Below are 144,179 nucleotides of genomic sequence, written 5' to 3'. Positions count from 1 at the left end.
AGGTGTCACGTTTAACTGATAGTGCTTGTTGCTGACCCTGTGGGTGGCAGGAAGGAAGAGGAGTGACTGTGGCATTCGGCAGAGGATGAGCTTTGTCCTATCACTGGCACAGAAGTTGAATTCTTAGATGGCTCGACCACGGGGTTGTGTGGTGAAAAGGGGGATTTCCACTTTCAAAAATAGTATGACTTCAGTTAGGCTTGAGATTGCCTTTTTGGGAAGTTTATTATATTTAGAAACCCCCATTGCCCCCACCCCCCAATGGCTTTTAAAGTCCATCTGCAGCATGGCACAAGTCTTCAAAAGTTTATTGACTTAATTTACCCTGGGGTTTGGAATCAAGATGTTTTCTTAAAACGTCTGAAACAACCATTGCATTGACAAAAATACATTTTAATTAAAATGCTGAAAGTAGTAAAATGGCAAGGGACCTTTTTTCCTCTTCGGGTTTCTCTCTACTTTTCAAATTGCCTATTTTGTGGTTTTCACTAAGGGTATTGATATCCCAGCTCTGGGCAGTGTGCTCTGCTCGCTAGCTTCTGAGAGCCACTGCCTGGAGCCAGGCAGCCACAGGAATCTCCATGTCACCTAGGATATCAATTACACAAACTGCAAAAATAGAATCAACTAAAAAAATTCAATAATGAACATTTTTGTTTAAAAAGTAAAAATCAACGTAATGCATTTAGAAGAAAAAAAATCCTTTTAAAATGTAGTAGTCCCATAAGGAAAGATGAGTTTTCAAAGATGAGCTTTTCACGGAGGCTAAGATGACAACCCACTTCCAGTTCAGCAGGAACCCTTTGGTATGTCTGGCCACCCAGCACAGTGCAATGTGAGAGGGCAGGCAGATTATGTATCGTGGATTTAATTTCGGATTTAGGGAGGCACATGGCCTGCCCAATTCAGTTTCCGTTTTTTTGTATCCTCCCTGAAAACAACTTTCTGTGCAACTTCAATGTGCTGTTCCTCTCAGTAACTCCAGCCTGTGGCTAATTTGGACCAGGACAAGGAGAAAAGCTCTTTCTTGCTATGAATTGCTAAAGGATTCATAGAAGCTAATTCTTCGCCTCCATTTGAAAAGTGGAAGGAAGGTAAAGAATTCCTACTGATCTCCTGTTTCCTCCCTTGGAGCAGTGATGTCAAACTCTGTAATCAGTCGTAGTAGCTTTGCATCACAGATTTCAAAATATCTCCTTTACCTGATCAACATTAACTTGAAATCACGGATTTTTTGGGTGCAATCTCTGCCCCAAGTTTCTGCAGAATGTTTTATAACAAATCTTTTGGGTTTTTTTCTTCCCAACTTATTAATCATTTGCCAGAATAAGCAGTAACATGACTAGCAGACAGCCTTTTTTGGTAAACCTCTGACTACCTTTCTCTGCTGGTGGAATTTAGGAACCTTGTGTAGCAATGCAACAACTGAGGCTGCCAATCTCTAATGAGAGCTTGGGCCATTTCAGGCTACTCTTTGGCCTTAAATTCCTCTCCTCTCATGGAAACTTTCCTTTCATCTATCCTATCCTTTTCCAAGGCACATTCCAAGATGTTGACCAACTGATCTATTAATGAGCTTCTGGGCATAAGTGAAAGGGAATTTAGGTGCTTATAAATGAAGTCTTATAAGCCCAACCCCTTTTTTGACTCAGAGGGCTGTAACTACAGCTGGCACAGGGGAGGGTAACTGGTCCTGGCAGGTCAGGATAAAGAGGTGTTTTGAATATTACCCCTTCCCCTAAGAGGTGGGCTTGGTTTAATGATGGTGATCGGCACCCAAAACTGTACTTGGAAGCCAACCAGCAGTCTAAAGTTTGGAGGTAATTTTCTCTCCGAAGCTGGGCCCCATCCCCTCTTCCCCTCCAGCTTTACCACTTTATTCTGAGCCAGGTCCAGTTTTGTTTATGTTTTTCAGAGGGCCACCTACAAATATCAGCAAAACCCCTAGCACAAAAGAAGACAGCAATGCCTGTGTCTGGGGGATAGGAGGAAGTGGGCTTGGAGGGGAGGAAATTGGAGCAGTTTTGGGAACAAAGCACACAGCTGGGGGCCTGAGAGGAAAACATCTGGTGCACAGGCAGCTCCTACGTTTGGAGAGGAGCTGGAGTCTGGTGGAAAGGGAGGGGAAAGGCAGAGTGGCAGAGCAGGTGATCCTGCCGTGTCACCAACAGGGAAGGCTGGCAAATTATATCACCCTTCCAGGACTCCGTTTCTTATTTGGCAAATTGAGGGAATTAATTGCTTTGGATCAATGCTTTCTCTCTGAGTTTCCTTCATCTAGCTTTGCATTTCAGCAAGATGAATTTCAGTGGAGCTTCTAATCCAACAGAAAGCTCTTAAACAGAAACGTCGAGAGGTCCTAGAAAGTGAATACTGATGGGATTCGTGAATGGCGAGAAGAAAGAAAAGACTGAGGACTAAAACTGTGAGGAGCAATACAGAGGGGTGGGTGAGGGTGGCTCTGCTGTGCACTAGCTGTGGCACCTATGGCTGTGATAGCATCGCTCTGAAGCTTTCTCAGCTATAAAACATAAAACCCGGATAATACCAGGACCTGTTGAATTGGTACCTGTGCAAATTGTGAGGTTACCTGCCGATGAATGTGAAGATCTTAGCTCAGAGCCTGGCACGTGGGTGAGAAATGTTGGTTGCTGCTGCTACACACATGAGGATGAAGTCACAGGTAAAGGAAGGAGAAGAGCACATTGAAGGCTTTTGAGGGGGCTGTGGCTTAGGGAAACTCCCACTGGAGGTACGTGATCCACAGAGACAATGAAGCAGTCTGGGCAAATCAGAAAAGACCCTGACGAAGGAAACCTATCAGAAATAGATACCCCAGGCCAGCGCTATGCCAGGTTACATTGCAGCCTGGAGCAAAAAGAAAACTCAATAATATTGACCTCAGGTTTATTTAAAATTATCATATTTTGCTCATCATGGATTTTTTTTGCATTAGTGTCTATTTTTAAAAGACACATTAAAATACTAGTTATCTTGGTTACTGAGTTTTTGGCCATATCCTTAAATATTGTGCTCAAGGCAAGTGCTTCACTAACCTCATCCTAGTCCCGGCCTTGTCTAAAACCAGGCTGAAGACTTGATCAGTCATCAAAGTCGATTCTATAACAAAGCTATAGTAATTTGGTATAGACGACCCAGAGCCATCTAAATGATTACAACAGCAAGGACAGAAGGAAATACGTCTTTTTTTCTACAGAAAATGGAAGTGAAGTCTGAAAATACGAAATACCCCATCCCAGCACCCACTGCCATAAAAAAAGAATCTGGGCCTCTTAGACCCAGATTCTAGGAAAATTACTAGAGCATCATTAACATAGTTTGCTCCAGAATGCCAGGCATGAGAAAACTCTAAGGAAGTTTTCTAATTTAGGGAAGGAACATGAAATGCTTTACAGGATTTGAGTAAGAAGGGGTAGGTCAAAGTTCAGCTAGCTCCAAAGCTAGGTGGTCCAGGAAGTTTCTCTGAAGAAGGAAGAGCTGTTCTTACACGGTAGCAGCTATTGGGCAATTTGGATTTTATCATGATGAATGAAGAGAAACAGAGGCTACGGTCTTGCGCAAAAGGAGGTGTGGAGAAATAGTTGCAAAGGATAGGACAGGCAAAAGCCACTGTGGATGATGCACAACCCTTCAGGGCCCCTCTCAGATCTGTCCTGGGCATTCATGGGCGGGAGTGTTTTAGCAGATGTCCAGCAGGAAAATCAACATTTTCAAGGAACCTCTGATTATTACCTTACAGCTGGTGGAGGGAAAGGATAGATGACGGTATCTTGGAAAGTTCTTGTTTCCCTTAGGCTCTTATCTGATTTCAAGAGAGACAAAAGCACCATTCACAGCTAAAATGATAGGCAACATCAGCTGCAAACCCACGCAACAATGCTCACTTCCAGGCTCTATGCTAGACCTGGGGCTGCTCACAAGGGCCCTGCCCAAATAGCTGACGCAGCAAACTCCAGGACACCTAAGTGACCAGAACACAATGGGAACAGTGCTTTGCTATCTATATCACTTCACAGAGCATGGAAAGGGTTTTATTGTGAAGAGATTTTACATGTATTACCTAGTTTTGATTTGCACTATGGCACCGTGATTAGAGCGACAACTTTTAGCCATTGAGTGGTTAAGTGGCTTGCCCAGTGTCACTCACCTGGTTAAGAAGAAGGCTGAGGACTGAGTTTTTAATTCCCATACTCCAGTTATTTCTAGGAGGCCAAATAGTGGAAAAATTTGCAGCTAATGTACCCCTCTGACCCTGTAAGACCTCTCCTTCTTTCCAAAGTCATCATGGTGCTTTTTGTTCCCTGACCTCCCCGAAGCAGGCTGGGAAAAGGGCAATAACCTGAGCCCATCAGCCAGTCTTCATGGGCCAGAGTCCACCAAGCTGCCTTTCACCCCTTCCTTCTTACCTTCATCCCAGGGAAATATCAGCATCTAAGTGACCCCACCACCAGCCACCAAGTAAATTTCTGACGGGGCTCTGTGGTCTAATCCTGGTTCTTTCTCTACTGGAAGGGAAATACAGCAGAGGAAAATCCCCAGTGTGTCCCAGACAGTATTCAAATGTATTCATTAAGTGATAAAATATTGGTTCAAAGCCAGGGACATCATCATCATTATCATTGTCGTTATCAATAAGTGCTGGAATTAGAAGGAAAATAGAAGACTCTCTGTCTTCAGGGAATTTCTTGTAAACAGGGGCATCATAGGGAGATTTTTAAACAGACAATCTCTACACTCTGTGATTGCTGAGGGGCAAAACTGAGTCAAGGTGCAATGGGAACAGAGAGGAAAAGGGGCCACAATCTCCCTGGGGGTCTAATGAATAAATCCCCTGGATGCAGACCCCTTGCGAGGTTGAGGCCATGTGTATGTACACGTGTGGAACATTCTGAAGGAGGTTCATTATATAGAAATGAATCTTACTTAATCTTTTAGAATTTTGCTTGGGGCTACAGGGTCACCCACATTTCTATGGCCAGGATTGACCAAAGAATTAAGTAGTTGAATAAGACATTCAGTGACAATTTTGACTTCATCGTGTCCCTGGGGCATGGTGCTCTGATCTGCTTTATAATCAGAGTAAAATGCAAACACAATTTGTTGAATGCCTACGCTATCTCAGCTAGTCTGGGCACTCTGGTAATTTCTGCGAACAAAACAGAAAAACGAGGCTTATATTCTAGTGGTGTAAGTTGGAGATCATCTCAAATGACATATGTTTCCCTTGAGCAGTGGTTCCCAAGCTGCCCATCAGAATCACCGGGGGACCTTTCAAAAAATTCCCAAACCTGGCCAACCCAGGCCAAATTCAGAATCTCATGGGTGGCTTATAATTTTTTTAAGTTCCCCAGGTGATTCTCACGTGCAAGGTGGGTTGAAAACCACTGCCCTCGAAATTCTGGTGGACTTCCCTAAGGAGGCATGTCTTCCCCGTCCCACTTCCCACCACCCTTTGAGAGTCATTTATATAATTCACAGATGAGGAAACCCAGACCTAAAGGCTCAGAGTGACACGTCCAAAAAAAGGGGGCACATCGAGAGGGTCACCAGGCCAGAACTTGAAACTAGGTCTTCTGATTTTAAGGCTAGTGTGTTTTTCATCACGTTGAAAGAGTTAAGAAAACTGAATATTGTTATTGCCTATAGCAAAAATCTGAGGGGTTCCCCAGGGAAGAGAGGAGATTGTCTGCAAGCCTCCTGGTCACTTCCTGTCATTCATTAAAAACCTTAGCACCTGGACCAGTCTTCATTTTTCTTAGAAATGTGAATATTCAGGGGCACATTCAACATAGAGCCCACTGAATGAGCTCTTTCCTGGGACCCCCTCATTGCCAGTACATGTTTTCTGCACTCCACCTCAGCCATCCACTCCAGCGGCCACCCGCTGGACATCACTGCTACTGCTGCTTCAAATAAGAACTTCTCCAATGAGAAAGTGCACAGGCTTGAGGTCCCTCGCTGAAACTGTTCTCCAATCTCAGCAGCCTTGGTCAGACCACCAATGTACTCACTCGCTTTTTTTCTTTTTCAGCACCTCCCTCTTTCATTTCCTTTCATGCCTGGTTTGCATCCCTTGGGCCATCATTTTCATCATTATGGGGCAAGTACCATATTCGTAACTCCCATACCCACTTCTCTAAACACTCTTTCCCTCGAACACCAGCTCACACACCTGCTGTTATTAACGTCTGAAGCCCTCTTCCCATACCATTTTGTCTAATTCCTAATCATCCTTTAAGTTTCAGTTTAATTACTTCGACAGGTCCTCCCTGACCCTTCGGTCTGAAGGAGGGACCCCCGTGTTACACCATTCCTTCTCAGTTATTATCATAAGTTGTATTTCTACATGTATGTTGGTGTTTGGTTTAACATCTCTTTCCCTACCAGGCATGGGCTTGGGATTCTCTGTTTTGATTACTGCTATATCCCCAGTGATTGACACTCTTCTGGCACATAACAGCTACTTTGTAAGTACATAAATGAATGAATGAATGAATTTATTCACTCAAAGTCACTCAGGGTTATTGAGTGGCAGAACCATAACTTACCCATTTGACTACAGTTTGACCTTTGAGATGATTTTTACAATTAAATTTTGCAGTTGAGCCCCCTCAGATGCTCACTTGCATAGGCCCTGTTGACTGGACTCTGCCAGAGGTAGAGTTTGCCCAGTAATGAATCCTAGAACCCCATGTGTTCTACATGATAGCATCAAGAAATTGTCCATGGGGATGAGTTATGAATCCAAGAGGCCAGAATGCATTGCAGCAGGGCTGAGAGTTACACGTTTTAAGAAGCTATGCCTCTGGCTCTGCTGTCAGCCCTAGATAGCACCTTTAATTCTTTCCTAGTCTAGGCCAAAGATGCCTTGCTTAATATGTCATTTCTCTAATTCAGTAGTAAGTGGGTCCTCTACAATGCAATTTTAAACCTTTCTTCACATAAAATGTTTGTTTACATAGAAGGACCTTTTAATTCCTGAATGTCCTCACCTGCTCTTGAAAAGGTCACTTTCAGACTGGGCCCTCCAGCTTTTATATGAGTCATTATGAAAACTTTTTTCCCTATAGGTTATTTGAGATCCCTCAGAAATCTCAAACATGTGTTACTTCTTTGAATATTTATTTAGGTTCTGAAGCAGAAGGCTGAGCTAGGGACCTGGAGAGTGAAATAAGGTATTAGTATCTACTGCCTTAATTGGTTAATTGATTAAACACAAACGGGAGGCTGACCGTGCTCAGAGTTTTATAGAGAGTAACAAGATGAATAAGTTGGAAAGTTTGGGACAATTGACCATCCAAAGAGAACTAGAGAAGAAAGGTCCCGTTTGTTGTCTGCGTGGTGTCCCACCAAGGACAGCACATGACATGCACTTCTGTCACTCACAGGTGTCCAAATAGGACACACGGTTGGGTGGCCTTCTTTAACTACTGCTTTCAAGTAGCCTGTGTAACTTTGGCTTCCAACCTCACACTGATTTTTATGCTTGAGCCCCTATCCCTAGAGATCTGATGAAGAGGAACTGGAGAAGTTGAATGTCTGTAGCATCAAAAAGCTCCCAGGTGAATCTGATGCTCTGCCAGCATTGGGCATTTGCCACCTTCATAGACATCTCTGAGCAGGAGGCCTTTGGTGATTTAGGTTACTGATGGTATGTATTTTTTTAGTGTCAGAGTCATCTAGGCCCTGCACTTTAGAGAGTCCAGTGTTTCACAAACACACAAAAAAATAGGAATCTATTGACGAACACACGGTTGCCTTTGTTGCTTGGAATTTGCTGCCCAGTGCAGGCCTAGTATATAACCCATAAACCTAGACATCCACTCAACAAGCAACGCTCTTCAAGCCCCAGGGAAGCTCTGCAGTGTTAGGGGTGGGCCTGCACGACAGCACAGAAATCCAGGTCTTTTCTGAGGATAAGTCCCACTAGGCCCCACATCACACATGTTCCTTTTTACCCTTAGCCTATCCTTTTTTCTGCCTCCCAAACCAGCTAGACTATCTTTTAGCTCTGCTAAGATGTTTTGGTAAAAAATGGAATGATTCACTGGAAGTTCATTCTCAGAAGGTCTGTTTTCTTTTGATAAAGAACCCAGGGAGAAACGAACTGGTCAAAGCTGTAGCCTTGTTGGGGCTGTTAGTCTTTATTGAACCATGAATTCCCCTGGACAGAGGCCTAAGCAGAAATCTCTCATTCTTTACATAAATAAACAAATAAATAAAATATTTTGGCTGGTACCTAACAAAAAACACACACAGGCAAATCAAGTTTAGCACATATATCCTGGAAACTCCCAGCTTTCAAACTTCAATAAGATAGTCACTCATAGGGTATCCAGCCCAATTAAGGCATATACACAAAATCCCCTTTTCGCTTAAAAAATAACAAATAACAGGGTCTTTTTCTTTATTCTAGACCCTTTGATTGTGGTTTAGTGGCTAAGACTGAGATTAGTGAAGAAAAATATTACCAATCTGAAAACTTTTTTCTTGGGAGGAAAATGCCATGAAGTATCAAAATGTCCTAAGCAATTATTCAAACAACACAACACAAAACAACCAGGCTAAAAATGATCTTCCAGCAAAGGGATTTGCCATGCTTGGCTCCTGTGCTTATTTCGAAAGGAATGAGGGAAAATAGATGGGCATTATACCCCCACTCTGGCCATATGGTTTTAGTTTTATTTGGATCAGTTTGAACAGCAACTTTGAAAAGTAGAGACAGGCAGACAGACAGAAAGAAAGAAAGAGAAAAAGAAAAAGGAAGAAAGAAAGAAAATAAAACAAAGAAAAGGAATGAAAAGCAGCGATTGATCAGATTTCTGGCTTTCAAATAATGCCAAACCAGGATATATACCCAGCATATTTTGGTCTCAAGGCCCAAGGCCAAAATCACATAATGAAGAATCCCAGCAGACATAACTTATTTCTAGTGGCATACATTTCCCATTTTGAGTTTAGAAACTCTGGTCTAATGTGACAGAGGTACAGATTTTAAGATCTTTCGGGCCCTTTTGCTTTTCTTCAAAAGCACATAATGCGGTGATTCTCATGGTGGGGGTGGTTTTGCTCCTCCTAGGTGCATTTGACAATGTCTGGAGACATTTTTGGTTGTCACAGAATGGAGATGGGAGTGGGTGGGGATAGGGAGTGAGCATTTTCTAGTCTGGAGAAATCAGACATACTGCTAAACATCCTACAATGCTCAGGACAACTCCCCCAACCAAAAAATATCTGGCCCAAAATGTCAATAATGCCAAGAATGAGAAACCCTGACATAATGGGCCCCCTTAGCTGACTACGGAAGTTACTACTGCTATATTATTATTATTAACTAAAGTCCGTAGTTTACATGAGAGTTCACTGTTTGTGTTGTAAATTCTATGGGTTGTGACAAATTTATAATGTCATGTCTCCACCATTATAGTATCATAAAAAGTAGTTTCTTGTCCCTAAAATCCTTTGAGCTTCTCATATTCTTCCCTCCCTTCCTCCCCCCAAATCCTTGGCAACTACTAATCTTTTTACTGTCTCCATAGTTTTGCCTTTTCCAGAATGTCATTTAGTTGGAATCATATAGCATGTAGTCTTTTCAAATTGGCTTCTTTCACTTAGCAGTATGCACTTGAGCTTCTTCCAAGTCTTTGTGACTTGGTAGTTCATTTAATCTTAGCATTAAATAATATTTCATTATATGGATATACCACATTTTGTTTATCCACTCACAATTTTTTTTTAAATATAGTTTTAGGTTTACAGCAAAGTTGAACAGCAAGTACAGAGAGTTAGCATATACCCTCTACCCCAGCACATACACAGTCTCCCCCAATATCAATATCCCACACCAGAGTGGTAAGTTTGTTACAATCAGTGAACCTACACAGACACATCATTGCCACCAAAAGTCCATAGATTACATTAGAGTTGATTCTTCATGTTGTACATTCTATGGATTTTGATAAATGTATAATGACATGCATCCTTCATTATAATATCATACAGAATACTTTCACTTCCTTAAAAATCTCCTGTGCTCTGCCAGTTGCTTTCTCCCTCCCCCCAACTCCTAACAACGATTGACCTTTTTATGTCCTTATAGTTGTGAATTTTCCAGAGTATCGGGTTGGAATCATACAGTATGTAGCCTTTTCAGATTGTCTTCTTTCTCTTTTAATATGCATTTAAGGTCTTCTGTTTTTTCATGGCTTGGTGGTTCATTTCTTCTTAGTACTGAATAATATTCCATTGTCTGGATGTACCACAGTTTATTTATTTGGAATTGATTTTTTTATTATTAATTTTTTTTTTGCACACAAAACAATAAACATTTTCTAAAAGTACATACAAACAAAAAGATGCATATCAAACATATTAGGAAGGTTGCACATGGGAAGATGGGGAATAGAAATGAGGGGTGGGAATTAAAGAAAATAAATGAGAGAGGGACTTTGTATGGATCAATGATAATAACTCAATCCTCTATTTGACAAAGAAGAAGAAGGAAGAGGAAGAAAAAGAAAGTGGGATAAAGGATCAGAAAGGGAGGAAAATAGAAAAAATTAGAGTATGACTCCAGGGTAGACCTGTTTTGTTGTCGCTTGGTTGGTTGGTTGGTTTGTCTGTTGTATTTTTCATATGTTTCGCCATGTTGGCCAGGCTGGTCTCGAACTCCTAGCCTCAAGTGATCAACCCGCCTCGGCCTCCCAGAGTACTGGGACTACAGGCGTGAGCCACCACGTCCAGCCCCCACATTGCTTCTGGCCTCTGTGGTAGACCTCCCAGACGGGGCGGCCGGGCAGAGGCGCTCCCCACATCCCAGACGGGGCGGCCAGGCAAAGGTGCTCCTTACTTCCCAGACGGGGCAGCTGGGCAGAGACGCTCCTCACTTCCTAGACGGGGTGGTGGCCGGGCAGAGGCGCTCCTCACATCCCAGACAATGGGTGGCCGGGCAGAGGCGCTCCTCACTTCCCAGACGGGGCGGCCGGGCAGAGGTGCTCTTCACTTCCCAGACGGGGTGGCGGCCGGGCAGAGTCGCTCCTCACATCCCAGACGATGGGCGGCCAGGCAGAGATGTTCCTCACTTCCTAGACGGGGTGGCGGCTGGGCAGAGGCACTCCTCACCTCCCAGACTGGGCGGCCGGGCAGAGGAGCTCCTCACAACCCAGACGATGGGCGGCCAGGCAGAGACGCTCGCCACCTCCCAGACGGGGCGGCGGCCGGGCAGAGGCTGCAATCCCAGCACCCTGGGAGGCCAAGGCAGGCGGCTGGGAGGCGGAGGCTGCAGCGAGCCAAGACCACGCCACCGCACTCCAGCCCGGGCAACACCGAGCACCGAGTGAGCGAGACTCTGTCCGCAGTCCCAGCACCTTGGGAGGCCGAGGCGGGCAGACCACTCAAGGTCAAGAGCTGGAGACCAGCCTGGCCGACATGGCGAAACCGCGCCTCCAGCCAAAGGAGAAAAACCAGGGAGGGGTGTTGGCGCGCGCCGGTAATCCCAGGGAGCCCGCAGGCCAGGGCAGGAGAATAACGGGAGGCGGAGGCAGGGAGTCTGCAGCGAGCCGAGTGTACGCCAGCGTGGGCCACAGAGGGAAGAAAAGAAGGAAGGAAGGAAGGAAGGAAGGAAGGAAGGAAGGAAGGAAGGAAGGAAGAATCCATTCACTATTGAAGGACATCTTGGTTGCCTCAAAATTTTGGCAATTATGATGAATACAACTTCTATAAACATTTGTGTGCAGGGCTTGTGTGGAAATAAAATTTCAGCTTATTTGGGTAAATATCAAGAAGCGCAATTGCTAGATTGTATGGTAAGAGTAGTTTAGTTTTCTAAGAAACTGAACACTCTCTTCCAAAGGAGCCTTGCCATTTTGCATTCTCATCAGCAATGAATGAGGGTTCTGTTGCTCCACATCATTGCTAGTATTTGGTATTGTCAGTGTTCTGGATTTTGGCCGTGCTAACAGGTGTGTAGTGGTATCTCAGTGTGGTTTTAATTTGCAATTCCTTGATGACATAAGATACTGAGCATCTTTTTATATGTTTCTTTGTCATCCGTATATCTTCTTTGGTGAGGTGTCCAGACATTTTGCCTATTAAAAAATTTATATTGTTTATTTTCTTAGTGTAGTTTTAAGAATTCTTTGTATATTTTGGACACCAGTCCTTTATCAGATAGGTGTTTTGCAAAGATTTTCTCTCAATCTGTGGATTTTCTTTTCCTGTTCTTAATAGTATCTTTCACAGAGCAGGAGTTTTTAATTTTTATAACATTTAACTTATCAATGTTTTCTTTTAAAGGTCATGCTATTGGTGTTGTGTCTAAAAAGTAATTGTCAATTTGAAGGTCTGTTAGATTTTCTCTTATGTTTTCTTCTAGGAGTTTTATAGTTTTGTGTTTTGCATTTAGGTCGATGATCCATTTTGAGTTAATTTTTGTGAAAAGTCTAAGATCTGTGTCTACACTGATTTCTTGAATGTTCCTTGTGTACCAGAACATTTTATGTATATATATATATATTTTTGAGACAGAGTCTCGCTCTGTTGCCAAGACTGGAATGCAGCGGTGTGATCTTGGCTCACTGCAACCTTCACCTCCTGGGTTCAAAGGATTCTCCTGCCTCAGCCTCCTAAGTAGCTGGGATTACAGGTGTATGCCACCATTCCTGGCTAATTTTTGTTTTTTTTTTAGTAGAGACAGGGTTTCGCTATGTTGGCCAGCCTGGGCTTGAACTCCTGACCTCAAGTCACTTTGGCCTCCCAAAGTGCTGGGATTACAGGCGTGAACCATTGTGCCCAGCTGATGTACATTATTTTTAATCCTCATACTTGTTTTCAAGATTGGTACTTGCATCATTTTAAACTTGAGGAAGTAGAGGCTTAGAGGATTAAATATCCTACCTAATTTAATTATGTACTAAGTGACAGAGGTGAGATTGAAGTTAGGTGTGTCTTGAGTCTGACTCCCAAAACCATAATCTTTCTACAACACTATGCACTCTTTCAAGTTAAAACAAAGATGCTTTTTGGAATGGATTTGTAAAGTCTAATCTTTCACTCTAAAAATCCATGTCCATTTCTGGGCAAAATTTATTTTGAAATTAAATAGCTATTTTAAGGGATACTAGAATATTGAGACCCACACTGTATAACAGAAATACAGGGCTTGATTTATCCAATAAGCTACAATGTATGCAATTAAGTAATTCAAGAAGAGACCACAAACACTAGTGCAGACCCTCAAAATGTTGTGAATGAGATGCTGTTTCAATAACAAAGATGCATTCAAGTATGTTACCTAACAAGTACCTGGAGGTAGGGAATCCAGTCCAGCAACATCATCAGAGATACTTGCTCTCTCTCACGTTGAGTTCTATAATTCTTAGTGGGCTACCCTTCTGTCCTCATGCTTGTTGGTTCATGCTGGAAAAGATGGTTGGTCCATTCATCACAGCTATACTCTACACAGAAAGAAGGGGAAGAGAGTGGCATATGCCACCTTCTATTTATTTTATCTGGAAAGAGACAGAGACCCTCTGACACGGTTGGCTGTGTCTCCACCCAAATCTCATCTTGAATTGTAGTTCCCATAATCCCCACACGTCGTGGGAAGAACCCAGTGGGAGGTGATTGAATCATGGGGCAATTACCCTCATGCTGTTCTTGTGATAGTGAGTGAATTCTCTCAAGATTTGATGATTTTATAAGGGATTTTTCCCCCTTTTACTCAGCACTCCTCCTTTCTGCCACCATGTGAAGAAGGACATGTTTGCCTCCCCTTCCACCGTGATTATAAGTTTCCTGAGGCCCCTCCAGCCACGCTGAACTGTGTCAATTAAACCTCTTTCCTTTATAAATTACCCAGTCTCAGGTATGACTTTGTTAGCAGTGTGAAAATGGACTAATACACCCTCTCACAAACTTTCCTTTACATCTCATCGTGTTACATGGCTGCTTTCTGGTGTTCTAGACTCTATAATAGAGGCTGGGAAGAAACTAGGGGGCTGAAAAAAGGTGTTGAATGTATCCACTTAAAAATATCTGGGACTGGGCGTGATGGCTCATGCCTGTAATCCAATCACGTTGGGAGGCCGAGGGGTGTGGATCACTTGAGGCCAGGAGTTCGAGACCAGCCTGGCCAACGTGGTGAAACCCTGCGTCTACTAAAAAACACGAAAATTGGCCGGACATGATGGCACATGCCTGCAATCCCAGCTACACAGGAGGCTGAGGCATGAGAATCCCTTGAACCTTGGAGGTGGAGGTTGTAGTGAGCTGACATCATGCCACTGCACTCCAGCCTGTGTGACAGTGAGACTCTGTCTCAAAACAAAAAAAAAAAAATTGCCTTGGGAACCTCTTATCATAAAAGAGTCCTTCTCTTTCATCCTATCTCTTGCCCAGCCTGTTACTGTGTATAAAGGGACCCCCAGCACAATGACTGCTTAAACTTCCCCTCCAATTCTGGCTTCTCTAATCATTAAGTACAGTTTTCTCAGACTACATATATTTACTTAGAGAACCACTGGAACTGCCCACAGAACCTCAGTAAAGAAGCTAGATTGGTGAAATGGGAACTGCTACTTTAGAGAAAAAGGCCCTCTATTGGCTGTCTCAAATCCTGGCATTGTCACTTAGAAGTCACTCAGTTCAATGAATTCATAAGCACCACATTAGTGCCAGGGAACACATCAAAAACAAAGAAGAGAAATATATACTAAGGGAAAAAGGATCCAATTGTTACATTAAATCTCAAAAAAGCTTTCCTTTTCTCTGTGGTCATCTTCAATACCCAGTAGAGTACACATTCAGATGAATTTCGGAAGTCCTACCCAGAGTAATCAGAGAAGAGAAAGAAAAGAAAAGACATCCAGATAAAAAAAGAGGAAGTTAAATTATCTCTCTTCACTGACAATATGATTCAATACCTTGAAAACCCTAAAGATTCTGCCAAAGGACTTTTAGACATGATAAATGACTTCAGCAAAGTCTCAGGATACAAAATCAACATACAAAAATCAGTAGCATTTCTATATGCCAATAATGTTCAAACTGAGAATCAAATCAAGAATGCAGTCCCATTTACAATACACACACACACACGCACACACACACACACACAAACACACAGCTAAGAATACATCTAACCAAGGAGATGAAACATCTCTATGAGGAGAACTGCTGAAAGATTCCATCACTGCTGAAAGAAATCATAGATGACACAAACAAATAAAAAAGCATTCCATGTTGGTGTACTGCACCCATTAACTCATCATTTAGCATTAGGTATATCTCCTAATGCTATCCCTCCCCCCTCCCCCCACCCCACAACAGTCCCTACACATGTATACATATGTAACAAACCTGTACATTGTGTACATGTACCCTAAAACTTAAAGTATAATAATAATAAAAAAGCATTCCATGCTCATGGTTTGTAAGATTCAACATTGTTAAGATAAAGTAATCTACATATTCAATGTTATTTCCATCGAATTACCAACATCATTTTTCACAGAATCAGAAAAACCTATTCCTAAATTCATATGTAACCAAAAAAGAGCCTGAATAGCCAGGGTAATCCTAAGCAAAAAGAACAAAGCTGGAGGCATCACATTACCCAACTTTAAACTACACTACAAGGCCACAGTAACCGAAACAGCATGGTACTGGTACAAAAATAGACCTATAGACCAATGGAATAGAACAGAGACTCTTGAAATAAAGCTGCACAGCTAAAGAATACCCTATCCAATAAATGGTGCTTGGACAATTGGCTAGCCATATGCAGAAGAATGAAAATGGACCCCAACCTCACACTATATACAAAAATTAACTCAAGATGGATTAAAGACTTAAATGTAAGACCTCACACTATAAAAATCCTAGAAGAAAACTTAGGTAATACTCTTCCAGACATTGGCCTAGGCAAAGGATTTATGATGAAGATCCCAGTACAACACAATAAAAAAATAGACAAATGGGACTTAATTAAACTAAAAAATTTCTGCACAGCAAAAGAAACTATGAACAGAGTAAACAGACAATCTACAGAATGAGATAAAATATTTGCACACTATGTATCCAATAAAGAGCTAATATCCAGAATCTAAGGAACACAAATAAATCAACAAAAAAAGCCCAAATAACCCCATTAAAAAGTGGGCAAAGGACATGAACAGACACTTCTCAGATGAAGAAATACAAGTGACCAAGAAACACGAAGAAAAGCTCAACATCACTTATAATCAGAAAGATGCAAATCAACATCACATGAGATGCCATCTCATACCAGTCAGAACGGCTACTATTAAGAAGTCAAAATATAACAGATGTTGATGAGGTTGCAGAGATAAAGGAATGCTTATACAATGTTGTTTGGAAGGCAAATTAGTTCAGCCCTCATGGAAGGCAGTTTGGAGATTTCTCAAAGAACCAAAAATAGAATTACCATTTGACCCAACAATCCCATTACTGGCTATACACCCAAAGGAAAATCAATTGTTCTACCAAAGAAACAACTGCACTTGTATGTTTATCACAGCACTATTCACAACATCAAAGACATGGAATTAATGCATGTGCTTATCAAAAGTGGATTGGATGAAGAAAATGTGGTACATATACATCATGGAATACTACATAGCCACAAAAAAAGAATGAAATCATGTCCTTTGCAGCAACATGGATGCAGCTAGAGGCCATTATCCTAGGCGAATTAATGCAGAAACAGAAAATCAAATACCACATGTTCTCACTTATAAGTAAGAGTTAAACATTGGGTACACATGGGCACAAAGATGGGAACAACAGACACTGGGGACTCCAAAAGCAGGGAGATTGGAAGGTGGCAAGGGTTTAAAAATTACCCATTGCATACTGTTTTGGCTACTTGGGTGACAGGATCATTAAAAGCCCAAATCTCAGCATCACACAATACATCCATATAACAAACCTGCACATGTACCAGCTTAATCTAAAATTTAAAAACAAAAAACTAATGTATTTCATCATCTGACCTGATGTATACACATATCTTTTTATGTTCTCACAGGCAGTTAGTACTTACAGCATGTGGACCATTATATGAGTTCAGCACTAAGACTACAAGTGACCTTATACTGAACCAAGAATGTCTTTCTAGGTCAAGACTGGTCTATGCCAGAGGCATTTAAAATCCAGTGCTAGACCACTGCTTGGATATATCAATGTAAGTGTGAGCACGTTAGTGGGGGCACAATATTGTGAAGCAGAATGATTTTTTATAAGTACAGAACACAATACATTCCTTTTCTCAGGAAGCCTACCTTTTAACTGGGGAGATCACTCACTCACACTGACAAGTTGAAGGGGGGCATTGGGAATATAAATGCTAAAGAGATGCACCGAGGGGTGATCATAAACTTGAATGGGATTAATCAAGTCTTTTAGCAAGAGGTAAAATTTTCAATTATACTGATAAATGCAAGACTGCTTTTGGATGTAGTTCAATTTGATTTCAAAGAGCTTAATTAAGAGAGTTAAACATGATGGAGGATATAGTAGACAGACAAAAAAGGAAGCAATCGTGCCTGTTGGATAAATTCATCAGTACACCCTCAGGGCCTGCCCAGGAAGAATCCCTAAACAGGAAATGAATTAAAATGAAAAGCATGGCCACCAGAGAAGAAGAGCTCAAGGGGCAGGATGGAGACAATTTGGCCCCAGGATTCTGTTGTTTCCCTAACACATTCTCTGACTGTCCTTCTGCCAATGGACCTGCTTTGTAGCATGAAGGTGTTTCCCCAGCACGAACGAATGGTGAAGATGCCAAAAAGGAACGAAGCTTTAGCCATCAGTCTTCACTTTCATTCATTTCCTAAATCTGCTTGTTTTTCTGCTTGGCTTGAAGGGAGAAGGGTTTTTTTCTGAAGAACAGCCTGGTGAGAGACTGTGGCTGTCTGAAGTGTAGTGGGGGGACTCGCACTGCAGATAGCACCTGGTCTGAGTGTTTCAGCTGCAGCCAGCTGAAAGTCATATGGCCAGACGGGGCATTTCACATCCTTTAACTTCATTTCGGTTCAATCAGCATTGTCCAGTGCCTACACAGAGATTGCCCTCTAATGTGGAGGCTGTGCTGGGCATTGAGGATTAAGAGGTGAATGCAGCATGCTTGCACTGTGGGGTTCACGGTGGAGTCTCTAACAGAAGTGTCTGAACAATGGAGGTAGGAAATCAGGGGAACACAGTTAGGGGCTCACAGCCCCCCATGAGGGTCATGGGAGACTTGTGAGTGGGCAATAAGCATTGAGTGCCGGTAAAGAGCACTTTTTAAGAATGAAAACAACTAAGCCTTTGTTTACTTATAGGAAAATAAAATGGGAATAGAAAATATCCTATTGCTAAAAGGACAATTGGCTGGGTGTGGTAGTTCACATTTGCAATCCTAGCATTTTCGGAGGCTGAGATGGGAGGATTGCTTAAGGCCAGCAGTTCAAGACCAGCCTGGGCAACATAGTGAGGTCCTGTCTACAAAATACATAAGTAAAAATTAGCTGGGGGTGGTGACGCATGCCTGTAGTCCCAGCTACTCAAGTGTGAGACAAGAGGATCTCCTGAGCCCAGAAGTTTGAGGCTGCAGTGAGCGATGATAGCTCTACTGTAGTCCAGCCTGGGTGATAGAGCAAGACTTTGTCTCCAACAAAACAAAAGAATAAGATGATTGGGTTGGGGGGAGACTTTGAAAAAGTTATAGTATTTGTAGCTACATAGTTCAACTGGTGAAAACAATGAATAATCCCCAAATGATTCATTTATAGGTGCCGCAACAACAGCTATGGCTACATTATACTTGAAACTAGAAGTTTTAAAGTGGTAGATGCTAAGGCAGAGACAAGGAACCTAGAACCCTATAAGCTAAGTAATACCTCTGGAAAAACATGGTATAGTATTGTAAGAAAAAATAATATAAATATGTATGGATGTGTTGGCCTTATTTTAGAAGGTAGAAATTCCCTGCATTTGTGTTTCTATAAATGGATTATACTTTGGAAATTGTGCTTGAAGTCCTAAAGGGAAGAGGAGCACAGAAGAGCACAGAACGGGACCTCAGCCAAAACTGGGACGAGGGTTTGCAAGTCACTGTGGTTTGGCTTCCCCCAAGCCATCCTCAGTCCCTTCCTCCTTCCCCTCCTCCCAGGAGGCAAGCAGAACAGTCACGCAGTCTCTTTCCCACCCTCCCCTGGAGCTGAGGATGGCCATTTCACCCATTTCTGCTGAATGAGGCATTAAGTAGATTTGCAGGAGGACATTTGGGAAAGTTATTTTGCTTTCTGATTAAAAGGATAGAACCTTTCCCTTGCCCTTGATTCCAGCTTGAGATACTGAATTGAGGACAAAATCTTACAACCATGAAGCAAAATCACAAGGACAAAAAGCAACACTTAGAGGTTATGCAATCCTCTAAAGGACCCTGGAAGGGACTACCTCCAGACTTCTTGTGAACATTACCACTGAAAACATGAATTTTTCTGTATATGCCAATAAAAACATTCTTAATTCATATAGAAGGATTAAGAAAAATGCCAACTGGTAGAAGCAGGATTTTCTGATCTCAACCCCGCCCCTAATAGCTTTTATTGAAGAAGAAAAGAATTGAGGAAGGAACTGAATTGTAGATAAATAGATCACTGGGGAGAGTTATAGCATGTCTGCCTATGATGTCTTCAGTAGTTGCCGTCTTGTTGAGAGTTGGGATTGAATTACCCGATCCTCGAGATCAACTTGCACTGTCAGAGCAGGAGCATCTGAGCAAATGGGAAGGCTGTATTCTTGATTTCCTACATTTTGCTTAATTTTTCTGTAGGAAGTGAGCCCCGGATATTGGTGTTCCGTGTGCCTCTTCTTCCTCTTCGGTCTGCCTTCCTCTGCTTTGACCTCTTTCTATCCCATCAATTTCCCACTCAACAAGTGCCTAACTGGCATCCCTACCTGCCCCTCACAGGGCTCCTCTCTGCCATGGCACTGCTCACCTCCTCGTGTGCCTGCCTGTTCCCTCGCCTGGCTTCTCTCGCACTTTCTCTCCTTTCCCTCCTTTTTGTCCTTTTCATTTTCTTGTGTTGTCCCTCCCTCTCCTCTCCCCCTCTACTCCGTCCCTCCTTTCTTTAAAGGAAAAGGACAGGTAGTAAACCATGAATTTATACCTTTTATTGAAAATACTCATGATTTGTTAAGCAGATTACTGAGTAGAATTGGAGATACCAAAGATGGTGATGAAATGATGAAATTCTCACATCCTCTACTTTTCATAAACTGACACGATTTAACCTTCTTCTACTTTAAAACCACAAAAGGAGAGAGACTTTCACTCCTGCTTCATGGGTCTCCTCTCTTGCACTCAGTTCCTGTCTTTATCCAGCCTCGTTTTTCTTTGGAGAGGTCATTTTGATCATCTAGAGTGGCAGACCGTGGAATCCACATTAAGACACCCATCCACGATCAGAGGTGATGTCTTAGGCAAATTAAATCTGAATCTCAGGGACAAGGCTCAGACATGGATATTTTTTTTTTAATTCCCTAAGTGAATAAATTTGTAGCCAGAGGTGAGAACCAATATTCTACAACATGCATTCTCAGTGTAATGCTGCCCATTAAAATTGTGTAAGTTAAAGTTGGGCCAAAGATATAAGGAAACCCCACGTTGATTTGAGAATGAAGCAGAAAAAAAACCTCCTCATGAGGGTATCAGGACTTCCCAAAAGGGTAAGAGGGGGCTGAGATGACAATGCGTAGGCGCTGCCCACGTTCAGGGGTATGCCCGAAGCTAAAATTATTTCCAAAAACCCCTACGTGACCACGGACAGCTCTGAGCCTGTCATGCTTATATTTAGAAACAAAGCAATACATACATGAAGGAATTCTATCAGACATAGTAAAATTAAAAGAAATAGCTTATCTCTACCCTATAAAGAAACGAAAATAAAGCATTATACACCAGTCATCTTGTTGAGAAGTACCTAGAAAATAAATAAACTTAAAAAAAAAAAAAAAAACTCAGTAGGAGCTAGCACTGCAATTTCTAGGGTGGGTAATTTTGCAAAGTTTTCCTAGGTAGTTTTAGTGAAACTTTTAGGAAGTTTTTGGTTCCATTTAATGATTCAAGTTTAGAGTCCTGGGGTTTATGTGTGTGTGTGTGTGTGTGTGTGTGTGTGTGTCTGTGTGTCTGTGTGTGTGATAGAGAGAGAGAGAGAGAGACAGAGAGAAAGAGAGAAAATGATTACAGAATGGATCAGATACACAGTTGGTGGGAGTTTAGATTGGAACAAAATCTCTGGAAGATAATTTGGCAATGCTATTTAAAAAACGTAAAATTTTGCATTCTACTTCCAGAAACTTATTCTGAGGGAATCATCATAGGATGATAGAAAGTCATAACTATTTATAATAGCAAAATATTGAATACAGCACATATGCAATAAAACTAATTAATTATAATACATACAATGAAATATACAATGCATTCATCAAAAATAATGTGGCAGGAGAATTTTCAGTAATGTCAAAGAAATGGTTACATATATCGTTTGTGAAAAATATTAGGTTGCATAACCGCATGTACAATATGACCTGTTCGTGTTAAAAATATGTATTATTTTAAAAAGCCCAAATGAGTAAAATATCAAAACATTTACAGTAGTTATTCACCAGAAAGCAAAATCTTTGAAAATAGGAAATAAGTATGCATTTAGATCACATGGTAAGTAATTTAAAACTATGTTATTGAATTCTAATTAATTGTGTGATGGGATTATGGGCATTTTGATTTTCTTATGTCTATTCTCTAAGTTTTCTGAACAAATAAATATTACTTAAATGAGAAAACAGATCAAAATTTATATATATTGACAGAGAAATGAAATAAATCTATAAAATAAAATTGATTTTTAAGTGGTAAAATAACAGAATAATGAATACTGTTTGGGTCTTTAATGTATCTTTAAACACACACACACACACACACACACACACACACACACACATCTTGACGGTCACCCTTCAGATGAAATAATTGTGTTTATGAAGAACCCAAAAGAATCTATACATATTAAAACACAAATATTTACATAAAAGTCAATTGCATTTTTATGCAACAGCAAACAAGTTAAAAAAGAAACCAGCCTATAATCTCAGCTACTTGGGAGGCTGAGGCAAAAGGATGCCTTGAGGTCAGAGGTTTGACCTGCTCAATGTGGCGAGACTCTATCTCTTTAAAAAAAAAAAAAAAGGAAAGAAAAAGAAATAAAAAAATATTTTTTAAAGGCAGCAGTCACAAAAGCAAACAAGTTAGAAAAAGAAACCAAATTGAAGAAAAAAAAGACAATAGTCACAAAAGCAATTAAAAACATAAGATACATAGAAAAACCTTTTTCAAGAGAGGAGCAAGAGTGTTATGGAGAAGATTGTAATATTTTAATTATAGAGCCCACATGGTCTGGCTTCAGACTGTGGCTCCCCTGAATTCACGGAAAAAATAAAATCAAATTCCTGCCTATTCTTACCATATCCCCAAATCAATTTCAGAGATATTAAACATTTAAATATGTAAACCAAAATAAAACATTTTAGGTGAATAACACCTCTGGAAATAAAAAGATTTCTTAAATAAGGTTTTTACTCATAAAGGAAAAAAAATTAAAATTTGACAATGTTAAACTTAAGACTTTCTCTGAAAAGTCAGCTGAAAATTTGGAGAAGATATTTGCAACATGTATGTCAATAAAAACAGTAATAAAAATATATAAAGGCAGCCTACAAATTAGTAAGAAAATGAGCAGCAAACAGAACAGTAGAAAACCGATGGGAAAAATTTTTTTCAAAATATAAAAAAATAATTGACACGGTTATGTAAGACTGACCTTCACACACCCTTCAATCTGCCAATTTTATTCCTGGATATACACCCAAAAGAAATTTTAGCATGTGTGTACCAGGAGACTTGGATGAGAATATCTATTTGATTTGTAACAGCAAAAACCTGAAGTGACACAGATCCAGGCAAATGGGATAATAGGTAAATAAGTGTGGTATATGCATACAGTTGACTACTGTATAGCAGTGAAGATTAAGAACTATACACTATAGTCATCAACGTAGGTGGTACCAAATGAAAAGAGCAAGTTACAAAAGAGTATATAAAGTTCAAAGCCAAGCAAAATCAAATAGTACAGTATTTAGGGATAAATGCCTATGTGGTAAAACTAAAAAGAAAAATGAAGAAATGATAAACCCAGTTTTTTTCTCAAGAAGCCAACTTTCTAACTGGGCAGGTGGCTCACTCACATGCATTAAATCATGTCTCTGGACTGGGGAAGATGGATAGATTGGGAGAAAGGTACACGAAGCTTCAAAGGTGTTGCTAATGTCTGATTTCTTAAGCTCAGTGGTGGGTATGCAAGTATTCATTTTATAATTATTCTTAGACCTTATACTTAGGTTATAAATATGCTTTTTGTATTATTTATTTACAGTTTTTCATTACAGAACAGAAACATTCAAAATGAGGGAAAACTTTATTAGAACCAGTTTGAGCAGTCTACACATTTCTCTGAGAGACAGCATAGGATGGGTTTTTGAGATAGAGAGTTAGGATTTTTAAACATGACTGTGCACATTTCTGAGACCCAGTTTTCTTGTTTGTCAAATGGGGATAATACTTAACTCATAATGTATTATTAGGATGAAATTTGATCATATATGTTTTTTATAAACCCTAGCTTATGGACTGTCATATATTAAGTATGTAATATATATGGGTCATTGTTATTATTATTAAAATATAATATTACAACAGTGAAGAGTTCTTTAAAAATAAACAGAAATAGAAATTACAGTTGGTCTTTTGAAATGAAATATACTGAGGTTATATTAAATGAATGCTGCATTATTTATAATATTGCTCTCAAATGTGAAGAGTTTGTATGTGAGGAGTATGTTTTATTCGAAGGACTAAAAATAACTGCTGTACATCATCTAAACTTTCTCACATTTTGCATCGGACATTTACACATAATGTGTATTTTGTCCATCACATCAGGCTTGATTACTAAGAATTACTATGGGTCTTCAGAGAACTGACATTGAAGATCGTTCCTATTAATGTTCACCTCCCATCAAAAGAAGATTAAGGAGAAAAGTAAGATAAAGTTCAAAGAGGAGATTTAAGGTGACAGGTCTGAGCAGACATGGCCAAGAAGTGACACTTCAAATTACCCAAGGACCTAGAGACAGGCAGAGACCTTTGAAGGTCAGGGTTTTATACGGGCACACCATCTGGATGACTTCATTTAATGAAATTATATCAAAGCGAGCGGGTGTTACAACCCCAGAGAGGTGGGCTTGGGGTAGCTTCCACTGAAAAGTCAAATTACTTCACAGAAAAACAAAACAAAACCAAAGGTTATGTTGCTAAAACTTTTGAACCAAAAGGAGAAGACAGAATTTCCTCCAATCACAAGGAACCAAGAAAAGTATCACATTTCCTGGCTGCCCACTCAATTTACCACCCCCCGCCCAGTCCCCTTTAGTAACAGAGAAAGAAATCACAGTAGTGAATTAATAAAGCAGTGAGCCAGACTTTCCTTCCTCGTGTGATTCAGCCCCACAGTTGGGGTGGCGGGGGGGCGGGTAGGGAGCGAGTTCTTTAACACTGAGCGCTCTGGACTGGCTTTCAATATTAGACATCCGGAGTTTTTGAAAATTAACACTGGAACAAAAGTGACTATCATACTCCATGTCCCCTTCACCCGCCCTCAGTCAAAACTTTATTTTAAGGTTTCTTTGAGGCTGATTAAAAAAAAAAAACAACCTAATGGGAAACACTATCTAGAAATGGAGAAATCAAACCAATACTAAAGCAGCATGTTGTAGCAATTGCCACCACCTATGATTGATTTTATTGTAGGAAAAATGTGTTTTACCATAAATGACACTCCTTAAACTCGGTAACCAGCCTCCTTCCTCTCTCTTTCCAGCATATCTAGTTAATCATACATGACTGCATCAAGGTGATGCAATAGTTTCAATGTAACTGCCTTCTCTAGGCATGCGATGAGAAGACCTGTGTGATTGAGGAGATGGAGACACTCACAGCGTGGCCCCTTGGGCATAAGAATAGTGGTGAGAGTTTTTCCACTGAGTCTTGCAGGGGTATCTGTGGCACCTGTACCTTCTGGGAGGTGTCCCCAAAACCCGGAGATCAGATAGGACTCCAGGGCACTGTGCTGACTTTCTTGCCCTGTGCTTACATTTCTGAGACAAGGATCTAAGAATAAATTCAATTTCCAGTCCCCTCACTTGCTTTGTGCGTTTTCAAAACCTGAAAAGGCCTACCTAAAACAGCATGCACATCCAGAGGTACTCCTGTTAACCGCTAGTGGCATTGATGACTATGAGATGCCCCATTGACAAGGAGATGCCCCCTCGTTTCTGAGTCCCCCACTGACATTCTCAGGATGATGTCTGTTGGAGACACACTTCTAGTAGGTAAAATTCACACTAACAGGCAGGGTAAACTCTTCCAGACCACCAGAGAAAAAGCAACACTTCATGCTAAAACTTGGACAATACAAGTGTAAAAAGTACTACCTGGGGCCAGGTACAGTGGCTCATGCCAACAATTTGGGAGGCCGAGGTGGGACAATTTCTTGAACTCAGGAGTCCAAGACCAGCCTGGGCTACATGGTGAAAATATCGATTGATCGATAGATAGATAGATAGGTAGATAGATAGATGATAGATAGATAGGTAGATAGATGATAGATAGATATAGATAGATGATAGATAGATAGATGATAGATAGATAGATAGATAGATAGATAGATAGATAGATAGATAGATGATAGATAGATGTTTAAAAATTTTAAAGCCAACTACCGGGGGTGCTTGTCTCTCCCAGCAGAGAATGAAGGAATCCTCCAAGCACAACTCTCTGTGAAATTCACCATTATCATTCTCTAACACATGATAGAGCGTTCTAGAAAGTGCGCCAAAGCTGCTTTCTCACCTAGGAATAAGGAGCCTCAGATGTGAGCTGGGGCTAAAAGGTACCCGGACAGCTACTTTCCTCTGAGAAGGAGAGGTTGGGCCTTGGTGCCCAGAGCAGTGGTGAGTAGTCATCTTATCTCCTTTTACTTCCTCTGTGAAGCCTCTGCCCTGGATTTTGACATCACAGATCAATATGATCCTATCCACTATATGCAATTCACAGAAGCACTGTGTAAAATACTTGAATAGAGATTCTGACTTCTAGTTACAAGTTGTTCTCACTGTTAAAAAAGAAAATTGGCCTCAGTCATTTCTTAAGAGTGCTAACATTTACTTCAAGAAGAAAATCGTGGGCTTTAACTTTTGCCCATTTGATTCTTCCACACGGCCTTCCAAGGAACTAGGGTAAATGGACAAATAGTTCTTATAATTTAATACTGCTTTTTAAAAATAGATACTGTACTGAATTTTTTGCTAATTATATTAATAACTTCAAAGCCTTTTATGGAGGATGTTTGCTGGAAACAGAAGGTATTTTTATTTCACTGAAAAATGTGATGAGATTTGGGTTTAGGATTTTGGAAGGAGGACCTGGAGCGTAGTGTAGTTGTTTAACACATTTGTCAATATGTTCTTTTAGGATATCATATTTGGTCTTGTTTAAGGAATTCTTTTCTATCCTCAAGTCAGAAAACTATTCACCCATATATATTCCTCTCATAAAGTTTTTTTTTGACATATGTATTCCTTACTGTGTCTGTAATTGATTTTTAAGCATACTAGGAGCTAGGAATCCAAATTCAATTTTATCTATATTTATAATCAGTTTTCCAACTGTACTTTTTAAAGATTCCTTCCTTTCTCTACTGCTCAGCTATGTCACCCCCAACATGTGACAAATGTCCATGTATAAGTGTGTCATATGAAGTGATAGTCTCACTGGTGAGCAAGGAAATCCAAGTCAAGACTGTTGAGATGTCATCTACACCCTGTTAACTGGCCTCTCCATTCTATCTCACTGAAAATTTGTCTGTTCTTACGCCAGTACGAAACTATTATTTATGATAAATTGTTCTTGTAGGATGAAGACAGCTAGCTCTTAGTGTACTATCTTTCTAAACACAGTTAGATTTGGTTTTCCAAGAGTTTGTTGCTTTTATGTTGAAAAAAAAAGAAAAACTTGATGGCTGATTTGGGCCTGTATATATACATCGATGGCAGAGTTTGGCTTGTAATTTTCCTTTCTCATTCCATTCTTGTCTAATTTTGTCAGCGAGGTCATATTGAATTCATAGAATGAGCTGTGGAGTATTCCTTCTTTCTCTGTGAATTGTAAAGATACTATAAGAGATAGGTTTTCAGAAAATCTTTTAAAAAACTTTATAAAAGTAATGTAAACTTATTGTCAGGAATTGTAAAAACACCCAATATTACAAAGAACAAAGCAGAAATAATTTATAGGCGTTACCATCCAGAAAGTATTGTTAAATATATTTTGGTATATTTCCTTCTACAACTTTTTATCAGTCTCTGCAAGATATGTCCAATTTCCTCTTTATCTATATCTGTATACAAGTAATATGCACACAAAGAATTCTGACCATAGTAGCATATACTATTTACCAACTCTTTGATTACTTCATTAGAATTTCCCATGCCATTAAATATTCTTTAAAAACAGAAATTTTAGTACCTATTAAGCTGATTATTAAAACAAATGCAAATTAAACTCCTTTGCATCCCAAATAAAAATTTTAATTTTTTGGGTGAATAGTTAATGTTTAAAAACTCAGTGAATAATATATTAATACATATTTTCACTTCCTGTTAAGCTTTGGGCACCGGCCATCTTCATTCTTAGCTCCATCCTGGTCCTGACACAGCTAGCCTGACCTAGCCTTGAAGTACATCAGGTGCTCTAACCCTACTCATAGATACAATCTTGAATTTGTGCTGGATCCAAGGCCATTGTGTCTGGGGTGAGCTTCAATGTCTTTGAACCCCTTGAGCTGTATCCTTTCTCTTCTTCCTGGCCTTCACTGAGCTTGCTCTGTCCATGTCACTGGGCAGCTTGCCCTGGTTAACACTGAAATCCCTATCTGGGCCTGGAGCCAGGTCATGAACTGCACTCAGCTTCTCTGGGGTCTTGACAACATGGTATCTTATTGCCAGATATGTGTCCATTTATTCTGTTTATCAGTAGGTCAAGTCAATAAAAATATATTGATTGCCTACTCCATGCCAAGCTACTATGTGGGGGATATTACTGTCTGGACTTTGATCTGCTGTTGAGATATCAATCCAAACAACTAGATCTCAGTCAACCCTGCCAAATGCCTGATTCCAAAATTCACCATTGGCTGGAGAGTCTGTTTTGCCCCAGATTGGACCTCTTAGATACTGATACCATGTCAAGCTTACTATATCCCTTTTGACACTATAACTTGAAAATCTAGCTATCCACCTCAGGTCCCAGTTCTACAGGTAGGTTAGTCCCCAGTAATTCTGGCTTCTTTTCCTGTCCTCGTGTCTCCCTCGCCAAGATCCTGCAAACTTTCCAGGTAAGCCTTCTTGGGTTCTGACCTTTACAACATTTATGATTTACAAAAATATCTTTATATATATTTTCCCATTCTAGTTTTGAATCTCAAAATACTCTTTGAGATAGGAGGGGAGGCTTGTTAAATTTCTGTTTCACTAAAGAGGAAACTGTCTTTAAGAAGCCTAATGATGTATTTATGTTTAATAAATGGTCTCTTTAGGATGTGAACTCAGACCTTATCTCTTATTTTAGTGTTCTTTACCCTGGGGGGTGGGGTGGCTAACCCTCACTTTGAAGAGACGTTATAATTCATTTCAGGAAGCAGTCAACTCTTTGGCATGAAGGATTATGTGTTAGACCTCCTAGGATGACACTTTAACCCCCAAATAATTACTCAAAACACATAAATATTACATCCTATGTAGTTAGAAGGATAAAAATCAGTAGATGTAGGGCCAAGCATGGTGGCTCATGTCTATAATCCCAGCACTTTGGGAGGCCAAGGCAGACAGATTACTTGAGGTCAGGAGTTTGAGACCACGCTGGCCACATGGTGAAACCCTGTCTGTACCCAAAATCCAAAAAGTTAGCTAGCCATGGTAGCACATGCCTGTAATCCCAGCTACTTGGGAGGCTGAGACAGGAGAATTGCTTGAACCCAGGAGGCAGAGGTTGCAGTGGGCTGAGATCACACCACCACACTCCAGCCTGGGGGGGCAGAGTGGGACTTTGTCTCAAAAAAAAAAAAAAAAAAATCAGTAGATGTAAAGGACCTTTGAGCAATGTGAGAATATGTTTCTTAGCTAGGCATATACCTATCGAAGGGAAAGCTCTGTATAGGATCTCTTTTTTAAAAGAATTTAATTGTTATATTGAAACATAATTGCACATATATATGTGATATGTGTGATATTTTGATACATGTGTACGACGTGTAGTGATCCAGTCAGAATAATTAAGATATCTGTGACCTCATATAGTTATCATTTCTTTGTGCTAGGAACATTTCAAATATCTTCTAGCTATTTTGGAATATGCATCCTATAGCCTTTCTGCAGACTGACAGTTGGCTTGGCTACTTCAGAGTAGAGAAGTCACCCACCCCAATATACATAGTACATGGCAGTGTTAGTTGCCACCACCTTCAAGAGCCCTTCCCAGCTTCCCTTCCTCTGTTAGGGCTGAAAGCCTGGAAACAGCATTGCCTGATCTGTGTTTCTAGCAGAGTTCTTGTTCACAGCTCACCTCCAAGAAAAAATCACCAGAGATTTGGAAAGCAAAGGAGGAGAAACCATTATCTTCTCATGACAGCTGTAGGTAGTGGATGTAGGCAGGAAGAAAATGTCATCAAATGTAATTCCTGAGTTTTCATACTTTCGAAAATCATCAGCAATTTATCCTGAGCTTCTCTTGCCCAGCAAGTTTATCGGTTATCTTAGCATCACATTTCCTATAAAAAATCCTTTCCTGCTTAGAATTTCTAACATGGTATTGTTTTCTCCCAGTCCAGTTTCAACTGATTATCATATTTTCCCCATGATTTTATCTTTTTTACATTTATTTTATTGTTATTATTTTTTTTTTGAGACAGAGTCTGGCTGTGTTGCCCAGGGTGGAGTGCGGTGGCACAATCTCAGTTCACTGCAGACTCTGCCTCTTGGGTTCAAGAGATTCTGGTGCCTCAGCCTCCTGAGTAGCTGGGATTACAGGCCTGCACCACCACAACTGGCTAAGTTTTGTATTTTTAGTAGAGACTGGATTTCACCATGTTGGTCAGGCTGGTCTCGAACTTCTAATTTCACGTGATCCTCCCGCCTCGGCCTCCCAAAGTGCTAATATTACAGGTGTGAACCACTGCGCCCAGCTGCATTTACTTTTGTTTCTCTGAATGGGAGTTCTTCAAGGCATGGATGTGTCCTATTTACTTTTGCATCTCCAATGCTTGCAATATATGAGGCACTCAATAAATGTTGTTAAAAGGGAACACAAAAAATAAATTTGGGTGGGAGGAGGGTGAGATATTTTGGAACAAACGTAGAACTGAATATCCTGAGCAAGGGAAAAAAGGAAATCTTCAAAATATCACTCTTTAATTCTAGAGTTGTTTCGTATGGGTCAACTAGCAATTAGCATTTAAGGCACTACCTTGATGAAGAAATCCTACGCAAAAACCTCCTCTTTATAACAAAGTTGGACTTCTAAAAAAAATCACAAAAATATTTGTACATCATGCAAATTCAGATTGACATGCTTCATTAATGTTTGATTCAATGGTGACATGCCTTCTAATTGAGGTATATTAGTGGTGATCACCACAAGAGAAACTACTCATATTTAAACATTTTTCAGCCCATGGTTGGAGGTACAGAGGGCAGACACTGGGCAAAACACAAATTCTGATCCCTGAAAAAATCTTACATCTCAAACATCATCTCAACATTTACTTTTAGAGAAAATCCATACTGTGTCAGACATAGGGTTAAGCATCTGAGACACAGAAAAATCAAGTTCCTCTACTTTGAGAAATTCACATGTATGATAAGCATTAATCAATAATTATAAAATCGTGACAGAAAGTACACAGGTTTCAAGGAAGTACCTAGGAAAAGCAGCTAAATCATATTGGAGAGTGTGAGACCACGTGCCTCTTGAATTTAAGGACTCTAGAGTTGAGTCATGAAGGATGCATAGGGCTTGGCTAGGGAATAAAGGTGGTGCAAGTGGTGGGAATGGCAGAAGCAGGCTCTGGATTGAAGACTCAGGGCATTCCTGGATTCTCTGTGGGTATGAATGGAGGCAGAGAGACATGGGCCACATATCACCAAAGGGCCTTGTGAGCCACATTAAGGAACTTGGACTTTGGAAATCTACTGTGGGCCATTAAAAAAAGTCCTATGGTCAGTGGAATTCTGCTCAGAGTTTAGAGATCTGGACTTCATTCAAGTCTTTGTCCCTGAAATCCTTCAGATCTAGGGTGTTCCATGGGCCCCAGGAGGAGAACATAATTAGATGGATATTTAGAAAGATCCCACGGCTGCACTTTGGTGGGTGGTTTGGAGGGCTTATGACTGAAAGTAAGAGGACTAGTTACGGAGCTTTTGGGGTGGGCCAGGTGAGGAGTAAACTGGTGCATGGGCAATGGTGTACTAGACAGATTTAAGGGGTTCCAAATGAACACTCTCTACCCTTCTCTTTTTTTGGTTAATTAAAATTTTTTCATAAAAATCTTTTTCTGCACATTTCATTTCATTTTCATTTATATTAAATAATGAATAATCTTCTAACTTTTACTGATGGCTTGGAATATATGCATGCTATGTTATTATAACATTGGTAACAAATTTTCTTCCAATCAGGTATTATCTTTCATTTACTTTTAGATTGGAAGAGACATTCGTGTGTTTTGTTCAGACATGAAATATCAAGCTGTTCTTTTCTTAAAAATACAAAATCCTACATAGATAACAAAAGAAGCATAAAGTTGGTTTAAGCAATATGTTTCTAAACTCAGTGGTTAAATAATTACAGTACATTTTTCACAGACCCACAAACCATTTTGCTGCCTCTGAGGACGTGTGTAGCTTGTGCTGGGCCAATGGGGTCGAGACTCTTGTGGAGCCAGAGGCCTCTGTGTCAACAATTTCCTCTCCACTCTTTGAAACTACTCCTGTTTTTTTGTTTTTGTTTTTTTTTTTTCACTGCTAAAAAAAAAAATAAATAAATATATAAAATGGGCTGGGCACGGTGGCTCACACCTGTAATCCCAGCACTTTGGGAGGCCAAGGTGGGTGGATCACCTGAGGTCGGGAGTTCGAGACCAGCCTGACCAACATGGAGAAACCCTGTCTCTACTAAAAATACAAAAATTAGCCAGGCGTGGTGGCACATGCCTGTAATCCCAGCTACTCAGGAGGCTGAGGCAGGAGAATTGCTTGAACCCAGGAGGCGGAGGTTGCCGTGAGCTGAGATTGTGCTGAGATTGTGCTACTGCATTCCAGCCTGGGTAACAAGAGTGAAATTCCGCCTCAAAATAAATAAATAAATAAATAAATAAATAAATAAAACTGCTCCTTTTTAATACCTGTGATAACTGTTCTTACTTTAAAGTATCTACTTTAAGAGCCACAAACTTGTTGATGTCTTTAAACCCTCAAGAATAGATAAAACTACCACCAGACTTTTCAGTTTTCTAAACTTAAATTTAAGTCATTTAAACATTTATGTTTTCTAAAGATGATCATGAAAAATGTTGAGTACTAGCTACTTCCTATATTCTGACTCATCATTCTACTGGAAAATCTATACAACTGGAATTCACAGAGAAGCATATTCGGTAAACTAGTTCAGTCTTCAACCAATATGTTAATTAATTTCATCTTCATGAAACTGTTGGTGTGAAGGGGCATGGAACAACCAGGACCTGGAGGATTTCACCAGCAAGTCTTTGAATGAAGTCCAGGTCCCTAAAACCAGAGCAGAAGTTCACTGAATCATAGGACTAGGAAGATGATAGAGCACTCATAAGTGCTGTTTTAAAGGCGGGGGTGAGTGGATAGGACAGTGCAAGAGAGATTTATTCTACTTCTTTCCTTAGTCATTTCATATTAGGAATCCAAGCTTTTTTTTTTTGAGACAGGGTCTCGTTCTTGTTGCCCAAGCTGGAGTGCAGGGGAGGGGCGTGATCATGACTCATTGCAACCTCTGCCTCCTGGGTTCAAGCTTTTTGCCTGCCTCAGCCTCCCTAGTAGCTGGGATTACAGGTGCCTGCCACCATGCCCAGCTAATTTTTGTATTTTTAGTAGAGACTGGGTTTCACCATGTTGGCCAGGCTGGTCTCGAACTCCTGACTGCAAATGATCCGCCCGCCTTGGCCTTGGTGCTGGGATTACAGGAATGAGCCACCGCGCCCAGCCATCAAGTTTCTTAATATTAGAAAATTCCTGCTTGTTTGCTGTGCTTCTTCAGGCTGTAAATCATATCTTCTCTTGTTTTGATTCCTGTGTAGTCTGGCAGCAGCTGGATATCCTTCTTACTATAATAAAGTATTCCAATAATAATTGAAACTCTACATGTCAAATCTTACTCCAACAAACTCTAAGGATTTCCCAGATTCCTGACTTTTAACTCAAGGTTTTAGATAGTAACTGGAGGTAATACCTTGGAAATAGATTTTCCTCTGGGAGTTAAGTAATAAACCAGTTCAGATATGTATGAAGTCACCAGAAGAGACAGACTATGGCTTAAAATTGAAAGTGTTGACCAGGATTAGAGGAAAGTAGGCCAATCAGAAGGTGGGGGTGGTGACACAGAGAACAGGCAGGGTTTCAAAGGCAGAGACATTGGTGGGACTCATCAAGCCATGTATGCGGAGACAGTATCCTGAAGGACTGTTGCTGAGTAAGGAGAGACTTAAGGAGAGAAGACTCACTCTATTGGGACATGGAGACGGATATATCCAAATATGCAGAAGGATGCTTCAATCACACAGTCACTAGCTCTCCTCAATCTGACTCCAGGCTTATCAGGCACCCTGATAATAAGCATTGCTATGGAGTGTGCCTCTAAGGAAGGGTGTCACTGACTGGAGAGTACAGTGTTTGTACCTTTTTGGTAATTAGCAGATCTTATGAAAATAATCAATACTGGTAGCAGCATATCTCTGATCAATATCTGATCTGATCTGATATTGTCTCTGGGACACTGAGCTTTTATGGCACTTCTATACTAAAATGGATTCACAATGGTAATAAATACCACCTAGTGCATGTGCACATGACAAGCTGGTCACCTGCAGAAGAAGGTGCCTGCCCTCTTGTAATGCCCCAGGTATACATTGTAATTTTATTCGCTTTCCCTCAATTGCTCTTTGAAAACAGCACTCTTTTGGCTACTAGCAATTCCAAACCCTGGCTGCATATTAGATTCACTGGTACTTAAAAAAATAAAACACCCAAGACAGCCATCACAAGCCAATTAAAGCTGGGAATCTCTGTGCATTGGCATCACTTAAAAGACCTCTGGGTGATTCTACTATGTCCCCAGGGTTGAGAACCTTAGCTGGGTTATCGATAAAAAGAGCATTATCTGATAGGGTGAGGGGGAAAAGTTCCCTGATATATTTTTGAAAGCATTTAATGAGCATTTTACAGAAGAGGAAACTGCGACTCAGAGACATGAGGCAATCAAGGCTGAATAACTCATGGGTAATGGAGCTGGCGTTTGAACCTAAATATTTCTTTTACAAAATGTCATGTTCTTTCCATGATATCTGGGAGAATGCAGGGCAGAAGGCACAAACTCTACCAGGTTCTGATGAAGGGAGAGAAGAGAGGATGGCAAAAAGGGCATAGGGAGTATACAATGGAGTTTTCCGGAGGCTCCATGACATGTCATGACGTCAGCGTTCTGGAAGCTGATGGTGTGTTTGCTTGTGAATTCTGGCTGTGACATTTTTCTCTGTTTTAATTTCTAAGATGGTAAACATAAACAAATGAAAACACATATAAACAGAAGCTCTCTGGGGTCTTGAATAATTTTTAACGCTGTGAAGGAGTCCTAAGACCGGAAAGGTGTCCCATTCTAGAGAGACTAGGAAGCCATAATATGTATATGTATACATGTAGTGACAGAAGGCAAGAATGAATACTCAACTCGGTCTATTCTAAAAAGCATTGCATATCAGGTTGGAAATTGGACTCCAAATCCTTTTTTTGTTTGTTTTTTTTGAGGCAGAGTCTCTGTCACCCAGGCTTGAGTGCAGTGGCGCCATCTTGGCTCACTGCAGCCTCTGCTTCTCAGGTTGAAGTGATTCTCCTGCCTCAGCCTCCTGAGTAGCTGGAATTACAGGTGCCCAGCACCAAACCTGGCTAATTATTGTATTTTTAGTAGAGACAGGGTTTTGTCATGGTGGCCAGGTTGGTTTTTAACTCTTGGCCTTAAGTGATCTGCCCACCTCAGCCTCCCAAAGTGCTGGAATTACAGGCGTGAACCACCACGCCCAGCCCCAAATATCATTTTGATCTCATACCATCTTTAAAAACATTTTTTTGAGCATAAATTTACAAAATATGAGTTATTTTGAATCAACTATAATGCACTATTATTTAAAACATTAAAAATCTGGCTGGGCGCGGTGGCTCACGCTTGTAATCCCAGCACTTTGGGAGGCCGAGGCGGGCAGATCACGAGGTCAGGAGATCGAGACCACGGTGAAACCCCGTCTCTACTAAAAATACAAAAAATTAGCCAGGTGTGGTGGCGGGCGCCTGTAGTCCCAGCTACTCGGAGAGGCTGAGGCAGGAGAATGGCGTGAATCCGGAAGGCGGAGCTTGCAGTGAGCAGAGAGCAGTGATCGCACCACTGCACTCCAGCCTGGGTGACAGAGCGAGACTCCGTCTCAAAAAAAAAAAAACAAAAAAACAAAAAAAACATTAAAAATCACAAAATAGAGGAATTTTAAAACGAGATACAGATGAAGTAGGTAATATTTTTAAAAAATTATTTTTATTAATGGTAAAAGTATATTTTGACCTCAATAAGAAATGGTAAAAAATTAGTTAATATGCTTTATTGAAAAAAAAACATGTCTATCACTTTGTGAGAAAGCCACTCCAAAATGATTCTAAGTTCATTTTATTGTAATCCTTGATGATAACGACTATCAGGGCTGAAAAAGACACCTCAAGAAAATGGAAAAAAAAATAGAAGATATGTAGAAAGAAATCACTGGGTGTGCCTGCTAATTCATAGTGAATCACATTTCATTGTCAGTTATGAAGTATGAAGTTTTTGTTGAAACTCAGCTAGTAAATTCCTATCTTGTTTGATATCAATTATTTGGGAAGTTATAAAGACAAGATGAAATTCTCAACAAATGTGTTCAAAATCTCTTGAAACCCTTCATTTGGGTAATTTTTAAGGTGATTAGAAAATTTGGTTTTCAAGTTTAAGTGTGCAGATAATAGAGTTTGTAGGTGGCACATCTGCATCATTTCTGAATGAATGAATGAATGAGAGAACGTGCCTCTGGGACCCCCCTCTGAGCTAAGTAAAGCATGCAGTGACAGTGACCCATAGACACTGTCAACTCATATATCAAATATTAGCAACATGTGGTTTATATCATAATTTTTAAGATGAAAAAATAAACTCAGAGGTCTTCTATTTTGTTCCTGCATCTCCTGGTGGCATGCACCCTGCTTTGGGCTTTGGGAGCAACACAAAGCCCCCAGGAAGTCTTAATTAGAGGAAAAGCATGTCCAGGCCCATGATTCACAGGCATAGGTCACTAATAAAGATACAGCAAAAAGTGGGCTGGAAAAAGGGATGAAGGAGTTTCCAGCCCAAGCTAGAGCAGCAGAAGGGGAGGGGGAGGGGTGGATTTGAGAGACATTTTGGAGACACACTTAAAAGTTTGGATGTGAGGCCAGGCACAGTGGTTCACGCCTGTAATCCCAGCAATTTGGGAGGCCGAGGAGGGTGGATCACTTGAGGTCCGGAGTTCGAGAGTAGCCTGACCAACATGGTGAAACCATTTCTCTATTAAAAATACAAAATTAGCTGGATGTGGTGGCACATGCCTGTAATCCCAGCTACTTGGGAGGCTGAGGCAGGAGAATCATTTGAACCTGGGAGACAGAGGTTGTAGTCAGCCGAGATGGCGCCATTGCACTCCAGCCTGGGAAAATGATAATGCCCTTTCCTCCCTGAGCATGGGAAGAAGAGGGTGGGGCATGAAATGTAATGAGTTCAGTTTCGGATGATATGAGGTCCCCTTCCCTCCCCCCGTGTGGTACATGGGAGGCTTCCTGCAGCACTGGGAGTGAATATCTGGGCAAGCTGAAGCAAAGCCAGTTCCTTCCAAGCTTTATTTTTCAGCCTTCTAATCCCTAGGCTCTTTGTCTTTTTGGAAAGTTATTTATTTCTTTGAGACTCTGAAGAAAGCCATGGGCTCCAGTTCAGAAGAAAGTGAATATACACACCACAGCATAAATTTGTACTTGTACTTTATAGGACACTCAGCCCCAGAGATCTGTCCATGTCCAGATGGGAGCCCTGCTCTAACTGGCTCTTTCAATGACCTCAAAACCTGCTCTGTTTCACTATGTGCCAATCTTCTGAGTCAGAGATAATTTGCTAATTATAAGTCACCTCCTATTTTAGAAATCCTCATGACTTATGGTCAAATGCTAATGTTCATCATGCTGATTGATGAATTGTAATTTCTAATGCCAGGTGTGAGATGGCAGAGAAAATGGAGACAAGAGGAGGTTCACTCTGAGACTTTGATTCCTCTGGGCCAGCATTCATATGGCTCATCCAGGATGGAATGCAGTAGGAAACACACAGCACCATCTGTGAATGATTCTTGCCTCACTGAACCAGAATCTAGTAAGAAGTACAAAAGAATGAGTTAAATGACACCACAAGAAAGCAACCAGCCAATCCAGAATGTGGGATACTCTATCTAACAGATGACCTCATTGCTCTAACAAATGAATGGCATGAAAAATTAAAAAAGAATATTCCAGAAAAAAAAAGAGCCTTGGCTGGGTGTGTGGCTCATGCCTGTAATCCCAGCACTTTGGGAGGTTGAGGCAGGCAGATTACCTGAGGTCAGAAGTTCGAGACCAGCCTGGCCAACATGGTGAAACCCCATCTCTACTAAAAATACAAAAATTAGCCAGGCGTGCGGGCACGTGCTTGTAGTCCCAGCTACTTGGGAGGTTGAGGCACGAGAATTGCTTGAACCCAGGTGGCGGAGACCTCAGAGAGCCAAGATTATGCTACTGCACTCCAGCCTGGGTGATGGAGCAAGACTCTGTCTTGGTGGCTGGCAAGAAGCCGAATAGGAACATCTCCGGTCTGCAGCTCCCAGCGAGATCAGCACAGAAGGTGGGTGATTTCTGCATTTCCAACTGAGGTAACCAGCTCATCTCACTGGGACTGGTTAGACAGTGGGTGCAGCCCATAGATGGTGGGCCAAAGCAGGGTGGGGCATCACCTCACCCAGGAAGTGCAAGGGGTTGAGGAACTCCTTCCCCTAGCCAAGTGAAGTCGTGAAGGACTGTGCTGTGAGGAAGGGTGCATTCTGGCCCAGATACTACATTTTCCATGGTCTTTGCAACCCACAGACCAGGAGATTCCCTTGAGTGCCTATACCACCAGGGCCCTGGGCACAAAACTGGGCAGCCATTTAGGCAGACACTGAGCTAGCTGCAGGAGTTTTTGTTTGTTTGTTTTTTATACCCCATTGGTGCCTGGAATGCCAGTGAGACAGAACCATTCGCTCCCCTGGAAAGGGGGATGAAGCCAAGGAGCCAAGTCGTCTAGCTCAGCGGATCCCAACACCATGGAGCCCGGTAAGCTAAGATCCACCGGCTTGAAATTCTCACTGCCAGCCCAGCAGTCTGAAGTCAACCTGGGATGCTCGAGCTTGGTGGCGGGGAGGGGTGTCTGCCATTACTGAGGCTTGAGTAGGCAGTTTTCCCCTCACAGTGTAAACAAAGCTGCCAGGAAGTTCAAAGTGGGTGGAACCCACCACAGCTCAGCAAAGCTGCTATAGCCAGACTGCCTCTCCAGATTCCTCCTCTCTGGGCAAGACATCTCTGAAAGAGAGGCAGCAACCCCAGTCAGGGGCTTATAGATAAAACTCCCATTTCCCTGGGACAGAACACCTGGGGGAAAGGGCAGCTACGGGCACAGCTTCAGCATACTTAAACGTTCCTGCCTGCAGGCTCTGAAGAGAGCAGCAGATCTCCCAGCACAGCACTCGAACTCTGCTAAGGGACAGACTGGCTCCTCAAGTGGGTCCCTGATCCCCATGCCTCCTCCTGGGAGACACCTCCCAGCAGGGGTCAACAGACACCCCATACAGGAAAACTCTGGCTGGCATCTGGTGGGTGACCCTCTGGGACGAAGCTTCCAGGGGAAGGAACAGGCAGCAATCTTTGCTGTTCTGCAGCCTTTGCTGGTGATACCCATAAAGCAAACAGGGTTGGGAGTGGACCTCCAGCAAACTCCAGCAGACCTGCAGCAGAGAGGCCTGACTGTTAGAAGGAAAACTAACAAACCGAATGGAATAGCATCAACATCAACAAAAAGGACATCCACACAAAAACCCCATCCAAAGGTCACCAACATCAAAGAGGAAAGGTAGATAAATTCAAGAAGATGAGGAAAAACCAGCACGAAAAGGCTGAAAATTCCAAAAACCAGAACACCTCTTCTCCTCCAAAGGATCACAGCTCCTTGTCAGCAAGAGAGCAAAACTGGATGGAGAATGAGTTTGACGAATTAACATAAGTAGGCTTCAGAAGGTGGGTAATAAACTCCTCCAAGCTAAAGGAGCATGTTCTAACCCAATGCAAGAAAGCTAAGAACCTTGAAACAAGGTTAGAGGAATTGCTAACTAGAATAACCAATTTAGAGAAGAACATAAATGATCTGATGGAGCTGAAGAACACAGCATGAGAACTTTGTGAAGCATACACAAGTATCAATAGCTGAATCGATCAAGCAGAAGAAACGATATCAGAGATTGAAGATTAACTTAATGAAATAAAGCACGAAGACAAGATTAGAGAAAAAAGAATGAAAAGGAATGAACAAAGCCTCCAAGAAATATGGGACTATGTGAATAGACCAAACCAATGTTTGATTGGTGTACCTGAAAGTGACGGGGAGAATGGAACCAAGTTGGAAAACATTCTTCAGGATATTATCCAGGAGAATTTCCCTAACCTAGCAAGACAAGCCAATATTCAAATTTAGGAAATTCAGAGAACACCACAAAGATACTCCTCGAGAAGAGCAACCCCAAGACACATAATCCTCAGATTCACCAAGGTTGAAATGAAGGAAAAAATGTTAAGGGAAGCCAGAGAGAAAGGTCAGGTTGCCCACAAAAGGAAGCCCATCAGACTAACAGTGGATCTCTCTGAAGAAACCCTACAAGCCAGAAGAGAGTAGGGGCCAATATTCCACATTCTTAAAGAAAAAAATTTTCAACCCCGAATTTCATATCCAGCCAAACTAAGCTTCTTAAGCAAAGGAGAAATAAAATCCTTTACAGACAGGCAAATGCTGAGAGATTTTGTCACCACCAAGCCTGCCTTACAAGAGCTCCTGAAGGAAGCACTAAATATGGAAAGGAAAAACCAGGACCAGCCACTGCAAAAACATACCAAATTGTAAAGACCATCGACACTATGAAGAAACTGCATCAACTAACAAGCAAAATAACCAGCTGGCATCATAATGACAGGATCAAATTCACAGATAACAATATTAACCTTAAATGTAAACGGGCTAAATGTTCCAATTAAAGGACACGAACTGGCAAATTGGATAGGGTCAAGACCCATCGGTGTGCTGTATTCAGGAGACCCATCTCATGTGCAAAGGCACACATAGGCTCAAAATAAAGGGATAGAGGAAGATTTACCAAGCAAATGGAAAAAAAAAAAAAAAAGCAAGGGTTGCAATCCTAGTCTCTGATAAAACAGACTTTACACAAACAAAGATCATAAAAGACAAAGAAGGGCATTACATAATAGTAAAGGGATTAATGCAACAAGAGCTTACTACCCTAAATATATATGTACCCAATACAGGAGCACCCGGATTCATAAAGCAAGTTCTTAGAGACCCACAAAGAGACTTAGACTCCTACACAATAATAGTGGGAGACTTTAACACCCCAACTGTCAATATTAGACAGAACAATGAGACAGAAAATTAACAAGTATATTCAAAACTTGAACTCAGCTCTGGAACAAGCAGACCTAACAGACTCTACAGAACTCTCCACCCCAAATCAACAGACTATACATTCTTCTCAGCACCACATCACAGTTATTCTGAAATTGACCACATAATTGGAAGTAAAACACTCCTCAGTAAATGCAAAAGAACAGAAATCATAGCAAACAGTCTCTCAGACAACAGTGCAATCAAATTAGAACTCAGGATTAAGAAACTCACTCAAAACTGCACAACTACATGGAAACAGAACAACCTGCTCCTGAATGACTACTGGGTAAATAACAAAATTAAGGAAGAAATAAATGTTATTTGAAATCAGTGAGAACAAAGACACAATGTAAGAGAATCTCTGGGACACAGCTAAAGCAGCATTTAGAGGGAAATTTATAGGACTAAATGCTCACAGGAGAAAGCAGGAAAGATCTAAAATTGACACCCTAACATCACAATTAAAAGAACTAGAGAAGCAAGAGCAAACAAATTCAAAAGCTAGCAGAAGGCAAGAAATAACTAAGATTAGAGCAGAACTGAAGGAGATAGAGACATGAAAAACCCTTCAAAAAAATCAATAAATCCTGGCACTGATTTTTTAAAAATATTAACAAAATAGATAGACTGCTAGCCAGACTATTAAAGAAAAAAAGATAGAAGAATCAAATAGACACAATAAAACAGGATAAAGGGGATATCACCACTGGTTCCACAGAAATACAAACTACCATCAGAGAATACTATAAACACCTCTATGCAAATAAACTAGGAAATCTAGAAGAAATGGATAAATTCTTGGACACATACACTCACCCAAGACTAAACCAGGAAGACGTGGAATCCCTGAATAGACCAATAATGAGTTCTGAAATTGAGGGAGTAATTAGTAGCCTACCAACCAAAAAAAGCCCAGGACCAGGAGGATTCACAGCCGAATTCTACCAGAGGTACAAAGAGGAGCTGGAACCATTCCTTCTGAAACTATTCCAATCAATAGAAAAAGAGGGACTCCTCCCTAACTTATTTTAAGGCCAGCATCATCCTGATACCAAAAGCTGGCAGAGACATAACCAAAAAAGAAAATTTCAGGCTAATATCCCTGATGAACATCAATGCAAAAACCCTCAATAAAATACTGGCAAACTGAATCCAGCAGCACATCAAAAAGCTTATCCACCACGATCAGGTTGGCTTCATCCCTGGGATGCAAGGCTGCTTCAACATATGCAAATCAATAAATGTAATCCATCACATAAACAGAACCAAAGACAAAAACCACATGATTATCTCCACAGATGCAGAAAAGGCCTTCAATAAAATTCAACACCGCTTTGTGCTAAAAACTCTCAATAAACTAAGTATTGATGGAACATATCTCAAAATAATGAGAGCTATTTATAACAAATCCACAGCTAATATCATACTGAATGGGCAAAAGCTGGAAGCATTTCCTCTGAAAACGAGCACAAGACAAGGATGCCCTCTCTCATCACTCCTATTCACCATAGTGTTGAAAGTTCTGGCCAGGGCAATCAAACAAGAGAAAGAAATAAAGGGTATTCAAATAGGAAGAGAAGAAGTCAAATTGCCTGTTTGCAGATGGCACGATTGTGTATGTAGAATACCCCATCATCTCAGCCCAAAATCTCCTTAAGCTGATAAGCAACTTCAGCAAAGTCTCATGATACAAAATCAATGTGCAAAAATCACAAGCATTCCTAACACCAGTAATAGATAAACAGAGAGCCAAATCATAAGTGAACTCCTATTCACAATTGCTACAAAGAGAATAAAATACCTAGGAATACAACTTACAAGGGATGTGAAGGACCTCTTCAAGGAGAACTACAAACACTGCTCAAGGAAATCAGAGAGGACACAAACAAATGGAAAAACATTTCATGTTCATGGATAGGAAGAATCAATATTGTGAAAATAGCCATACTGCCCAAAGTAATTTATAGATTCAATGCTGTCCCTATTAAGCTACCATTGACTTACTTCACAGAATTAGAAAAATTCTGAGCTTCTGCACAGCAAAAGAAACTATCTTCAGAGTGAACAGGTAACCTACAGACTGGGAGAAAACTTTTTCAACCTACTCATCTGACAATGGGCTAATATCCAGAATCTACAAAGAACTTAAACAAATTTACAAGAAAAAAAAAACCCATCAAAAAGTGGGTGAAGGATATGAACAGACATTTCTCAAAAGAAGACATTTATGCAGGCAACAAACATATGAGAAAAAGTTCATCATCACTGGTCACTAGAGAAATGCAAATCAAAACCACAATGAGATACCAACTCATGCCAGTTACAATGGCGATCATTAAAAAGTCAGGAAATGCCGGGCATGGTAGTTCTACTTTAAATTTCATATGGAACCAAAAAAGAACCTATATAGCCAAGACAACCTAAGCAAAAAGAGCAAAGCTGGAGGCATCATGCTACCTGGCTTCAAACTATACTACAAGGCTACAGTAACCAAAACAGCATGGCACTGTTACCAAAACAGATATATGGACCAATGGAACAGAATAGAGGCCTCAGAAATAACGCCACACATCTACAACCATCTGATCTTTGACAAACCTGACAAAAACAAGCAATGGGGAAACGATTCCCTATTTAATAAATGGTGCTGGGAAAACTGGCTAGCCATATGCAGAAAACTGAAACTGAACCCCTTCCTTACGCCTTATACAAAAATTAACTCAAGATGGATTAAAGACTTAACTGTAAGACCTAAAACCATAAAAACCCTAGAAGAAAACCTAGGCAATACCATTCAGGACATAGGCATGGGCAAAGACTTCATGACTAAAACACCAAAAGCAATGGCAACAAAAGCCAAAATTGACAAACGGAATCTAATTAAACTAAAGAGCTTCTGCACAGCAAAAGAAACTATCATCAGAGTGAACAGGTAACCTACAGAATGGGAGAATATTTTTGCAATCTACTCATCTGACAATGGGCTAATAACCAGAATCTACAAAGAACTTAAACAAATTTACAAGAAAAAAAAACATCAAAAAGTGGGTGAAAGATATGAACAGACATTTCTCAAAAGAAGACATTTATGCGGCCAACAAACATATGAGAAAAAGCTCATCATCACTGGTCACTAGAGAAATGCAAATCAAAACCACAATGAGATACCATCTCATGCCAATTACAATGGCCATCATTAAAAAGTCAGGAAACGCCGGGCATGGTGGTTCATGCCTGTAATCCCAGCACTTTTGGAGGCCTAGGCAGGTGGATCATAAGGTCAGGAGTTCGAGACCAGCCTGGCTAATATGGTGAAACCCCATTTCTACTAAAAATACAAAAATTAGCCAGGCATGGTGGCTGGTGCCTGTAGTGCCAGCTACTCAGGAGGTTGAAGCAGGAGAATCGCTTGGACCCCGGGGGATGGAGGTTTCAATGAGCTGAGATCACACCACTGCACTCCAGCCTGGGTGACAGAGTGAGACTCCGTCTAAAAAAAAGAAAAAAATCCGGAAACAACACAAGCTGGAGAGGATGTGGAGAAATAGGAACGCTTTTACACTGTTGGTGGGAGTGTAAATTAGTTCAGTCATTGTGGAAGACAGTATGGCAATTCCTCAAGGATCTAGAACCAGAAATACGACTTGACCCAGTAATCCCATTACTGGGTATATACTCAAAGGATTATACATCATTCTACTATAAAGACACGGGCACATGTATGATGTATGTTTATTGCAGCACTATTCACAATAGCAAAGGCTTGGAACCAACCTAGATACCCATCAGTGATAGACTGGATAAAGAAAATGTGACACATATACCCATGGAATACTATGTAGCCATAAAAGGATGAGTTCATGTCCTTTGCAAAGACATGGATGAAGCTGGGAACCATCATTCTCAGCAAACTAACACGGGAACAGAAAACCAAGCACTGCATGTTCTCACTTATAAGTGGGAGTTGAACAATGAGAACACATGGACACAGGGAAGGGAACATCACACACTGGGGCCTGTCACGGGGTAGGGGCTAGGAGAGGGATAGCATTAGGAGAAATACCTAATGTAGATGAAGGGTTGATGGGCGCAGCAAACCACTATGGCACGTGTATACCTATGTAACAAACCTGCACATTCTACACATGTATCCCAGAACTTAAAGTATAATAAAAAAAAAAATTTTTAAAAGACTCTGTCTCAAAAATAAATAAATAAATAAACAGAGCCTTATAACTCGCTGCAGCCTTAAGCAGTTCTCCCACCTCAGCCTCCTGAGTAGCTGGAACTACAGGTGCCTGTTCACTCTTATTGCTAGATAATAATCCATTGTATGAATATACCACAATGCATTTCTCTTTTCTCTGGTTAATGAACATTCGGATCATTTGCAGTTTGGAGCTGTTATGAAGACTGCTGAGATGAATATTTTAGTACCATTTTTTGGTGAACATATGCATGCATCTGTTTTATGGGTGTAGAGCTAGGAGTAGAGTGTATACCATTGAATGTATACCTAGGATTGGAATTTTTGGATCATAAGGTAGGTATATGTCCTAATAAATATTGCCAAACATTAAAAAAAAGAAAAGAGCCTTAATAAATGAAAGCAATAAGGCTTTGTCTTGTATGGTGGATAAACAGAAATTAGAATACATACTTGAAATTTGGATATTAAAGAATAAAATAATTTAGCTGGCTCTGATAATGGTGGTTATGTTAAAAGGACATATTCTATTCAATTAGAGATGCACACTGAAATATTTACGGGTATGAAGACACAATATCTGGGATTTGCTTTCAAGTAGTCCAGGAAAAACAAAAAAGAGGATGTGATAGATGAAACAAATTGGGCAGAACGTTGGTAATTATTGAAACTGGAGGATGGCTATAGAGTGGCTCTTTATAGTACTTGTCACTTTTTAATTAAAGTTTTCTACCTTAAAAGTTAGAAAGTTAAAAAAAGATTATAAATATATTTTTTAAAGTGTGATTCTAAAATCTGACTGATCATCCGAATCACCTGAGGAGCTTAAAAAAGTAGATTCTGGGAGCTGCACAGTCCTGCTGAATCATTCGTCTGTGAGTCCATTTGTACTGCATGGGAGGTGGGGATGAAGGCTTGCACACGGAGGGATGTGTTATTTTTTTAATTTCCTAGTTCTGGCAGCCAGCACAGCCACGCTGCCTCCTCTGCTTTGTGTGACCCAGGAGATCTTACATCAGTCTTCCTTCCTTCCTGCCTACTTCTCTCTTTCCTGTCTTTCCCTCCTCCTCTCTCTTGTTTTCTCTTTCTTCACTTTATGAAAGTTTAGGGCAGGAAACTTAAAAGGGCCCCAGGGTCCTAGCATCCCTTTCCTCTTCCCATCAGAGGAAAAGTGTCCTCGTTGTCAAGTGGGGGCTTGTGCTTGAGGACTGGGCCTGGACCTCATACAGGTATTATTTATGAAAAGCTGCCTTGCCACCATGGATGAGAGATGTGTGCATTGCTCAGGTGCACCTCAAAATAAAGCTGTTTACGAAGCATAGTCTTAATATCCGAGCCTTTCTTTTTCTTTCAGCATTCATCAATTGAAAACATCACAATCTGTTCTTAAATAATTTATTTTTTAATGTTGACTCTTGTGAAAAGTTACATTTATTTAGAAAAACTTGAAGAAATCCAACAAAGAATAGGTGGCTTTCTATTAGGGACAATTAAATGTGCAAATTTCAAATACTTTTTATAATAAGTATAAATAATTCCATTTTTTTCACATTAAGAATGGAAATAATTATAAACACAAAATATTAAGATATCAACTTTAAGAGAATTAGATGAAAACACTGAAGTTTATTTGATATCTTTGGAAAGAAATTATAAAGATTTGTCTGGGAAAAACTTAGGGAGCTCTAAGGGGAAAGTGTGCCTAATAATATGAGTAAAGGCTGTGTAGAGTTATGGATCACAAATATTTTCAGGCCATAAGCACAGACCCCCAAAATGGCAGCCTTTATCTCTGGGGAAAATGCATTTCCCCTCCTTTGTTTTTTTTTCTAGAGCAAATATGACAGCAACCACAAAGCACACAGAGAAACTGTAAGCCAGCAACAGAAAAAGATTTCCTCATACTCATGGTTACTGGCTTTTGCTGTCCCAATACCAGGGTACCATGGGATGCAGGGGACTTCCCAGCCCCCCAGGACACAGTGTTAACACAGAAAATAAAACCATCACAGAAGTCCACATCTTTCCCTGTGACCATCCCCCGTCTCATCCCTGCTCCTTCCCTATCTCATCTCCAAGGAGGTAGGACATGCAGAGTCATTAACAGAACACAAAGTATGGTTTTTTATTACATAGTTGGAGTTTCATAAGGAGAAGCATGAAACTTTGATGAATATATATACCTTGGATGCAATTCCTTCTTTCCTGGGGAGGCAAGCAAAGTGTATCAAAGAGGCCAATTTATCCCCTGTGGTCAGGAACTTGCCCACAACCTGACTCAAAGCAAGTATGTTCTCTCAAGAGGACACTGTGGCATTTTCCCCAGAGCTGAAGAAATATCTTTACTTAAATAATCTTGAAGTTTGTAATAAAATAAATAAAGTGAATTACACAAACAGGACTAGAGCGCCCTTTAAAAAGGCAGCTGGTTGAGTTTATGCAAGCAGTATATATACAAGCTCACGCCCCAACAACAACCAGAAAACAGGTTATTATTATTTAGCCTTCCTATTATACTTCTAGGGCAGCATTTCAATATAATTTAAAAAAAATCCCTCATACGTAATGTAAGGGTATATTATATATGTACACACTTCTACTCCTCAGTTCAAGCTAACTTCTTTAGAAGTTAAGAGAGTAATAACCCAAAGAGTTACATGTCTTCCCACTAAAATATTCTAATTTTTTAAAAGGTGCATATTGTAAAGAGCAGCTTGTTTTTCTGTCAACGTGAACATGTTCAGTCTCAGCAGCCTCAGAATCACAGTCCATGGATGGTTCTGCATTTCTGCCGGGTCCTCAGGAAAGGAACCGGGCAGGTAGGGAAAAACCATGAACTACAAACACTCTCTGAATACGTCCATTTTCCCTGAGCTTCCTTGAGCTTCTTGCAGAGGGCCTCGCTGCCATGAGGATCTGGCTTCACATCTCTGAGAGATGCTGGGGGAGGGGAGGTGGAATGGCTCTGGCTTCTCCAACCCGCCCGACTGTGTCTTTTCCCTTCTCAGCCAAGACGATGAAGCAGTCCTGATACGCAGGGTGCAGGGGCCTCGGCCAGTCCCCGCACACCTTCCAAGTCCAAAGAAGTTCCTGGCCTCCTGCTTGGTAGGAGAGGAGGAACCTTGGGCTGAAACCGACATCATCCTTTGCCAGTTACAAGCTTTGCTTTCTAAGGCCACCTGGGAACACTCCCTGGTTACCAAACCTGAGCATCGTGGGCACCACGAAGAGCTTATCTTTCCTCTCCTGCTCAGACACCCTTAAGCCCACTGTTGCAGTGGCAGCTGAGGGTTCAGAGGATAGCACCATGATGACGGACAGCTCGAGGCCCCACTTCTTGCAGGAGGTGACCCGCCTGTTTCGGGTTAGCCATACATCTGCTTGAACTGAAAGCACTCGTTGCAGTAGCCGTTGCACTTGGCATTGCCAAAATGATCACAGGCGGGGGCCCGGCAGCGCTGCTTGGGGGGGTCTTCGGGAGCAGGCTCACCCCGGTGGGCCCCGGGGCCCATCCTCTGGTTGGGATGCTGGCACTCCATGCAGAGCTCTTCGCTGCGGCAGGCCAGGATGTTCTTGCAGGAGGCCCGGGCGCACTTGGGCCTTGAGGTGCTTTGAGTGGTTCGAGGCACATCTCTGCGCTGGCTCGATCTCTGAGTGGAAAGAACAGGCAGATCATTAAAAAGTCAGGAAACTATTGCTGACATTTCTTAGGGAGAGCACAATGAAATCTCACTGGATAGTGTGGAGTCTACAAAGAGCTTTACCTGCCTGAGCAAGGGAACAGGGGAGCACTGCAGTCTATGAGCCAGAGCTCTCGAAGGATGTTTCTTTCCAACCTCAAGGAAAGCTGACTTGGCCCCCAGGGAGGCTGAGGAAAACCGCCAAGCCTAAGTTGGCCTGCAAACTTTCCCTGGCTCTCTTCTGTTGGGACCAAAAACCACCGTTCTTAGATAGCTTCCCTACCATTCTGTGAACAACAGGCGACACACCTATTGGTCAAACAACAGGCGACACACCTATCTGTCAAAGCTGGCTTTTCTGATGTGCGGAGGGAGGCCCCTGGGAAGCTCTGTCTGTTCGCTCCTTACGATAAAGGATTATTTAAGAAGGGCTGCTTTTTAGATGTCTGTGCTTCTCTTACAAATCAAAGAAGCCTCTGATCACCATCTGGCTTTTTGGAGGCTTGAAGAAGTTTTATGCAATGGCTGTGTTTCTTTGTTTTTAAAATAAATTTGAAAGTATACTTGGAGCATGAAAATCGGAGGTAGCATTTCGGACCTGGGGAGCCACAGTGACATGGACATTCCCCTTCAGGTTCTGAAGTAATCCTTTATCATGAGGAGACAGAACCTGGCAGAGAGGAAAGCCTGCTTGTCATTGTCGGAAGAAAATGCTCCAGCAAAAAGCATCGGACACACGGGAGGGAGGGAAAGCTCCTCAAAATGTCTCACCAGTTGCTCTTCTGTCCTTTTGGCCTCGTGAAATCTCTGATTCTGAGCTTCAATGAAACACTTCTGGCAGTATCCTTCAAACATGGTGCTTCCAAGGGTGCCGCATTCCCTCCCCAGGCACGGAATGGTGTTCTGGAACCTGGAGGCTGTGGGACTGACTTTCCCTGAGGCAGCGGCAAAATCTACACGAGAATGGATGCTAGTTAGTACCACATAGGGGTCACCCCACAGATACAGAGATGCTGACATTAGAGAAATAAATGGGTTCCAAATACAGATTAGGCCAGCCTTAAATGTATAGAAATATATATATGTATATATTTAAGTATATAAACTCAGCAAAAGAAATAACATCCCTATTATGGAAACATCTTTGGCTTTACCAATCTCTCATTTTGAACTTGAAGCACTGATTGGTCACAGGAACAGGCAAAGAGCAGGCATTACCTGGTCACCCTTCTCAAAACCACATCTGTTTCCTTACAGTGTCAATAGAGACTTCCGTCTTTTCAGTTACTACTCTTCAGATTTTAAGATTGTTCTATTATATCTAAGTTGCAAAGTAAGTCTAGTTTAAACTTAGACTCTCTTAGATATGCCAGACCTGAATGGTCTAGTAAAAGCAAATCCCATGAGCTCTGTCTACAGGGCACACTGGTTTTTGGAATGTGATATTAAGAGCTGCCGTAATCACGCAGTGCCTTTTGCCTCCATGGGCGGCTGGCAGGGCCGCCGTGACTGTCCCCTGCACAAGCCGGTAGAAAAGCACGGTAGGTCCTGACCATTCTGCCTGACTGCCCACACAGGCTTTTTTTCTTAAAGGTCAGGAACAAAACCCCTTCTGGACAGTAGCTGCTGTGTTAGGAAGTCAACCATTTCACTCACGTTTGTTTTCTCTGTACTCGATGAAACACAGTGTGCAAAAGCCCTTGTTTTCTGGAGTCCCAAAATACACGCAGCCGGCTTTTCTGCACTTGCTGGTCCCCGTCCTGTCCCCCGGAGTCCGTGCAGCTTGAGACAGGCAGCCAGCGGGGGCGTCGTTTCCAGCTCTGTGGCAAGAATGCGGGGAGGGGCTCCGGACGAGCTGCGAGGGATCTGACTTGGAACGCTGGTGACAGGAGGGAGGGAGGCTGGTGCTGAGGCTGGAGGAGGCCTCTGCTGTAGTCCTTTTGAAACAAGTACTGCAGATCCCATTAAATGTCCTGGTGACATCCTGGAGGCAGGCTTGGCACTTCCCGGGATCCAAGTGCCTTGTGTGGTCTGGGGCGTGGCTGGCGTGAAGTTGCCGGGCGTTGTGGCAACGTTCACAAAATCCGTTGTGCTGCACATTCAGTGTGAAGGGGCAGCCAGGGCTCCTGCACTTCATGGCAGTGGTCTCACTGAACAGAAAAGGGCTGGGTGCTGTCGGTGGGGCCGAATGAGGCCCCCCAGCGGGCTCCTCGGGGTTCCATGCTAAGGGCTCATAGGCTTCTCCCCGAGAGGCCCCGAGCGCCATGCCAGGGAGCCCCTCAAGGCCTGGCTTGGAGTTCAGCTTTGGGAGTTTGTTTTGATTCTTTTGCCGCCTCTCTGAGCACTCATGGCATAAAGGCTGGGTGTTCACGGACATGAAGAAGGGGCAGTTGGGCGTTTCACATTTTACATCCATGAGAGAAAGCTGGGGCAGGGAAGGTTCCATGGGATTCTGGGCATGCCCCTCTCTCCTCCCCTGCTCGCTGTTTTCCTGCCATTTCTTGTACTCATGCTGAACAAGTTCAAAGTAATCATCTACCAGATTGATTTCTTTTGGTAAGTTAGCTTCATCCAACCTGAAGACCAAAAGGAAAAAATATGTATGAGGCTACACAAAATCACACACAAGATTTTACATCATTAGCCCATAGAACAAAGTTTTAGAATGTGGATTATAGCAAGAATTGTAGAACCATTTACTGAAATGCAGGCCTGTGATGAAGGGCTCACACTTTTCATGCAACATGATCTGACACATTTCCCAACAGGTTCGAGTCAAGAATGATGTCAGTTAGTTTGCTAAGACTTCCTTATTTTTAAAATCACAGTTTCATTTAATCAATCTTGGTCCAGCCAAAAATTACAGATAGTTCTAAAACAAGGGCTAAAAAAAATCAGTTGACTTTCCAATTTCTCAGAGATCAAATTCTGAGTAAAATATTACTCAGGCTATTCGTTTGGGACTAGTCTACTTTATAGTACAAACTACTTTGGAACCTCAGGTTGGGTATTTTGCTGTTACTAACTTTAAACTTGTGTCTGGTCTCCACCAGCATTAGCAGCCATGAGTAACTAAGACGCAGACACACTCAAAGGCACTTGTCTATTTACTGTTGACTCTGTAATTTGCTAATCTCCACATTGAGAGACAGATTCTCTTATGGCCTCCTTGTCATCTCTTGTGCATTTCAAGTGCTCAGAAACAGGCATCTCTTTAACATAAAGCCAATGTTTAAAGACCGGATACCTGCACAAAGGGTATTCTGGGGCTTTCCTCCCATTTCCGTGTGGCAGAATCATGAGCTGCAACATAAACAATTCTACAGCCTCATCTATGTCTGATGTGCCTGTTCTTACCAAGAAGCCAAGAGAGAAAGGCTTTCGTTTCCAAGTGTTTTTACTAGTCTTTTTAAAATGTACCAGAGTAATTAAAAGACAAAAACAAGAAACAACAACTATCCTTGATGTAAATGCACTTTGAAAACCCATAATTCTGCAATTCTGACTTTTGGGATCCAGATATCCAGGAAAATCATTATGGATAAATGACTTGTTTTGATTTGAAACCCAAGTTAGTACTGCCTTACATAATCCTCTCTAACCATGCACAAGACTCTGAATTTGTTTCCCATTGGCAGAAACTGGCCGCAAATCACTCTACTGTTGAGCTTCAGGGTGGCAGCAACTCAGGTGGCTGAGGTTAAAGACAGTTACAGATGACACAGGAGAGAGCTGAACATAAACTGCTTACTTTGCAGCATTGATGAGATGAGTTGTGCCATGGTCCCAGCCTTGGACGGGGATTTCTATCACCATTAAGTACTCTTTTAAGAGCTTCTCCTTCATCTCATTTTCAGGATCTGTCAAAAAGTGAACTTTTAAGTCTTCAAATCTTCCTCGGTCTCTGTTAACAAGTGGAACAGCTCGGATTTCTGAGGAAAAAAAATAACACATAAGTAAAACAGTATTCTACTAAACAAGTCCATAGGTAAGTAGATCTCATTTTGAAAATGTATAAAAGATATAATTTACAGAATAGGAAAGTATTCTCAGCCACAGTTAAACCCAAATGGGAAAACAAAATGTGCTACAATCTAATGTAAAAATGCACTGTTTCCAGGAAACTCACATAATATTAACCAGCCTGGAGGTGGTGGATCTTATTGGTTAAAGTCCCAGGCTCTAGAATCAGACTGACCTGAGTTTGAATCCTGGCTTTGTCACTATCAAGCTGTGTGGCATTAGGCAGGTTAGTTGACCTTTCTGAGCTTTAACTGTCTAATCTGTAAAATAAGGCTACCAAGGCCTACATCTCACAAGAATGCTAAAAGGATAAAAATGCAATAAAATAATATATCCAAAGCACAGTGCTTATTCCACATGAAGCTATTAAAATAACAGCTAACAGGCCAGGCATGGTGGCTCATGCCTGTAACTCTGAGAGGCCAAAGCAGGAGACTGCTTGAGCCCAGGGGGTTGAGGCTGCAATGAGCCATGATTGTGCCACTGCACTCCAGCCTGGACAACAGGGGGAAACCCTGTCTCAAAAAGAAATAAAAAAGCTAACCTGACAGGTATTTACTTGCTCCATACCAGGCACTGTATTAAGGGCACTGTGCGCCTTAATTTACCATGTATGAAAGTACTTTCCAAGTCATATTCAAAAAGATATGAGGGTATTATGATTACTGCTACTGCATTACTCTTACTAACCAAGCAAGTCACAGAACAATATATTTAAATAAAAATAATATACTTAAATAAGACTGTTTCAAGAAGAAGCAAAAAAGAAAGCCCTGATGTTTCAGTGTCTAGTTATAAATGTGAATTAATACAGTTTTCTCACCAGGCCCACTGTCCTTCAGGGTCACCAAGGGTACAAAATGATGGCTGTCATAGCCGAGAACAATGGGGTATCTGTAGCATTCCTGGGCAGGCCAATGGAGAGGCAAGTAAATTCCACCCACTTTCAAAGGGGCGAAATTGGAACCTGATTCCAAACTTCTTAGCATTTTGTCTGTTCAAAGAAAGAGAAAAATGAGGCCCTTAGGTGACTTTCATCAAATTCCATTGAACTCTGTTACCTGAACTTTGGCAGTGTGGTTTTCTCCAAGAGCCAGGGCATAAGGCTGAAAGAATTTAAGTACAGATCCGTGATCTGCAGGCATCTCACCTGAAATGACAATGATTGGCCTTCTGAGGATGTTGCAAAGGACAAATATGTGTATTTCTTCCAGTGAGTTGTACTGAAGTCCACTTCGGGCCATGGGTGTGTCTGTGGCAGCCATTTTGATAAGGTTGTCCCATTCATCATTCCAGTTCTAAGGGGAGGGGGGTGAAAAAAAAGCTTGAATGTACCCTGTACTCCCTGTACTAAAAAGTCATTCTGACATCACTCTACAAGTATTCATTTATATAACTCAGCTTATTTTTCCCCTTTCATGAAACCATGATTCAAATGATCACCCTTTTTTCCCCATTTCGGTTTTCTTCCTTTACTTTTTTCCACTACAAGGCAAACTCAAAAGTTGGGGAGGACGGGGACAGCACCTGCTTTCAAAAAAAATCCCTGATGAGGTATCATATTGCAGCCCCTTATCCAAATGTTCACAAAAATTCCAAACTTGTGACTGAGGATGGTGAGGCACGTGTCTTAATCTTACTGGCTGGCTCAGCAAAGCTAAGGGCAATCAAACCGAAAAACAACAAAACACAAGTGGAAAAGGCCATGATCAAAAGACTCGCTGCTACACGAACAGATCTACAGCTGGGAATCTGCTAACCAAAAGCAGGGCAAAAGCCTTGGGTGAGTCCCACTGGAGGTTTCTGGTGTTTTCCATTGAGTATGCTTCGCTTAGCCAAATTCATGTGACCTAGTCCATCAGATGCTACCAGAGGGCAGGGACTCGCCCAGGGGTACCCTGTGCCCACCATGGCGCTCTGTTAGTAGATAATCAGGGGGAAAAACATACCCGAGTATCATAGCAAAGCCCCGTTTCAACAAATTCCTGAGATTTGAGAGACTCCAGTTGCCAGCGGAATTTAAAGTTGCGTGTGTCTGTTTCCTTGAGCGTGCTGAACAGCGCCTTCCTCAGTACCAAGTCTGTGTCCTGAACGCCCCACATGTACTGAGAAGTGGCGTGCATGAGGCAATTGCCATCACCTGAGGACAGAAAGGAGGAGAAGAGAAGGAAAGTCAAGTTATCTGCATGTAAGGCCCAGCAAAGGTTTTCAGAATAAACCAGCCCTACCGCTATTCTAGGGGACTGAATGGTTTAATTTGGTTTAATTTCCTAGTCAAGGGCAAACTGATACTTCACAAGATGATGACAGCTTTAAGGAAAAAAAGAGTTCTTTCCATTCTTCTTTTTAATGAATGACACCAACTGCAAAGGAGCCAGGGGACCTTGGTTCTAGCTTAACTCTGCTCCTAACTAGTTTAGGTGACCTGGGGGAAATTCCTTAAGTTCTCCGGGCATTTTTCCTCTTTGTGAAATGAGGGCAGTGAGTGATGGTCTCTGAAGCCCTGTCCCTTCCTACCATCCCTTGATTTGCTGGTGAAGGCACTGGCATTGCTGCTCTCTAGTTCTAAGGAAGAGCATACAGGACAACATGCACAAACCAGGAAGCAGGCATGGCTTGCTAGACAGGGATGGTCTGGCTGTGACTCAATGGCAAATGACTTGACCATTCCACTTTAGCCTTTGGGCTCTGGGAGTTTCCTCTCCTGGTGTGTAAAGTCGTGTTGACAACACTGAATTACCTATGGCCTGCTAGTCCAGCTCTCTAAAATGCCTTATGCAAACCTGCTTGTTAGTAACTGTGAACTACAAAAGTTAAAAAGCACCTGGGTGTCTAAATTTGAAAATAATTCAGTGTTTAGGGCTGACATTTTGAGAAGAAAAAAAAACCAAAAAAACAGGTTTAATTGTATGCCATTAATTTGTGACCTTTCCAGTTTAAAACTCACAATTCAATAGGCTGCATTTTTTTTCAACCCCCAAACAATAAATATTTTGGGGGAATGTTTAAAACAAAAAAAGTTAACTCCTTAATCTCCTTTGGCAAGTGCAAAATAATTTTTATAAAGAAAAGTTAAATTGTTTCTTACATTAGTCTATAAGTAGGGCAATAAAGCTATTTGAAATTTTATCAAATTGTAATTATAGTCAAACTGTAAAGAAACCAAAAACCCTCAAATATATATCCACAGCCAGTATTCCTTCAATTTATACATTTAGAAAAACTAGCTAAGTATTCAAACAAATGAACAAAAAAGATCGCCCAAGCCTTGTGTCTTGGCAGACGTGTAGCAATGATTGCATTCTGTTGAAATTTCCCCTTTGCAAAATCTAGAGCAAAGATAAGGCTTTTTTTCTTCTTGTGCTTACTTTCAGTTCTTTATTGAGATGCACCAGTATAAAATTCCCTAAGTAACATCTGGAATTCCCCAGTGCTAAGTTATTTGACTAGCAATTGAGCAACAGCTATTGTACTTTTTGTTCTGGTGTGTAGACATTTAAACTGTGAAGTGCACCCTGGACTTTCCAAGTGGGTGTGGTCAGGGTGAGCTGGAATAGGGCTACTCATTATACAAGTGAAATCGCTCCAGCCAATAGACGCTGGAATTTTTCACATGAAGTTTCAATTTTATGCCACCTACTCCCTTCCTCATTCACCACAGTCTCATATCCTCAAATGCAAACTTGTGAATCACCCCCTCCCCAAACAGATATTGCCTTTGAAGAACCCTCCTATCAGGGGAAGGATTAATTTTTTTTAAAAGGTGCTAATCAAAATCAAAGAAAAAGTCATTTGTTTTCCTCCCTCCCTAAATATCTTTTCTTCCTTTTTTAGAATCTTAAGGAGTTTTCTTGAAAGTGAAGAAACAAAAGGATTCTGAGTCTAAAAATGATTTCCCAGAAAATGTTACAAAAATGCACCTGCTTTTGTAGTTTTATTTGTAGTGTGGCTCCTTGTTGATTTAAATGACATGTTTGCAAAATAAGTGTTTCCTATTTATATTCCTTTTTTTTCTAGTGGAAATAGAGCATTTCCTTTCTTAAGGAAATAAAGCAAAAAGTCAGTTAATTCTCTTATTAAGGTTTTCCCCTTTCTACCACATTTTTAATTCAGCAGAATCTTTGTTTCCAACTCCCCCAAAGTTGACTCCATCTCTTTTTGGTAACAAATGGGAGAGGATTAAAACCACAAATTGTCAGGCACATAAACCCCGTGATGATGACTTCACATAATTACCTACCTCTATGTATCACTTAATTTAATGCCAAGAACAATGCAGACAGTAGCTGTCCCCAGTTTTCTTTCTATCTATGTTTCTAAGAATCAGTGTTTCATAAATCTAGGCAAGATGTTGGGGTAATGTACAAGAGCCCCCAGAATCAAAATTTAAAAACCCATGTCCACCAATCACTCTAAGTTACCCAAGTCAAAAAAAGCCAAAGTTAATGTGCCAATGAAGTTAATTAAGTTAGTCTTCTTATCGTAATCATCGTCAACAAGGATTTTCTGCCCTTGGACATATTATTTCCATTAGGATGGTTTGGGACTGTCACAGATATAAGGACCTGAGATTCCTGCTCTTATGTAGGCTATGAACATTTAATTGATCTTGTACAGTCTACTTGCTTATTGTCATAATTATGCACATCCATAGAGTAGAATTTTGTGCCTGCATGAAACAGCATGCTTTGACATTCCTGTTGATGCCCAAATTCTTACCCAAGGGAAATGATTAAAACACAAAACAGTAAAGCTTGGAATAGGAAATAGCTACTAGTGGTAAAGGCCATTGGCAGAACAGCACAGACAGGAAGGAATTCAGTGACTAAGAACCCCTAAAAATAATGAAGGTGAAGTCTAAAATTCATGCTAAAAATCTCAGCTATCTGTCTATTTCACTTTGCAGGGCATAGGCAATAGAACCTAGGTCAGAGAGGAGGAGGAGACAAAAGAAGTTCTTCATGTCTTCAACAGCCATTCACTGGTTAACCCATAAAATGCTACCAATTCAAGAAGTGTAAGAACATCACAAGCATTTTCTAATGACGGTGGGAAACAAATGTACTACCAGTTTTCACACCATGCTTTCCTTTTGAACTTAAAGGCTTTTAACATTTCCATTACGGGCCAGAGAAGGGTATTTTACAGATGATTAAACATTTGCAAGAATTAAAAACAAATCACCTAATCGGGGTATGGTGTCTACAAATGCATTCTCCAAGCCTCAGTGTGCTCTGCAATATACACAATCAGAAAATATCCTTAATAAATAGATTCACAAAACAAGTCTGCTATTATCACATGCCCCAAATAGAGATTCTATACTAAGGTCTCAATACTAAATCTCAAGACTGATTTGAGTTTGGGCTTGTGCTATTAAAGCTTCATGAATGGGGACCCGGCAGGCCGGAGCTATCACCCAGGCAAAAGAAACACAACAGAACAAGTCTTACCGTTGGTTTTCAGCGCCACAAGCTTCCTGACTTCTCGACACCAGTTGAGTTTCTTCTGGCTTTCCAGGGTAGCCTGGATGTTTCTGTCGATGAGGGCTTTGTGGATGATCTCCCGAAACTGAGGACAAAACTGGCAAGTTCTGAACATTTCCAGTGTGTATCGGTGCATGGTTTTAAAATGATGAATGATCCCATTAGTAGGTTTAAAAATGTCTTGTGGAGTTCTCTCCCGTATCTTCACAGCTTTCCGCATATTGCTCAAATACAAAGCCTGAGGAAGGACTTGTTCAGCCATTGTGCTCTCCAACACCTGAAAAGGAAAGGAAAAAAAAAGTCATTCCATTAGCCTGACTTTAATACGACTCCTCCATAGCTGCCTGCAGGAAACCCCAGTGTTTGATCTTGTCATTACCCTGATCTGTAGGCAAAAGATCTTAGCACCTCTACTCCCGGGATACTGGCTGGCCCCAGAGATTAACTCACACTGGACTGTTTTAAGTTACATCACTTTAAAAGATTAGCCTAAACAAGAGAAGGAAGGCAGAGAGTGGGTACTGAGGAGGAGGGGAATAACCCGTGTTTTCAGTAATGTTTGTCAGGGAGCCAACCCTGTCTGTCAGCAACAGGTACTGCTCCTCAAAACCATCTTAAGCTCCCGTTTCATTCTGAGGCCACCCTGAACAGCGCTGGATTTGGGGAGTACCGGATGCCAGTTAAGGGCTCAAAGTAGCCCTGACAAGTCTGTAGCTCCTCCCCTCAGACCACCACCAAGCAATCCTGCTCTTGGGCAAACTCTTGAGTTATCACTCCCTCCCTATGCTGGAAGGACAGTAAAATACTTGATGAAAAATCTTGCAATTTTATGCTGTCACTTAGGCTGCTGGTTGGTGTTTCCTCTTTAGCCCCAAAGAGAAGTATTTATAAAGTGTTTATTCATAAAGTTTATTCTGATGTTTATAAAGAGTTAAAACTGAATGTTTTCTAATCAGTAAAAAAGTCCATTTCCAGCAAAATGCTTTGCAATTTTAAGAGCAGTCAGCATTCCTTCAGAATCTCCCCACCGGACTTCATATCAGAATAAGAAACAGACTAACAATAGGCTAGGCATGGTGGCTCATGCCTTTAATCCTGGCACTTTGGGAGGTTGAGGTAGGAGGATCACTTGAGCTCAGGAGTTTGAGACTAGCCTGGGCAACATGGTGAGACCTAGGTCTCTACGAAAACAAAAACTGAAAAACCACAAAATAATAATAGAACAATAAATTCTATACTTCTAAGAACAGATATTGGAGCTCAATCATTTTAACTCAACTGCCAATGAAATTTTATCATCACCCTCCAGGTACCAACACAGAGGCAAGTCTGCCTGGCTTTTCACCCTGAAATCTTTAAGCATAATCAACTAGTAGAAGGAATGAAAGTCTAGAAGCAGACAAGGAAAGAAGTTTCCACCAGGAGGCCACTCTGGCAAATGAAGGAGGAAAGGCGGCAAAGACCAGCATCTACAACCCATGCCAACAGTGCAGGATGATGCAAATTAACATGATGTGGGATCTCTCCAGTGTGGAACACTGTAAAAAGCCAGCTCTGATTCACTAGCCTTTAGTAGGGTGTCTGGCCACACTTCCTAATTTCCAAGAAGATGAAGACGTTTTCAGAGCGCAAAGACATTCCTTAGGAAATTTCACAGTGATTGTTAATTCCATTCCTGCAACATCTTATTTGCCAGGGCAACTCTCGAGTTAATAAAAATGTTAAACCTATGGAAGAGGGAGGAGAAGAAACCTAGATTTTAGGGTAGCTACTTCTGTGTGGGTCTAGACTCTCTTAACACTATTGATAAGGTGGTCTAAATTCTTGTGGCCCACTCAAAGGAGAGGGGTTGGACTAGACGACCCATGGTTTCTCCTGAGGAGTTTTCTGGTGATAGTTTTAGATTGGGATTCTTAATCTGTTTGCTGGGAAAGGCATGGGGGAGGTCATTCTCTGGATCAGATGGTGCTGTCTTTTGATGTCAGACGTCCTCTACAGGTGGAATTGGGCAAAATCATAGCAGGATAAAAATAACACATATACCTTTCCTTTGTGGCACAGCAAAAGTCTCTTTCACAATATCATCTATCCATCCGTCCGTCTGTCCGTCCATCCATCCATCCATCCATCCATCCATCCACCCATCCACCCAACAAGCACTACCTGACCACCTACTGAAGGCCAATCACCATGCTTGATGATAGGACTAAAAGTCAAAGATGACCTTATTCCCTTCCCTGAAATTACACTACCACCTTAGTCTGCAGCTAAGGCAATGGAGTTACAGGTACTGCTCAAATCCCACAGCCATTCAGGGGCAAAGTTTTGCCTAGGAGCCACGTCTTTCAATACCTGCCCCTTGCAATCCCACAACACCAAACCTGTGGCTACAGTGCCTGCCACAATCAGATGGAAAGAGATGGGCAGTAGGAAGATTTTAAACAAACGAGGTGTTATCTCTTTTTGCTTGTCTGACTCTTTTATTTTTCTCTTCTGAATCTACAGATTTTTCACCAAAGATCTAAAATAGTGAGAGCTGTAAACCATAGGCAAGACATGCAAATGTCAATATTGGATACGCCAGTGTGATCTCATTGGTAGGGTTAGCCTTGCACAGCCTGTAAAACTGCCTCCTTAGAAATCAAAACCCACTATCCAAATTTCCAGTTCTTGGACCTCTCTACGCTTAAGATTAAAGAACAAATGTTTCAGATACATTATAAAGTGGCAAACAATGCAATATTACCCTTAACTTTTTTTTTTTTAACATTTGTTACCTCACTGTCTTATTTAAAGGTAATTTCTCAACTTTTGTCACTAGGATTCCACAGAACTTCTCCATTACTCAAACTCTTCTCCCCCTTGTTTTATTTTTCCACTCTGGGCAGACATTTTTGTCTGCACTGTGGAAATTGATGAATTATTTATCAACAAATACCTCATCCAAATTTGCGGATATGTCTCTCCAAAAAATCAAAAATAGTACAAAGAATTGAAAAAAAAAATCAAAGCAGCACCTTAAACAATGAGAATGAGGTATTCATTGGCTGCTCAATAATCTGGTACATTAAGGTTGCGGGTCCAGAATCCCCTTTAATTAACAATGGTTCTGCCAAAATGCTGCCCTGAGACACTTGACCAGACTGGCTTTCCAAGGCAAGAAGATCTGAGGCGAGGAGAACTGAAAACAAAGCGGGCTCAAAAAGAGTTAAGCTCCTTCCTTACTTAATGCCACTGCTTTCCTGAGAGGCCAGGTGGCAGGATGTGGGACGACTCTGGCTGACAAAGACAGTCTAACCGTGGGGTAGGGGCTGGAGCAGGGGCCAGCGACCCACGTCTACATGCATACTTCTCTTACACTGCTGCTACTGGAAAAGCTGGACCCCGCGCCAGGACCCCAGCCCCCTGCAAGGACCCCTGAGCGTCTGGGAGGCTGTCTCTGGGACTGAAGCCCCCCACCTCCGCCGGGCTGGCGGCCACTGCGGTACCCTACGCCCAGTCGGGCTGGTCCTGCACAATTTGGGAAAAAGCCGCAGCGCTTCTGCAAGGTCTACGTGGCCATGAGCATGCAACGCTTGGCTCCAAAAAAGACACGAAAGGAGCAAAGCGCCAACGACCAACCGATCGGAGGGCCCGAGGGGCGCCTCTTCACCAGTCAGCTGCAGCTTAAGTTCCGTGCATTATCTGAAAGGAACAGCTGGCTGGAGGTATCCAGGGCTGTCACTCCAACCTCTGCAGCGGTGACCTCAACTCCCAGCACTTCAAAACCCAGACAGAAACAAACGTCCAACAAACTCCCAGTCCAGGAGCGCTGCAAAACCAACGCCAGGTAGACGGTGCCAGCCCGGGGGTCGCTGCCCAACATGCACCCGCAGCCCTTGGCTGCTGTGAGCCCGAGGCAGACGGCACGGGGAGGCGCGGCAGTTACCTCTCCGGGAGGCGCGGCGGTTACCTCTCCGGGCCCCGCGATCCTTTCGCAAAGTCCCAAGTCCCGGTCAAGGCAGGAGCGTGCCGCAGGCAGGGGTCGGGGCCGGGACCTGGCGGAGGCGACGCTCCATGGACGCCCGGGGTCGGACTCGCTCGCTGGCAGGGTCGGCCGGGGGTGTGATCTCTCTTGGCGGCCGCTCTCACCGCTCCGCCCCCGCGGGCTCCAAGCTCGCTTGGCCCGCCACGAAGACTGCAGACTGCGCAGTCTGCTTTCCCCCGTTTCAGTTGTATGCGGGTTGGAGGCCTGGGGATTTCCACGGGACTTTCCAAAGTCACGTGACTCTCTAGGTCGGGCTGTGAATTGCATCCAGCCGGCCGCCAGAGGGCGCAGGGGGCGAGGGGCGCGCGCGGCCTCCGCCCGACCGGGCCTCCGGGCCCCGCCCCGCTCCCTTTCTCTGCCCCGCCCCGCTGCCCCGCCCCGCCCGGTCCCTGCAGGCGCCCGGAGAAACTCCCTCGCCCCGCCCCGGGGTGTCCCCGCGTGAGTCACCTGGGCATTTCGGAAGCTGGGGTCACGTCACATCCATGTGGAAATCGCGGTGATGGGAACTGGAAATGAAATAGGTTCTTTTTCGCAGTTGTTTTTCTGCAGAAAATCATCAACTGTGCAGAAGAAGAAGGGAAATAAGAAAGAAAGAAAACCCTAAAAAACACCCTGGCGCCCGGGCCCGCAGGCCTCGGGCCGGCTCTGAAAAGTTTGGGCTGTGCACGTGATGAGCGCGTAGGCGGGAGCCCCAGACAGGACCCGGGCGGGCATTTCGAGAAAAAGCAGCGGTGACAGCCTTTGGGCCCCATCTCCATTGTTCCTGCCAGCTCTGGACCCCAGGCTGCATGAGACGTAGGTCCCAGGGGACACCCGACCCCCTGGCCCCAGTCTTAGGTAAACTTAGGAATCAGAACAACACTCACCCCTATGCCGCGCTTGCTCCATTTCCCCTTCTCTATTTCTGCTCACCAAGCATCCAGCTGACATTGCATTCGAAGCAGCATTTCAGCTTAGAAATCGCTTCTAGTCCATCAAGGTGCTTGCCATGTGTCTCCAAGGCTTTATTAGGTGTGTTTTTAGTTGTCCTGATAATCAGTTCACCCCAGGGTGCTGATGGCTGATAATACTGGCGCTCCCCTCCCCACCCCCATGCTTTGCACAGGGAGGGTGAGTCATGTGCAGATGGATGCAGCCCCCTGGGCAGCGGGGGTGCAGGTGCTGTGCAGGGAGGGGTCTTAGGGCGTTTTCACTGTCTTACTGCCCTCTAAGCACGGGACCCTTTGGATCATTTACTAGATTGGCTAAACTAGAACCAGATGGAAATATTCTGTACTGTGGTCCCCTTAATTACATTTAAGAATACTCGTCAGGCCATGTATCACAGGTTTTTAATTAGAAAAGTATCCTCCTCTCGCCAGTAAGGACTTGCATAGATGGGGGTGGGGGCTGGGTGGAGGGTGGCACTTCTTTGGCAAAAAGAAGTTTAGAGCAGAGTGCCACTAGTGGCCTCTCTGAAGACTGGTCCTGGTCTTTTAAAACCGATGGCTGGAATTTCTTCCAGTTCCAGACCTCTTGTTATTTGTCCTCTCTTCATGTTCACAAATGTGCTATCAACATTCAAACAATGGATAGTCAGCTATCCATTGTAAATGGACCTTGCTGGAGTCTAGGGCTAGCAGAAATGACAGGGTCTAAAATGACATTTATCAAGTACTTGCTATATGCTTATATATGCTTTTTATATGAAATTAAGAAGCTTGAGGCATTTGCCCAGTTTCCACAACCAAAAGGGGCAGAGTTGCCAGTGGCATTAAGCCTGTGTTACTCCAAAGCCCATAATGACCAGTCTTATTAGACCATTCCTCTTAGGAAAGATCCTGTGAGACAGGGACTCTTTTGGTGCCCTGTCTCCCAGCCTCTCAAAACAGCCAAACACGGACCCTAGACAGAATGCGGCTTCAGAGGTAGAAGGGTCTTGGTTTCACCTTCAGGAAACCTCCTGGGTTTCAGTTGAGCTGACAGAAGAAGATCATGTATCTGAAAGACCCTGCATGGAATGTTAATCCTCACACCACTCTCCTGCTGGTGCTCCTTTGTAAATAGAGTTGGCCTGTTTCCTCTCATCTCTGGCTCCATGACTTCAATTCCTCCTGCAGCTTCCACTGCCCCTGTCTGGCTCACGTCTTGCTGTCTGGTGTCATGAACTGGGAGTGCAGTAAAGAGGAGTGACAAGCCCAAGGGGCCACGTTCATACCTGCCACTGCCAACTGTCCTGATGTAACTGCTTTGTCATCTTGCCTGCCAGGATTTGTGACAAGGTAATAGCAGTCAGATGCAGGAGTTGTCTGTAGCCCTCGATTTTGTTCGAACTCCACTTTCCATGATTCTACTGCTGGGCTTGTGAATGGCCACTCCCACCACCAGGCAGTCTTTACTGTCTTTTCCACCTTCTAAATCAGCACTGTGTTGGGCTGTACCCTTGCCTTTTCCCCTTCTATTATGTAACACATGGACAAGACCAATGACAATTTTCTTGGTGAATCAGAAGGAAAGAATAGAAGGGAAGGAGAGAGTATAGATGGAATGCCTTCTTATGAAAAAAAGGAGAAATACAGTTTGGGGAGATTTGTTGAATAAGTTGAAACCAAAGAGATATAGAATGCTGAAAAGCCTTGAAGGAGACTTTAATTTGAGCTATAGGCCTTGTCAAGATGGACAGAACTCTTTAAAGAAGAGAACATTTATTAACATTTAGTAGACACTTAGGAGAAAAAATATGTCTCCTTACTAGATGAAAAAGGAATTCTGATTATGTGAAATATTTTTGGAGAGTTCCTAAGTTACGTGTGCCATTTTGACACCAATGCCCGGGTTTATGGGTCATGAACTATGTAAAATAAGCACACATGACCTCTTGGAATTAAACGGTTTCTGTGAGACTGTGCTTGCAGCCTGTATCCCTATACCGTGCAGTAAAAAAGATGTGCTCGCCAAGATGGGGGGAGCAGGAAGAACCTGATGAAAGAGAGCACCACATGTGACAAGTGAGAGGAGACCCTGCTGAGCTCAAACATATTTCATGAGCCTTTCTTAATCAAGAATCAGCAACAGCTGATTGGTTTTTTTTTTGTGTTTTTTTTTTTTTTTTTTTTTTTTTTTGAGACGGAGTCTCGCTCTGTCGCCCAGGCTGGAGCGCAGTGGCGCGATCTCGGCTCACTGCAAGCTCCGCCTACCAGGTTCACGCCATTCTCCTGCCTCAGCCTCCCGAGTAGCTGGGACTACAGGCGCCCGCTACCAGGCCCGGCTAATTTTTTGTATTTTTAGTAGAGACGGGGTTTCACCGTGTTAGCCAGGACAGGATGGTCTCGATCTCCTGACCTCGTGATCCGCCCGCCTCGGCCTCCCAAAGTGCTGGGATTACAGGCGTGAGCCACCGCGCCTGGCCCCTGGTTGTTGATTCTTAATTAGCATGCGTCTGCAGTCCCAGCTACTCGGGAGGCTGAGAGGGAAGGGTCCTCTGAGTCCAGGAGTTTGAGTCTATCCTGGGCAACATAGTAAATCCCATGTCTCTAAGAATTTAAAAAATAAAAAAAGAAATTATATATTTTTAATAATCAGTGACACTCTCTTTCCGAGAGTGTACAGAATTCCAGGGCATGGCAGTCATGGGCCAAACTAAAATTGGACCTTTTGTGTCTTTTGTACAATTGCCCCCTCCCCTTTTCCCTGCACTGTGCTCTATTGGAAAGGCAGATTCATAGAAAACATATTGGGAAACAGCCTTAGGTAACTATGGCAGCTTAGTTATTATAGGGTAGCTTTGAATCATGGTTCAGATTTTCACATTCTGCTTCAAACATTACTAAAGAGTAATGTTTGCACATTCAAGGCCACTACAAGGTCTAGTTCTGAGAATAAAGAGAAGCTCTCTGTGGATTATAACCGTGAGAACTGGGATAATGATGTCATAAATTTCATCATCCTATGAATGCCAAATTCTACTGAGCGTTGCTTTATGTAGGGACCTCAGATCCTTTACAGGTGTTATCTGGACTGAATGGAGAAGCCCAAGACCCACCATGGTGGAGGGACAACTAAAGTCCTTAGTGACCCAGTGAGTCATAGTACCAGGAACAAAGACCCTCCACTGGGAAGGAAGCAGTTGGTGTAATGACAAGTACAGTTCCTTCTGTTGCACTTTGCCTGAAAGCTTGCGATGCTGACATCTCAAACTTGTTAGAAAATCCACTATCCCTGTGAATTCTGTTTTATTTCCTGTCAACACTTGGCTGAAACACTTGGCAAAGTAATTTTATTTTACATCATAAAGATAAATATTCACTTCTTAGTTTCATTTATGTTTCTGTGAAGGCTGCTATTAATGACCAAATAGGATGATAGAAAGCCCAGAAATGGGTGTTATTAGGAAGCAGCTAGAAAGCAATGTTGGTTTTAGCAATCAGCCCGGTGTTTCTGAGATAAATTAGTTCCTGTGACTTGGAATAGTGCAAGCCATTGTGAAAATTTGCCTTGACATTCCCCTTCCTCTTCATTTGTCCCTCAATCCCTTCAGTCTAGTTTGGGGTCTCTATAATCCGGCTCCTTTGGCTGCCAGCCATCTCCATAAAAAAAGAATTTGAAAGGCTTCCATTCTTTCAGAGACCTGTTTCCCGGGACTGGCTGGTAAGATAAATCATGCTCATTTTTCAAACAGATTGCGATGTGTTACTGTGTTATATTTCTTGATAAAATGTTCTTACAGAACTTCCTAGAGCTTAATGGTGGAAATTCCAAGCACTTTAGCAGGCTGGAGAAAGAGCTGTGGTATTTCTATGATTCTGAGAGTCCATATGTGTAAGACACCCTGCAGATTTAATAACAAGATTGGGAGAGGAACAACCTCATTGTGTGAAATGTACACACATTTCTTCCTTTACTCACTTAGCCTGTGTTTATTGATGTGATGACATTTTACTTTCTTCTTCACTGTCACCATTCATGTTTGATTCAAAGGCTTCTTGGAGTTTTATGATTCCTCTGAGCTGATATTGATCCTTGACAATTGTGTGCTGCAGTGCTCAGATAGGCTGTTTGCAGTAATCTGCCTCTTCTGGCGTTTTTAGTAATTTAGAATTGACTACGACATTACATATTCCTTTAAACTTCTCTTGAAGGTCTGCTGGAAACAGACATAGTCCTTTAAGGTGCTCTGTTCATTTTTTTTTTTTATTATACTTTAAGTTCTAGGGTAAATAAATGCGCACAACGTGCAGGTTTGTTACATATGTATACCTGTGCCATGTTGGTGTGCTGCACCCATTAAAAAAAAAAAAAAAAAAGATGCTCTGTTCAATAACAGCTTTGGAAAGGAATTTGGCTCCCTATAAGCCTTTCATCGTGAGAGTGGGCCTATTATTCCATGATGCATTTAAACAGCTGTATCTCTATATGGGGACCAAACGGGCCATTGCTTTACTAGAAACAATGGACTTTAGTTCTGCGTTTTTCTCTTTTAGCTTTAGTCCAGCATCATAATGTATCTTTTGAAAGATATTTTGTTCAAGAGATAGAAATCCAAATTTAAGTTAAATGGAACTTCTTGTTCAGCTAGCCATGTAAATGAGTCAACAGGGTGAGTCTCCATGTTCCCTTATTTTGCTGAGCTCAGGCCAGCTTGCCTCAGGGCCTCTGCATTTACTGTTTTCTCTACAGGGACTGCCCTTGCAACTGCTCAGCACTCAGCTTTCTGCTTACATGTTATTTAATCAGAGAAACCTCCCTGACTTACCCCACTTCCTGATCTTTCTGTCTTGTTTTCTTTGCAACATTTATCACAATTGAAAATTCTTTATTTATCAGTTCAATTGTTTATCATCTACCTTTCCCTACTAGAATAAGACTCTTTGAGAGTCTACCATTGATGCTTGCCTATCATTGTACTCTGTACTCCCTGTGCCCACAAATGTACGTGATACAAAATAGGCACTCAGTGAACAACAGTTTGTTAGATGAATGAAAGGATTGGGTGGATGAATGAAAAGATACCTTTCCTTTAGACATTTCTAAGCTTGCAAATGCACAGGCAATGAGAACCACCTCTCTTCACTCCCTGGCATTTGAGGCTTTTTATGTAAAAATTTAAACTAATGACTATATTAGAAATTTTTAAATGTTTAAAAAAAGCATGCCGTAAAATTGAGGAAATATAGTATTTTGAGAGTCCAAACACGTTAATGCAGTTGACTGAGCCTAAGTGTTGGGTTAATCCTAGTAAGTGATTGATCTTTTTAGGTAGGTAAGGGAATAAACAGAGGATCAGAAAAGAAGAGGTACTGCTATTGCATTTTAAGTTTCCAAATATACTACTAAGTGTCTCTAGTAAAACTTAACTCATTGAAGAAGAAAATAGTCTCACCCTAAAAAAAGAGTGTGTGTTCCTGAGAAAGACAAGACCAGTTATTTTCCCCTTTCATGTTTGAATGAATAACTATCAGCAAGGGAGAGATGCACTGACCCTCTGCCAGGTATGTTTAGTATGGATGTTTCTATGCTGTTGACAAAAAAAAAAAAAAAGAAAAAGAAAAAAGCAAAAAAAAGCCAATCTCTGTAAAATATTTAAAGACATTTATTCTGAGCCAAATGTGAGGACCATGACACAGCCTCAGGAGGTCCTAAGAACATGTATCCAAACAAAGCGGTTGCGTTACAGCTTGATTTTACACAGTTTAGGGGGACAGAATTTATAGGCAGATATCAATCAGTGTATGTAACCTATATATTCGTTTGGTCCAGAAAGGTGGGACAACTTCAAGGAGGGTGTTGGGCTTACAGCTGATAGTTGAATTCAAAGGTTTTCTGATTGGCAGTTGGTTGAAACAGTTAAGTTTCTTTCTAAAGAGTTAAGACAGAAATGCTTAGGGTTAAGATAAGGAGAGTTGTGGAGGCCAAGGTTCTTGTTAGATGAAGCCTTCTGGTAGCAGCCTTCAGAAAGAGTAATAGGTGGTAAATATCTCCTATCAGACCTTAAACGGTGCCAGACTCAGTTGAGTCTCTCCTGGATCATGAAAAGACCCGGAAAGGAGAGAGAATTATCTACAGAATGGAGTTTCCTCACGAGTGACAGCTTCGCCAGGTCACTTCAAAATGTATCAAATAAAGATATTTTGAAGTAAAATACTTGGATTTCTTTCAGGGCCTCCTGTCACGTTGCTATCTTATTGCTACAAAAAGTCTGTTTTGTCAGTCTTAAGATCTCTCTTTTAATGTTAATGCTGGTCAGTTGTGCCTGAATTCCAACGAGAGGAGAGTATAATGAGGCATATCCGACCCTCCCTTCCCATCATGGCCTGAACTAGTCTTTTAGGTTTCTTTGAAATCCCCTTGGCTGAGAGTAGGGGTCCATTCAGTGGTTCGGGGGCTTAGAATTTTATTTTTGTTTAGAATATTTATTATTCTTTTGTTTACAGCAAGTTGGCTGCTTTCCCATGTTAATGTCTAGAACTTTTAAAATGTTTTTTCATGTACTTTAATTTTTAAAAATTTATTTGTATATGAACTTACATGCAAAAGTGTTAATCTTTTGTTTTATATTAATGGGAAAAATGTTCTTATTTTTCTTAACTGGTTCTGTTCTCATAAAATCCCTAGAATTTAGCCTTGTTGATTTCTAGTTTTTATTAGAGGGCATTTAGACAATCAGGAGAAAATGTTGGAATTGCCATATTTTTGGTATATGCTTTGCAGGGAGTAGGAGAGGGTTGGGGAGGGGTTCCTGAATTTTTCATATTTGAAATAAATCAACCAAATCTATCTTGAGACATGTTCAGCTCTCTACAGAAAACAACTAGAGAAGCATTATGCTTCATCTCTACAATGAAATGTAATTTTCTCTTGAAATAAGTTACTTTTATGATATCTTAAGAAGTACCTCTGGGAACACTCAACGTGCTACAATTCAGGTGTGAAATAAACCTGTAAGAAATGGCTTGATTCTTGAGGCTTTCGTGGTTGGTTCTTAGGTTCTCTGGTTGAACCAAATAGTCATTGTTTAGTTGGTTCTCAAAGGTGTCAAACATCCTAACTTGAGCAAGTATGGGATTTGAGATTTTTGCAAAAGATTTTTTATGAAAGAACTTAATTCATATATACATCCCTGGCTTTGAACTTCGAGAAAATTATTATACTTCTTGGGTGGCTGAAAAATTCTTGGCCTTAGGCATTTTAGCGATAGTTGTTCAGAATTGCACAGCCTGCTACGTCTTATTCCCTTGCTACAGCTGTTTACTTTGTGATAACTGAACGAACAATGCAGAACTCTGGATGCCGCTGTTTTTGAAGTGTCTTTCTAGTGCTAAATTGGATAATTTAAATAAAAAATTCACCACAACAAAACATTAATAACCTTCTAAACTAATGATCATTTACTCTGAGCCTTAAAGCTTCTGTTTGTCTGAGTTGATATTTGTTTTTTTTTAATTTTCAAATTCTTAAAATTTTTATTTTATGTTTTTAGAGACAAGGTCTCACTCTGTCACCCAGGCTGGAGTATGGTGGTGTGATTATGGTGCACTGTAGCCTTCACCGACCGTTCTGCTTCAGCCTCCTGAGTAGCTGGGACTACAGGCTTGCACCACCACACTCAGCTAATTTGTAATTTATTATAGAGCTGGGGTCTTGCTTTGTTGCCCAAGCTGGTCTTGAGCTCCTGGCCTCAAGCAATCCTCTTTCCTCGGCCTCCTGAAGTGCTGGAATTATAGGCGTGAGTCAATGTGCCTGGCCAATACCTATTTTGTTTTTTTTTTTAATGTCTTTAAGGTACAAATTCTTATACAAATCATTTTGAGAAACTTTAGAAAAAACGGTGGAACTTTCAGCTGAGCCAAGAGATTAAGAGATTATTTTTTTCCCTTCTTAAACTGGCCTCATTTTGTTCATTTATAAAATGAAGGATCTGGATTTATTGATCCCTAAGTCATTCCAACCCCACTATTTTATCTTTCTATGATTCCATCAAGAAAATTGTATATGATTTGATATTACAGTGGATAACATTTTATATAGGAATCTGAGTATAGGGTCTGAATCATACTGCTGGGTTCAAAGCTTGTTCTGCCACTTACTAGTTAAACAAACTTGGGCAAGTTACTTGCTTCTCTGCTTTGGTTTTAAATTTGAAAAATTGGAGATAATAATAGGACTTAGGGTTATTAGGAGGATTAAATAAGTTAATACATGCGATGTGCTTAGAACAGTGAGTGGCACATAGTAAGCACTCAATAAATGTTAGTTGTTATTTTCTCACTTTATTGACAGGAGAAGTCTTTTTATTGTAAGGTTTGCTTGGAATTAATAAAACTAAAAGCTACGACAAGGTATTTTATGGTTGTTTTCCATATCTTGGGGTAAAGGGTATTTTGCAAGGGAGTTCAAGAATTCCTTTATACATTTACTTCTTTTTACGGGCATAGAACTATTGAATGGTAGAGTTTGAGATCTTAGAAACCATCAAGACTGGTGATTTTCTAGCTACTTTCTACATAGGAATCCTAGAGTTCCTTGGAGAGGATATGAAGATTATTCTCAGGCCATGCAGATGGGCAAGAAAGGATGTACCTCCATGGTTCCTCTTCAAGTTCAACCAAAACAGCCTTGCTTCTGTTGGCTTTATATAATACTGCAACTCTTGATAATTAATCTGATTTAACACACATTTCCTCATTGAGTTTCTCCTCATGAAGAAACGGCCTCAGTGAGGTAAATCGGAATGCACAGGAACACATAGCAGGTTAGTGCAGACCAGAAATCAAACTCAGGCTTTCTGACTGCTCAATAGACCACATGCTACCATGCTACCATGGAAACTTTAAAAAGATGAAAGTAAAAACAAACGAACAACAACTTAAAAAAAAAAAAACCCAGAGCCTCTCTAGGAAATAGCAACATGCTTTTGCCAAGTGGGGTTTCTCTCACTTCATAAGAGCAGTAAACACTAAACCAAGGGAATGCGAATTTAGAGATTTGGCCGGGCACGGGGCGCATGCCTGTAATCCCAGCACTTTGGGAGGCTGAGGTGGGTGGATTGCCTGAGGTCAGGAGTTTGAGACCAGCCTGGCCAACATAGTGAAACCCTGTCTCTACTAAAAATACAAAAATTAGCTGGGCGTGGTGGCGTGCACCTGTAATCCCAGCTACTAGGGAGGCTGAGGCAGGAGAATCGCTTGAACTGGAGAGGTGGAGGTTGCAGTGAGCCGAGATGGCGCCATTGCACTCCAGCCTGGGCAACAAGATCGAAATTCCGTCTCAAAAAAAAAAAAAAAAAAAAAAAGAAGAAAAGATGCCAGAGATTTGGCAGGTGCCGGGCTCATGCCTGTAATCCCAGCACTTTGGGAGGCCAAGTAGACAGATCACTTAAAGTTAGGAGTTCAGAAAAGATGCCAGAGGTTGGGCCTTTACATTGTTTTGTAAATTCTTCAAACCTTAATCTTATTTAACTTCCCCACCTATACAAAAATTAATGCAGTAATTGCTTTTTAAGGAAGCATTCCAAGGGCCAAATAATTCATATATGTCAAGTACCCTGGGATTCAGGAAAGAAAAATTCCCTATAGCTCTAAAGCAAGGATTATAATTTAAGGTTTCCTGACAGTTTTTTTTTAAGAAAAGGAATACCAACCTTTCTTTTCTGGGCCAAATGCCACGGTAGGTAATAACCCCTTGCCCATTTTCTTTCCCCAGGCTAAAGTTTTAACTAGATAAGAGCTCTGCCTTCATTTCCTTTTGTGAACTGACTTGGGATGTTGCCACATGCCCTTCAACTACTGTCACTGCTCTAGTTTGCTGAGTGCTTTTCCCTTCAGAATGGAAAAGGTTTTGCCGTAAATATCTAGCTTTCTTCAAGGTACAGAATGCTTTCCAAGGAGCGGAGGACAGAGGGAACGAACTTTCATATTTCCCAATTGTATTAGTCTGTTCTCATGCTACTAATAAAGACATACCCAAGACTGGGTAATTTATAAAGGAAAAGGGTTTTACTGACTCACATTTCCACATGGCTGGGGAGGCCTCACAATCATGATGGAAGATGAAGGAAGAGCAAAGGGATGTCTTACGTGGCAGCCAGCAAAAAGAGAATGTAAGCCAAGGGAAAGAGGAAACCCCTTATAAAATCATCAGATCTCATGAAACTTATTCACTACCGTGACAACAGTACAGGGAACTGCCCCCATGATTCTGTTATCTCCCACTGGTTCTCTCCCACAAAATGTGGGAATTGTGGGAGCTACAATTCAAGATGAGATTTGGGTGGGGACAGAGCCAAACCATATCACCAGTACTAGATCCCTCAGCTTCAAGTTGGCTCCGGTGATCCTAAGAGGATCCAAGGAAGCCCTACCTCTCTGTTTGTCCTGAATGTCTCTGACACATGTTAAGGGAAAAGCATTAATAAAGTGCTCAAGAAACAATTGTTCAATAGGTCAGTCTTATAGTCAATACCTCATCCCATGCTCTGTCCCCTACTCCTTGAAAAACTGCCCAAAGAAACAATGGATCCACGGAGTCACAAAAACAGGGCATCCAGTGACCCTCCCCATCTTACCAGCAATGTGACTTTCCCACAGTATAACAACAGCAGTGCCCAGTGCCCAATACAAGCAGGGCTCTACACTGAGACAGAGCTGAGTTCTAGTACCAACTACCCTCCTTACAGCAGTGTTATTTTAGTCAAGTTTCTCAACTTCTGGAAGGTTCTTTTCTCAGGCTTACATAGTTTTTAACTGAAAAGATCTTGGAGTTGTCCATATCAGCACAAGCAATCTGTATTATTAGTTTTTTTAATGGCTGCACAGCATTCCATGATATGGCTGTACCATTATTTAACTATCGATGGACATTTAGGCAGTTTCCAGTCTCTTTCTGCAGAAGCCAATGCTGCAATGTGGTGGGTCATAACTTTTTCTTTTCTTCAAATGTGGTCTCACTATTTCGTCCAGGTTGGAGTGCAGTGGTATGATCACAGCTCACTGCAGCCTCGAACTCCTGGACTCAGACAATCCTCCTGCCTCAGCCTCCAGAGCAACTGGGAGTACAGGAGTGTGCCACCATGCCCGACTAACTTTTTAAATTTTTTGTAGAGATGGGGTCTTGCTATTTGACCAGGCTGGTCTTGAACTTCTGGCCTCAAGAAATCCTCCCACCTGGGCCTCCCAAAGTGCTGGGATTACAGGAATGCACCACTATGCCCAGCCCTAAATAACTATTTTTATTTCCCTTTCTGTAACTGCTCAAGTCTTTTGTGCATTTTTCCTTGGGTATTGGCCTTCTTAGCAAAGTTTAAGAACTGTTTATATATAGGGATTAACCCTTAGTCTGTTGTATGAATTGGAAATATACATTTATTTTTATCTGTATATGTATATGCAAAGTTTGTCTTTTAACTTTGTATATGGGATAGTTTTCCAAGCAAAGTTTTATTTTATTTTATCTTTCATCTTGCATGTCTTTCCAAAGTACCAAGCAGAGTTTTTTAAAAGTTGTTTTATGGCTTCTGGGTTTTTAAAGTCATATTTAGAAAGATCTTTCCCACTATGAAATTAAAAAAAATAAATAAATAAAATCTCCCAATTAAAAAAATGTATGATTTTGTTTTTCATATTTAAATATTTGTTTCATCTGGAATTTATTTCAAACTATAAAGTAGAGACCTCATTTTATTTTATTTCTCCAGATGGCCACCCAGTTGTTACAATATCATTTACTAAATAATACATCAATTGCCACTGAATTTAGCATACCAACTGAATTTAGCATATACTAAATTTTCATGTGTGTTTTGTTTGTTCGTTTGTTTTTGAGACAGAGTCTCACTCTGTCACCCAGGCTGGCGTGCAGTGGTGCGATGTGGGCTGACTGCAGCCTCTGCCTCTCAAGTTCAAGCGATTCTCCTGCCTCGGCCTCCCAAGTACTGGTACTACAGGTGCGTGCCACCACACCTGGCTAATTTTTGTATTTTTAGTAGAGACGGGGTTTTGCCATGTTGCCAGGTTGGTCTTGAACTCCTGACTTCAAGTGATCCTCCTGCCTCAGCCTCCCAAAGTGTTGGGATTACAGGCATGAGCCACTGCGCCCAACCCTTCTGTGGGTTTTTTGATGTATTGGACTTTCTAGTCTGTTCCGTTAATTTTTTGTCTGTTCTTAGGCAAAGAAAGCATTGTTTAAATTGGAATTTTGTAATATGCTTTACTATCTAATAGAGTATCTTCTAACTTTTTTCTAGAATTTTCCTGGCTAATGTTACTTGTTTATTTTTTCATATGAACTTTAGTATCCATTAATCTAGTCTTCCCCCCACTCCCAACAAAATTAATTACTATTTTGTGAGGGGTAGTGCATTAAACTTATGAATTAATTTAGGATGACTTTACATATTTATGACATTGGACCTTTTTACTGAAGATTATGATATGCCTTTCTATTTAACTTTTTGTGTCCCTCAGTAGTATTTTGAAGTTTCTATGTATAGATGTCATAGAGTGTTTAAATATAAAGAGGTGATAATAATGGTACTTCCTGCAAAGAGTTATTATAAAGATTAATGAAGATAATAGTGCCTGGTCATAACACACACTTAAAAAATTAAAGCATGACAAATGCACACTTATCACCATATCCTGGACTATGTGTGACTAATCTAATAAGATAAATCAGTCTTTCAACAATCTCAAATTTCCATGGTTGTGACTCACACTTGGCTCTACCCTTGAAATAGGAACTCTTTTCCTACTTATGTCGCACTCACTATGTCCTGCTCACCTCTGTGAAAGGTGAATTGAGACAAACAGAAGTCCCACTAGGGGTATCTTTGGACATCCTTGGACAGGAGATATTCAGGGTATGGCTGCCCTGCTGATCAAGGGAAGTATCAGGACCCAGAAAGAGGTGACTGCATGAGAGTCACATTTCACATCTCTCTTGACAACTCTGGACAGGAGGAAGAAAATATTAAAGATACATTATAGCTTTCAAAGCTACTTTATTTTTGTTTTGAAGGTAGAGGATCTCCCTCCATAGGATAACAGGGGGATTGATAAGATTGCTCAGTTGTCAATCACACGGAGAGTCTGGATTTATTGTCTCCTGACACTCAGCACCCCGTATCCATATATGTAATACACCTTATGACACACTCACTGTATGCTAGGTATTGAGCTAACTGTTTTATTTGCTTTATCATATTTAATTTTCTGAAGTAGGTATCATTATCCCATGGTACAGACAGAATAACTGAGGGTTAATGTCACAGCTCTAGAAACTGGTAAAACTGCAGCTGGAAATTTGCTTGTCTTCAAAGTCTGTGCTATTAACCACAGTGCTTAATTTAGCTGATTTTGAAGAAGCTAAATAAAACCAACTGTAAAATAAATTGAAATGTGATTTGACTGCATGTCAGAGCATGCTCCTTCATCTGGAACAGAAGCATTGTCATGCCAGGTATTATTAGTGTATACCTTGTTTTCGTTAATAAAACTGCACCTTGACTGAGGGCCGTAGTTCCTGGTCTATCTTGAAAATCAGTCTGAATAATACCCTAGGAAATTTAACTATCTTTTCAGCTGCATTTGCTGAAAATGCAGCAAATAAGGATAAGGTTTTCATTTTTATGTGAACAGAAAATGCCATCACATCAATATCCAGGGAGTACTCTGTTTAATTGTCTTAATTTTTTAATGCCTTCATCTGGCAGAAAACTTATTTATGTCACACTTCCATCTGGCCTTTCCCAGGTAACCTATTCAACCTCTGAGAAATACATCAGCAAGTAGGAAAAATGGCCTAGCAAATTACTTATTCCCCAAGGGAAAAGCATGTGGCCAATGAATCAGGGGAAACTGATTGCCCAGGGAAGAGAACACTCAAGGCATTTCAATATGAATCACCAAACATAAGGACTACCCCATGATCAAAAAAGGTGAATGAACAAAGCCAGGATTCCTTTTATAGTTTCCATCGATGCAATCAGCATGGGATTGTTCCCACACAGGCTGGTGAGGCCTGTCGTGTAAAGAATGAGGGTTTGTCACTAAAGTACCCAAAGGGATGCTCTGTCAGAGAGGATGCTCCAAGAAAGAATGGAGGGCCTAGGGCCTGGGAATCAGCACTGGGTGGGTGGGAAAGGTATTTGGAAGATCAGCATCACATCGATGGTCCAATGGGGGAAAAGGCTTGGAGTCTGGGAGCAGAAGTATGTGGAGACACACATAGTTACAGAGCTGGCAGGAGATGTTGGCTGGACTAGATGTCAAAGGACCTCATTCCTACACGAACTGGGAGAGCAAATCTGGGACTTATTCTTGGAGGAAGTGGAATATTTAGGATTTTAGGAAGGCAGATGCTTGGACAAAAAAACTGATTCACTGGGGTGTAAGGGGAAGGCTTGTTTCTAGGAACTATATGTCTGTTTTGCTTATTGCTATATTGTTTCCAAGAGGAGGCCCTCTGCTTGGCACATGGGAGGCAATTAAGTGTTTGTTGAGTGAATAAATGAGGCATAAGGCAGACACACAGTTTCAGAATGTAGGGCACGTGGTGAAAGCAGGTCTCTGAGTGGGGTTGACTTGATGCTGACTCACCTGAGCGATGACTAAGGACATGGTTATTGCAGAACCCCGAGTGGCGCTGAAGCTGCAGGTGGCATGTGCAGTGTCTGGATGCAGGGCATATGTGGGAGAAATTAGGAGGATGAGGAGTAGGCAGGAAGCTCCTTACTCATTCTATGACAGCTTTACACATTATTGATCTTCACTTTTGATCAAATATAATGAAAATGTTTCCTCACTTTCCATGGAACTTCTTACTAAGGAAGTCACACGTCCCAAATGTCCAAGGTTCACAATTTTATGAGCTACCACTTAGTTTCCATTGATTTGCTTGCTGTGTGGCTGGTACTGTGCTGAGTTCAGTATAGTCAATATCTCTATTCCTCCCAGTAATCCTTAGAGGTACTACTTTGCTTATAAAGTCCCAGCTGCTGCTGGTGGTGGTGGTATCTGCACCACATGTGGAGTAGCAAGAACCTACAGCAGGGTTGGCCAGACAGTAAATATTTCCAGCTTTGTGGGCCATATGGTCTCTGTCACATCTCTTCACATCTGCCATTGAAGTTCGAAGGCAGCCACAGATAATACATGGATAAATGATTGTGGCTGTGTTCCAAGAGGACTTTATTTATGGACACTGAAAATTAAGTTTCATATAACTTTCATATGGCACAAAGTATTTTTAAATTTTTTTCAACCATTGAATATGTAAAAAAAATTAGTTAATGGGCCATAGTTCCCTGACCCCCAGTCTAGAAAATTCAGTGGCCTTGATCCCAAAGTGTTGAAGAGCATCCCAAAGAGGATAGCCCAGGTTCTGAGATTTTGTGAAACCACCACCAACCAAAACAGGTGGCAGGCAGGTGACTAACATGAGGGAGCACCTCATCTAGAGCGTGGGGTCAGATTTGCCTGTGACAGCCTTTGTCACTTCCAGCAGGGTGACACAACAAAGTTTTTAATGTCTTAGTACCTTAATTTCCTCATGTCCAAAGTGAGGCTAAAAACAGGGGGATTGTGACAAGAAAAAGAAATTAGTTAATGCAGGGAAAGCGTTTGTGATACCTGACAGAGATGAATTACAAGGTTAGACTTACAATCTTAGCATCACTGACTGAAGCAGGCTGTGAGGACAAGAGTCCCTCAGAACCTGACTGGACCTCAGAGCCAACCCACTCAAAGATGACCTGAGAGAGAATTTGCTGATCGCTTCACTGCAGTCGTCAACAGTCACACAATTTTGAGGACAATTCTTTGAGGAATTCAGAACTAAGTTCAGTTCTATAAAGTGCAGGTGAGGTCAGCGCAGAGTTCTTTTGAAGATGCCTTTATAGGGCAGGCAGCAGAAACCCTCAGGAGAACTGTTGGCAAGGCACAAGGACATGGTTGGTATTAAAGTAATCAGAGCAATGAATATAGCTGACAGTTATATAGCATTTATTAATATCCTCTGCTTGGCAATGGTCTAGTGTTTTCTAAGCAGAAAATACGTAGGTCTAGTTTACCCCCATGATCACTTTGTAAAGTAAGCACTATTATTAAACCCATTTAATAGATAAGGCAACTGAGACTGAGAGGGTAAATAATATGCCCAAAGCCATGCTTTCTTTAAGTGGCAGCACAATCTGGCTGCTGCATCCTTGTTCTTAGTCTTCAGGCTGACAGTCTTTACCCTAGTCTCTGTAGGTCCTCGGATAAAATGAGCTTGGCCAGACTTGGGGACGGTGGGATCAGGGATTTCCTTCTAGGGAGCAAATGGGGCTCTGGGGATTTGCAATACTTTTATGTCACTAGGTAATGACGGACAGCAAATATGATTCATGTGCAAATGGAAATAACAGTTTTTGCCTTCATATTTCACATTTACTAACCTCTGAAGCCGGAATCCTGGTCTAGTCACACAGCATACTGTACAAGTTCAGACTGTATCCTGCATTTTGATGTAGATTCATTTTCAGAAGCGGGTAGGGGTGGCACACATATTTTTGTCTCTTTTCTGTGTGGGCGATGACCCTGGCCTCATATGTGGACTGTGCACAGACAATATGAAACAGAAAGGTGCCCGTTATGGATCAGAAGGAAATGTCACTTGAACCAGGGCTCCTGAAATTAGTGCCTCTGATTACTTGGATCCTATGAGTCTATAGAAAACTTTGGGTGATTCCCCACATCATGACTGTTGTTTTTTCCCATCAGTAATCTAAAAGAGTTTTAGACTTTTTTTTCTTCTGTTTTATCTAGCAATTAAACAGATCTTCTAAAACTGGATTTGGAAAAGGAATTTTTAACAAGGGTATTCCCAACTGCATATACCTCAGAGGATTTGCACTGGAAAATTGGTCTCACTCTATGCCCATATTTGGGAGCTTCCTCATTTGTGAGATCAGATTTCCTGGATATTCCAGAATTGCCTCCACCACGTTTTTTTTTGTTTTGTTTTATTTAAACAACTATTTCCAGTGATTTTCTTGGCTATATATCCCATAGAAATTGCAAAAGGGACACCGAATCTTGAAATGTTGTGTTACCTTTTCTCAAAGGATAAAGAATGATATATGAACTGCCTATCTTTGTATACAGACTGTGTTCATAAGCTTTGACCACCATCCAGTGTCATTTCTCTTGGTTAAGCAAAATAATCTCACATTCTCTAAATTTTCCAAGGACTCTTTTTCAGCTGATTAGTGACTATGAGCCTGTACATTATTTCCTAAGGAGTTATAGATATGTCTTGGATTCTAGCCCTGCACATAATTAATATTTTTATGAATATAATGATAGTGAGCCCTTAACCACACATGCATAACTAACTGGCATTTGTTATGCAGATTTCCTTTCTGTTTTCTTTTTTACGGATTTAATACGTAGAGTTTTTTTTTTTTAAATGAGAACTGTTTTCGTTTTATAAGAAATATGCCTTCAGCGATTCAAAGACAGAGCTTGCCTAATTTCTATGGGATATACAGCCAAGAAAATCACTGGAAATAGTTGTTTAAATAAGAGTCACACAAAAAAGTCCTGAATTGCCTTAAACATACTTTGTACTAATGTCTTCATATGTTATGAGAGTCACTGCAGTCAATTAGAAAAATACACAGAATACCAGGAATTCCTATCCCCAGTCCAGCCTCACTTGTAAATATCATATGACCTTAAATAACTGACTTGGGAGAGATCCTAACGGCAGTAAATGTATTCTAGAAAGGGATTGTTTATAATTCATCCCAAACATATCCCATTAACTATATACTCACAGGAGACTAGGGGAAAAAAAAAGAAAAGCAATGCTAAAATATATTTTCCAAAATATGTTAAATTTCAGCCAGGCCTGGTGGCTTACGTCTGTAATCCCAGCATTTGGGGAGGCCAAGGCAGGTGGATCACTTGAGGTCAGGAGTTTCAGACCATCCTGTCTTGAACTCCTGACTCATGGCAAAACCCCATCTCTACTAAAAATATAAAAATTAGCCAGGCATGGTGGTGGGTGCCTGTAATCCCAGCTACTGGGGAGGCTGAGGCAGGAGAATTGCTTGAACCCAGGAGGCAGAGGTTGCAGTGAGCTGAGATCATGCCACTGCACTCCAGCCTGGGAGACAAAGTGAGACTCTGTCTCAAAAAAAAAAAATTAATTAAAATAAAATAAATAAATAGAAACAAAATATATTGAATTTGAAAAGAAATTCTTAAGGCAAAATGATTTCTCAAGGTGTTTGGACATTCAGTAAACAGATAACCTGACCAGCATCGTAGTCTGGGGGAAGACAAGGGTGATCTATGTTATTTTAGGTTCCCCTTGGTTTGATGAGGAATTTCTTATCTATTATGAGACATGTATAACTCCCAAGAATCTATACTGAACAACCCAGGACAGTATACATTGAGAACTATGCTGTGGTTCTCCGGGGCTATAGGAATTGAAAGGAGCCTAAAACAACTAGGCAAGAAACGGCCAGAGGCTGAAGCTCCAGGGAGGAACTGAGAGTTGAGGCCAGTCTTAAATGACAGGGACAATGCCCAATGTATTCTGGAGAAAGGTGAGGGCCTTCCAAGAAAGGGAAGCAATGTGGGCCAAGTCATGGAGGTGGGAAAATGAGCCCGACAGTTTAATGGAAGCATGAAAGAACTAGCCTTCCATGAGCAGAAGCGAGCCGGGGCCCAGGCGCATTCTAAAGGCCACTGCAAGTCTGTGGGGGGACTTCAGTTGTGGTAGGGAAGGGAAATGGAGTCTCTGAAAATTTTAAGCATGAGTCCTGTGATAAAAATGATGTTTAAAGAAGATTGATCTGGCAGTGAGGTACTCCGGGAGAGACTGAGAGGTTGTCCTTTGGGTAGCAGCAGCCTATATATTTATATGCTGTAGAGTCTTAATTTGGGAGATTAGATGTTTCACCATCCAGTGAACCATTTACCTTCACATTCACTTACACATTTAATCTAATATTTTAAATGTATTTCTGGAATATTAGTTCAATATTTTATATCAAAATACTGCATACATTGCATATTGCCACTTCCAATCCTCACAGATCAAGGGTAGGTAAAAATGCATCAGTGGGTCCTCTATTAGGGACTGAGTTGTAGTGATAGACAAGGCAGGTAGGATGTTTGCCCTCAAAAAGCTTATCCACTGAGATTGGCCATAAGCAAATCATTACACAATACTGAGTTACAATTGTGGTAAATGCTAAGAAGTACTAGGTAATAGGGGGAAGTTTGACAGAGGGTTCTAACACAGACTTAAGTCCCGACGATTTGGGGAAAGTCTTCTTGGAGAAGTGATATTCAAAATGAGATCTGATTGGAGTGGAAGAAGGTAGAGCAGAAGCTGAAGGGTGTTAGAAATTCTGAGAAGAGGAAATTGCACTTGTGAGGGCCCTGGGGTGAAACAAAGTCCAGGGCATTCAAGGAACTGAAAGAAGGCCCACTGGGCTGGAGTGGTGAGGCTGGGCCAGGGCCGCAGGAAGAGAGGCTGGCAGGAGGCAGATGGCACTCGGCCTCATAGACTGCAGGAAGGGCTTTCAGGATACATCTCCATCTTAGAGGGTGCCCTCCACCCTCCCCTGCCATGAGTCACAGTGACTTCCTCATCCATGCTTACTGTCCTCTCTGATCAAATTCTCCAATCTAACTTCAGACACTACCCGAGCCACATCAGTGTAAGTAGCCCCCTTGGAGCACAGCCACATCTTAGAACTCAAGGTCAACTGAAAGCACTCTACCTCTGGCATCCTACATGTTGCAATTCTCTACCCGGACCATAGCCACTTATCCCTACGTCTCCCACTGAACTTCTGTTTGACCTCAGAAACACCTTCTGTTCCCTTCACTGTCCCGGAACTCTTTACTAGGCTTTCCTCTAGCTCCTCATCTATCCTGGCACAGAGCTCAAGCTCACTCACATTGAGCTGCACCGTCATTGGTGCCTGATAGTTCTCTTTCTGCTTGACCTTCTACCACTCTCACATTCCCGCACTTTGCTCTAGAGGAAAGATGAACCTGTTTTCTCTGCTTCACTCCTAAGCTCTGCTGGGAAGCTTAGGTCACCTCCTGGTGATGTTACTACTGATTCATGCGGCTAACTTCAACTTGACCCTCGTACCATTTGATAACCACTTATGATTGATTGTTTATTTCATTTCTCTTAACCACTTTTAAATTTCAAACTTTATCATCCTAACTCTCAACTCGGTTCCCCCTCTACATTTGTTTTCTATCTTAGGGATGGGCACTCCATCCTTGATTTCCCCATGCCAGGAATCCGGGAGTCCTCCGGACTCCTCCTTCCTCACCCTTACATTCAGACGGAAGCCAGATCTCATTAATTGTATCAATTAAGACCCTCTCTTTTCAGTTTCCTTTTCTTTATCCAATAGTTGTTTCCCAAACTCAAACTGTCATTGCTTTTCTTGCGTCTCATCAGGAATTCTTCCAATTCTTCCTCCACATGGCCTCAGATGTGGAATCTTTGTTTTAAACTCATCAATGACTTCCATTCCTGTAGGAGGAAAGTCCAGCCTCCTTATACAGAAAACAGGACCTCTGTAGCCTGGCCCTCACTCACCTCTCCATTTTTTTTGCCCAGCCATGCCACCCCTCCTTCTCCTACCCCCATTCTCCCCTTAAACATTAACACTAGCGGTTCAAACTTGCCCTTCCTCTAACCCACTGTGCTACTGGCTGCCTCTGGACATGGTGCTCCCTCTGGCCAGAGTATTCCCACCCAGGTTACTCTTCACATACTTGAAATCTTTGTGATTCAGTACACAAGTTACAAGAAGCCTCTTCTGAACCGCCTTCCCTCCCTCCTCCATAGGTAGTCCTGATCACTCCTTCCTCTGTGCTCCACTCCACACAGTGGATATTTCTATAAAAGCACTTATTATACTTTGTTGTAATAATTTGTTATCAAATCTCTCTTCTTTAAAGCCATTATATATTCCTTGAAAACGGGTTTCTGTGTTATTCGACTTTGCATGCTTGTGCCCAGCACAGCTCCTGGCCTGCAGCAGCCACTCAAAGATGTCATCCCAAACATATCCCATTAACTATAGACTCACAGGAGACTAGGAGAAAAAACAAGAAAAGCAATGCTAAAATATATTTTCCAAAATATGTTAAATTTCAGCCGGGCCTGGTGGCTTACGTCTGTAATCCCAGCATTTGGGGAGGCCAAGGCAGGTGGATCACTTGAGGTCGGGAGTTTCAGACCATCCTGTCTCGAACTCCTGACTCATGGCAAAACCCCATCTCTACTAAAAATATAAAAATCTCCATTCCTAACTTTTCCTTGATCATCCTGTCTACAGAAGTTTCCCCCTCCACCTCTATCCCTGTGCATGCTTGCTCATTTACATAATTACTTTCTTAATTATAGTTATCACAAAACAATTGTTTAATTTTCTGTTAACTCGTTTTTTGTCCCCACTAGAATGTAAGTTCCACGAGGGCCGGCACCTATCCCCAATGTCTAGCAAATTGCCTTGTGCAGAGACATTATTTATTTAATTTATCTGTTGGATAAATAAATGCATGAGTGAATAAGTGAATGAAGAAATAAGTCTATCTATCTTCTCTTCAAACTCCCTTGAAATCTGCACTTCCAATGCTCTTTCCAACCCATTCTGGCTTCTAGCTCACTGCTCCACTGAAATTGTTCTTTCAATGTTTCCCAGTGACTCCTTTGTTATCAAACCCAGTGGCCTTGCCTTTTCTGTGGTGTTTGATAAACCTTCCTTGAAATTTTCTCTGTTACTGGTTTCTGAGACAGTACAGTGACATGGTTCTTCTCTCACACTTCTGGTCATTCCTCTATCACTTTCACTGACTCCTCTTCTTCCACTCAATTTCTTAATTGTTTTCTGGGAGCTAGTCTATTCTAACACTATGCAACCCACTTATCTCATCCATCCCAGATATTTCAACTGTGATCTCCAAGTGAATGAACTGCAAACCCACACCTCTACCATCAGCCCCTTTCTGAGCTCCATGTTAGCCTTGTGTATATTTCCAAATGAGGATCCTGCCAGTAACCCCAAACTCACCACAACTCCAAAACAAATCTACAAACTTCCTTCTTCCTGGGTTCCATATTTCAGCCAATTACAGCATCCTCCTCCCACTCACATAGACTTGCATCCTGGCTCTGATCATCTCTCTGGCACTTCCCACTCATCAGTCACCAAGTCCTGTCAATGACTGTACTGCAAGATCTCTGACTTTAATCTCCATCCTTTCTTTTCCATTGGAATTCAGCCTTCATATAATCTCTAAAGCAACCTTCTTGAGATACCAATTCTGAACACCCCAAGCCTCTGTTCAAAAAACTGTGATTTCACAGAAAACTTTTGGAAGGATTAATAAGAATGCACAATTTGAATTTTGTACCATAATCGTGACTTAGTATTATAATTTTATAAAAGTCTAATTTGAAAATACCTTTTATTGCCTGCCAAATTTATAAACTTCTCCACTAAACCATTTTTCCATCCACAATATGATGATCCCAACCTAACTTTCCACCATTATTTTCCACTTACTCCATGCTCTAGCCAAATGCATGATTCATTATATATGCCCACTTTTTTTTTTTGATTCGTGGTTAAACTAGTATAGGAGGAAATAGGTAGAATAAAAAGTTGCCTTTTAATGTAGTTATCATAAAGCTTTGGGCTTCAATGAAGTTTATTTGCACATATGTAGCTCAGAAAATTGAGCTCATAAGGAACCTCATGGAGTCCATGGCACCCTCCACCACCTCCACCAGAACAGGCATGGATATGGCTGAGAGACCCACATACAGTTCACATCACAGGACTCTGTGCAGACAACCCTTAGTACCAGCCCGGAGCTGGGTAGACTTGCTGGGTGGTTAGACCCAGAAGAGAGATAACAATCACTGCAGTTCGGTTCACAGGAAGCCACATCCAGAGAAAAAGGGGAAAGTGCTACATCAAGGGAACACCCCGTGGGACAAAAAAATCTGAACAACAGCCTTCAGCCCTAGACCTTCCCTCTGACAGAGACTACCCAAATGAGAAGGAACCAGAAAACCAACCCTGGTAATATGACAAAACAAGGCTTGTCAACACCCCCCATAAATCACACTAGTTCACCAACAATGGATCCAAACCAAGAAGAAAACCCTGATTTACCTGAAAAAGAACCCAGGAGGTTAGTTATTAAGCTAGTCAGGAAGAGAACAGAGAAAGGCAAAGCCCAGTGCAAGGAAATCCAAAAAATGATACAAGAAGTTGAAGGGAGAAATATTCAAGGAAATAGATAGCTTAAATAAAAAACAATCAAAACTTCAGGAAACTTTGGAAACACTTTTAGAAATGCAAAATGCTCTGGAAAGTCTCTGCAACAGAATTGAACAAGTAGAAAACAGAATTTCAAAGCTTGAAGACAAGGTTTTCAAATTAACCCAACCCAACAAAGAGAAAGAAAAAAGAATAAGAAAATATGAACAAAGCCTCTAAGAAGTCTGGCATTACATTAAACGACCAAACCTAAGAATAATCAGTGTTCCTGAGGAAGAAGACAATGCTAAAAGCTTGGAAAACATATTTGGGGGAATAATCGAGGAAAACTTCCCCAGCCTTGCTAGATACCTAGACCTGCAAATACAGAAAGCACAAAGAACATCTGAGAAATCCATCACAAAAAGATCTTCACAAAAACATCTTCACCTAGGTTATCCAAAGTTAAGACGAAGGAAAGAATCTTAGGAGCTATGAGACACAAACACTAGGTAACCTATAAAAGAAAACCTATCAGTTTAATAGCAGATTTCTCAGCAGAAACTCTACAAGCTAGAAGGGATTGGGACCCTATCTTCAGCCTCCTCAAACAAAACAATTATCAGCCAAGAATTTTGTATCCAGTGAAACTAAGCATTGTATATGAAGGAAAGATACAGTCTGTTTCAGACAAACAAATTCTTAGAGAATTCACTATTACCAAGCCACCACTACAAGAACTGCTAAAAGGAGCTCTAAATATGGAAACAAATCCTGGAAACACATCAAAACAGAATCACTTTAAAGTATAAATCACATGGAACGTATAAAACAAAAATACAAGTTAAGAAGCAAAACCAAAAAACAACAAAGTACACAGGCAACAAAGAGCATGATGAATGCAATGGTACCTCACATTTCAATACTAATATTGAATGTAAGTGGCCTAAATGCTCCACTTAAAAGATATAGAACTGCAGAATGGATGAGAACTCACCAACCAACTATCTGCTGCCTTCAGGAGACTCACCTAACACATAAGTACTCACATAAACTTAAAGTAAAGGGGGGGAAAAGGCATTTCATGCAAAAGCAAGCAGGGGTAGCTATTCTTAGACAAAAAAAACTTTAAAATGACAATGGTTAAAAGAGACAAAGAGGGGCATTATAAAATGGTAAAAGGCATTGTCCAACAGGAAAATATCACAGTCCTAAACATATATGTGCACCTAACACTGGAGATCCCAAATTTATAAAACAATTACTAATAGACCTAAGAAATGAGATAGACAGCAACACAATAACACTGGGGACTTCAATACTCTACTGACAGCACTAGACAGCTCATTAAGACAGAAAATCAAGAAAGAAACAGTGGATTTAAACTACACCTTGGAACAAATGGACTTAGCAGATGTATACAGAACACTTCATCCAACAATCACAGAATACACATTGTATTCAGCAGTGCATGGAATTTTCTCCAAGACAGACCATATGACAGGCCATAAAATGAGCTCAATAAATTTAAGAAAATCGAAATTATATCAAACACTCTCTCAGACCACAGTGGAATAACACTAGAAGTCAACTCCAAAAGGAACCTTCAAAACCATGCAAATACATTGAAATTAAATAACCTGCTCCTGAATGAACATTGGGTCAAAAATGAAATCAACATGGAAATTTAAAAATTCTTTGATCTGAATGACAATAATGACAAAATCTATCAAAACCTCTGGGATACAGCTAAGGTGGTGCTAAGAGGAACATTCATAGCCATAAACACCTACATCAAAGAGTCTGAAAGAGCACAAACAGACAATCTAAGGTCACACCTCAAGGAACTACAGAAACAAGAACAAGCCACATCCAAACCCAGTAGAAAAAAAGGAAGTAATCAAGATCAGAGCAAAACTAAATGAAACAGAAACAAACAACCAAAAATATATAAAAGATAAATGAAACAAAAAGTTGTCTCTTTGAAAAGATACATAATATTGATAGACCATTAGCAAGATTAAACAAGAAAAGAAGAGAAAATCCAAATAACCTCACTAAGAAATTAAACAGGAGATACTACAACTGACACCACTGAAATACAAAAGATCATTTCAAGGCTACTGTGAATACCTTTATGCACATAAGCTAGAAAAACTAGAAGAGATGGATAAATTCCTGGGAAAATACAACCCCTTAGCTTAAATCAGAAAGCATTAGATATCCTGAACAGACCAATAATAAGCAGCCAGATTGAAATGGTAATTTAAAAATCACCAACAATAAAAAGTCCATGACCAGACAGATTCATAGCAGAATTCTACCAGACATTCAAAGAATTGGTACCAATCCTTTTGAAACGATTCCACAAGATAGAGAAAGAAGGAACTCTCCCCAGTTAATTCTATGGACCCATATCACCCTAATACCAAAACCAGAAAAGGACACAACCAAAAAAAAAAAACTACAGACTGATATCCTTGATGAACATAGATGCTAATAGGTGTTAAAATAGATGCTAAAATAGAAATAGATGCTAAAATCCTTAACAAAATACCAGCTAACAGAATCCAACAACATATCAAAAAGACAATCCACCATGATCAAGGGGGTTTCATACCAAGGATGCAGAGACAGTTTAACATACACAGGTCAATAAATGTGATACACCACATAAACAGAATTAAAAACAAAAATCACATGATCATCTCAGTAGGTGCAGAGAAAGCATTCAACAAAATCCAGCCTCCCTTTATGATTAAAACCCTCAACAAAATCAGCATACATGGAACGTATCTTAATATAATAAAAGCCATCTATGAAACCCACAGCCAAAATAATACTGAATGGGGAAAAGTTGAAAGCATCCCCCGTGAGATCTGGAACAAGACAAGGATGCTCACTCTCACTACTCCTCTTCAAAATAGTACTGGAAGTCCTAGCCAGAACAATCAGAGAAGAGAAAGAAATAAAGAGCATCCAAATGGTAAAGAGGAAGTCAAACTCTCTCTGTTTGCTGATGATATGATTGTTTACCTTGAAAACCCTAAGGACTCCTCCAGAAAGCTTCTAGAACTGATAAAATAATTCACCAAAGTTTCCGGATACAAGATTAATGTATACAAATCAGTAGCTCTTCTATACACCAACAGCTACCAAGTGGAGAATCAAATAAAAAACTCAACCCCTTTTACAATAACTGCCAAAAAAAATACTCATGAATATACCTAACAAAGGAGTCAAAAGACGTCTACAAGGGAAACTACAAAACACTGCTGAAAGAAATCATAGACGACATCAACAAATGGAAACACATCCCATGCTCATGGATGGGTAGAATCAATATTGGGAAAATGACCATACTGCCAAAGTCATTCTACAAATTCAATGCAATCCCCATCAAAATACCACCATCATTCTTCACAGTTAGAAAAAAGAGTTCTAAAATTCATATGGAACCAAAAAAAAGCCCACATAGCTAAACAAGACTAAGCAAAAAGAACAAACCTGAAGGCATCACACTACCTGATTTCAAACTACACTATAAGGCCATAGTCACCAAAACAGAGTGTGGCACTGGTATAAAAATAGTCACATAATCCAATGGAATGGAATAGAGAACCCAGAAATAAACCCAAATACTTACAGCCAACTGATCTTTGACGAAGCAAACAAAAACATAAAGTGGGGAAAGGACACCCTTTTCAACAAATGGTGCTGGGATAATTGGCTAGCCATATGTAGGAAAATGAAACTGGATCCTCATCTCTCACCTTATACAAAAATCAACTTGAGATGGATTAAGAACTTAAACCTAAGACCTGAAACTATAAAAATTCTAGAAGATAACATTAGAAAAGTTCTTCTAGACATTGGCTTAGGCATGGGTTTCATGACCAAGAACCCAAAAGCAAATACGATAAAAACAAAGATAAATAGCTGAGACCTAATTAAAGTAAAGAGCCTTTGCACTACAAAAGGAACAATCAACAGAGTAAACAGACAACCCACAGAGTGGGAGAAAATCTTCACAATCTATACCTCTGACAAAGGACTAATGTCCAGAAACTACAACAAAGTCAAACAAATCAGCAAGCAAAAAACAAACAATCCTATCAAAAAGTGGGCTAAGGACATGAACAGACAATTCTCAAAAGAAGATATACAAATGGCCCAGAAGCATATGAAAACATGCTCAGCATCACTAATGATCAGGGAAATGCAAATCAAAACCACAATGTGATACCACCTTACTCCTGCAAGAATGGCCATAATCAAAAAATCAAAAAATAGTAGATGTTGGTGCGGATGCAGTGATCAGGGAACACTTCTACACTGCTGGTGGGAATGTAAACTAGTAAAGCCATTATGGAAAACAGTGTGGAAATTTCTTATGAATAAATTTAAGTCCTTAAATAAAACTTAAGAAGTAAAAGTAGAACTACCATTTGATCCAGCAATCCCACTACCGGGTCTCTACCCAGAGGAAAATAAGTCATTATTCAAAAAAGATACTTGCAAACACATGTTTATGGCAGCACAATTCACAGTTGCAAAATTGTGGAACCAACCCAAATGCCCATCAGTCAATGAGTGGATAAAGAAACTGTGGTATATATATACAATGGAATACTACTCAGCCATAAAAAGGAATGAATTAACAGCACTTGCAGTGACCTGGGTGAGATTAGAGACTATTATTCTAAGTAAAGTAACTCAAGAATGGAAAACCAAACATTGTTCTCACTGATATGTGGGAGCTAAGCTATGTGGATGCAAAGACATAAGAATGATACAATGGACTTTGGGGACTTGAAGGGAAGAGTGGGAGACAGGCGAGGGATGAAATATGGTGCAGTGTTTACTGCTTGGGTAATGGGTGCACCAAAATCTCACAAATCACACTAAAGAACTTACTCATGTAACCAAATATCCACTATACCCCAATAATTTATGGGAAAATAAAATAAAATAATAAAAAATAAAGTGTACCAGAGGTCATCTGCTTCTGGTTTTTAAAAAAATTGAGTTCAAAGTACATATCTATAGATGTACCCTGAACTGGAAACATTAATTTACAACTATTCCATAGCACGACTCAAGTTTCTTAAGATACACTTAACTCACTGAAATGAGGCCTCGATGTAAGCTGTTCTTCAGATGTCTGGAAACAACCACAGCAATGATGATTTGTGTCTAGCCAATTTGCTGTTAGGGTTCCTGTTTCCTAACATCCATAGATTCCAGGGTCCAGGGCCCATGTCCAACGTATGGAGGAGTTCTGGCACTCAGTCACCTTACTTTTTCCTGTTCTGGGTGTTGAATTCCTAGGCAAACAGAGCAGCCAACCATCTGCAATGTGAACCTGATCACTTGCTTTTCTTTTTCTCTTCCCACTCTGCTGTATACGTGCTGTACATTTTCAGGATGCTGATTTCCCAGTCAGCTAGAGGACGACCTAGATCCATATATGCTCATCTTTCCCCCATTCCAGAGACAACCTTCCTCTCCAAATTAGAAAATGAGCTGTGCACACTACTCTCTGCCACGAGCTCTGAAGTTCAGAGGCCCACAGCCCCTAACTAGAATTCTGTCAAAGGGAAACAGAGCTGCCCATCCACTAGCATCTGGTTGACATTCTTCCTTTACCTAGCCATGGCTATCTACTAATTCATACCTCAAGGAAGAACATCTGGCATACATAAAAAAACCTTTTCAAATCATTTTATTGTTTTCCTTCTTATTAGAGAAATTTATTAGAAACCCAATATATTTTTCTGATTACAATACAATTACTCTCTCACTGTACAACTACAATAGTATAGCAATAGAGTGTTGGGACTCTAAGTCAGGCTTAGGTTTGAGGAAATCTAACAAACTTTAATAATTTTATTTTTACAGGAAACCATATTTCGGTTTTCAAATAGCCAAATGTATGCAAGCTTTTGAAACATAATTACAGATATTATGATTTAAACTTTCTAACACACATGTATATATACACATACTTATGGACGAAGCCTGAATGGAAACATGGAAAAAGGAAAACTGTCAATGTGCAAAGTGGTGAAAAAATGTTTTCCTTAATAATGTTATTATATTAATTTATGCAATTAAAAATTACCTTAGCAAGAGACAACTGTGAAAAAATTGTCATCTCCTCCCTAAAGGCCACCCTTCTTCATAATCATGATATGCTTTCCTATGTTCTGATAACATCTTATATACAAATCTTCATATAATAGTCACGTTGGAGCATAATGTATAGTTATTTGCTTACGTGTCTATTTTTCCAATTAACTGTAATTTATTTATGGACGGGGATTATCTCTTGTTAGTGTCTGTACACTATACTAGTTCAATAACACAGTGGCATGCAGTAGGTATTTGGCAAATTGTTGAATGAATGAAAAATGAATGAGTAGGTAAATTTCTTCATGTGGTATAGTGGAAGTAACACATTCATATACTCAGCCGGTTAGGATACAAATACATGAATGTCATCTACAAAACTTGAAAACTTTGGTCAAAGCAGAAAATAACGTTTTTTGAAGTAGAAATGTACAAATAATTTCTAAGTACATCTGGAGGAAGTGTGAACAAGAGATTTGGGGTTTTGTTCCTTTGGTATATTCCCTGACTTTGGGCCTCAGATGTTTTCACTTCCTCAAATTTTTGTTTTTGTTTTTGTTTTTGTTTTTTCCTCAGCTTTTCCTGATAAAACTATTTCCTTTCTCCAAGGTTTTAAAGGTTTTGACCTGAACATGTATTATCCGAACCATGAGGACTCTGATGGAAGAGTTATCAATGATGACAACTTGGGTGGAAATGGTCTAGAGATTCAGGCAGATATGGCTGCATCACCATCCTATAAGGGAGGAGATAAGACTCCTAGAGGGAAAAAATGTAGGGTAATAGGGTTTGGGACTGAAGAACGGACCACTGGAAATGTCCATGGTAAAAAGATCTTAATTAAGCAAATGAAATATTATGAACAGGGCAACGTGAATCAGTTAGTTCAGTATTTCCTAAACCTGCTTGATAACAAGGGTCACCAGGAGGTGATTACTTGTTAACAATACAGATTTCCACTCTTCTTTCAGATGAAAATTGTCAGCACAGAGGCCTGGAAATCAGTACGTTTAACACATAGTTTCTGGTGATTCGTATAAGCAAGCAAGTTTAGAAAATTTAAATTCATTCATTTTAATTTCTTGATGTCCAGTTTAGAAGGTAAAGTCCACAAATCCTCACATCCACATACCCACATCTACATCTGTGCCTATAGAGCCAGCCTGTCTGCCTGCCTGCCTGCCTTCCTTCCTTCCTTCCTTCCTTCCTTCCTTCCTTCCTTCCTTCCTTCCTTCCTCCCTCCCTCCCTCCCTCCCTCCCTTCCAGCATATTCACTAAATGTGAATGTCTATGATGGGAATAAGATTGCTCATCATTGTGGAGGGAGTTAAAGGAAATAACAAAATGCAGTCCCAAACTATACAGGCTACTACTTGATGCAGTTTACAAATTTGCAAACTTTCATTGCTGATTTGAGTATTTTACCTAACTGCATAATCAGGCATGGTGTGTTTGTGTGTGTGTGTGTGTGTGTGTTGTTTTGTTTGCTTGCTTTTTAAACCCTGCTGTAGTTTGGATATGGTTCGTTTGTCCCTATCAAATCATGTTGAAATTTGATTCCCAAAGTGGTAGTGTTGAGATGTGGGGCCTAGTGGGAGGAGCTTATGTCATGGGGTAGACCCCTTAAGAATGGCTTGGTTCTTGTATTAGTCCGTTCTTATGCTGCTAATAAAGATATACCCAAGGCCAGGTGTGGTGGCTCATGCCTGTAATCCCAACATTTTGGGAGGCTAAGGCGGGTAGATCACCTGAGGTCTGGAGTTCGAGACCAGCTTGACCAACATGGAGAAGCCCAATCTCTACTAAAAATACAAAAAATTAGCCAAGTGTGGTGGCACATGCCTGTAATCCTAGCTACTCAAGAGGCCAAGGCAGGAGAATTGCTTGAACCTGGGAGGCGGAGGTTGAGGTGAACAGAGATCGTGTCATTGCACTCCAGCCTGGACAACAAGAGTGAGACTCCATCTCAAAAAAAAAAAAAAAAGACATACCTGAGACTGGGTAATTTATAAAGGAAAGAAGTTTAATCGGCTCACAGTTCCACATGGCTGGAGAGGCCTCAGAATCCTGGCAGAAGGTAAATGAGGAACAAAGTCAGGTCTTACATGGTGGCAGGCAAGAGGGCATGTGCAGGGGAACTTCTCTTTATAAAACTATCAGATCTCATGAGACTTATTCGCTATTACGAGAACAGAACGGGAAAGACACACCCTCATGATTCAGTTGCCTCCCACCGGGTCCCTCCTATGAAGTGAAAATTATGGGAGCTACAATGCAAGATGAGATTTGGGTGGGGACACAGTCAAACCATATTTGTTCTGTTTTCAAGGAATTGAGTGAACTCTTGCTCTCCTGAGACTGGATTGGTTCTGGGGGAAATGGATTAGTTCCTGTGGGGCAGGGTTGTTATAAAGCCAGGACACCCCTTGGGTTTTGACCCTCTTTGCACGTGTCTACTTGCCCTTTGGTCTTTTCCACCATATTTTGATGCAGCACACAAGCCCTCACCAGAAGCCGAGCAGATGCCGGCACCTTGCTTCTTGTTCAGCCTGCAGAAGGTGAGCTAAATAAATCTCTTTTAGAAAATAAATTACCCAGTCTCAGATATGCCTTTATAATAATACAAAACATACTAAGTCAAATAGCAATTGAATAATGTTGGATAATCAAGCTGAATCTTTAAATCTCTTTAAAAAGTCCCCAATTCTTTTCCACTTGGGAATTTTGAATCTGGAAAGTTTGAGTATTTTATATATGATCATGCCTTTTCTAAAAACACTGTTTCTGCAAACTCCAACACTATTTTCACTCTGTGCATTCAGTATGCTAAGGGAACATCTTGGGAATTTCTTGTTTGAATTAGCTATAACTTTAGCCTCTGCCAATATTCTGACCAGCACCCTTTTCATTTTTTGGCCCTTTTTTGATCCAATCAGTCTCTTACTTTTTGAAATTTAAGTTTCTGGGTTGCAAATAAGTAATTTGTATTTTCCAGGATGTTCACATTGTACTTGTAGCATCATGAGTAAATGAATACATGCCTCTCCTTGCAATAGATTGAGAGAAAATAAATATAACACTACAAATGGAAGCCTGTAGTAAGGAAGTCTATTGAACTTGAATTGTGTGAGGCCTTCATGTGCCCCTGGATCCTCCCTCATTTATTTATTCTGAGGACAGAGCTAAGCACTAGCAGGTAGTAATACATAACAACTCTGATTAGTATTCAAAGGTTTGTGAATTTAGTATGGACTCCTCCACCGAATAGTAAGCTTCTTCAAGGGAAAGACCTGGCCTTACTCACTTCCCAATACTTGTCAACAGAGGGTGGCACATAGTAGGTATACATAAATGTTTGTTGGACTTCAATTTGATTAAGGGATGCCTAGGAATAATTGTTTTCTCTGGGTATGAGCCAAAAATTGAGGTAATTTGTCCTTAGGTGAGTTATAATTTATTCTCTCTTTCCGCCCCTCCAATACATTTGTGAAAAGCAATAATAACAAGTCTTTGGTTAGCAAGTTTTTCATAGAATTAATCCAGTTTACCTCTTGTAAAGCTTTTGTCTCTCTCCATGCATATTTTCCTAATATAGAAAATAATGCATTTCAGAGAGCGTTTTCTTGACTTGGTTTTACTATTAGTTAATTCTTTTAAAATGTCCCATTTTCATTATCAGAAATTGCTCATTTCTTGTTGGGAGCTGTGGTTTATTGAGGAGGGGGAGTTCCTTTACAGCTAGTAATACTTTGGAATCCCCAGGGATGGTCCATGACAAAAGAGATTAGAATTCTGAAGCAACACCCTTCAAACCACAAGTAGTCCGTCTATCATCTGAGTCATAGTCATCAACCAGGTCAGACTGAGCATAAAAACGGGGGAGAAAAGGAAGAAATCCTCATAAAAGTACATTGTACCTAGCAAAAAATTATTGTCATGGTTTAGAATTTTGAGAATCAACCCACTGAAACATTTTATACTTAAAATTCCAAAGAGATTGCCATATCAAGTCCCTACCATAAACTTTCCTGTATTATATTAAGTATTTTTGGGTTTATTTATTTTGTTGAACACCTATTCTTTAAGTTAGTTTATAACTTCCTTGGTGGGTATTTTTTTTTCTGAAGAAATGTTTCTAACATCTTAAGATTCATATTACTTAAGGTACTTTTTATAGGTATCTACATTCTAATGAAATACAAAGAATTGAATTTATCTGAAAAAAACATAAGCCACCAAATCATTTTGTCAGAGCTGATCTATGTAGGTGATAGGTCTGAACAGGCTTATAGATCACAGCTATGCACCTTAATCATTGAAGGGGTCCTGGAAGGGGAATTGATGTTATCGTAGAGAGCAATAAAAGCCAGGTGACAATCAAACGAAAATCCTTTTCCTTTCATAAATAACTTAATAATTAGCATTTATGAGAATAGCTGAGTAATTCTGGCTATTAACCAAACCTTTTTTTATCCTGTTTTATGGCCCAGGCTTGGCTGACAAGTTGCCTAACCATGAGTGTGTATGTATATATATATATATATATATATATTTTTTTTTTCTGTTGTCACTACCACCTGTTTTAGACTTAGCTTTCATTTTTTTTTTTTTTTTGGTGTTATCTTTTGCTCTCACAGGCAAAAAAATCCTTAATTTGTAGGAAATACAATTTCTTACAAATAATAAATAAAATTCAGGTTCAGGAGCCCTGAGTTTATATGCCAACTTTCGAGCTTTTTAGCAGTGGGATTTGGGCTACTTACTTAACAGACTCCCTCCCTCTGCTCCCCCTCCTCACAAAGTCATTCTTACATCTAAAATGCAGGTAATTAGACTGACCACCTAGAGTTGTAATGGGCAGATGTGAAAACATAATGCTAAGTTTCCAGCATCATGGTAGATGAACAAATGGTGATGTCCTCCAGTAGAAAGTCAATGTGGCCTACAAGAAAGGGCAGAGGGGAAGGGCTCCCAAGACCCACATTGAAGTCCTGGCTCTAGCACTTACTAGCTGCCCACGTTGGGAATTCTCCTAAACCTTCTCTGCATCTCAGTTTCTTCATTTGTAAAATGGGCAGAATATTCCTTAATCTACCTCTCTAAGTGGCTTAAAGGAAATAATTTTGTGAAACTGCCTTATAAAAATGATGAGATATTAAAATATTATTAACATGATGACAAAGTTTTTGGAGTTAACTTTTTTCCCTCTGGGGAATAGTATTTTTTCAATGATAGTTCAATTGTTCCCTTTTGCTGAAGGTAGTGGCATTTCTCTTTTTTTTTTTTCTGAATCACTCAGTTGGCACTTGTTATGAGCTATCTTGTAGGTTTTCTTTTTTTTTTTTGTCACCTCAACTCTGTTTTAATCTTTTCAAGAGTAAGGACCCAATTTTAAACCTTGTGGGCTGCATGCTCAGATCTCTTAGGAGTGGCTGAAGGGGAAATCCTCCCTAGGGCACCACACTTAGTGTGGGAAGAGCTAGGGTTGTGGAGTGGAGCAGAGATGGTCTTCAGAGAGAAGAGGAAAGAAAAACAGGAACTTTGATGACATGGAGAAATTCTGAGATGCAGGGGAATATTGAGGGGCTTCCATGGACTTGCCTTGATCTTAGTAAGAAAGAAGGCCAATAAGATGAGGGAAAGAGTGGAAGGGAGTTGGGATCTTAGGGGCTGTATATCAAAGTGTCATGTTAACAGAATAACTAGCATATAGCTGACATGAAAAAAGTTTCTTAACTTTGAGATGAGTAGAAAATATTATTTTGTTATTTCATTATTCATGTCATATAATATTAGCATAGGTAATAACATATATAATAATAGTAACAGCATGTATTAGTACTTATGTCATATGTTTTGAACTTTATGCCTATCCTTTGATTTAATACTGAGAACAGTCTTACTAAGTAGATGCTATGATTATCTTTATTTTAAAGATGTGAAAACTGAAACTTTGGAAGGAAGTTCTGAAACACTATTGTGGGGCATAGAGTGTCAAGTTTAGTAAGGAAAAGAAAAATGATTATAAGAGAGAATCAAGGGCCCAACTGAAGATGGATGGCATGAGTTTAAGACAAAACTCTCAACGCAATTCCATGTTTACCTCAGCAAGGTTCTGCAACTTGGAGCAGTTGGGTTGAGCTGACTGAGACTTAGAATACAATGGTTAGGAAAACATCAACCTCTTTGCGCTCCACGTTGGACTTAATGACTATGAGTCATGTCATATAGAGGAGGCAAGTTTTTCAGTGGAGATAGGAACAACTGAAATATATTCTTCAGCCTAGTAGAGACAAGTAATTGTCATTGGCCGGTGAGTGTTTCAGATACTTCAAAGCATGAGTTGTGCTTCACCCCGCCCTCTCTAGCTAAACTCCTTGGCTAATGGCCTGCACTATCTTAACTTCATTCCAGAAATACTGGTTAAGAGGATTCGGGGCAGGCCATTTGGAGGCTGGTGAACCTGACAACCTACACAACCTACATTTGCACAGCCCAGTTATTTTCTGACTAGTGGGTGAGAAAGAGAGGGCAGAAGAGGAGAGAGAAATCTTCACCAAACAAACAGCTGGGCCATCTGGGTGGAGTTGCTTAAGGCAGTCACAAAAAAATGATCACATCATTTACCTCTCATTTAACAAGGGCAGGGCAGGGATACTAGCTGTGAGACACTTCTGCTCCGGGAAAGGTAGGAGCATTTGTACAATCTTTCCAGTATAGGGGAAGGGGGACATGGGAGTAGAAGTTGGATTGTTGAGTCATGAAGCAAATAGGTATCTTTTTATTCTAATTAACTTGAGAAAGAAAGAATTTGGTATTATATCAACCCAGCACTTAAACTTTTTGCCTTCATTGTATAAAAGCTGTTTGTGAAAATTGTGCCACTATGACTTATTTTTTGATCCAGATAATGGAGCATTCTCTAAAGGGAGCAGATGGAATGACGAGGAGGTTCAGAATAGTGTCAATCATCAGGAAAGAGGGTGGCCCTGTTGGCCTAGGGGTGAGGGGAGAGGCTCTGACAAAGGTGCTCAGTCCCCAGCCAGGCTGCATGTGGTTCTTGTCTACCTGGGTCCACCTGAAAAGACATTACCAGATTGATTTGGGATGTATCCTGGGCAGTGAGACTTTTGAAAGTGCATTGGTTGATTCTAATGCACAATCCAGTTGAGAACCACTGTTTAGGGAGCAGGGTGCCTGAATCATGAAATAAAAAGAGGCTTTTTATGGGAAAGGCTCTCTATCTCTCTTCTTTAGCATCAGGAAAGGAACTAGTATTAGTGATAGGAAGTGATGGGGAAGCCAGTGGGGGCTCAAAGGAAAGAAGGCTTTGATGGTTGGTACTGAAATGGAAATGGCGTGGTAAATGGAGGAGCCCCTGATGCCGGAGATGATCAAGGAGAAGGTGGACAACCATTGACTGGGAAGGCTGAACTAGTCCAGTGATGGCTAGATAGTGTCAGGAGGACCGAAAGCAACCTCAAGTCCCTTCCCCTTCACTCAGGGCAGCTCGGTTTTCTCTCTTTTTCTGTATTGGGTTGGGTTTCCCCATAAAGATTTCCTTTGAAGAAAGAGTCTGCTCAAAAAAACTTTTAAAACCACATAACTAGGTGACCTTTTTGGCTGTTACCAATCTGAAGTTCTGTAGTATTAAATCTTCTTTGATGTTTTCTAAGAAACCAGGCTACTGATTGATCCATTCTTCCACAGGCCAAGGGGGAAAGGAAGGAGAGCTTAGAAGGGTGGAAAGCATGAGTAGAAGAGGGGAGACTTCTCTTAGCTGAGGGCCAGGGCAGGAGCCCTTAACCCCGTCTAGGCTTGGAACCACCTGGGAACTTTTCAGTAAGACCCTCTCCCAAACCAGTGATATCAGTCTCTGGGATGGTGCCCGGGCATGGGTATTCATGAGATGCAGCAGAGTTGAGAACCACTGGCTTAATAGATGGGCACTGAGGAGAACTCTTTTTATACATTGAGGCCAAACATGTTAGACAACCACCAACACGGCAGTTCTTAAACTTCAGGTGCATCAGAATCACCTAGACTTGTTCAGACAGATCGCTGGGCTCCACCCCCAGAGTTTCTTATTTAGTAGGCCTGTGATAAAGCCAAGAATTTGCATTTTTGACAAGTCCCAGGTGATGCTGACACTGCTGATCTGGGGAACCACACTTTGAGAACCACTGCTTTAACAATAGGAATTTACTTTCGACCTTAAAAACAACTCCCTAACATTGGCAAGTGATTGATAGTGTGCACCCTTGATGATATGATATGATGAGAATGGCACTTTGCCTCTGTGGTCTCCCTCCCATCAAATGCATTAACCCAGTCTAATCATGAGTAAAACATCAGACAAATCCCAATGGAAGGACATTCTACAACGTACCTGACCAGTAATCCTCAAATCTATCAAGGTCAGCAAAGCCAAGGAAAATCTGAGAAACTGCCACAGCTAAGAGGGGCCTAAGGAGACATGACTATTAAATGCAATGTGGCATCCTGGATGGAATCCTGGAATAGAAAAAGCACATTAGGGGCCGGGCGCAGTGACTCACACCTGTAATCCCAGCACTTTAGGAGGCCGAGGCAAGCAGATCATTTGCGGTAAGGAGTTGGAAACAAGCCTGGCCAAGATGGTGAAACCCCATCTCTGCTAAAAATACAAAGATCAGCTGGGTGTATTGGCGGGTGCCTGTAATCCCAGCTACTTGGGAGGCTGAGGCAGAAGAATTGCTTAAACCCAGGAGGTGGAGGCTGCAGTGAGCCGAGATCGTGCCACTGCACTCCAGCCTGGGCAACAGAGTGAGACTCCATCTCAAAAAAGAAAAAAGAAAAAAGACATTAGGGAAAAACTGAGGAAATAATGTATCAATACTGATTGATTGGTTGTGACAAAGGTACCATATTAATGTAATATGTTAACAATAGGGGAAACTCAGTATTAGGTAGGGAGCTCTCTGTACCATTACTGCACTAATTACATTAATTCTGTAATTTTAAAACCATTCTAAGATAAGCAGTTTATTTGAAAAAAAAAAAAAAAAAAAAAAAAAACTTCCTGACTGCTAAAATACACACCATTCCTGATTGTGGTTATGGAGGAGGTGTCTTCAAAAGCATCAAGGAAAACATATCAAATAATTGTATTTATTTGAATGAAGACTTATCTGGATATAGGAGGTGAGTTACATAACATACCTTTATCTCTTTTTCTACGTGCTTGTGTGACTCAGATGTTTGTGTGACTTTGAAATAATTTTTAAGGGCTATACTTTATATATACATATAGCATATAGATATTATACATAATACAAATATAATATATGTATGTATATCAGCATACTTACAGCTGATATGAAAGATAAGGTAGCTAGCTGATGCCTCTCAGTTTATTAGGATGCAGCCATGCAGTGGGAATACAATTTTAATTAGAAAAGGTACCTGTTGTAATGACTTAATTTTCTTGGTAGAAATTTTCAACCTTTTGATTAGGCCTATCTGGAAACCATCACAATGGTGGTCTTTCTCTCTCTTCTTTTGTTTTGCAGTTCCAAGAGAACCTGCTTCAGGTGGTCTAAATGAAATAGAGTCCAAGTCCTGTGCTTAGGTAGTATTTAGCTGCTGGTTTATAGTTATGGATGACCTTATTTCATTGGCTTCAACAGTGCATTTCATAAAATTCCTCACTTAACCGATTCAAGTTTTTTTGTTTTGTTTTGTTTCGAGACGGAGTCTTGCTCTGTCGCCCAGGCTGGAGTGCAGTGGCACAATCTCGGTTCACTGTAAGCTCTGCCTCCCGGGTTCCCGCCATTCTCCTGCCTTAGCCTCCCGAGTAGCTGGGACTACAGGCACCCGCCACCATGCCGGGCTAATTTTTTGTATTTTTAGTAGAGACAGGGTTTCACCATGTTAGCCAGGATGGTCTCAATCTCCTGTCCTTGTGATCCGCCCGCCTCGAGCTCCCAAAGTGCTGGGATTACAGGCGTGAGCCACCGTGCCCGGCCTGATTCAAGTTTGAATATATCCGTGGAGCACTGTGTGCTCACGGCGGGTGAGGGTAGAGGTGAGAAGACCCAACAACTCTCTGGATATCCACATGTGTTAACCAGCCAGGCATTTACATTGTTTCCCTAACTTGGCTTTAGTTCGCCTCAGCCTTTTGAGTGTTGGTCACTGATCGTGGTTATGGAGGAGGTGTCTTCAAAAGCATCAAGGAAAAAATATCAACTATCAAAATTTGCCATGGTGCCCAGCATGGTTCAAGATCACAAGTGTCAAGCACATCTGGTAAGGAAGATAATAATAATTCAAGGGCAAATGAGTTGCCCTGTGGACAATGGATTACAGTATGCTACAATGGATTTGTTTGGACCATTTATCTTTTCTTTTGAATTGACCTAACTGTACATTTGTAGGAGATAAGCAGGAAATCAGAAGCACTCCTAGGGATTGGCACTGGTCTAAATGACAGCTCTAAGGAGAAGCTTAGATACCAGATTCATCTTCCATCCAGGCAGACGCTCCCCAGGGATAAAACTGCAAGGTTAAATGTGAAACTCAAAATTTGAAGCAAAAGGCTCTCCTCTTCTGCACTTCTTTTCTTCCTAAATTGAGCAGTAATACTAGAAACAGAGTCAACTGAACCTTAACAGCTCCTCTGGGGTACCAGGCATCATTCTAATGAACTCGTTTCATCCTTACAGAGGCACAGATAAGGTATGTAACTTGCCAAAGCTCACACTGCCTGGAGTAGAGTCAGGATTCTAATCTGGCTCCTCTGGCTCCAGAGCCCACGTTCTAAACCATTAGGCTCATTCTGCCTCTCTTGGAGAAGACACCAGAAGTCCCAATCTTGGCTAGCCTGGCTAGTCCCAGAGACCTCCACAGCTAAACAAGGTGTAGAAATAGAATGTCCCGTCACTTAGCTATACTTCTATCCTTCCCGCCTTCTACACAACTACCATTACCATTGCCACCAGCAACTGGTAAATATTGATGGAGCTTCTTTTCTTTGCCAGGCACCATAGACACAAAAATTAAAAAAAAAAAAAAAGAGACTGTAATCTTGACCTCAGGAACTACAGAGGAGATAGACATCCAAACAAATATGCCAACAAAATCCCAAATAGGGTCTAGTAAGGGCCAAAAAAAAAAAACAACAAAAAAAAAACAGCTGGTGTAGCCAGATGGGCAGGGACTCGCCTTGCTTCAGGGACAAATTTGCAGTGGTGATGAATTCCTTTCATTCTTAGCTTTCCTCCTATTACTTCCCTGATTTATTTTACTTACAAATGACACGTCTAAATGGCAGAGACTTGAAGTTCTCTTGATGAGGTGCTGAGATGTTCAGAAGGGAGGTATCCTGTTTAACCAACAGATCATTTATAGATAAAGAGAGGCTCTAACTTAGCATACACTTCATCTATTTCCTTCCCCCAAGAAAGAAGGGATATTTACGTCTTCTCCATTCCTTCTTCCAGGGCAGGAATCTTCTGTTCCATATGCAACATCTTCTGGCAGCCTTGTCCTTTTTCTGTCCTTGTCGACTACAATAACAAACAGCTGTTGCCGAGGCATTGCTGTTGACGTGTTACCTTTGAAACCTCCCTCCTGTTATGGAATAAGCCTCTTCTAGATCATGGATCATTATCATCTAGTCTGACAAGCAGCCTTGTTGCCACGGAGACCCGAAGGGATCAGGTGTGGTATTTGCCTGCATCATCACCCCCTCCAGGGGAACAACAAGGACTCTTCTGTGCGTCATGTGTGGCTGTCCTGGGGCTGGCTGCCACCAGACTTTCCTGCAGGTAAAACCTAAACAAATGATCAGCTGCAGATAATATCAAGACCTCTGTTTGATATGTTAATAGTGACAGCCGTATTTCCACAATTAACAATGAGGTGGGAAGAAAACACTGTAGTCACCAGACTTGGGAGGAGAGGGTTTGTATTCACATAAACACAACCTCACATCACTGCTTGCCACCACAAAGGGCTCTGTTCACTGTTTTGTTCTCAAAGATCATCCCTGTGCTCATCCTCTGATCTTCAATTTCTACATAACTTTCTCAGTTTATATGCCCTGTGGCAAGTGCAGCAAGCACTGTTTCCTGTTTCTAAACTTGTAGAAAATCATCCATACATCTTACAGTTGTCAGTTTTAACCAGATAACAGTGGCACTTTGTTGCTGCTTTTTTATCTTTAGCTTAGGTTAACAGGACCCTGGAAGTAAAGTTGTTGATTTATTCAATAGAGTATTCTCAATTAATTTGGCTAGATTTCTACATGATTCAAAATCCAAAAAAGTAGAAATGCATGCTTACATGTCTAAGGCCTGAAAAATCAGTGGTGACATCCCAAAATAAATGAAGATTTTAAAACAATAAATGATCTTTTTTTTTTTTTTTTTTTTTGCTTCTGTGCTTGGGGAGAAGCAATGAAGGAAATATCAATGTTGCTTTAAGGAGTGAGGACCCCAAAAATAAGAATATATAATTATGGCAGATAGGGCATTGTTCAGAACTGATGGGGCTGATGCACACACAAACATTTTAATAGTTCTAATACTTTGTGTACACTCTTGAGATGAAGTGATGGCTTCATTAATTGTTGAATAATATTTATGCAATGCTACTATGTGCTAGCTATAGAACTAAGCTTAGTCTCTTAAGATCTTAACATTCTGAAACTATTAAAATGTATAATCACCATTTGTAAAAGTAAAATATACTAATCTAATAATTTGGAATGTACATTACAGTAAAAAAAAAGCAGGGGAACATCCTGTAAAATGTCACTCAGAGATAACCACCACTTACAGAGTGAAGTATATTCCTGCTTTTTGTGGATTGTGTGTGTGTATATATATGTTTCAGCAAAGCTAACAATATACTATTTTTATAATTGGCATTTACTTTTTACTTTTGCTTAACTTTATATCATAACCACTTTCCCACATCATTACAAACTCTTCATAAATAATCTTACTAATGGTTATGTAATATTTATCTTATTTGTGACAAATACTATCTTTTTTTTCATCAGTACACTGCTTGGATAACAGATTTATTTTTTAAGTCAAAAATCTTTCTTGGCTACACTAACCAATGTTTTTTGTTTTTGTTTTGTTTTGTTTTGAGACAGAGTCTCCCTGTGTCGCCCAGGCTGGAGTGCAGTGATGTGACCTCGGCTCACTGCAACCTCCGCCTCCTGGGATGAAGCGATTCTTCTGCCTCAGCCTCGCAAGTAGCTGGGATTACAGGCATGTGTCACCACGCCTGGCTAATTTTTGTATTTTTAGTAGAGACGGGGTTTCACCATGTTGATCAGGCTGGTCTCAAACTCCTGACCTCAAGTGATCCGCCCGCCGCAGCCTCCCAGAGTGCTGGGATTATAGGTGTGAACCACCACGCCTGGCCACTAACCAATGTTCTTTAGAAAAGTTAACCTCATTCATGTTTGGGGATGTCACTCCTGTTCTTTTGGAGATACAAGCCCACACACACAACAACCCTTGGAGCCTGACAGACCCAGACCATAGATGTGTGTCCAACACAATGACCATTCCTCATTCCCTTGTGGATCCTCCTGATGGGCCAGGCCTTCATGTCTTTACTGATGAATTCAAGACACAGCACTTTGGATTCAGTGTCCCTCAACACCGCCACATAGCCATCCTCCCATGTGGGAAGCCTGTGCTTCCTGGTGATGGGTCACTCCCTAACTCCATTATGAGCACCTAATAAGTGTCAAACACTGAGCTAGAACAGAAGCCAAACAAAATTCTTTTTTTTTTTTTTTTTTTTTTTTGAGAGAGAGTCTCGGTCTGTCACCCAGGCTAGAGTGCAGTGGTACAATCTTGGCTCACTACTACAACCTCCCCCTGCCAGGCTCAAGAAATCCTCTCACATCAGCCTCCCAAGTAGCTGGGACCACAGATGTGCACCACCACGCCCAACTAAATTTTTGTATTTTTGGTAGAGATAGGATTTCACCATATTGGCCAGGCTGGTCTCGAACTCCTGGCCTCAGGTGATCCTCGGCCTCCCAAAGTGCTGGGATTACAGGTGTGAGCCACCACACCCATCTGCAAGGCAGATATAATTCTTACCCTTGCAGAACTTACAGTCTTGGAGGAGATAAGCATTTAATCAAGTAATTATGACATTTGCTACAGGAGTGCATAGCAGAGGGGACTTAACTAGAGGAGGTGACATTTAAACTAAAAACATGAAAAACCTGTGAAATTAATCAGAAGAAGAGGAGGAAAGCAACTTCACTATGTTTCCTGCTAGGTCTCATCTTCCCAACAGATGCCTGGGCTCTCTTCATCGCCACTTTGAAATACGAGGACACTCTTAATTTAGGTCAATTTTTTTTTCTCCTGGACTTGCAATACGTTGTTCCCTTTTTCTGGAACACATGATACTTTCTTGAAACAGCAAGATTCTTTTACTCCCATTGTTTCTGCTTCTTGAAGTATTAATCAGAATATTTCATCTGCCATCCCCTTCTTCTGGTTACTTTCACACAGTTTTCACGAGTTAGTTTAAATGTCTCCCCCTCTGGTTAGGTGCTTCTGCTATGCATTCCTGTAGCAAGTGTAATAATTACTTAATTAAATGTATATCTCCTCCCAGCCTGCAGTTCCTCCCAGTATTGGAAGGATAAGAATCATATCTGGTTTGTGTTTGGCGTCTGTTCTAGCTCATTGTTTGACACATATTAGGTGCTCAAAAAATATTGAAATGAATAGTAGGCATTTAGGGTGCTTCCGTTTTTTTTTTAAATAAGCAGTGATGAAATGAACATCCTTTATGCATGATGTCCATATTTTGGAATTTTTAAAATTACTTTCTGACGATAAGTTCTTGGAAGTAGAATTACTAGGTCAAAGGATACAAACACTCAGAGTCCTCTTGGGAAACAGTACATTGCTTTCCAGAAAGTTTTATACTCCTACAAGCAGTTTATGAGATTTCCTGTTTCATTGTGCTCTTATCAACATGATTAGGCAAAGAAATTATTTTTGCTAACTTGATAGTAAGAAAAATTACTGCTGTTTCAATTTTGCCTTTGTTAAGTAACAAGATGAACATTTTCCATCTGTTTTTTATTTATTTATTTTTGCTCTATTGTGAGTTGTCTCGTGTCCTTTGCCCATTTCTATTCTGAAATCTTCATGTTTTTCGAATCAATTTTTATAAGCTCTATGTTTCAGAAGATATTAGATGATTATCTCTTATTTTTTACCGTAGATTTTTCTATGTAGATGTTTGTATTTTAGTCTGTGCCCTTATTTTTTTTTTATTTTTATTTTTTTTTGAGACGGAGTCTCGCTCTGTCACCCAGGCTGGAGTGCAGTGGCGCGATCTCGGCTCACTGCAAGCTCCGCCTCCCGGGTTCACGCCATTCTCCTGCCTCAGCCTCTCCGAGTAGCTGGGACTACAGGCGCCCGCCACCACGCCCGGCTAATTTTTTGTATTTTTAGTAGAGACAGGGTTTCACCGTGGTCTCGATCTCCTGACCTCGTGATCTGCCTGCCTCGGCCTCCCAAAGTGCTGGGATTACAAGCGTGAGCCACCGTGCCCGTGTGCCCTTCTTAATGTTCAGAAGTTTACCATTTTTCTGTGGTCAGGTCTGTTACCATTTCCCATGGGATTTCTTACATGACAAACTCACAGTGCTCTTCACCAGCAGTGATTAAATAAATATTCAGCTATTTTTTTGGCATGTATACAGTCTGATTTCTTTGCCTGTGTGTGTGTGTGGTGTGTGTGTGTGTGTGCATGTGCATGCACTTATGTATGTGCATTTATGTGCACATGTACTTGAGTCTCATCCACTGATAATTTAATTTGTCATTTGGCAGGAGGGGAGGGTTTTCTTTTGCTAAAAGCACTGACCAATTGTCTCACCATGATTTGTAGATTTTTTATTTCCCAATGATCTCAGGTGTCTCTTTTCGCTAACTTAAAAATCAATATTATAAGAGCGTAGGTATGTCTTCCTGGAGTGGTTCTGGTCGTTTTTCGCCATCTAGGTTTTAGGGAGAGACTTTGAGAAGGCACAGTACCTTCTTCTGCTTCCGTTCTTCTCCCCACTCATCCCCCTGGCTCTGGGTGCCTCTGTTGAGCAGCAACTTCACTGAAGTTGAACTCTGAGCATCTAAGGAAAGCTTGAGATCTGAAACAGTAAAGCCACAGGGCATTTGCATGAAAGCCCACCAGGCTAATGTGGCCATGTTTCTAAGTGTGTCTTTCTGGCATTATCAGAGCACAGCTTTAGTTTGTCTGGCATTGGACCTTTTTTAAAAACGTGTAGCCTGGGAATAGATGACTGCTAAAAAGTAAGTGCTATGGCAAGAGACAGATTATCTAGTGTTCCTAGATAACCATTTGAATGTTCAGGAGACCCAAGTCTCTATGGTGATAGTTTCTTCTTTTACACAACATCGCAGAGTTGTACAAAAGGGGGAATGCCAGTCTTAATTAAGACAAAAGCCAACCAAGTGTTTCCTTCACAGGAAGCCACTAGCCACGTACTCAGAACAGTGAGGGGAAGAGACATCTTTATATTAAGTTAATTTGCTCTTGCTTGCTTTCTTGTTCACCTTCTTGCTCACCAGCTTTTGGCTCAGTTACAATATTATGGTTCTTGCAAGTTGGTCCCTGAGAAAATCAGAGTCACAGAATTTAAATTCTCAAGTTGTAAAGCATTGTCAATACTAATTTGATGCATTTTCCATAAATCAATATTGGAAACAGAAACAGGTGATTATGTGTATATTTCAAGAAGCAGAAAATAATGGGAGTAAAAGAACCTTGCTGCTTCAGGAAAGTACCATAATTTATGTCAGAGTGCTACAGGATTGAAATGGAGGCCGGGCGTGGTGGCTCACGCCGGTAATCCCAGCACTTTGGGAGGCAGAGGCGGGCGAATCACGAGGTCAGGAGATCGAGACCATCCTGGCTAACACAGTGAAACCCTGTCTCTACTAAAAATACAAAAAATTAGTCGGGCATAGTGGCAAGCGAGCGCCTGTAGTCCCAGCTACTCCGGAGGCTGAGGCAGGAGAATGGCGTGAACCTGGGAGGCGGAGCTTGCAGTGAGCCGAGATTGCGCCACTGCACTCCAGCCTGGGCAACAGTGCCAGACTCCGTCTCAAAAAAAAAAAAAAAAAGTAAACATTTTAATTGCCATGCCCTGCCCCCAAAATGTGGATACGTATTTTCCAAAACTGATGAATTCAACCTTTATCCAGAACTCAAATATAACGTCCCTCCCCAAGCCAAATCTTATACAAATGTAATTAATATTCTTTTTTGTTTTTTATTTTTCAAATTTTTATTTATTTATTTATTTATTTTTTGAGATGGAGTCTCCCTCTGTCTCCCAGGCTGGAGTGCAGTGGCGTGATCTCAGCTCACTGCAAGCTCTGTCTCCCGGGTTCACACCATTCTCCTGCCTCAGCCTCCGGAGTAGCTGGGACTACAGGCCCCCGCCACCATGCCTGGCTAATTTTTTTGTAGTTTTTAGTAGAGACGAGGTTTCACCGTGTTAGCCAGGATGATCTCGATCTCCTGACCTCCTGATCCGCCCGCCTCAGACTCCCAAAGTGCTGGGATTACCGGCGTGAGCCACTGCGCCTGGCCTAAAATTCTTTTTTTAAAAAAATCTATAGAAATGTTTGCCTCTGGGTGTATGTTAAGGGAAAGGGGTTATGTTACAGGTATTTAGAATGTCCTAAGGTGTCGTAGGTTTATTAGCAAGTAATAGATAACAAGTAGCAGAGAGACCCCCACCTTAAAGAATATAGAGCCTCATCTCCAGCTCTACTCACCCAGTCCCCATCTCCCTTACCTGCTCTTCTTTTCCTTTTCCCCATCATACTTATCCTCCTCTAACATGCTATTATTTCACTTGTTCTGCTTATTGTCTATTTTCTGTCTCTTTCTCCCTGAGGACAGGGATTCTTACCTGTTTTATGCACTAACGTATTGTGAGTGCCCAATACTATGCCTGGCACATGATGAGGCACTCTGTCAATCTTTGTTGAGCACAATTTAATCAACTCTCATCCCTGAAAAGAGCAGGGTTTTGATGAGGTGGGGAGTCATTCTGCTTAATGGTGTCATGCAGGACCTAGCTCTTTATAACTCTATTTTTTCTTTCTTTTTTTTTGATGTTGGCTCTATCCTAAGTCAGGCTCCTTCTGTGATTCCTAGATGACTCTTGCTCCTTATTCAAATACACCAAGAGGAACAGAGGGACTTCATCTTGTATTCCAGAGCAGAGATCCTGAGACTCATGCTGAACAAATGGGCCTAGATCACAGTCACAGTGGCCGGGGTTGATAGAATGTGCTGATGGCTTAGCCCAGGCCACGTGTTCCCTTCTTGCCACTCAGATGGAATTAGCCTCTCAGGTATCGTGCGGATCCCCAAACAGAAATCGAGGGGCTGCTGGAGAGGGAAGCATGGAGGATGGATGTCCATACTATTCGACAAGCAAGAACAGGTTAATCAGTTAACAGTTTACCATTACAGGCTGGGCGCAGTGGCTCACACCTGTAATCCCAGAACTTTGGGAGGCTGAGGCAGGTGGATCACCTGAGGTCTGGAGTTCGAGACCAGCTGACCAACATGGTGAAACCCCATCTCTACTAAAAATAAAAATACTAGCTGAGCGTGGTGGTGGGCGCCTGTAATCCCAGCTACTTGGGAGGCTGAGGTAGGAGAATCACTTGAACCCGGGAGGCAGAAGTTACAGTGAGCCAAGATCACACCATTGCACACCAGCCTGGGCAAAAAGAGCAAAACTCCTTCTCAAAAAAAAAAAAAAAAAAAAAAAAAGGAAAAGTTTACCATTACAAGCAAAAAGAATTTGGAAAATCCCCTCCCCATTCTACCTAGTTCATGTGACTAGAGATGAGGTTAGACTCAGTTTAGGAGGCTAGACTGAGTTAATATTCTTTGTGGGACACATTTGAGATTTCATAAGAGTGGGAGGAATCTCCTAAGAGAATTCGGGAGAGAGCAACCAACCAAGATGCTGACCTGAAGAATCAAGAGATTGTTGCCCTTCACTTTTCCTGTGGATATAACTTACCAGTTTACTTGCTGAGCACACCAGACACTGCTTCTTCTTCATCTCCAGGGATTTATTGTCTGTCCCAGTTAGGTAGCCACGTAGAGAGGCTGAGAATTGCAGCCTGTGGCCAGGAACACAGGCACTTCCCCAAGCTGCTGCTGCCAAAGTGGAGATTGTCCCTTAGAGAGGCCCACTATGATACTGTGATAACTGGTTCCTCTCCATGTCCTTCCCCATCCCTGTATTACTAACCCAGTGCTCACCGCCAGTGGAATACTGTTTAATTTGGCCATCTGTCATTCTATAATGCAGGGAATAGGTTGCTACCGGTAGGTCCTGGGAAGTGGTGCAGTTTCCTGGGTTATGCATGAAGTTGGCGTGTCTGCCAGAGAGGGTAATTCCATCCCCAAGATCTTAGGCTCCTTTCTTCTTCTCAGCATAAAAGAACTACTCTCCTTTTCTAATACCTCAGCCTAAGAAAGTAATAGAAGTGATCATTATTTTCATGACCACAGCTGGCTCCTCAGAACAGTATTGTTCCTTTGGAGCAGTATTAATTAATCAGCCATGACACCCTCTGAGGGTGAAATATGACCACCTATCCATGCATGCTGTAAGCCCTGCCTGCTTTACCAACTCCATTTCTCTCCCATTTCCCCCGCCTTTTTTCTTTCCATTTCAGTCACACTGCTCTTTAAGTTGCTAAAATAATCCAAAGTCTTTTCTTCCTTAGGGTCTGAAACTGCCCGGATTCAAATTCCGCCTTCACCACTTAGTAGCTGTGTGACAAGGGCAAGTTACTTAACCCTTCTGTGCTTCATCTTATACCTCTGTTAAGCAGGGTTAACAGTAACTCTTACATAGGGTTGTGTTAGGATTAAAGAATATAACATATGCAAAGTTCTTAGAATGTTACTGGTTCATAGTAATGTCTCAAAATATTAACTCCTCCTCCTCCTCTTTGTACCACCCCCATCCTCCCCAACAAATCTCTTCTAAAAACCCCTCCCCTCCCTTTTCCAAGTCTGGTTTCTAATATGTCCCTATTAATAGTTATTATATAAACTGTCATGACCTTGGAGACCTTTTCTGACCCTCTGATCGAAAGTAGCGCCTTTGTTATTTTCTCTCACACCTCTCTGCCTGTTTCCTTCACAGCACTTAGCTCAATTTGTGGTTGTGTATTTATTTGCTTTTATTTCTTGGTCATCATCTTTCTCCATGACTAGGCTGAAAATTTCATGGTCAGAGTCCTTGGCTGTTTCACTCATCCCTGTGCACATTGTATGCATCGACACAGAGCAGGCAATCAGTACATATTTAGGAATGAAAGCCTACCTCCTCTGAGCAGGCCTCTCAGCAGCCTACAAAGGGAAACTGAAATTCTGAATTCGAACTCTGTAATATGCTGGAGCAGAAGCCACATTGCTGGGCATCAGTGCTGGGTGTCCTCATTGTGGTTGGCATGAGGGGGTGGGGGAAGGAAGCACTCCTCCTACTTAAAAGAGAATGCCGTGTCACTTGGACATCTGCAGCTTTCCTGAGCCTCAGCTGTGGAAGTACATGGAAGGGGCAAACAAGAGACACTGCTAGCCAGCCAGTGGCCAGAGGAAGCCATGGGCTAGCTTAGAGGAGGGATGTTATTCGGCAGTACCTGGGAGACACCTTGTAGAGACCTCAAGAAATATTTGAAAGAAGCCGGGCGCGGTGGCTCACGCCTGTAATCCCAGCGCTTTGGGAGGCCGAGGCGGGCGGATCACGAGTTCAGGAGATCAAGACCATCCTGGCTAACACGGTGAAACCCCGTCTCTACTAAAAATACAAAAAATTAGCCAGGCGAGGTGGCAGGCGCCTGTAGTCCCGGCTACGCGGGAGACTGAGGCAGGAGAATGGCGTGAACCCCCGGGGGGCGGAGCCTGCAGTGAGCCGAGATTGCGCCACTGCACTCCAGCCTGGGTGAAAGAACGAGACTCCGTCTCAAAAAAAAAAAAAAAAAAAAAAAAAAGTATTTGAAAGATAACTTACAGGGTATTAAAGGTCCACAATCCCCAGGCTATGGAAAAAACCAGGGAAATTTGAGTTGGGGTAGTTCCTGTTATCTGTACAGTCTGGTAAGGCCAGGGGAAACTTGAATGATAGTATTCATACTATCGCGGCCAGGACTCAACCCCGTGCACAGAGTTGACAGAGAGAAATATTCCAGTGAAGGCCCATAGCAGTCACTGGGGAAGAAAGAGCAGTTATCAATACTCCCATGTCATTACCTGTGTGGCCTCCACCAGAGGCTTTGACCTTAACAGGCTGCAGGGAGTATTGGTGGGGAAAATAAATCATTGTCTTTTTTTTTTTTTTTGAGACGGAGTCTGGCTCTGTCGCCCAGGCTGGAGTGCAGTGGCGCAATCTTGGCTCACTGCAAGCTCCGCCTCCCGGGTTCACGCCATTCTCCTGCCTCAGCCTCCGGAGTAGCTGGGACTACAGTCACTCGCCCCCATGCCCGGCTAATTTTTTGTATTTTTAGTAGAGACGGAGTTTGACCGTGTTAGCAAGGATGGTCTCGATCTCCTGACCTTGTGATCCGCCCGCCTCAGTCTCCCAAAGTGTTGGGATTATGGGCATGAGCCCCCACCCCAGGCCCACTCTAATGAGTTTCGAGATTTCCAGCCTCCTCTAGGTGATGGCTGCTTGAGGCTGATTTTTATACTGGGTTTTAGAAATGATTCTCTACCAGTAACCAAAACTGCATGGTACTGGTACCAAAACAGAGATACAGACCAATGGAACAGAACAGAGTCCTCAGAAATAATGCCGCATATCTACAACCATCTGGTCTTTGACAAACTTGACAAAAACAAGAAATGGGGAAATGATTCCCTATTTAATAAATGATGCCGAGAAAACTGGCTAGCCATATGTAGAAAGCTGAAACTGGATCCCTTCCTTACACCTTATACAAAAATTAATTCAGGATGGATTAAAAACTTAAATGTTAGACCTAAAACCATAAAAACCCTAGAAGAAAACCTAGGCAATACCATTCAGGACATAGGCATGGGCAAGGACTTCATGTCTAAAACACCAAAAGCAATGGCAACAAAAGCCAAAATTGACAAATGGGATCTAATTAAACTAAAGAGCTTCTGCACAGCAAAAGAAACTACCATCAGAGTGAACAGGCAACCTACAGAATGGGAGAAAATTTTTGCAATCTACTTATCTGACAAAGGGCTAGTATCCAGAATCTACAATGAACTCCAACAAATTTACAAGAAAAAAACAACCCCATCAAAAAGTGGGCAAAGGATATGAACAGACACTTCTCAAAAGAAGACATTTATGTAGCCAAAAGACACATGAAAAAATGCTCATCATCACTGGACGTCAGAGAAATGCAAATCAAAACCACAATGAGATACCATCTCACACCAGTTAGAATGGCAATCATTAAAAAGTCAGGAAACAACAGGTGCTGGAGAGGATGTGGAGAAATAGGAACACTTTTACACTATTGGTGGGACTGTAAACTAGTTCAACCATTGTGGAAGTCAGTGTGGCGATTCCTCAGGGATCTAGAACTAGAAATACCATTTGACCCAGCAATCCCATTACTGGGTATACACCCAAAGGATTACAAATCATACTTCTATAAAGACACGTGCACACGTATGTTTATTGAGGCACTATTCACAATAGCAAAGACTTGGAACCAAGCCAAATGTCCAACAATGAAAGACTGGATTAAGAAAATGTGGCACATATACACCATGGAATACTATGCAGCCATAAAAAATGATGAGTTCATGTCCTTTGTAGGGACATGGATGAAGCTGGAAACCATCATTCTCAGCAAACTATCGCAAGGACAAAAAACCAAACACCACATATTCTCACTCATAGGTGGGAACTGAACAATGGAAGGGGAGCATTACACACCAGGGCCTGTTGTGGGGTGGGGGGGAGCAGGGAGGGATAGCATTTGGAGATATACCTAATGTTAAATGACGAGTTAATGGGTGCAGCACACCAACATGGCACATGTATACATATGTAACAAACCTGCATGTTGTGCACATGTACCCTAAAACTTAAAGTATAACAATTAAAAAAAAGAAATGATTTTCTACCTAGAAGCGAGCTAGAGAGAAGAAGTATTAAAAGCAAATGAGCAAATGCAGCTGAAAATGAACATGTATTTCGTGGGAATTGGATGGAATTTAGTCAAGGTGGACAAAATACACTTCATATTGTGAAAGGATAGATCTAAAAGTGGTGTGTTTGCCATGAGCAGTCCACATAGATATTTCACCTCGAACAGCATCTTGATATTTACAGATGAGCATTCTCAGTACTTAATGGAGGGCACTATACCAGGGTTGGCACTAACCCAGCCCATAACCTTTGAGCCATAGTCCCTGTAACTGTGTCATCAGCTGGTTTCATAAGAGAACATGCCTAAACCTGCCCAATCCTTGGCTGGGGATGCTTTCAGGAAAATCCAGGGTGCTGTTGAAGTTTTGTAGGTGACTCAGGTAGTGGAATTCTGCTTTTGAGTCAAGACAGAATTTTAGCTTTGCCTGGTTGGGGGTTTAGTCACTGGAACTAGCCCTCTAAGGTCATATTGAAGTAGGCAGAAAAATTGTCTACAGAATACGTTACCTTAAAGGGTGATTTCTTTTTAATTGAAAGATTCACAAGATTTTTCCTTATGATTCCATGTTGATTTTAGTTGAAGATGTTATTACTCACCTCCTTTCTAGGAATAATAGGTTCAGCCTTAGAGAATGACCATCATATTTCCATCGTAATCCAGAAACAACTGCAATGTCCAAACCCTATGACAGGGTCTTCCTAAATGAAAGCCAATGGAGAATCCTGGAGCATTCTAAGTAATTGGTGAAGCTTTTCCTTAATAAAAATGCAGAGCTTTCCAATTTAATTCAATAGTACTAGATTCCCGCTCTACATTACTGAGATTTTTAAACTGTTATAAAACGAACATTTGAAGAGCACCCATAAATCACTAGGCCTTATGAGAAGAAAAAAAAAAACCTGAAATCTTCTATTTAAAGAAGACACGTGAACATACCTACAAGTGCAGATCCGATTTCTCCAAAACAAGATGCCAAGAATAACTTCATTGGCTGTTGTAAAGATACAACCCTAATCAATGCATATCCTTTTTTATTTGGGGCTTAAAAGTGCTGATCTAAAATGTTAATGGATGCATTTATTTCTCCAACACAAATCCATAATATCACCAATCCAGAAAGATTGGCATAAAGAAGTTGGCTATACACATGCTATTTATTATTCAGCTAATAGATGTCTATGTCCTGTTTATAATCCCCAAATGATTTGTAAATTATTACATTGAGTTTAGATTATTATTTCTATGCTTAGCCAACTTTTTATCCAAATACTGGTTACTTTATTAGCATATTAAGTGGAAGTGTGTTAAGCCTGCTTGGGCCAAATAGTGAAACCCTGTCCCAAAAAAGAAAAAATAAATAATAACTAAAAACAGGCTAGGCATGGTGGCTCATGCCTATTTTCCCAGCACTTTGGGAGGCTGAGGTGGGAGGATTGCTTGAGTCCAGAATTTCAAGGCTGCAGTGAGCTATGATCGTGCCAGCCTGGGCAACAGAGCAAGACCCTGTCTCTAAAAAAATAATAATAATAAAAAACAAACAAACCCAAAAACATCAGATGAGACAGGCTAGTGTTACTGTTCCTTTATCCTCTTTTAATGAGAATGAATTTAAGCCCCCACGTAGCAAAATAATATACAAGATAGTTGCAGAAGGCAAAAGTGACCAGACTCCTCTAACTTTCTAGACGTTGTTTATTCTTGAGCCTCCAACTTCCCCATTATTTTGCTCCAATGACTTCCCCAGTCCACAAAGTTTCCTTATTTGTATTTTAAACCCATCCTCTCTACCCTCATAGCTCCTTTCCTGTAATTTTGAAATTCCTTTTAAACTCTACTTGCATCATTTTGATTCCAGAGTACGCACTCGGTCACAACTGTTTGCTTTACAGAAGACATCCCCGAAATGTGGCTCAAAGGAAGAACCCCTTTGACGAAAGGGGTTGCCCGGATAAATGATTCATTGCCTAAAGGGATAGACTTTTTAAAATGTCATTTTCATTTTGGAATGTAGGAAACTGGTTTCCCTGTCTTTTGAAGCATAATCACAGGGGCATAAACTGAGGAGCAAAGCTTATAACTGAGAGGTTTTAAATGAACAGGGTAGGGGAAACAAACAACATCCCACCAGGAGAGAGGTCTGATAGCTCAAGTCTACCCTTTCCTCTCCTGGTCACCTCACACGCAGAGGCAGCCTCACTAAACGTGCTGTGCAGCAGCGACGTGACTCACGGTCAGCTAACAGAGCAGGAAGTCACCTGACGACAGAGGGGAAAGTCCAGAGTAGACTGAACGTACTTTTTAAGAAAAGGAAATAAAGAAGGCAATTTGTAGGGCTGTGTCACAAGGTTAGAAACCCCAATTATATTTGATAGTTCTGTGCAAGGCACTAGCCTGGGAATGCATTAATCTGTATATCAAGTATTTACTACCATATTTGGAAGCTAAATAAGTAGGTTTCAGTCATTAAATAAAGAGCAGCATTCTTGATTGAAAGGATGAAATTATGCAATCGTCACTGGGTTTGGTTAAATAACAAATTAATTTCTGGGGTCTTGGCATGGACGGTCATATGCCAAACTGTGAGGCAGAACATTGTCTTTGTCAGTGTGGTTGTCTGCTTTGAGGAGATCTTCCCTTTTCCCAGAGGTTTAGGGAGAGAAATTGAAGTATTTTAGTTAATCAATAAAACCAGAAATATATGAGAACTTATTGTGTGCCAAGTCTTCTGCAAGGGAGTATGGGGCCAATGGACAGGAAAAGATCCTTGAGGAGCTCTATCTAGTTGGGGGCAACAAGATGTAAGCATTTGGAAAGGTAAGTAACAGCTTAAGAGTTGTTTCAAGGAAGAACATGATGGATTACAAAATAGCAATGTCAAGAGGATGTGTTGTGGGCATCCAGAGAAAGGGGAGGTTAGTGTGGGCAAGGTAGATAAGGGAAGTTTTTGGGCAAACAGTGGATCTAGAGCTATGCTACACTTTTAAAGCAGAAAGAATCTATAGATAAGTAGCAAAGTCCAAATCAGTTATCCTAGGAATGGCAGCAGCCAAGCAGATATTTGAATGGGCTGGTGGTGCAGGTCCACAAGTCTAAATATCTAGGTTAATCTTTGTTGAGAAAGACTGTTGAACAAAGGCACCTCTATTTCCTCATCTGTAAAATGAGTGCAAAAAATGTCCAACCTGCCATCCAGGTTAAAGAATTCTGTGAATCTCAGTGTAAACTATAACTTACGTAATAACCTTAAGCTATTGTTAATGTATATGCAATGATTTTAGGAATATAATTTTGCGTATAGAGATACTGCTTGACTTTAAGGACTAAAATGGTAATTTAAACAGCCATATGTAGGTTATGAGGAAGAGTTTGAGGTAGGGGTGCTAACTGTAAATAACAAATTGCAACATGCAGGTGACCAATGAGCACTTGCATCAGCTTGATCTGGGGTCTTGCTAGAAGCAGGATGAGGACATTTGTTTTTAAATATTCTAACTAATGAAGGTATTTTCTTTTCTTTTCTTTTCTTTTCTTTTCTTTTCTTTTCTTTTCTTTTCTTTCTTTCTTTCCTTCCTTCCTTCTTTCCTTCCTTCCTTTCTCCCTTCCTCCCTTCCTTCCTCCCTTTCTCTCTCTCTCTCCTTCCTTCCTCCCTTTCTCTCTCTCTCTCTCTCCTTCCTTCCTTCCTCCCTTCCTCCCTTTCTCCCTTTCTCCCTTTCTCCCTTCCTCCCTTCCTCCCTTCCTCCCTTCCTCCCTTTCTATCTCTCTCTCTCTTTCTCTCTTTCCTTCTTTCTTTTTTTTTTTTTTTTCGGAGTCTCACCTGTCTCCCAGGCTGGAGCACAATGGTGCTATCTCGGCTCACTGCAACCTCCGCCTCCTGGGTTCAAGAGATTCTCCTGCCTCAGCCTCCTGAGTAGCTGGGATTACAGGAGCGTGCCACCATGCCCAGCTAATTTTTTTTGCGTCTTTAGTAGAGACAGGGTTTCACCATGTTGGCCAGGCTGCAGGTATAATCTTTCTAAGGATCTTTTTGTTTTCTCTGGCTGTGAAGATTGTTTGCTGTCAGTGTCCTATATGAACATTACATGTTTAATCTGAACTTACAGAGCTTGCACATTGCATGGTATATAGTAAGAGCCTAATTGAATGGGGAGCCCATAATAAAGAGCACATATATTGAATGGGGATGTTTTCTAGATTTAAGACACAATCTGGTAATCATTGCTTTTAATTTGGGGAGTGGGAAGCATTTTTTTCTCTTAACATATTGATACGAAAATAATTGACGTATTTGTAGTGGGGTCAAAATTCACACATATGAATCACGTGTGCATAAATAAAAAATAAAGAAATGCATCTTTATTTTCCTTTATTGAGCTCATCTTGCCCAGAGCCCCTGTTTGCATTGACAGCAGTGTCTTGACAATTTCCATTCTTGACAATTTTCTTGACAATTTCCAGTCTTTCTGGGCTAAAATGGTTCTTTGGGGATAAATATTCAGTCCATTGAAAGTCGAAACCCTCTTCCAGGGCAGTTTCTCCCCTCCCAAGAGTTCCTCTCTCCCTCCTTCTATTCCTAGGTGAGAGAATTGTGGGCTGGCAGAGGGAGGAGGGTTTCTGACCCTGTGTTGCCCTCTGCAGACTCATGGCTTCTGCTGAGGAGCCTGCTCTCTGAGCTCTGCTGTACGCAGAGGAGTGATTAGCCCCATGCACCTCAGGTGCTGAGCTGGGGTTCCTGGCTGATGTCAGGTGCCTGCTTACACTGTACGTGTAGGCCTGGACTCTGCACCCTGTCCCCATCTAGTCGGATGGCCCTACTTGCACCTACATCCTCCCTCCTGCCCCCACCCCATCCTCCTGTTGCTGTCTTATTTCTATATTGCAGCACGTGAGACCATGGGAGCTGCCCCAGGCTGGTTCTTCAGTTCTAGATTACTGGAAGTCTGTGAAAGACTGGCTGTTTTCCTGGCTTACACTGTGCTCACAGATTACCTCCAGACCTCTCTGACTGCCCTATGATGGCCCTGGCCCATCTTCCTCTCTCTCATTTGGCTCCTTTCCACAGCCGAGGAAGGCTGCCATGGGGCTGTGGTGGGGGAACCCTTCTGTGGCCAGTGCTGCTCATCCCTACCCCTTGATTGGCCCCCAGCATTCAGCTCCTCAGACCATACAAGTGTCTTTTTAAATCTTTTTTTTTTTCTGAGTAAAGCATGGTATCTGCAGAACAGCAGTGTTTGCTTGCAGGCTTTTGTCGACCTGTAATTTTCTAAGACCCATTTTCACGTGAAGAACAGTAATGGCTCTCGCTCTTACTGGATTCTGCCCATTAGTTCAATAGGTAGTGACATATAAGACAATTAGGGAAAAGGAATCACCAGAAACAAATAAATATTTACTTAATGTCTCAAAAATGTTATTCCTGTTACAAATGTTTAAAGCATTTTGGTAGCTGTGACACATTTGTGAAGTGGGTGATGGTGACATCAATTCTTTGATTGGGAGGGGCTTGATCATTCATTCTACAACTTCCATGTTCCCAGGTTATGAGTCACTCACAAAATATTTATTCAGCAGCTATTTCATTCCAAACATGGGAGAAATAAAACCATGTTTCAATATCCTTGCATGTTATTACATGTTGTTAAACATGTTTCATGTAAACCACCCTGTATAAAGATTAATGGGACAGGGATAGAGGTGGACTTTTAGGAGCCCCAAACAGTGCAAGAGCCTGGGAAGACAGTGAAGTAGAACCTTGTAAGAGCAGTGCACCACAGTTTGAAGCAAGAGGTGAACAGTCTAGAAACAAGAGAAAAAGGGCTTTTCACCTGCAGGGACCAAAGCTGAACCCAAGAGCCTCTGGGGGAGCAACTGGATGGAAAGAGCAAGTCCCAGAAGTCCATCCTGGAAGGAAGGGTCAAACCAGGGCAAGGAGGGAACTCCCATACCTTGATGCAGTGCCAACCTTACCTACATTGAATCAGATGACTTTGTTGGTAACCGGTACAATTTACAAAAGTATGTTTTTCTGCTGACTTCTTGGACTCCTACTGTTTTGCTTCTCACCCTGCCCCTTGCTTTTATTTTTTACTTCCTTTGTTTTCTAGAACTGGTGAATACTCAGGGAAATTTGAATGGAGACTTAGAAAGCCTGAGCAAGTTAGAGTTGGGATTCAATGTCTTTGAACACTGTTATCCTTTCCACTTGGATAACCCATTGCAAGCAGTTCTAACAAAAACCATGCACATGTGACATGAAGTCTATACCTTTTCTTGCTTACATACAGCAATGCTTCACCAGCCCATTGAGAAATACTAACTGACTTTCTACCAGCACTCTATTAGTAAACAGGACTAATAATTTCATTCTGGCAATGTGAACCAGGTGCTAAACTTCAGTTGTTTCACTCACAATAGACTAATATGGGGGAAGATATTTGTAAAGTTTGTGGTTTGAAAGTCTTTGTCACTTAATTGCAAGGAATTAATCATAGGCCTGTTATATTAGTCTGTTCTCGCATTGCTATAAAGAAATATCTGAGACTGGGTAACTTATAAGGAAAAGAGATTTAGTTGGCTCACAGATCTGCAGGTTGTACAGGAAACATAGCAGCCTCTGCTTCCGGGGAGGCCTCAGGAAGCTTCCAATCATGGTGGAAAGCAAAGCGGGAGTGAGACATCCCACACGGCCAGAGCAGAAGGAAGAGAGAGAGGGGCAGCTGCTACACACTTTTAAACAACCAGATCTCATGATAACACATGATCACAAGAATAACACTGAGGGGATGGTGCTAAACCATTTATGAAGAATCCAACCCCGTGATCCAATCACCTCCTACGAGGCCCCACCTCCAACGTTGGGGATTACAATTTGACATGAGATTTGGGCAGGGACACAGATCCAAACCATATGACCTGCCTTGTGCAATCCAGTAGTTGCTCATCTTGTATGGCTATTTAAATTTAAATTAATTAAAATTAAATTAAGTTAAAAATTTAGTTCTTCAGTCACTCTAGTCACATTTTAAGTGCTCAATAATCACATGGGGCCAGTGACACTTTATTATGTTGGACACACAGTACTGGGCAGTAGGGATATAGAGAATTTACATCATCGTGGAAAATTCTATTGAATAATACCAGTGCAGATATTTGTGCAAAAGTACACCTAGAGGAGAGCAATGGTTCAGGATCTTTTTTGTTGTTTTTGCACAGGTACCTTGATTCCTAGTCCATTCCTCTTGCACTTACACCACACTATCTTCTAAGAGTTGAGAAGATAAATGATGAATGGTAAGTTAACTGCCTCCAAATTAACACCAGAGAAGTTCTTTCCACTAAATAATTTTTAAACTTAAATAGACTAAAATTATTCCAGAAAGGCACTTCAACTGTGCTTGCACTAAATGATGGTATCAATAGTTTTGCACAGTTTATGCCATTGAGTTTTTTCTCTAAGATGAGGTTTAGTTACAAAGATGCTTTAGGATTATTCTTTTAGAAGAAGTGTGTCATTGTGACAAAAATGTAGGTACAGATAACACAATGAAAATTTTGAGAAAATGGCAAATGTTGCAGGGCAAACTAGATACATTGTTGGACAGTGGGAAATATTCTAAAGCACAAAGAATGAATTATGAAACCAGTGAAAAGTAATACATCCATACACTGGTCAATAATCAGTAATAGAAGGAATAAAAAACTGATGAAATGGGGAAAAATATATCATATATCTTATATATGTGGGTGTGTGTGTGTATGTATCTCTATATATCAAATATATATATAGAGAGAGAGTTGGGTCAATTGTAGCAAATGTGAGTGTCAGTCATACTCTTGAGTACATGCCTAAGGTCCAGGCCATTTCCCCCACTAAGATATAGCAAATCAGGCAAGAAGTGAAAGATTTCACAGAGACTTCCCGGAGGGCCATATCATGATAACCATCCAGACCCTTGCTAGACTGGCCTTCTGCCAAAGGAAAGGAAAGCAGGAGATTCCTGAAGGCCAAAGAACGCCCTCCAGGAACTGGGCTTTTGAGAAACAGAGAGGTCAGATCAGCCTATCCTCATATTATTCAGTGACGTCAGCATCAATTCACCGGGGATTTTTTCCAAGGTTACAAGCTTCCTATGATCCCTGTATTGGAGGCCTTGAAGGCAGCTTTTGACCTTGGCAGCCACGTAGTGGTGGAAAGTATTGGAGGGATCAGTGTCAAGGCTTTGCGTTTGGCTTGTGGTAGCAAAAATCAAATAGGGTCCACCAGGTTTCCCAGCCACAGCAGGTATCCTACAGTTAATTTAGGATAAGTCTAGAGTGCAGGTTTAAAAGTCCAAAGTTAAGCATGGAAAAATGTGACTAAGGTTTCATAAATGTAATGCCTGTTGGGATGTATATAACATCAAAATGTACTTGCTCAGGGACTTCATAGAATATTGGAAAAACCATCAGTGAGAGGTGGTTTTCCTCAAAGGATCTTTATTGTAATTGAAATTGCTTGATTTCAGAAAGGAGATGCCTGAGGCAACTGCAACATATCGAAGTAAAGAGAAAATGTGTGTCAACTTTTAAAGCGTGAAAGAAATCATTCCTGCTTCTGTTTGGTAGGAATACATCAAGGAGTAATACAATATTAAACATTTTTGGTCTCCTTTTACTTACAAACAAAAGGACTGATGAATAAACTTTGAAAACCAAACCTGTTTTTGAGTAGAAGAGCTCCTAGATTAGAAAATTTTGCAAATGCTTTTTCACTTCAAATATAAAGCCAGTCTCTCACAACAGTGACCTAACTTGAGAGAAGAGAGACTGGATCTTACCATTCTTTGTTTTCCTGAAGTGTTTGTGAGATAGCACATCTTTGATATGTGCTTATTATTTGCTGACTGTGTGAAAGGAATAGTCCTTTATACAGCTTGGAAGGAAAGAGCCCAGAACAAAAACAGTAAGGTTCTGACATATTTAAAGTACAGGATGTTCAGGCAAGGGAGTGAAAGTACATTAGGTTTGTTTTCAATTCATAAATCATCTAGTTCTAAAAGATAATTCTGTATGTTTTGGTTAGTTTAAGAAAGACAAATGCTTGAATATGGGCAGCATATAATCTTTTGGAAAAAAACTTTTATTTTATTGTTCCCAGGCTTTCAGCTGAGAATTTTCCAGGGTGAAGTCACCTTCTTGCTGTGGTCTGTAGCTGTAGAAAGTCTGAAGTTAGAGTCTTTGACCAAACTCATTATTTTTCCTGCCAATGATCCTTTAGAGGATTTAACAAAACTTCAAATTTCACTAAAGAATAAAGGGAAATACAGTACAAGCTAGAGTAGCCCAAATCTTTGTTAAAGAGAAATTATTTTTATTGTGATTAACTCTTCTCAGACACTTAACTTTTCCAGTCCAACCAGAAAGAAAGAATGGGAAGAAGGAATCATGAGACCACTGCTAACCCAACCCTTTTCTTCTTGTTTCTGAAAAAGCAAGATTTAGGAGGCTGCAGCCTCAGCTACCAGGCCATTGGCTTCTAGCCACTGTGTGAAAGTCAAAGCCTTTCTCCCAACTATAGGTCCTCTTCTCTTTTTCCCTGTCTCCCTGCCAAGCAAGTGGTGTGTGTGTGTGTGTGTGTGTCTGTGTGTGTGTCCACTAAAGGACTGGTTCTCAGCTTGTGGTGATTTTGTCCGTTTTCCCTCAAAATATATGACAATGTTTGGAGACATGTTTGATTGTCACATCCTGGTACCTTACTGGTTTCTCGTGGGTAAAGCCCAAGGATGCTGCTAAACACCCTACAAATGCACAAGGTAGCCCACACCACAACACATTACATGGCTCCAAACCCTGATCTGAAGGTTTAGGTATGGAGGCCTCACTGGTCATTAATAGGTATATGGGGAAGCTTCAGGTAAAGAATAGGTGGATACTCCAAACTGTTTCTGGTAAAACTGTAAGATTTACAAGGTGGATAGGTATATGGACTTTAGAGCTGGAGCCAGAGACCTGGGTTCACAGTGTAAACTCTGCCACTCAGTAGCAAGGTGTCATTGACAAGTTACTTAACTTCTCTGCACCTATTAGGGAAATATAATTAAAAACAAAATCTCCTCCTGTATAAGCCCATTTTCATGCTGTTGTTAAAGACATACCTGAGACTGGGAAATTTACAAAGAAAAGAGGTTTAATGGAGAACTCACAGCTTCACATGGCTGGAGAGTCCTCACAATCATGGTGGAAGGGAAGCAGGAGCAAGTCACATGTTATGTGAATGGCGGCATGCAAAGAGAGCTTGTGCAGATACACTCCCATTTTTAAAACCATCAGATCTCGTGAGACCCATTCACTATCACGAGAACAGCATGGGAAAGACCTGCACCCATGATTCGATCATCTCCTGCCACGTCCCTCCCACAACACATGGGAATTATTGGAGCTACAAGATGATATTTGGGTGGGGACACAGAGCCAAACCATATCACCTCCAAATCCAGAAAACCTCTTTACAAAGGTGCAAAAGTAGGAAACAACTTCACTACTGACTCAGCATTAAACCAGAATGCGGCCAGGGGCGGTGGCTCACGCCTGTAATCCTAGCACTTTGGGAGGCCAAGGCGAACTCCTGATATCAGGAGTTCGAGACCAGCCTGGCCAACATTGTGAAACCTTGTTTCTAGTAAGAATGCAAAAATTAGCCAGGCATTGTGGTAGGCACCTGTAATCCCAGCTACTTGGGAGGCTGCAACAGGAGAATCGCTTGACCCCAAGAGGCAGAGGTTGCAATGAGCTGAGATCGTGCCACTGCACTCCAGCCTAGGTTACAGAGTAAGACTCCGTCTCAAAGAAAACCCAAAAAGCTAAAAACAAAAAACTAGAATGTGATGTGTATCACAGACAGGCAACCTGCTAAAGGGATTATAAAGAAAGAAATGTCATTCTTTTATATAACTAAGTGGATCCAACCCATTACCTTGGGTAGGTTTTGCAATTTGAGTCAGGTGACAGGTAGGCCTATCTCTTCCCAGGACACAGGGAGACTGGCTGTTATCTTCCTTGATTATAGTTCAAAGAGAAGGCTCTCAGATACTTCAGGAAACATTCCTGAGTATTGACACTGGCCAGAGGTTTAGTTAGCCATTAAAAAGGTTTACATACATTTGACAAGGACAGAGAAAGAAACTCTGAAGAAAAGGAAAAGGTGGGATGCTCCTTACCTTATTTTCAACAGGGAGAATTAAGCCTTATTTCTAATTTGCATTTGTCCTTATATCCCTCAAGTGATTTGCCTATAAAAACAGGGTGATGGCTGGATGCCGTGGCTCATGCCTGTAATCCAGCAATTTGGGAGGCTAAGGCAGGCAGATCACCTGAGGTCAGGAGTTCAAGACCAGCCTGGCCTTGAACATGGCGAAACCCCATCTCTACTAAAAATACAAAAAATATTAGCCGGTCTTGGTGGCGGGCGCCTGTAATCCCAGCTGCTTGGGAGTCTGAGGCAGGTGAATCGCTTGAACCTGGGAGGCAGAGGTTGCAGCGAGCCGAGATTGTGCCATTGCACTCCAGCCTGAGCAACAAGAGCGAAACTCCGTCTCAAAAAACAAAACAAAACAAAACAAAAATAAAAACAAAAAAAAAGAACAACAACAACAACAAAAACTGGGTGATAATAATAGTTCCTATTTCTTAGAGCTGTTGTAAAGATTAAAGATTATATGAGTTAACATGTGAATAGGGCTTAGACCAGTGTTTGGCATTCAATAAATGTTTGCTATTAATATGCTGCTTTAAGGCAAGCCCTGGTGATAGCCAGGGTTTTAAGATGTCCCCATGATTCCTGTCCCTGGTATATATGTCTTGTATAATTCCCTCCCGTCTAGTGTGGGCAGAAGCTGTGAAGATGAAGGGATATTACTTTATGACGAGGTTACTCATCAATTGACTTCGAGTTCATAAAAGGGAGATTATCCATTAAGCCTGAGTGAGACAGGGCTCATGGAGGAGGCCATATGCCCAGGAACTGCCAGACAGCCTCTAACACCTGAGAGCACCCCAGGTGCATGGTCAGTGAAAGAACTGGAGCCTTAGTTTTGCAATCACAAGGAACTGAATTCTGCTGATCCCCAGAAAGGAATGCAGCCTGGCTGACACCTTTATTTCAGTTTTATGAGACCCTGAGCAGAAGCTCCAGCACATCTGGGCCTAGACTTTGACCTCCAGAAACCTTAGAGTGAGCCTCTGGGCAGCCTTTTGCTCAGTTTCCCTTCTGTAAAGTTAACAAATGGAAGTTGAGAATAACTAGGCGGCTGTTTTCTGCAGTTCTGAATTCTGTAAGGATCCCAAAGAGTGAGTGCTGGAGGAATAGGGGTGGCTTTCTAAAAGAGACCATTTCAAACCTGAGCACACTGGCCTGAACTTCCAATTCCCCTTTGATATTCACGCTTTTGGTGTTCCCAAGAAGGCAGACTCAGATTCGTGTTCAGCAGGGCTCCAAACACTTGGTGGGTTTGGCTCAAAAATATCTTATTTATAGATACCTTTTTCTCTTAGAAGTTTAAATCACTTGAAATGCATGTAATTAATCTTAATGAATAAAGAGGGGCTTTATCAGAGATCAGAGAGCTCTGGAAGGCTACTGACATGCCCAAGAACACACTCTCAGGCACTAGCTGACTCCCAGCAGTGGTGAGCCTCATATCAGGTCCTTCAGCTTCAGGAGCATGTTAAGATGGAGATGCACTCATCACCACTGGGCTCTCTTAGAGATTCTGATTAGAAAGATGGGTCCCAGGAAATTGCATTTTTAGCAAGCAACTACGACAATTCTGAAAACAAGTTGTTTGTGGGCCGAACTGTGAAAAACTCAAGGCTTAAAGGAAGCATCACCAGTAGCAAGTTAGAGATTAACTTAAACGATCAGGAAGGGTTCCAGCAGGAAGCAGACTCCAACTCCTATGATTGCATAAAGAATTTCAATGAAGAAATTATGAGCATGTGGGTAGGTAAAGGGAAACAATAGGGGTTGTTAAAGCATTCAGAGACTGGCAATAGCTGGAAATCATCACCATCCATAGGGCTGAAGGAACAAGGGGAACGTAATAGTGTCACTAAATCCCATTAAGCAATGGGCCTGATGATGACATGCCCCCAACGAAGGCTGTAGCCAAAACGGGATGCAGCAGGTGCCAGAGACAGGGAGGGTGCATAAAAACAGGGAGGATCAAACAGGGCGGGCACCTTCCATGGTAGAACCCAACTGGAAGCCAGCCGACAAGGGAGCCTGAATGCGCAATTCTAAGGGGCAGCTTCTCAGGGCACTAAACAGGGCAGAGAAGGGCAGACAGGGGTGCAATGGAAAATCATCAGCACATATCAAATCTTAAGAGCAACATCACCAACATGAAGAATTGCTGGACAATTAAGGGAGTGAGTAGACCAAAAGGGAAGTCATCTCTGCTACCACTACTGCCGAGAGCATCAGTTACAGGAGAGGGCCCAGGCCAGGTGTCTTGGAATCAGGAGGGGATGTGGAGGTATAAACTTTTGGGGAAGGAGAAAGGAAGATGGCAGGGCAGGCCTGTGGTGCTGTGAACCTGACAGATTAGCCTTTTTCAGTCAGCCCTGAAAACCATAAGAAATACACCTGAAAGTACTGTAACAGCCTTCCCAAGACATTCAGAGTAGCACTCACTGTCCTGAGCACCAATTCAGTGTCTTTCTTTGCTGATAGCATTGCCAAAGCTCACTGCTGCCCCCTGGATAAAACAAACCAACTTAATGAACACTTGAAGCTCTCATCATAAATTGTCTTATTATTATGATTAATTAGGAAGCATCTAATTTCCTCCCTAGATTATGACCACCATTAAGAGGATAGCCAATTAAAAACATTATGTAACTGGATCACATATGTCAGTTCATAGTACAGCTGAGATGTAGAGAAAAGGGAATTTCTTTACCTTTTGTTTAACTAAATTGGCTCTCCCAAGCTTCCCCAAGTTGGTAAATGGGGGAAAGGCTAAATGTCCAATCTGAGTTAAAGCCTAGTGTTCCAGTAATTTAAATAGTCCCTTAGGCCATCTTAAGTCACTATTGGATAAAGTTACTCAGTGGCTCACTTAGCTTGACCTTACCCTGTGCATTTCAACCTAGTTGAGATAGCGAGGTCTAGGTGAAAGCATGGAAAAGAATATGACTTGTTGGTTGCATGTTGTGCTGATGGGATATGGATAGGCCCTGGGCTCATGACAGTTCATGGGTTGCGCTGACAGGAATCCGTGTATCGGTAGCAGCCAACCCCTTGTCCATGGCTGTTGCCCTGTTGCTCTTCAGGGCTGAAACCTGCAGCTGGTGGTCTCCAGCTCCAGCAATGTTCTTAAAAAGAACTCGACACTCATTTCCTAATCTCTGCTTCTCTTCAACTCAAATGAGCTTTAGCCCTTTGGGTTTCTGCTGCCTCTATCCCTTGGCTTGGCTGTCCATCCTGTGCTGTGGGGTCTGAAAGGGGCCGGGCGGAGACCAAACTACACCGGTCGCGGTCAAGAGATCTTTATTGGAGGTATCGAGTGGAGAAGGAAGAGAAGAGAGAGAGGGCTGCTGGTGTGCTGGGTTTTATATCCCTTGGGCCCACGTGGATTGGGCTAGGGGCAGGCCCAAGGGAAGGCAGGAGATGCTTCTTTCTGACTGGCCCTCCTTTGGTGGGTTCAGACAGTGCCCTGTCAAGGAGGGGAGAAGAACCCGGAACCGGCCCCATCTTACGGTGCCATTTTAAGGTACCCCATGTTACCTAACATTCCTCCCTTTTTGTTTTCTTAAATGGGGGAAAATGGGCATCATGGTTCATCTGGCTGCTTCCTGCTGAGTGGGGGCGCTGTGGGGAGGGGGCACAGGGAGAACTGTCAGTGTTGTGCATGGGGTACAGTATAAGTATGAGGCCAAGCAATAGGGTGCTATACATGAAGACTTCGTTAGACATGAAGTCCATGAATGTTCCTTGTCCTCCAGTGCCGTGAGCCAGTTGAGGGGCAAGGAAGGGTTGGCAATGAGCCAGCTGTCTGAGCGAAGGGTGTTTAAGAATTGGTAGAATCGGCTTGCTGTAGCCATCTGGGGTACTAGGGGTAGAGTTTGGTCTGCCCGAAGAGAAAAGAAGATGGTAGTTAATTTAGGGTGCGAGGGCAGGCCTACCCCCTCCCCCCCCAATCCTGGGTATCTGTTGCCGGTCGTTGGCCGTTTAAGAGGTAAGCAGGGTGTGAGACTGTCTCTGGAGTCTGCCGTGTCTTCACAAGTCGCTAGGAGCTGGTAGTTTCTGAGGAGAAGCTGGTTAAAGGTTTGGTTAGAGATGGACTCTTTGAGGGAATGGGAAATAGTTACGGTTTGAGTTGGATATGCCCAGGCATTGCTGGGATATATGCCTCCTGTAACTGACTGTCCCCAGACCGGGTCGGCGGGGTTGTCAATATGTATGGCTCGGGAGGAGGCATTGTTTTTAGTGGTATAATATAGGAAGGGGGTGTGTTTGTTGATATGGGAGCCAGAGGGCGAAGTGGAACATGTGGAAGAGAGGGTCCCAGCCATTTTCTATCATAGTGAGAATAGGGCTGGGAAGAGGGCCCGCCGGCGGAGGAAAGTGTAAAGATGTGAGAGGCAGAAAGCCAGAGAAGAGCACTTAGGAGATGCATGAGAGTGGGGTGTAAGCAGTTTGGTTCTTCGTGTGGTCCGGGTTGGTAGCCGGTTTCAACCGGTTGAGCGGCAACCGGAAGATGAGGTGGAGGGTGGTGGTATGGGGCGGGGGGGGGTTCGTCGGCCGGATCAAAGTCGGGAGCGGAAGGAGAGGTTGGTAGCTTGAGAGCAGCGATAAGGTGTTGCGGCTTGCAAGGGAGGCAGAGGTTGGGTTTGTCCCATAGAAGGAAGAAGTCATGAACGTAGGAGATCTCTGCCCGTTTTCCTGTTCATTCACAATAGTTGTAGAGATCCCGGAGAAGGTTGGGATCAAAGGACCCATAAGTGGGCCATCTGGTTTTGTTGTCTAGGGGGTAGGTGGGCCAGTTTTGAGTGAGGCGTGTAGGTTTGAGCATTGTAAGGGAGAGTCGGCCGGCAGGGATGCAGAGGCTCCCATTATGAGAAGAGGGGGTTTACGGAAATATATGGCAAAGGGCTGGGCAGGGCGTCCCCTACCAGCTGATGACCATGCTGTGAGTCAGACCCTTCGAGTCGGTCGTCACCGAAACGAAAGGACTGAGGGCCTCTAGGAGGCCGAGGGCCGTGGGCCACCTGGTACCAGGATTTTCGGAGCGAGAAAGGGGAAGGGGCCCAGGCCTGGCGAGTGAGGAGGAAAAGGAGGGAACACTGCTCCCTGGAGGCCGAGTCTAAAATAGGATTTACGGAAGCCGTGTGGGCGGCTGAGGCGGGAGCCGGTCGACTGGTGTCAGACACCGGAAGGGGAGACTTACCGAGATGAGGCCGGTGTTGGGTGTAGAGTTCGGCGAACAAGAAAATGAGCGAAGACGGGCCGAGGTCTGGACTGAGCCCGATAGGGATCGGCGTCCCACCGAGGGGGGTGGGGAGTCCTGTTCCGAGTCACGGCACCAATGAAAGGGGCTGGGCGGAGACCAAACTACACCGGTCGCAGTCAAGAGATCTTTATTGGAGGTATCGAATGGAGAAGGAAGAGAAGAGAGAGAGGGCTGCTGGTGTGCTGGGTTTTATATCCCTTGGGCCCACGTGGATTGGGCTAGGGGTGGGCCCAAGGGAAGGCGGGAGATGCTTCTTTCTGATTGGCCCTCCTTTGGCGGGTTCAGACAGTGCCCATCAAGGAGGGGAGAAGAACCCAGAACCGGCCCCATCTTAAGGTAAGGCGCCATTTTAAGGTACCCCATGTTACCTAACAGGGTCACCTTGCTTTGTCACAGCAGGCCCTGTGGCAAGTCCTCTGGCTTTCATCTCAGCATCCAGTGGGGCAAGAGAATGAAGGGAGGCTCCAGATTGCCAGCTAGCTCTTTCTGTCTGCTCATGTCCTTCCACCCTCTTAAGCACCCGGATGGTCACATGTGGGTGTGGGCCTGACTTCACTGTAATCCTCTCCCTACCATCCAAATGGGCATGTATGGCAGCCCCTCTCCTGGGTGATCCTCTCAATGTATCCAAAATATATACAATTGATCCTCATTATTTGTAGATTTGCCTATTTGCTAAAATTTATTTCTCACCGCCAAATCAACACTTGTGCTTTTGTAACATTCATGGACATGCATGATGTGGTAAAAAATTTGAGTCACTCATCATGCACTTTTCCAGTTGAGGTCGCACCAGGTGAGGCTCTGCCTTTTTGTTTCAGCTCTCATCCTGCAAACAAAGGTCCTTCTGCCTCCTTAGTTGCACATGTTTTCATTTTTGTGGTTTTTTTCTTCGTGACTTTACTGTTTCAAATGGCTCCCCACCATAGTGCAGAAGTGATGTTTCGTGTTCCTAAGCTGAAGAATGCTGTGATGACCTTACAGAGAAAAGATGTGTTATGGACTGAAGGTTCGTGTCCCTGCAAATTCATATGTTGAAGGCTTACCCCAAGTTTGGCTGTATATGGAAATGGGGTCTTTAAGGAGGTTTTAAGGTTAAAAGAATGGGCCTTATCAGGTTATGGGGGGGGTCATAAAGTGGGCCCTGATCTGATAAAATTAGTGTCTTTATAAAAAGAGCTTTCTCTCTCTTCTGCCCACCCTGCCCATCTTCCCTCTCCGAGGAAAAGCCACTCAGAGGAAAAGCCATATGTGGACAAGGCAACTGTCTGAAAGCCAGGAAGAGAGCCTTTGCCAGAAACCAAACCTGTAGGCACATTGATCTTGGAGTTTCTAGCCACCAGAACTTTGAGAAAATAGATTTCTGCTCTTTAAGCCACAGAGTCTGTGGAATTTTATTAGCTCAGCCCGGGCAGATTGAGACAACATGTCTTAGAAAAGCTTCAATCAGACATGAGTTATAGTGTTACTGGCCATGAGTTCAGTGCTACTGAGTCAATAATATCTATTAAGTAAGGTGTTTAAAAATAGACACACACATAAAACAAGATTATATACTGATTGATTAATGAATTAAAAATACCTACTCCCTGTTAAGAGAAGGAAAAAGCTACAGACTGGGAGGAAATATTTGCAAGAAGATATATCTGGTAAAGAACTGTTATTCAAAATATACTGACATGGTTTGCATCTGTGTCTCCACTCAGGTCTCATGTTGAATTGTAATCCCCAATGTTGGAAGTGGGTCCTGGTGGGAGGTGATTGGACCATGGGGGTGGATTCTAATGGTTTGGCACCATCCCCCTAGTGCTGTCTCATGACAGAGTTCTCAGGAGATCTGGTTGTTTAAAAATGTGTGGCACCTCCCCCTTCTCTCTCTTCCACCTGCTCTAGTTCTATAAGATTTGCCAGCTTCCTCTTTGCCTTCTGCCATGATTGTAAGTTTCCTGAGGCCTCCCCAGAAGCAGAAGCCTATACAGCCTGCAGAACCATGGGCCAGTTAAACCTCTTTTCTTTATAAATTACCCAATCTGAGGTATTTCTTTAGAGCAGTGGGAGAATGAACTAATACATATATAAAGAGCTCTTAAAATTCAATAAGAAAATGAATAACCTGCTGAAAAAGAAGGACAAAAGACATGAATATAGACCTCATAAAAGAAGATATACAAATAGCAAGTCAACATATAAAAAAATGCTCCACATCATAGGTCATCAGGGAATTGCAATTTAAAACAACAATGCAGGCTGAGTGCAGTGGCTCATGCTTGTAATTCCAGCACTTTGGGAGGCTGAGGCAGGTGGATCACCTGGGGTCAGGAGTTTAAGACCAGTCTGGTCAACATGGTGAAACCCTATCTCTACTAAAAATACACAATTAGCCAGGTGTGGTGGTGCATGCCTGTAATCCCAGCTACTTGGGAGGCTGAGGCAGGAGATTCGCTTGAACCCAGGAGGCGGAGGTTGCAGTGAGCCGAGACCATGCCATTGCACTCCAGCCTGGGTGACAGAGCAAGACTCTGTCTCAAAACAAAAGCAGGCCTGCAGGCATCTTACCCTCTGTCTATGTACATGCATGTATACATACCTCCAGCCTCTACCCACACATGCATAAGAATTCTTTTAAAGGGATCATACTTAAAGGGATTGTGCTACTGCACTCCAGCCTAGGCAAAAAGAGCGAAATTCTGTCTCAAACAAAAAACAAAACAAAACAAAAAAACAATGTGATACCACTACATGCCTATTAGAATGGCCAAAGTCTGGAACACTGAAAACATCAAATGCTTGTAAGGATGTAGGGCAACAGGAACTCTCATTCATTGCTGGTGGGAATGCAAAATGGTACAGCCAGTTGGGCAGTTTTTTTTTTTTTTTTTTTTACAAAACTAAACACTCTTACCGTATGATCTAGCAGTCTCACTTCTTGGTACTTACCCACATGAGTTGAAAACTTATGTCCACACAAAAATCCTGTGCATGAATGTTTATAACAGCATTATTCATAATTGCCGTAACTTAGAAGCACTCAAGATATCCTTCGGTAAGTGAATAGATAAATCGTGTGTATTTGCTCAGGCCAATATAACAAAATAAAACAGACTGAGTGGCTTAAACAACAAAAATTTATTTTCTAACAGTACTGGCAGTTAGAAGTCCAAGATCAAGGCCTCAGATGATTTCAGTTCTGGTGAGGGCTCTCTTCCTGGATTGCAGATGGCCGCATTCTTGTTAAGTCCTCACATGGACTTTTCTTGAGACAGCAAGCTCTGTGGTATCTCTTCTTACAAGAACAGCAGTCCCAGCCGGGCGCGGTGGCTCACGCCTGTAATCCCAGCCCTCTGAAAGGCCAAGGCGGGTGTATCACCTGAGGTCAGGAGTTCATGACCAGCCTGGTCAACATAGTGAAACCCTGTCTCTACTAAAAAAATACAAAAAATTAGCTGGGCACAGTGGCGGGTGCCTGTAATCCCATCTACTCCAGAGGCTGAGGCAGGAGAATGGCTTGAATCCGCTTGATGGAGGATGCAGTGAGCCGAGATCGTGCCACTGCACTCCAGCCTGGGTAGCAGAGCGAGACTCCATCTCAAAAAAAAAAAAAAAGAACACCAGTCCCATCCAATGAAATCCCCTATCATAAGACCTCATTTAACCTTAATTACTCCCTTAAAGGGCCTTATCACCAAATATAGTCCCATTGAGGGTTAGGGCTTCAGCATATGAATTCTGGGAGGACACAATTTGATCTAAAACCCTGTGGCACCTCCAGACACTAGAATATTTGTCAGCACTAAAAAGAAAGCAGCTGTGAAGCCATGAAAAGACATGGGGGAATCTTAAATGCATAGTACTAAGAGAAAGAAACCAATTTGAAAAGCTCCATACTGTATGATTCTGACTATGTGACATTCTGGAAAAGGTAAAAAGCAAACTATGGAGACAGTAAAAAGATCAATCATTGCCAGGGGTTAGAGAGAAGTGAGGGATGAATAGGCAAAGCACAGAGAATTTTTAGGGCAGTGAAAATACTCTGTATAATACAATACTATAATGGTGGGTGTGTGTCATTATGCACTTGCCACAACTCATAGAATGTACAACACCAAGAGTGAACCCTAACGTAAATCATGGATGTTGGGTGATTATGTGGGCTCATCAATTGCAACAAATGTACCACTCTGTGAGGGATGTTGATAGTTGGGGAGGCAGTGTGAGGAAAGGGGCAGGGGCAGGTGGTAAATGGTAGTTCTCTGTATTTCCTGCTTTACTTTGCTGTGAATCTAAAATTGCTCTAAAAAATAATCTATTTAAAAAGAAAAAAAATGTTGCAAACAGAGGCTCACAGGAACACAACTGTGTATTTCTCTTGAGACCAATAGTTTAGTATTTGTTAATTCAGTGTTTGTGGTGGAGGGGAAGAATAATTTTTTCTTTAATCCCTGTAGGTTCTGGCCCCGTAACAAAAGACAGATTAGTAAGAGAAAAACAAACAGAAGCTTATTAACAGATATATTTCATATATACATGGGTGACACCCAGGTAATGAGTAGTTCTCAAAGGGGTGGTTTTGAATTCCAGCTCACATAGCATTTTCATCAAAGAGCACTAAATTTTTAGAAAAGTGACAGGACAAAGGAAAAGGATTTTGAGTCTCTAGGGGTGGCAGTTTGGGGGAAGGCAAATTAATGGCAGATAAAGGCCAGTTAGTAAAACACTTAATGTAGATTCCTCTGGTACCATTTTCAGGCCAATAAGCGTCCAAAGTTGTGTTCAGTGTTTACCTTTGTTCTCCCCAGTGGGGGCAGGGAGGAAGGAAGATGCCTTTTATCTTTGCAAAACTATGTCCTGCTTTTAGGTCAACAGAGAGAGGGTAGAGAGCTTTCCTGTATCCACTTCTTCTTAACTGTTTCAGCTCAACAATTCTTCATATTTGGGGATGATGTGTTCTGGTTTCCTACAGCAGTGACCGTAATAAGCATAACTATGGAAAATAACAAAAATTTGCTGGATATACTCCTACTCTAGGCCAAAAGTCAGGAAAGGACAAATGGGACATTCATGTGGCTCTCCTGCCTCCCCCACGTTCCTCCTTTTCTTCTTCCCACTTCTCTGGGGTCCAAAAGAAACAGTCCCCTTTCCCCACCTCACACACTGGCCTTCACTAACCCACTTCCTGTTCTTGAATTACCTTATCAGAACTCTGTGATCTGGTTGGTCAGGCAAACTTGTCTGTAAGCTAAAGAGCAGATAAAGACACGGAAACAATCTTTTATCAAGGTATTAGGCAAGTTTATGAAGCTAATGTCATGCTGCAAAGTCCTATTATGGAATGCCGGAATGTGATTATTATCTTCGATTTCACTGGATTCCTTCTGTAACAATCCCCTTAATCTCCCCTGTATCCCTCCTTACTTCTAGATATTCCAGGCCAGTGAGGGGAAATTGATGTACTGGCCAAGCAAGAAGAGCAAAGTTCATTAATCATTTGTAACAAGTTGTCCTCATTTTCCCTGCAAGCCTCATAGAGCAGAGCTCTGTACCCTGAACGTGATAGGGGCTCAGTAAAAGACTGCACTCAGTCGGAAGCTATCAAGAACTACTATGTGGTTGCCACACCTCCAACCTACAGGTGTTGATTAGTATCTTTTTTCTTTCCTTCTTCCTCCATTGTCACACCTTAGTGATCCTGCATACAAATATCCCTTTACAGAAAAAAACCTCACAAATACACAATCATCATGGTGACTGACACCTTCTCTCTCCTATTCTGAAGCTCTGCCCCTCCCAAGAGGCACCGACTATCACTAAACCACACAGTTTGCAGGTTTTCATCAAGTATCTTCATCTCCTTTCAGAATGTAGGTGGCACTTGGGGAAATGCTCTCTAACAACTTGGAATGAGACTGCATTTGATGAGTGAAATTCAGAAAGGAGCTTGCCAGACCAGCACAGCCATAGAGACTAACTCTATTGAATGACTACTGGTAAACTTAACAGAACATAGGAACACAGAGAAAAAAGAAATGTCAACCAGATAGGGAATTAATCAGCAGCAGACACAGATGACAAAAAGACCCACGAAAGCATGTGGTTGAGAAGAAGATACTCTGTCAGTGACTATGTATTTGGTTTGTCTGGCAAGTCTCTCTAATTTAGAAATGGGCTGGGCATGGTGGCTCACACCTGTAATCCCAGCACTTTGGGAGGCCGAGGCAGGTGGATCATGAGGTCAGGAGTTCAAGACCAGCCTGACCAACATGGTGAAACCCCATCTCTACTAAAAATACAAAAATTAGCCAGACATGGTGGTGTGTGCCTGTAGTCCTAGCTACTCAGGAGGCAGAGGCAGGAGAATCGCCTGAACCCGAGAGGCAGAGGTTGCAGTGAGCCAAGATCGGGCCACTACATTCCAGCCTGGGGGACAGAGAGAGACTCCATCTCAAAAAAAGAAAGAAGAAAAAAAGAAAGAAAGAAAGAAGGAAGGAAGGAAGGAAAGAAAGAAAGAAAGGCAGGAAGGAAGGGAGAAAGAAAGAAAGAAAAAGGAAGGAAGGAAGGAAGGAAGGAAGGAAGGAAGGAAGGAAGGAAGAAAGAAAGGAAGAAAGAAAGAAAGAAAGAAAGAAAGAAAGAAAGAAAGAAAGAAAGAAAGAAAGAGAAAGAAAGAAAGGAAGACCTAACAGGCCAACAGGGTCTAATGCCATTGTGCCCTCATTACCTTTCTTGGCACTCCATGCCTAACAACCAATCTAGCCGGGCATGGTGGCTCACATCTATAATCCCAGCACTTTGGGAGACTGAGGCAGGTGTATCACTTGAGGCCAGGAGTTTGAGACCAGCCTGACCAACATGGCGAAATCTCGTCTCTACTAAAAATACAAAAATTAGCTGGGCGTGGTGGTGCACGCCTGAGTCCCAGCTACTTGAAAGGCTGAGGAATGAGAATCACTTGAACCTGGAAGGCGGAGGTTGCAGTGAGCCTGCATCATGCCACTGAACTCCAGCCTGGGTGATGGAGTGAGACTTTGTCCCAATAAATACATAAATAAAATTAAACAAAAATAAAATTAAATAAATTAACAACCAACCTTATGTTAATGTAGCTTGTTTAAAATAAGAGAATGGTCTACTCAGGCCACCATGAGTGTAAAATTCTCAATTTGCATTCTAGCTTTATACATGATTATCTTATGGGCTTTGAGTGAGTCAGCATCTCCAGTCTAGCCAGTCCTGGGGCACTTACAACATAATTTCTGCACCTACAAAATTATGGACCAGATTTTGGAGAAAACGAGTTCACCAAGGTCATTGCCAATTTGTGGAGTCTGTTTGGGGGTCAGTGAGTCTTCACATTATTCTCTACCGCTTCTTTATTTTGATTGAACTTGTCAGGGCTCAGCAATTGTTAGGTAATGCATGAGAATGATGTTTCCTTTGTTAGGTGATTCTATTGCTTCTCATTGCCAGTCTGGTTGGAAATACCCTGGGGGCCTTGTTATCCCACAATACTGGATACTTCTGCTTCTGGTGAGACGAAGCTCTCAAGAGTAATGTTTGTAAAATACAGAGTAAACTTATTTAAAAAATTACCAATACTTTTACAACTGTAGGAAAAAAGTTTCTGGGGAGTTTGAGCTTAAGAGGAATTTCTACCCCCCGTCCCTACCCTCCCACCCAGTTTCTTTATCTAGATCAGAGAGGGGGTACACACACTATAAATGTGGGATTTATATTCTAAGTTTTTCCATCTTGCCTTGTATCAAGAGGTGGCAATAAGTCAAAGAGTACGTTAAGTTGTTTCACTTTGACAGCTGGCTGAAACTACTATGTTTACCTTCGAATTAAACTTGAAAACAAATTTAAAAATATGTCCAAAATCATGGTTGATTGGCTTGGCCATTTTCTAGCAACTTTTCTTCATTTCTGGACAAGTACCAGTGCCATGCTTGTGTATTTTTGCCTGGGTGCCATGAGGACACTTGAGCCGAGCGCAACCTGTTTTTATTCCTGAACAGTGCGTAAGAGCACTCTAGCAGCGAGTGTTAACCACACACATCTTAAATAGGATTTGGCTTGCCATGTGATTCTGACCTGATAACAGGCATCAATCCTATACGGTTCTTCATCTGTTACATAACTCAAGTCAGCCTCATTCTTGATAATGTGACTCTGGTTGTGACATTCATCTATTCTCCCCAGAGATTTCACTTGGATTTTCTTGACCAGCATTTGTGGGAGCAAAAGAAACTCTGCTGCAGTGAAATAAAATGCATTTATGTTTTAGATTAACATTAGAGTCTTGAGTTTTTAGACCTAACGTGTAGGTTGTTCGTCTGCCTGTCTCTATCCAGTCCCAAGGACATATGAGAAGGAATTGGAAATGATTAAAGTGGATTTGGTTTGATCAGTGAGTCAGAGACCTTGGAAGTCAAGTTCAAATCTCCAACAGGAAGCTGTAGATGGGCAAGGAGGAGAAGCCTCTCAGTAGATATCTCTGCATTGCTTGTCTGTCTATGGGGTAGGCATTGTCTACTCTAGATCCATCCTCAGGCAAGGAGGCTAATGTTTCTCATATGACACAATCACATCCTAAACCCTGAAGATTGGAAAAAACAATGCATAGCTTTTTTGGTTTGGGACACTATTATTGAATGTTCAATATTTGACATCATCAACTTGAGTGCTGAAGCGTATGGATCAAAGGGCTGGATGTGGTTTATTCTAGTATAGTACATAACCTCCCGTAAGTCGCAGGTTGAGAAAACAAGAAGTACTCTGACTTCTACCAAGCTCAATCCTTTGTAACATCCAGCAAAAAAGGATGCTATGTGAATGCACCTTTGGAATATCTTGTGCAACTATTTAAAAGAAGTAACTTGTGAAGAAGGTGCTTAACAAGAGAAGTTAGGCAGCTTCTGGGCTTTACAAACAGTGCTATATGGAAAAACGAACAGAAGCAACACTGAACAGACATTGGTGAAGCAGAGCCCCAGCAATTTCCACAGCCTGCACGTGCCTATAGCGGCAGAAAACACAGACGTCCAGTCCTGGAAGAAGCCGAGCTCAGGCCACGTCTTCTGGAAGGGCTGCTTCCGGGCAGACTGCCTGGCTCACTAGGCTTAGCATTGGTTTGCTGAGCAAGAGGTTTGGTCCCAGAAGAGATGACCAATGAAATGCAATAAAGTCTGTTATCCTTTGCCCTGGGGACAAGGCTTAAAGAAAGCTGTGCCATCTTTCAAAGTAGGAAACCAAGCACATTCTGGGATAGTTTTTGGGGCCCCTCCACCTTCCATTCTGTTTCACGTTGCTTGCAGCAGCCCCACATCCTCTCAGGCCGCCGGCTGTAGAGGAACTGTCGGGCTTCCGAAAACTAGTTCAGATTGGGTCTGAATTCCCCCAGGAAATACAGCGCTCTGTGTGTGTGTGTGTGTGTGTGTGTGTGTGTAAGGGGTGGGGTGGGGTGGGGAGAAGGCGACTATTACCCATCATTTGCCTGAAAGACCTAGTTCCTGGAAAAAAACCCCGAGGAAGTAGGTGGCCTGTTGTTAGCGAACTTGGAGAGAGATAAACTCACTTTGTTGTGGAGCGCTAGGTTGTAAATTACTCATTGGCAGAGAACATGCCTTCAGTTCTCAGTGCCAATGTAGTTAAGGTAGACGATGCAGAAGGCTACAGTTTTTCTTATTGTTGACCGAATGTGGTTGTTGAAAATAGATATACAGTGAAGGCTCTCTCACTACCACCATCACCACACACACACACACACACACACACACACACACACACCTGAACACAAACAGGAATCACTGTAAACATGTGCACGCCACCTCCCCCCACCCCCATACCACCATCCACACTCTTGGTTCACAAGAATCCAAGGTTACATAAACATATTCTTCAAATTCACATTTTGGGATTCCTCATGTTTTATTTTATTTTCAATTAAATGCGCACATGTTAAATGTACAGTTTGGCAAGTTTTAACAAATATAGGCACCAAGTAACCACCATAGCAAACAAAATATAGAACATTTCCATCACCCTAAAACATTTCCTCATGCTCTTTGATAGTCAATCCCCTCAGCTCCCCCCCAGGTACCAGGCAGCCACTAATCCACTTTCAATCGATACAGATTAGATTTTTCTGTTCCAGATTTTCATAGAAATAGAATTATGCCATATGTACCTTTTGGTGTCTGGCTTTTCTTTACACAGCATAATGCTTTCAAAATGTTAAGATTTATGTTGTTGCATAAACTTGTAGTTTATTCCTTTTTTTTTTTTTTGAGATGGAGTCTCGCTCTGTTGCCCAGGCTGAAGTGCAGTGGTGCAATCTCGACTCACTGCAAGCTCCGCCTCCTGGGTTCTTGCCATTCTCCTGCCTCAGTCTCCCGGGTAGCTGGGACTATAGGCGCCCGCCACCATGCCCAGCTAATTTTTTGTGGTTTTAGTAGAGACAGGGTTTCACCGTGTTAGCCAGGGTGGTCTCGATCTCCTGACCTCATGATCCACCCACCTCAGCCTCCCAAAGTGCTGGGATTACAGGCATGAGCCACCACACCCTGCCAGTTTATTCTTTTTTACTGCAGAGTAGTGGCTTGCCACTGAATGGATATACCACAATTTATTTTTCCATTTACCTCTTCATGACTATTTGTCTTGTTTTTAGCTTGGGTTATAATGAATAGGTACCAGTCTTTGCATGGGAATATGTTTGTTTTCATTTCTTTTACATACATCTTAAGAATACTATTGCTGGGTCATTTGATTTCATTTATTTTTCTCTGTTTATGCATTTTTCTATACATTAATTTCTGCTCTTTATGATTTCCTTTCTTCAGGTTCAGTTTGCTCTTCCTTTTCTAGCTTTAAGGTGAAACCTTAGATAATTGACTTCAAAATGTTCCTTTTTTTTTTTTTGAGATGGAGTCTCGCTCTGTCGCCCAGGCTGGAGTGCAGTGGCGTGATCTCGGCTCACTGAAAGCTCTGCCTCCTGGGTTCATGCCATTCTCCTGCCTCAACCTCCCACGTAGCTGGGACTACAGGTGCCCGCCACCATGTCTGGCTATTTTTTTTTTGTATTTTTAGTAGAGACGGGGTTTCACCGTGTTAGCCAGGATGGTCTCCATCTCCTGAACTCGTGATCTGCCCACCTTGGCCTCCCAAAGTGCTGGGAGGGATTTTCTTTTCTAAAGCAAGTATGCAGGACTTTGAGTTTTCCTTTAAAGAACTTTGATGCACCTCATGAATTTTTATATATACCTCACAAGGCAATCCTTGTTTAACCTAGTAGGAAA

The 144,179-nt window shown here is 41.7% G+C and overlaps 1 protein-coding gene and 1 long non-coding RNA gene across 3 annotated transcripts; one reads left to right on the top strand and one right to left on the bottom strand.

Moving 5' to 3' along the window:
* Positions 1-46,917: 46,917 nt before the first annotated feature.
* On the bottom strand, positions 46,918-62,978 carry TNFAIP3 (TNF alpha induced protein 3). 2 transcript variants are annotated; one of them, XM_003255782.4, is made up of 9 exons: positions 62,678-62,978; positions 58,693-59,002; positions 55,189-55,379; positions 54,390-54,537; positions 54,063-54,233; positions 52,968-53,148; positions 50,873-51,792; positions 49,988-50,169; positions 46,918-49,186 (listed from the first exon to the last, which is right to left on the bottom strand). In XM_003255782.4, exons 2-9 carry the CDS (start codon positions 58,985-58,987, stop codon positions 48,902-48,904), a joined length of 2,373 nt encoding a protein of 790 aa, XP_003255830.2. In that variant the 5' UTR covers positions 58,988-59,002; positions 62,678-62,978; the 3' UTR covers positions 46,918-48,901. The 2 variants fall into 2 exon arrangements, with proteins under 2 accessions (XP_003255830.2, XP_004087703.2); XM_004087655.3 differs by having other exon boundaries at positions 62,654-62,948.
* LOC100600753 lies at positions 61,959-105,549 on the top strand. The gene is made up of 4 exons (XR_001115555.2): positions 61,959-62,554; positions 63,288-63,589; positions 64,852-65,013; positions 104,642-105,549. It is a non-coding gene; the product is annotated as an uncharacterized LOC100600753 (long non-coding RNA).
* Positions 105,550-144,179: the final 38,630 nt, after the last annotated feature.

The sequence above is a fragment of the Nomascus leucogenys genome, chromosome 3 (assembly GCF_006542625.1).
Source record: "Nomascus leucogenys isolate Asia chromosome 3, Asia_NLE_v1, whole genome shotgun sequence".
Taxonomy (NCBI): domain Eukaryota; kingdom Metazoa; phylum Chordata; class Mammalia; order Primates; family Hylobatidae; genus Nomascus; species Nomascus leucogenys.
The sequence above is the reverse complement of the archived record's forward strand: the minus strand, read 5'-3'. Positions and strand labels throughout refer to the sequence as shown.

Excerpts from the sequence above, each read along its gene's own strand:
- TNFAIP3 (XM_003255782.4), bottom strand. The coding sequence starts at position 58,987 with ATGGCTGAACAAGTCCTTCCTCAGGCTTTGTATTTGAGCAATATGCGG. Across the intron at positions 55,380-58,692 it reads TGTGGCGCTGAAAACCAACG|GTGATGGCAATTGCCTCATG; the intron begins GTAAGACTTGTT and ends TTCTGTCCTCAG. Across the intron at positions 54,538-55,188 it reads GGCTTTGCTATGATACTCGG|AACTGGAATGATGAATGGGA; the intron begins GTATGTTTTTCC and ends CCCTCCCCTTAG.